Below are 144179 nucleotides of genomic sequence, written 5' to 3'. Positions count from 1 at the left end.
TGGTTTAGTTTAGTTTATTTGCATATAAAAATATACAACCGTTTTAAAAGTACAGACGAACAGTATGTAGAAAAAAAGGAAACAAAAAAAAGAAATACAATATAACAGAAAATGTACGGGAGGAACCAAAAAAAAAACCCCATAAGGGCTTGTCCAGTGGTTCCTCCTATAGTGAAACAAACAATATTTACAGAAATGTGTAAAACATAGGACAACTAAGGACAATAAGCTAAATTACTAGAAAACAAAAACAGGAATCTAATGAGGGTTTGCAGAGAAGAACTGGAAATGAATAGTTAAGCTTTGCTAAATTGGGCTAGTAAAAATGTTGTGATTTGTTTTTTGAAATTATTTGTACTTGAGCATTCTCTAATAGGTAAGGTGTTCCAATAAAGAGGAACCTCTGAATCTAATTGAAAATTGGGAAAAAGTAGTCCTGAAAAGGGTGGGATGGAGATTGTTTGCAGATGAATTTGGGAATTGAATTGAAATAAAGAATGAAAACAGGTTGAAAGTAGTTTGTGAATGGATTGATTTAATCTGAAAATGAACAATTGTCTTAAAGAAAGTGTAATTTTGGTTATCAAGTAGCTTTAAGCCTATTTTTTTATTTAGTTACTGGTACTTAGTGCTAGAGTAACACATTTGCTGGACCACACATATATTTCAGGCTCATACCTCGGAAAAGGATAAAACGGAAAAATCTGTAATTAAAGAGAAATTTAAAGTCATAACAAGGATGAAAATCTTGCTTGTCATTGAGATTACAGACCTTTCACAAAAAGAAAAAAAGAAAAAGAGACCTTATAATCGCATAGGAAGTGAATCATCCACTCTGATGATTGCATTATAGGAAGTGATGATAAAAATGAAAAGCAGCTTCATCAAGTTGAGGCCTGGAAAAAAGAAGGAAACAAATGTTGTTTTTACTCCATGTTTTCTTTCTCTACAAAGTAACAGAAGACTTTTATCAGAGTAATCAGACGTTATTGATGTCAAATCATTAGAAACGTTGGCAGGAAATTGATTAAGAGACGATCATATTATTCCTGTTTACAACTATTTTTTAAAGAATAAAAAAGCAAAAAGATTTTAAGGAAAGAAAAAGTAACCTTTAAATATTCCCACCTCAAAATCTAAAAAAAACACCCCCCAAGCCCCCCCAAAAGTAATTTAATTCCTTTGTTGAAAAAAATTGCAAACATTTTAATAATGCACCAAATCTCATTTATGTTCCAGAAATCAAATAATGAGTTTAAACTCTAAAATGTATTTGCAACAGAGTTACATAAGTTAACTCTTTATAGGCATTAAAAGGAGCAGATGAAGTATGAACCATGCAGTTGTGTGTGTTTGTTTACCACACAAGCAGAGAGAGAGAAGGAGAGAGAGAGGGAGAGAGAGATGGCACATTAGGCCTGAGGGTACATCATTATTAGAAAGCCTGGCTTCCACTCCCTCTCTTTCTATCTCCATCTCCACCTCTCCATCTACCAGACCCGCTTCATCCAATCACAGGCGGTGGTCGAGGGCCAGGATGGAGCCGGCCACCTTGCGGAGGCTCCCATAAAGTGCAGCTCTGTTCCCGCTCGCTAATTACGCCATGATACAATGCAATATTCCTCTGCAAATATTCCCACATAAATTCATTTCCCGAGCCATAAAAAAAAAAAAATGCAGTGGGTAAAATCATTTACATCCCCGTCGTGTCCCAGTACGATCCAGCGTGATGTCGGGTTTTACATCGCCGCCAAACGTGCCAAGTTCCCCCCGGTTGAACGGCAACCTGGTAGGCATTAACTCAACATAATGTCTCACAAATTAAAGTATTGCTGGGGCTACCACCACAGCGTCAGATAAATGTGCTCTATTAGGAGGCCTCAAGCTGTGCGCAAAACAATTGAGCGCTTGTTTGTGTTTTCACATGGCACCCGTGCACATGCGGGGTGATGGATGAGACCCCTCCATCTCACGTTGCTGTTAGTTGATTGCTCTTGGTGTTTTCCGACTTCTCCACTGATAGGAGCGTTGGCCAGTCCTCGCACGTGCACCTTATATTTTCTTTATTGAAGCTGTAGGAAGGTTGAGAAGGCGAGGCGGCGAAGAGGGGGCTGATGGGAGATTGAGCCCGGGCCAATAAGGGCAGATGTAATTGTAGAGCCATCAAGGTGTTTACTGCTGTTATGTTCACACCGTTAGAACTTCAGTTTCTAATTACAGCTTGCATAACGTTTTATTTTTATTCTGCTTTCTTTCTGGTGAGTTCACATTTATTTTTGGATGCGAACTGATTCTGTTTACCATGCATCAGCTGACTGGGTCGTCAAAAAGGTCAATGCTAAAGGTTCTATCGGACACTCGATTCAAGATAAAAAGTCTCTTTATTGTCATTGTAACAAGTGCAACGAAAGGTAAGGTGCAGGCCTTCAGTACAACAAAAAACAGAGTGCAGTATTAACAATAAATATATAAAACAATATAAAAACTATAATATAAAAACAATATACACTTACAGAATGTTTGAGGCATTTATGGCTCTGACAGCGGTTGGGAAAAAAATGTTTTTCAGTCTGTTTGTCCTGGATTTGATGGCCCTGTACCGTCTTCCTGACGGCAGTGGCTCGGCCTAACTAAAACGTGTCGCGTACATACGTGGTGTCAAGTGGCAGAAATAATAAATTCACAAAGTTCCATTCAAGTCATCTTTCAGACTTTTTTTGGCCATGGATTTACTTTGTTCAGCTTTGTGCCTTCGTTAGTAGTTCCCCATTTATAGGCCTTTGTATGCCACATGTCCCAACTATATATAGGTATAGGTAGTTTCCAGGAATTTGAAAAACTGCTGAGTGGTGTATGGGGGTGAGGAGTGGGGGGTGTTGATGTCTCCTTTGAGCACATGTCGTCTTTCATCGTCACCAGCGCCTCCAAACAGCAAACAGAAGCCAAACAAATATATCAGCCCGTTCAGTGTCGATATCTTCATTCTGGCTTGTGTTTCTTCATGTCTTCTTCTTGGTAGACACCACATGTGCATGGTATGGAGGTATGGAGTCGTAGTTTTGCCAAGGCAGTGGATCCTACCAGGTCCAGGTCAGACATGCTGCTGTTCCAGGAACCCGAGACCCAGGCTGCATCCGAAATCCCATCCTTCCACCCTAATGAGTATGCAAAAACAGTATGTGAGATTTTTTAGTGCGTCCGAAACATTAGTACGTACTCAATAGTATGCGCTATCCATACTCATTCCGGAGAAATGCATTAGTGTGGATTGATGGACACTAGCTAAGCAGAAACTTCCCACAATGCAATGCAGCAGTGTTTGGTTGCTAAGAATCAGAATCAGAATCAGAATCAGAAAAGGGTTTATTGCCAAGTTTGTTAACACACACAAGGAATTTGTTGTGGTGATTGGTGCAATACAATAAAAATAAAATAAAAAATATAAAAACAAACAAATATATAAGAGATAAAATAAGAGATAGAATAAAATGTATAAACAGAAATGTACAATATGAGGTTTTAAAGTGCTGGATATGAGTCTTTACAAAAAGTGACGAAGGATGACTTAGGACAGATAAAATAAAATGTATAAACAGAAATGTACAATATGGGGTTTTTAAAGTGCCGGATATGAGTCTGTACAAAAGTTACGGGATCGGAATATTACGTTAATGTAACGTAGAGTGGGATGGGTGGGCAGTCTGTGGTATAAGTGATACGTATATGTCATAAGTATAATATTAAAGGAGCTTGGGGCAGGATTGAGGCAGGATTTATGAAAAAAATTCGTATACGTTTTAAGTTTTCTTGTAATAATGTCAGATGAAGCGTTCCAAACCTCTCCGTTCTCCCGTGCCGGCTTCGCTGTTGGCTGCAGTACCCCCGATGGCCGTCGTGGCGAAGGGTGGCGCTAATGAGTCTCATTTCTTAAAAGGAGCCTCATGCTCCTTTAAGTATAATAATATTATTATATAATATTAATATTATAATATTGGTATATAATAATATTATATAATGTCATCTTGTTTCGGCCAGGATAAACGCTGCTGTGACACGTCACTTCCTCCCAACGGCAGGAAGTGACGTGTGCGCTCTTAATAGTACGTCCGAATTAATGCATACTACTGATATTTACTCAAAAGTGTGCAGAACTTAAGTATACTTTTTAGTATATATTGTTTAGTATGGCATTTCGGCCATAAATAGGAAATACTCACTTGTTTGTCAAATGCAAACAGTATTTTCTTTAAACTGTTTATTTCAAGCATTTAAACTTTACATTAGAAAGAAGATCCTTGACCTGTGACCATTTACATAAAAGCCCATCTTTCATTTTTCTGAGTAAAGCAGATAGATTTGTTTTAACTCCTGGAATCAGACTTCTGTTTTAAATGTTTGCATTGACCCTGTACACCACGCGACCTAGTTATACTTATTTATATGCCACTAAACTGCATTCAAATCTGTTTATAGAAGCGTGTTATGTTACCATGCCAACAAGGTCAACATGTCATTGCTTTGGGGGTCTGATGTTCAATTTTTATTGTGAACTCAGGTTTTGTTGATTACTTTTGTAAAGGTTATCTTCTGTAGTTTGTCAGTTTACTTTGTTTCCTGTTTTATTTATTTATTGAGTTTGTTGAATGACCCGTTTTGTCATTCATGTCCCAATATTTTGCTTTTTCTTTGGTCCCTTTCAGTTTTATTCTTTTCCTGCCTCGTACTGAATTGCATGTTGTGGTTTGCTGTTTTAGTCTGTTATAGGTTGCTTTGTAGGACGTATGTTTCGTTTTTTAATAAACAAATTTACTTTCGTTTATCATTTGTCTGCCTGTTACACTACATAGATTCTGTGTATTTTAAAAATGATCTTTAATGACAATCTGTGTTTAAAATTGTAGTTTTGACAATAAAAGTATCATTTTAACAGAAACCATCATTTTTGTGTCACATGTTATATGTTTATATTCCCACATTTTTCCATTTCTGTAAATGAGTTGGTTGAAATAATGTGTCTATTTTTACATAAAATAATTTACATGAGTGTTGTCTATCTGTAATATCACATTGTTTATTCCATAATCAAATAATGTGTAATGTTAAGGATCGCCAGCAGAGTATATCATATGGAAATAAATGAATATGAAGAAACCAAAGATTTGTTGTGTTGTGTTTGAATTCTCAGTCATGATGGAGCAGCCACTGGGTCTAACGTCTAATACCGCTCAGGGTTGCACAGTGTCTGTAAAATACCTCTGGCTTTAATAAACTCCCATTTAAATTCACTTAATGCATTTTGTTCTCTACTCATTATCAGATGCAATAAGGTGTGATATAATTATATAAATATAAAGTAAATGATCATTTCTCCTGACCAGTGTGCTGCTGGTCCTTATTTAAAACATATCATAACGTTGCGATCTGGTCTCAGGAAATAAAATAAAAAAATCACTTGCTAAATGTTTTATTTGTTTGCACTTCTGGAAGCAAAACTTGGTGACTGTCTGGAAAAAGAATGACAACATTGACGCTTTCAATGTGTTATTTTCATGAAAAGCTGCTCCATAATCCAATGCTGTATCAGCATGTGTGTTTAACTGGCATTAAAACAGCTATCTGAGTGTACGAAGTCACCTTACACTCCTTAAACTCTGTTGTTAGCACCTGCAGTTTAACCTGCATCAATCTCAGTAGCTATATCTTCATAAAATGTCACATCAAGAGATGTTTTGGAGCCTTTAAGTTAGAGAGCAGAAAAATGGACGGGTAGATTGCATTATTTATTCAGCAGGATTAGAGCTGGCTATGACGGTCTGGTAAACCACACTGCCTGTCAGTGCTAAAGTCAGATTTTATAGCAGTTTTTTTCATTTGTAGCTTCTGAGCTCTTGGGCAATTTAATTTTAGCCTAATGATTCCATGCATGTTATTTCTGCTTACATCTCAGTCTCTTTGTTTAATTGCAATATCATGTGACAAATTTTAATAGCTCTTAGACGCTATTGTGATTCTATTGTATGTCTCTTCAATATGTGTAATTTAAGGGAGCCCTTAAAATGTCTATATATATTAATATTGATAATTCAAGCACTGGCCAGTATAAGAGCTGGATTAGATGGTCAAGGTAACATTATGCCAGCTCGCTTTAAATGACAAGAGTCAGTTTTATACCCAGATGAATTAATGTCAAGTAGGTTGTACTGGACCAGGGTTAGTGACATCATAATGTATATAATGTACTTCACAGAGGTGTCAAGTAACAAAGTACAAATACTTCATTACCTTACTTAAGTAGAAATTTTGGTTATCTATACTTTACTGGAGTAATTATTTTTCAGACGACTTTTTACTTTTACTCCTTACATTTTCATGCAATTATCTGTACTTTTTACTCCTTACATTTTAAAAACAGCCTCGTTACTCTATTTCATTTCGGCCTTTAAAAAAAAACTATCCAGTTAAATTGCTCCATCCGGATAGAGTGAATTTGGTTGTGGTTGTTTCAGATGTTCTTGTCCAGTTTTGTTCTTACATCCGTTCCCTCAGATTCCTGCAACTAAACTTGGATGTACATTCCAATAAAGGTTAGGATAAATGATAACATGCCTCTGAAGTTTGACTTTTTGCACCATTACAATACTTATAGGCAACTAGTCATCATATCTCCTGCTCTCTGAAACACATGTTAATGCTCAATAGTACACATATATGGTTCTTTAATATATTTACATTATACTAAGATGCATTCATTTCCAATGGCTTTTGTCCTTAATGGCTTTTTCCCCCTTACATTACATTTACTTTTATACTTTAAGTAGTTTTGAAACCAGTACTTTTATACTTTTACTTGAGTAAAAAACTTGAGTTGATACTTCAACTTCTGCAGGAGTATTTTTAAACTCTAGTATCTATACTTCTACCTGAGTAATGGACGTGAATACTTTTGACACCTCTGGTACTTCAAGTGCATAAGAATGCTCCTGTTTGGGTACCCAGACAGTCCTTGTTTGGCCCAAACTTGGCCCACAGCTGCATTTTTCTTCAGCCCACATTTGACGCTGACTGATGGTTGCCTTCACTCACAGTAACTCACATTTCCACCAGACACGGCCCAGTTCCTGGTGTTCTTTTGGGCCCAGTCTGGCTTTCACAAGACTTTGCCATATCCCATGTCACAAACAGCTTATGAATATGTTCCACATCTGGGTCGTTCAACACATGATGCCTAAACCCAAGTTTGGACCCCGCTCATGAACTTTGGGACACATCTGGCCCACATAGCCCTTATCAGTGCCATAACTGAACCAGAAGTGCCAGAAGTCGCCGAGATTGGGACAAAATGTGTCTGCTGTCTAGGTAGCATTGTGTTAAACTGCAGCTAAATTAGCCACATGCTAACAGACTGTGCAGACACATAGACATATATACATAGACGCCCCATCGAGCGCTGAACCGTACGTCAACGACGCCGCCATATTGGATGTGGCAAGACTGCGCTGTAAACTAATACAAGTAAATGGACTTATTTTCATAAAGGAGTAATTCATGTTATATCAGCTATAGAGAACAAGGTAATGCCGAAAGACAATATATAACCCCCACTCACAAAAATAAGAAAAATAGAGAAACATATTTTCTCATCCACAAAACATATTTTACATAAACATATTTAAAAATGTTCAAGTAACAAAATAACATATTTGAACCATTTTTCTGATTTTTTCAGTTATTTTATTGTCTGAAAAATGGTTCAAATGTTATTTTATTGTCTGAAAAATGGTTCAAATATGTTATTTTGTTATTTGAAAAATGTAAAATTTGTTTTGTTGATGAGAAAATATGTTTCTTTATTTTTCTTATTTTTGTGAGGAGGGATATATATTGTTTTTCGGCACTACCTTGTTCTCTATAGCTGATATAACATGAATTACTCCTATGTGGGATCAATAAAGTTCTTATTTTTGCCATCTGAGAAAATTAAATATATTATATTTGGTGCCTAACTGTTTCCCAAGTATATTAGTGCGTGTGTGAATGAATAAATGAGACGTAAAACGTACATTTCTTTGTAGAAAGGCGCTTTATGAAAATAAGTGCATTTACTACGTATCGCAACAGCGGGCAAAACCACTCGATGCGGCGTCTACGTTAATATGTCTATGTGCAGACAGACCACGGTGTCTCACATACCTTGGAGCCTGGCCAGAGAATATTGATAACTCTTAAAGGGGACCTATTATGAAAAACAGGTTTTCTCTGTCTTTAACATATATAAAGTGGTCTCCCCTCAGCCTGCCAACTCAGAGAAGGAGGAAAGCAACCAAATTCTGCAGTGTCTGTACAGCCGCCCGGATGAGCCGTCCAGTGTGATGTGGATCTACGAGCCAATAAGATTCTGCTCCCTTTCGTTATGTAACCAAAATGCAATTTGCATCGGTTGGCCTCCAATGCGTGAAACCACGCCCACAACTAACTCCTCCGGCCGGAGCTTCCGCCATTTTTTCTTGGCGGGGTATCGCGTCATTCAGGCAGCCAATCAGCACAGAGCCTCATTATCATAGCCCCGCACACTCAGAATCCCACATAGATAATGAGGTTAGAGAATGGGAAGATAAAGACATGGCTCAGAGGCTGAATTTCTAATTTATTTAGCAAAAACAATCAAAAGCTTGTTTTTAAGACATTCAAGGCCTGTTTAAAATAGGTGTTAGATGCCATAATAGGTCCCCTTTAAAGCCAAACGTCTTAAATCCTTCCCAAAATCACATTGGCCTGAGAAAAGGAGAAATTAGCATCTAAAGTGAATCAAAGTTGACATAAGGGCTAATTAAATGATATATCATGAAATCTGCAATTACATCAGTCAGTATGTACAAGAATAAAATGTAAATGCAAAGAGATTCAAGATCAGTACTGAAAAATCACCTTCTATGAGCATTCTTTATCATTACATATGTCAGGAATCTACTTCTGACTTAGTACAAGTTGGGTGTTTGAGAGAATATAGCTCCAATAATGTGGAGTCCTTGGAGAGAAATGGTAAATGTCCAACATTGCCAAAATTGCCAATTATCCATCTATCTCTCCCAAAATTGAAGAGAAATCAATTAGATCTCCAGCAAAAGTATATTTTATTCATTTTACGCCCTTTAAAGGCACATTTATTGTACGTACTTCCACTTAGAAAGAAAAACAGAGTTTTTATGATGCACACTCTTGTCACCCTGAAATTATAAAAACACCATTAAATTTTAAAATGTCATAATATGGAAGAATATTATGGAAAGGAGCAACACCGACCAAGAAAAGGGAGGTGCAGTTTTTCATGCGGTGGACGGCGAGTCTCCTTCTGTAAACTGGATGTTTTATCTTCGGAAAGCGAGCAGGCACGAGGAGGCCTGGCTGCTGCAGCAGCCAAGGAAGCTAATTATATTTTCCATCTTGACAAGAATGGACGATACCTTCCTATGTTATTAATCATAATGAGGGGAATATAATAAGCTACCATACATCATGCCGTTGACAGTCATAGTTTGCCATTTGCAAGCCCAAGCATTCTTTTTCTTTTAATGGCTGTAAACTGAATTAATGTACGCTGAGTTCGATGCCCACAATCAATTGAGGATGAGATTTAAGACCTTTTAGCTTCACCCTCTAACATTTTGGAGAGATATCAAGAATCATACTTCCTAGGAAATCATTATACTTGTTTACATGCATTATGCAGACATCAGTGTCTCTGATGCAGCATGTTCCTGTACTAATATTTCACACTAGTTGAATGCATGACACACACAGCCTTTTGATCCAAGCAAATAATGATCAATATATGAAAACATTAAGCATATATTTATTGAAAAAGAAAGAAAAAAACCCCACTATGTGTCTCTTCCAAATATCTTTGTATCCTTTCATACCTGGACATATAGCCACTAAAGCATCTTTGAGTTTTTAAAGATAATCAGTTAAAATTATAAAGGGAGTTTGCAGGGAATACCCAGAGAGACGAATAATTACCTGACTACAGCTCCTCGGGAGCATTTGTGGCCTCTTTTAGCTCGTGTTTGTGTTTTACAGCATATTTACTGTGTGGATCAGTCTCAAGGCTCGTATCAAGCTTGTTTAAAGCAGCAGATGTAGCTTCCCACCCATCACCCGGGCAAAAACAAGATAAACTCTAGGCTTCGTCTGTGTGAATACATTAAATAGGAGTTTGTTTTTTTTCTTTTGACAGTTGGGACATTTTCCAGTCGCAAATATTCTGCACTTTAGGACGTTTCCTCTTCTTCCTCCAAACAGCTTTTTATTTCTATGGATGCAGTTCCATTAGTGCGTGGACCTGGATCAATAAAAAAGTACCATCAATTCGTTGATGCCTCCATTCTACTGGTAAAGTTGGCTCAGACTTCAGATCTTATACAGTCAAGCTAAGATTTTTGTGTCAACCTGACATCGGGTCTGCACTTTTAAATGACTGATGCACTTTGAGTGAGCCAGTCTGAAAACCAGTTAAACACAATCTTAGTCTTATCACCGGATGTCCTTCCAATCTGCAGGTGAAAGAGTCACATGACGCATGGTTGTTGCATTCAACGTAAAAAAAAAAACAACCAACGCTCAAACAAATCTAATATCTATACATCAGTATTTTATGACAAAGAAATACATTTGATCAAACAAAAGAAACAACAATTAAGCACAAGATAATTCCTGAAAATAAGTAAATTGAATAAACTGAATTATTCCTTTCAGAAATCTGCTTTATCTAGTCCAATGTACTAGTTATATGTGTACAGTATATTGAATCTTGTGAGGGAGAGACGCAGTTTAGTCTTTTAAGGTTCAGACTCGTTGTATATTTGACTTTAGGAGTAAACATCTGCTATGTGTGTATGTTGGGCTATGTCTTGGTGCATTTATTTTTTCATTTATTGTTGTGTCTCTTTTGTCATTTCTGCTTCTTTATCATTAGAGATAAATGCAAACGCACACCTGTAAAATAAATAAATATAAACTTTCTTTATTAAAGTTGTTAGTTAAAGGGGACCTATTATGAAAAACAGGTTTTTTCTTGCTTTAACATATATAAAGTGGTCTCCCCTCAGCCTGCCAACTCAGAGAAGGAGGAAAGCAACCAAATTCTGCCGTGTCTGTACAGCCGTCCGGATGAGCCGTCCAGTGTGATGTTGATCTACGAGCCAATAAGATTCTGCGCATTTTCGTTACGTAACAAAATGCAAACCACGCTCACAACTATAAAACCGTGTAACTGCATGAGAGCGTCCGGCTATCGTAGCACTGCGTGACATCGGACGCTCTCTGTCCATCTCCCTCCAGCAGCTGCCACTTTATTGAGGTTTTTGTAGTGAAATGAGGAGGAATCATAGAGAAAACTTCTCATTTCAACTAACTGGATCAGCCGTTCCTCATCAGTGACCGTTTCCTACAGCGCTTTCAACCGTCTTTCAACGCGAGCGACAGGAAGAAAATAGAAGCAGGGCGTCCGACAAATGTTCAGCTCAAAACGGTGCGCTGCGCAGCGCTGCTGCCAGTTAGGACAGTCCAATAGAAAATAAAGCAAATGGATGGATGGAATTGATTTTGTCGCTGACGCTCGCTCGCATTGCATGCAGTTATGACCAGCCCCCCAATCTCCCACTCAGAAGGCACGCCGATGTCCGTGCATTCCACAGATGTATTATATTAATATATATTATGTAATTATATTATATTAATACATTAATAATATATGTAATACTATACATGTAATAATATACATTAATTAATATATTATATTAATACATATTATATTAATATTTGCGTCATTGCCCCGGGGCATGATGGGAGGCCCCAGAGCATGATGGGAGGTGACTCAACTGCGCATGCTCTATGGGCCGCACAACGCGGAATTAAACCCGGAAGTCAGAATTTTTTTCTGCGTATGCGCTGAGTGAGCAAATTGCATTGAAATGAATGGGCGGCCATTTTCGATGTCCCGTCCAGTTAATATTATAGACCCATGGTTAGGACACGGTGTAACTCTGCCGGCCGGAGCTTCCGCCATTTTTTCGTAGCGGTGTATCGCGTCATTCAGGCAGCCAATCAGCACAGTGCCTCATTATCATAGCCCCGCCCACTCAGAATCCTGCATAGATAATGAGGTTAGAGAATGGTAAGATAAAGACATGGATCAGAGGCTGAATTTCTAATTTATTTAGCAAAAACAATCAAAAGCTTGTTTTTAAGACATCCAAGGCCTGTTTAAAATAGGGATTAGATGCCATAATAGGTCCCCTTTAACTTTTCAGCTTAATCAATTTCCCTTCAGCGATAAATAAAGTATTTTTGAATTGAATTAAACCAAGATGTTGTCATTACTGCAGCTTCCTTTTCCCTGCTCTTCCCAGATTCGCCTCTCCATGCTGCTCCTCACACTTTTCCAGTGATCCACGTCTCCTCAAACCTGATCTTCCTTTCCGAATCAGAATTTAAGCCCCTGTTTCAGATTATTTTTGGTCTAATATCACTTGGATTTTGCTCATGCTCCTCACTCTGGTCTGTCATCTGAGGACTCTTGACTTTATTGCTGCCTTATACCGTTTTTGTTAATGGTTTATTGCTTTACTGTGTTTGTTTGTTTGCCATAAAGGACAAAGTAGCTTTTTTAATTTCATGATTTATCTTGATGCATTTAAGTGAGTGTGTTTTCTCTGAGCTCACCAAAACAAATGCCAGTTGTTCATGTCAACATTAAAGTACTGAATTGTGATACATACATGTACAGAAGCCTCTTTGTTTTGTTAAGGAGTTGAGTTACATTTTTGTTAAGAAAAAGCAAATAATGCCAGAAAAAGCATGTAGTCATAGCTGCATATTGAGAAGAATCAATCATTCTGTGATTATTTCCTTTACTTACTCAATATGTCACCACTTAGTATGGATCCATCTGTACATTCCTTCATCCATCAATAATACCGTTACATCTCGAACAAAAACATTCAATCATGCAAGCTCACGAGCTAAACAAGGACCAGTGTCCAGTTTTAAATGTTAAAGTTATTGTGGAATCTTCACTGACTATCATCTTGAAATGTTCATAGACAAACCGTATTTTTTACACTATAAGGCGCAGTTAAAATCCTTATATTTTCTCAGAAATCGGCAGTGTGCCCTGCAATCCGGGGCACCTTATAGGCCTATGTGAATTTTGTTTTACTTACTGACCTCAAACCAGTTTTATGTGGTACACTGCGCTCAAAAATCTGTCAAAATGTTTTAGTGTGACTTTGGTAGCGATGAAGCCGCTCCGCTTGATTGATTGATTGTCAAACTGTTCAGCTGACACAATAAAGTCAGTTCTTGCTCGGATACGGGTTGCACCGTCGACAACGTTAGATAACTAATTATGTAGCGCTGGCAGGCAGCCATCATCCAACATCTAGTCCATGTTACCTTACTGTAATTAGACGTCAAGCCAACATTATGGTTTTAGCTTAAACCCAATTTTCAAATCTATATCATAATCCAGTTATAATTAAAGCAGCACAATGTAACTTTTCCACCTTAATATCATATTTCCAGAGTCATTGTGATGGAACATCAACTTCCAACAGGTTTAATGAACCTCTGTCATGGTCTGAGCGGTCTGTATCGCCTTCACTGGCACTATGTAACTTTGAGGAGCATGGTAGGAACCCTTCCACACTACTGGTAAAGCACTACCGCTTTTGTCCAAAGGAGCCGCCAAACTCAACAAAAGCTGAAAGTTACATTGTGCTGCTTTAAATGTTGGAATACAACGTTGTTCCAACCTCATTCTAACTTCAGGTGTCCACTGTCGCTGGCAACGATGAACCAATCAGAGAACAGAATGTAGTACGACGCTCACCTCCCCCACTTTTTATTGGTGGATTCATAGAAGATTAACTATTTGAAATGTGAGTTTATTTTTCTGTATTTGATACAACTGCACGATATTCTGAGTTATTGTGAATGAGTTGAAGGAAGTTTGACTTACCAGACGGTTTTGTTTCGCTTTATATGTTTTATCATGCGCCTTATAACCCGGTAAAGCTTATGTATGAAAATATACCCGATCATTGAAATTGGGGCATATGGTCCACAAAATACGGTAGTTACAGCTCTGTACAGAAATCAGTTTTTGTTTAATTAGCTAGATTCAGAATCAGAAACCTTTATGGATCCTGTGGGAAGTAGCTGATGTTACGACTGCGCTTAACACGAGAGAAGAGCAATAAAAAATTAAATAAATCCAAAAAAGGTTTTTCGTTTCCATGCTAACCTTGGGCTGGTTGCAGTGATTTGTGTATGGGTATGGCTGATCTTAGCCAGAGCATCTGGGTTACAGTTACCAGTCTGACTACTGCTGCTGCTGCTGCTCCGGCCTAAACACCTAGCCAGACCGGGGCAAGCACATGGCTGTGGTAGCTCCAGCAGTTCACATTTCCTTTTGGTCGTGAGATCCGAAACAAGGATGGATGAATAGATTTGATTGTGACCAATGTTACAGAATGAACGTAAGGTAACGTTGGTTAGCATCATAGGTTAGCATGAGCTAATCTAAGCGACAATAGATAGCAGACTGAAGTCTGGATTATGGCTTATGCAACAAATCGACGTCGAGCCTACGCCTCAGGTTGCGCCGCGTCGCGCACGCCACGCCTTGCCTGATGCGCACCTCCCACAAATTGTAACTAGCCTACGCGTCAAGAGGTCGCAGACCAACGCAGACGGAGAGGGCTGTGATTGGTTCGCTTGGTAGCAACGCATTTCCGGTTTCTGGTTCGTGGAGCAGTCGTGAACTTTCAGCGCTCTTTTCTTCGCGTGTGTGTGATTTATTTTGTTTTGTTTTTTTGCACAATAATTGTCCTTATCTCTTTGATTCACTGTGACCGGAAAAGTCGGATAAACCATTCAGGATAAGATCGCACCCCCCTAGGGCTCAGGGGGGGTACTGCACCGCAGCGAAATGGAGTGACGGAGAAGTCCGAAAGATTCACAACGGCGTCACGGTGACGGCGTGTGCTCTGCGTTGGTGTACGCAGAACCATAATCCAGCCTTAAGGTCTAGTAGGTGTGCTCCAGCTAACGGCCAAGCTACTTCGTTTTGCCCATTTGTGCTGGTGATCCTTGTCCTTTCTTTCTTTCTTTCTTTCTTTCTTTCTTTCTTTCTTTCTTTCTTTCTTTCTTTCTTTCTTTCTTTCTTTCTTTCTTTCTTTCTTTCTTTTCTTTCTTTCTTTCTTTCTTTCTTTCTTTCTTTCTTTCTTTCTTTCTTTCTTTCTTTCTTCACTATGTTCAATAACAGCACAGAAAATGAAAAGCTTCTGAAGGTAGCGACACCTGCTGAATGTCTGTCTGAACTGAGAAACAGCAATGCGATTGTAATTTATCTGGACCACGCTCGCAGCCCTCCGGCTTTTTCTTCAACAGCAAAAAAATATATATCTCAAAAACTAACAAATAGGAAATAAAGGCATTTCTGCTCTTAATCCTCCTCACTTGAAAGATGAAAGACTGTTTGTTTGTTCTTTTCTGAAGGGCTTCTTTGCCCCGTGCCAGTGAGATAAGGTCTGAGTCTGGTCAGTATTTCAATAACGTCATCAATTCTGAAAATGCAATCAGATGCCGTCCGACTCAAAGCCGCGCTGCCCCTTTGGGAGACTCACAAAGACATTCATTTCAGTGAGGCGGGCACACACAATCTCCCTTTTTTAATTAAGAGTACCCAAATAAACTGTGTTACCCCTGAAGTGGAACAGTAAGAAACAAATAAAAGGCTAATGAAAAAATGATTGCTCTCTTACAGGAGAAGGACTCTAACAGCAGTGAGTTGAGTCTGCGGCACTCCGGCAAGGTTTTCCCAATGGCTGATATCAGTTAGAAACCAATTAAGACAGGTGACCATGCGTGGTTAAGACTTAAGATTTACAATTTGATATCCAACTTGACGACCACCAGTGGTCCGAGATGAGGATCTTTCTAAATATTTGGTATTTACTTCTGGAGTTTTGTCGAGCCTGAAAAATAATGAGCCTTCCTTCTTTTCATTCTTTCTTCCTTCCTTATTTCATCCCTTTCCTTCCTTCCTTCCTTCCTTCCTTCCTTCCTTCCTTCCTTCCTTCCTTCCTTCCTTCCTTCCTTCCTTCCTTCCTTCTTTCCTTCTTTCCTTCCTTCCTTCCTTCCTTCCTTCCTTCCTTCCTTCCTTCCTTCCTTCCTTCCTTCCTTTCATTCTTCCTTCCTTCCTTCTTTCATCCCTTCCTTCCTTATTTCCTTCCTTCCTTCCTTCCTTCCTTCCTTCCTTCCTTCCTTCCTTCCTTCCTTCCTTCCTTCCTTCCTTCCTTCCTTCCTTCCTTCCTTCCTTCCTTCCTTCCTTCCTTCCTTCCTTCCTTCCTTCCTTCCTTCCTTCCTTCCTTCTTTCATTCCTTCCTTCCTTCCTTCCTTCCTTCCTTCCTTCCTTCCTTCCTTCCTTCCTTCCTTATTTTCATTCTTCCTTCCTTCCTTCTTTCATCCCTTCGTTCCTTCATCCCTTCCTTCCTTCTTTCCTCCCTTCTTCTCTTCCTCCTTCCTTGACCCAAAGACAGCACAAGGGTTAAAGGTTTCATCTTCCAGTGTATGAAAGTGTTAATCTTGTTACATCCAGTCTCCATATTTGGTCTGATATCCGTTAATAGCTAAATTGCCCTTCGTTGAGTGTTTATCTTTATGGCGCTGCGATGGACTGGCAACCCGTCCAGAATGTAGCCCTGCCCTTCGTCTGTAATGGCCTGGGATGGACCCTTGTGACCCTGTACAGGGATATTCAACTGGCGGCCCGCCGGAGGGCGGCGTCACTTCCGCTCGGCGGCCAGAAGTGACGAAGTAAGCGAAACTAATATGGTTTACATATCGCATTTTGTTAATTAATAAAAGTTTAAGATGCTTGGTAGCCTTTTCAGTTGGTTAATGATTCATTGGTGATTGTTTGTACATGTTAATCTCTGTTGGAGATGTTTTTTACTATCAGATGTTTTGCCAGTTTTGCACAGTGATAATGTTTGTCACATTATTTGTTATTAACTTTTGTTATTTACTTTTTTACATCATTAGGCTTCTAGGATTGGCCTGAAATGTTTTTCATTTGAATCTCTAAATGAGGACTTTGCATTTCAGATGGAACTTCTAATCCTCCTATAATTTCATGCGATTGTTTTGTTTTACTGATATAATGCACAGATGTGTCATAAATAAAGGAGCTTATGGTTAATATTTTGGTTGCTTATTTATAACATCAAACTGGCTACTATGGACTGAGATGCTTGTGCTCAATGCTTAATATAATATTCAAATAAGGAAGTCTTGGTGGAAAGTGGTGCTTTGTCATTATGGCATGTTTTTATTAAAAGTAGCTCAATATCAACTTCATTAAGTTTGCACAATGCATGGTTTCAAAATGAACTTGCATTTAAAATAATATTTCTTTATCTGAATATTATATTTAACATTCACAATGACTAAATCTGGAGACAATTAATATATAATCTATATGTAAACTAGACAGATATATTCTCCTGCTCATTCCTGAGCACAAATGTATTATATATACATAAATCTTTGTCTTTGAGTGCAAAATACATTTTGAAAACCCCCAAATTTTTCGCCTGCGCACTTTGTGCGCGCACGCAGTGCGGCCCTCTCCATGCAGTCTTTTTGCAGATGTGGCCCCCGGCCTAATCTAGTTGAATACCCCTGCTGTACAGGATTAAGTGGATAAATGAAGGTGAAACGTCATTGTTCAAATAAAAGCCCAGTTTATTCCCCTGTTGAATTATTTCCACGATAACCTTTTGTAAAGCAATAATCTTGGATATGAATCTGCATTTTTTGAATGGCACCTGAGGTCTTAGATATGACTCATCATCATCCATCCATAGACTCTTGGTAGGATTTAAGTCAGCTAGATTTGTTTTGCTTTAGTTTTTTTGTCAATTTTGCCTGGTGTAATGCTTGGTAGTTTGCAGTTTAACAAACAAATTACACACATTTCAACCACTTTATTATTTTTTTCAGTATTTGAAATATTTTTTATTTAATACAGTGTATATATATATATATATTTATTCAGTACTCATATATATATATATATATATATATATATATATATATATATATATATATATATATATATATATATATATATATATGCAGTGATTTTATATATATATATATATATATATATATATATGCAGTGATTTTATATATATATATATATATATATATATATATATATATATATATATATATATATATATATATTCAGTACTTCTCTTTAAAGTTTTACCAGACATTAACGCTGGTTATTTCTTGCAGTCTCACCAGCTGTGAATCACTTGAACAGGTTAAGCATCCATAAGCCTCCCATAATTAAAATGCTTTTCAGTGTCTGTGTTACTCTAGATGTCTTGAAGTGCGGGCCTTTTGTTTCGTGTTGACTTTTCCTGGCAGATAACTGACGGCCGATCAAGACGCTGAGCCATTTGGGATGAAAGGTTTTGACTGCACAGATGAAAGTTTGTGAATTCCAAGGTACAACTATGTCTCTGGTTACAAAGCAAGGTCAATCCACTTGCACTGACTAGATTTTAGTGTTTGGGGGTGCCGTAGGTGGAGAAAAACGCACAGCGCCAGCACACACCGCCAGTTATTTCAATATTTCAGCTGTCCGTCCTTCTCATGTAAACTTGCTTGCATTTGGAAAAGGCCTGAAAAGAATTGATGAAATTCTGCCCGTGTGTCATCAAAAACTCAACCACCCGTTGAAAGTGCGCTACATACCTCTGCGCAGAGCTGTTGCAGAGGCTTGTTGGAGTTATTGGAGTATCAGCGTTCATCTGAAACGCGATCTTCCACATCTGTGTCGCTCCACCGTGGCCAGATTCCCGGCTACTGTAACTAAGGGTATTTTTGTGTTCCTCGGCAGTGCAACTTCTCCTCTCCTTTGACTGTCCGCCCATAAAAGTGTCACGGCTGAAGTGTCTGGATTAAGAACGAGCGAAGCGGCTGCCATTTTCAGAGGCTTGTGTGAAACGTCTCCATCGTCAACGGCACGACTTTCCAGCAGGAGGAAAATGCATTAGTCCCAACGGAGCTGGTGCCCAGGAAACCAGATATGGAGCTTTTATTAAGAAGGACACAAGTTAATTTATGTTAGAGCTTAAATTGAGCATGTCCCTGCTTTTTATGTTAATGATGAAGCAGGTGTGTGGGGCTTAACCTCCAAACAACTGGCCCCTTCTCAAGGTTGCGTCCGGTTGGAAATGTTTTCATTCCCAACACATTGCCCGCGTTAGTAGATATCAGTCAAAGTAGTGATGTTTTATTGGAACAAACCCTGAGGATCTTTAAGAAAGCAAACACAGGAATGCGCCGCCACAAGTGCTGCTCCTTACAAGTTACTTGAGCGACTCAGTGAAGCAACACAAAATGATACACGGCAGCGGAGCCAGAGACGATCGGTGACATCGTTGAACTCTGAGTGTGCGAGTCCAAGCACGCAGAAAAAAAGCCTGCACTGGTGTTGAAGCATTCCCCGACTGCCCTTGTCTTCAAAAAGCAGAAGCCAGAGCAACAGATCTGGAAAAGAAAAACACTCCCTCCCCACTGAGTGATCAACACGCTGACTCATGGAAGGAGCACTTGAGCTAAGTCAGAAAACAGACATCTGGACAGCATCTTTTACCTGGATCCTCTGAAGCGCCCGAGCCTCTTGAAACGTTTAGTTTCCATTGCATTTTCATTCCAGTGCAGACGCTCTGCTCTTTCACCTGTCATCTCCTGTCTGCGCTCCCTGCAGCCATCCTGCCGACAGCTCCTGGACATGAGGAAATCACAACACCGTGGGCCCGTCGCCAAGATTTCATCATGCAAAACCACAGATGAATGAGAAGTGACGTTCTGCAAGATTTGACAAGTTTGCAAAGCCTGCGCGTTAATTGGCAAAAACAATCTCTTTTTCCTCACGCTGCTGGCTTTGCCTTTGGTTGGGTTTCACTTTCCTCCTGCTCTCTGCTCTCTGTTTTCTTTTCATTGTTTGATTTCACTGTGTATGTGGGGAAAAGTGCCTTTAATTAAATCTGACTCCATTGCAGCTTATGTTCATATGTATAAAGAAAAACAAACTGAGGGTGTTTGTTACGGCATCAAAAAAAGGCATTAACATCCATCTCAGTAGTACGGAAGAGTATTAGGGCCATGCAGGAGAAAACATATTTGAGAGGGGAAGATTTTTTTTTATTGTGCACTTCGAGAAAAAAGTCGAAATGTCGAGATTAATGTTGAAATACAATTTTGAGAAAAAAGTTGAAATGTTGAGAAAAAAGTCAAAATGTCGAGATTAATGTTGAAGCACAAATTCGAGAAAAAAGTTGAAATGTTGAGAAAAAATAAAAAAAATTGTGAATAAAGTTGAAATGTTGAGAAAAAAGGCAAAATTTTGAGTTTATTCTTGAAATTGTATTTCAACATTATTCTCGACATTTCAACTATTTTTCTCGACATTTAGACTTTTTTCTCGAAGTGCACAATAAAAGAAAATCTTCTCCTCTCAATATTTTTTCTCCTGCCAGGCCCTAAAGGCTGAATTATGGTTCTGCGTCAAAACGACGCCGTGCCTACGGCGTGTGGTTTTTGTACACGCAGAGGACACGCCGTCACATGCGCCGTCACTGACGTGCACCTCCTGAAAATTGTAACTACGCGTCGAGGAGACGCCGACCACACGCAGACCGAGAGGGCTGTGATTGGTTCGTTTGAAAGCGAAGCATTTCCGGTTTGAAGCAGTAGTGAACTTCCAGGGCTTTTTTCTTTGTTTATGTGTGATTTTTTTTGTTTTTGTTTTTTGCACAATAGTTGTCCTTATTTCTTTGATTTACTGTGACCGGGAAAAAGTCGGATAAACCATTCAGAAAAAGATCGCTAACTAGTGGCCGCGGGGGGTACTGCACCGCGACCAAATGGAGAGACGGAGAACTCTGAACGATTCGTGACGGCGTCACGGGTGCGCCGTGTGCTCTGCGTGTGTGTGACGCAGAACCATACCCGCACCTTTATGCTCTTCCGTACAGTAGCCATGGTAACAAAAGGACAACTCTAAGTTTGTCCTAAACTAATTGTCCCAAGAAGGGAGAAATAAAGTCAAGTTTTTGTTTGGTTTTCTTAACTTTTCTTAATTTGGTAAAGACAATTACAATGTTGGTTTGATGAAGTCATGATAACGCTCCTACTAAGACAATACAGACCACTTAGGCCGTCAGGTCACCCACCTTTTCGTTTCATCTCGCTCCCACGTCTGGGGTCAACATTCTTTTCACTTTAAAAAAAATAACTATTTATGTTAAGCATAGGATAAAAAGTTGAACTCAGATTTTGGGGAAGTATTTTCACAATCGTTATTTTAATAGCGGGACTCTTTCCAGCGGCGCCTGTGTACAGGAGCGCTGCGGCTGCGTCACGTGGACCAATAACAGCGGCCGCTGTTGTTTAAAAAACCTGACGTAATCCAATATGGATGCCACCTTCTCCTCCCAAATATGTAGAAAAATACAATATAATCAGCCGAAAAGTGCACAAAAATGACTAAAAAAAGTGTTATATGATGCCACAATGAAGATGAATTATAAACTAAAGTGAAATGATAAAAAGTGCCCATAATGTGATTTCGTTTTTATCATTGTGTATCTATCTTTCTCCATAGACATCTCTATGCAACACTATCCCATTAACTGGGGGCTCCGATCAGTGAAATGACCTCTACAAACATCCAAACTCCCCTTTAAAGGCTGTTTTACTTTGCTGTGCAACCGCATGAGATACTGGGAACAGCTACTACCCAGGGATAGAATAATGTGTAACAGCCTTTCCCAACCATAATCATATAATTTGTCACATCAAATCAATCAATCAACCAGTCACTCAAAACTTTATCTATAATGCACTCTAACATGCCATAATGCAGCCAAAGCGCTGCACAGATGAATAATAAAAAAAAACAACAACCTCAAAATCAAACCGTAGAATAAAAACTAAAAGCAGCCAGCCATATTTAGAACTGGATCTGGAACCAAAGTGTGGACGCTTTGGGAAAATCTGCTAAAAAGTCCAGACTTGGACATCATCATGAGTTAGTTTAGTTTAGTTTAGTTTAGTTTAGTTTCACTTCTGTTGATTCCTACTGTTCTCCACCAATTCACATATCAGGATTAAGTCAAGTCCACTTCACCCAAGAGTGAGGAAATGTATGTTCCAGTTAAATCTTCATAATCCTATTAACTATAAATGTATGTAAAAGCTGGTTCTTAACCCCGTAGTGCCATGTGTGTCATAAAACATGAATTTCTGAGGCTATTTCTGTAATAAAATTTAAAAAAACTAGATTAATAAAAATATAGATACAAAACATATATAGATTAAATATGCCTTAAAAAAGTATTATTTTGAAACTGTTAAAGGTGTTTTTAATGTTGATATATGATAAACATTTTGAGTTAAAAACAAATCGTTTTTTCTGTGTATTATTTCATGAGGCATTCCAGGCGTTATGGGGTTAAAAAGCAGCCTACCTTTTTGAACGGTTTTAATTTGGAGTTTTCTTTAAAGGTATAGTCCGTGATGTTGGAGAGCTAGCAAGATTTGAAAGTGGCACCTCCTCTAAGCCCCGCCCCCTCCTCCCCCTCCCGTCAGCGCTCCGTCCAAAGCCACGCCCCCACAAACTTTGGGGAACGCCGCATTTGCAGGAGTTGAGTTTTCCAGGACATTTTAGACAGCACATTTTCAACAAAACTACCCCATGTCTCATTCACCTGTAAAACCACTTAAAATGAAGGCATCTGATTGGTTCTTTCCCCCCTGCCAATCCTCTGGTCCTCTGACCAATCCGTGCCATTCGGTGCGCAAAAAACAGATTGGTTAAGAGTTTTTACAGGATTAAAGCTGTCACAGAGGTCAGATTTTTTTCTTTTTCTTTCCTTTTTCTGAACACATTATTCACTGGCTACTCTCAGGATGGAAGGACCATTTCACCCAGTATAACAATAAATGTTTTTGAATATGATTACAGACTATACTTTTAAGTCTCGTTTACTCTTGTGCTTCAGCTCTCAGGTTTTGTTTTGCTTTACTTCCTGTTTGATTTTGAAAGTGTTCTCCTCTGTCTGTATTGTCTCCTCAGCTGTTTTTCTTCTCCTTTTGCCGGTTTGTTTGTCCGTCCCGCTTCAGTCGTACTCTCTCAGTGCTGCTGCTCATGTCGTTCTCTCACTACCTGCCTGCTCTCATCATGTTCTGCTTTCTGGACATTTCATTCCCAGACGGACCACTTTGTGCAAAGTTTTCTATTAAAATAAAGGACATGGATTAACAATTCAACACCTCATCCAGGGCATACTGTGCACACAGCAGGTTATTGCCATGAATGGGTTATTTTGGTGATAAATAGTTCATTTAAAAGTAATTAAACTATGTATAAGGGAACCCTGGAGCCACCCCACTGTGACCCCAAACAGGAGGACTGGGTGGACGGTCACAAAACCCACATCAGCACGTTTTTATTTTTATTTTTGTTGATGGTTACTCGCTGTTCCGGGTCTTTGGGGTATTGTGAGCACTTATTCACAGTTGGAGACAGTTTGCATGGCACTCTTACGTATATTTCAGTTGGTTTCTTGCAGTTTTCTCATGTGCACGTCTTTGATGCAATAATTACATTTGGGCAATAGGGTCTGTATTATTTCAATTAAAGGAGAATTGCCTTGACATGAATGGAGGATGGTCCACCAATCAAGAAAGACACCCAGCTGGGTGTAATTTCATCGGAAAAATATTGTACTGCAGCAGCGGAATTTAGTTTGGTGCAAAACTTTAGTAATGAAGAAACTGCATTACATAAATGTTCCATTTAGGAATAATTAGAAATAGAATAACCACATATTTAATGTCTATCTCTCTGCGGGTGACAGTAAATTGTCTTTGCCATGGTTCCTCGGTGAAAATACAACACATAAAGAACAATTAGACACAAAGCAACAGCATGAAACGTAATTGTTTAAACTAGAAAGACCATCAAACAGCGTGTAAACCTAAAGGGGTCAAACATAAATAATCTAATAAGATTTTATTTGGCACTTCAGGATGTGCCAAAGGTTTGAAATCATGAAAACTGTCTTCAATCAACGGGGGAATCGGTTTGGCTCGTTGCTGCTTGGTTACTTTTGGAAAGCTTTGATGCAGATCTCAGTTTTTAACAGGATGTCTCTGTTACAGTGAGAGAGAGAACCCTCAGCCACCATCCCTGCACAGGTGATATATGAAGCTCAGCCAATTGATCTTGGCCCATAGTAACACGGGAGGAGCTGAGTGTTTGGAGGAACACAAACGCTACCCTCATGGTTTTATTTTCAGTAAGGCCAGCACAGATTCATTCATTCATCAGCGCTATCTCTGATCTCCTGCTTGAGCTGAAGTACCCTCAGCTCAAGGATGCAGAAGAATGATCAGGTTAATGGCCATTAACAGTGAAGATGGTTGCGCTGATCTTTGATCCGTTTTGTCGGGGTATAAGACTGTGTGTCGCTGCAGGTTCCTTTTCACTGACAGAGTAACAGCTGCAAGATGCATGAAAGAAAAAACTGCATTTTTCAGGGAACAACTTTAAGTCTGGATCAGTCACTTCATTGTTGTAAATGATGTCTATCATGTGTCATCCAACCACATTTAAATTGTTTAATCACAACATCAGATAACCACTTAAGTTACCTCTTCTTATTTTGCAAGCTGGATAAATAATGTTTTTGAAAAAGAGGCTCAAGACCTTCCTTTTGAGGGGGAAACTCATGTTTGAGACGACGACAGCAAGAACAAATATTAAAAAGAGATGGACATCAATTAAGGCTAGAGAAATATGGAATAGTTGTAATAACAACCTAAAAATGTGTAGTTCTATCTTCAAGTTTAAGGAAATGTTTAAAGAAAATACTGTAAATGAATATAAAACACTATAATTATAAAGTATATTATCTGAAACATTCTAGAATGTGAAACGTCAATTTTATATTTTGTCTTACTAATTTTTGTCTTCTTTATGTATTGTTTGTTTCCACGGAGTAAATTTAATGTCTCATATTTAAGCTGATCATAAGAAAAAAGGGTAGGCACTATAAGCTATGGCTTCTGCTTACACCTTTTCGGCAAAATCATTTTTTTTTTTTTTTACCTTTTCATCTTGTTCTGCAAAAAAGTGTGTACAAGCCGAAATAAAGATTCATAACTAACTAACTAAAACTAAACTAACTAACTTTTTAGTTTAGCTTATAGCTGAATTTTATAATTTGAATTTAATTAGTATGATTTAGTTTATTGTTATCTAGTTATTCCTTATTATTTATTTTTCAATTATTATTATTATGTACTTTTTATGTACTTTTTCTTTTATATTAACCTTTTGTGTAATGTGTGGGTATTAATGTGAGGATGTGTGTGTGAAAATGACCAGATATGTGTTTTGAACCATGAGTGTGTGAGTTTTTATTTGTTAAATTTTGTTTTTATTATGTAAAGCACTTTGTGTCACTATTGTAGGAAAAGTGCTACATAAATAAAGTTTGATTTGATTTGATATCACCCAAATGTTTATGAGGCTTCATGCTTTAGCTGCTGTTGAGAGAAACTGGTAAATTAGCACCACAACCTGACCTTGAAGTTTGAATTTATTAGCTTGAAAATGATTTCAGGACCCCCACCCCCCTATTGTCCATCTATGTCACATCTGTGTTATATGTCTTTTCATTTAGATGTAAGCAGCAGTGTGTGTGATTTGTGCTTGGAGTGTTTTTGAGGAAACAAACAAAATCTTGGTTGGGGCCCCCAAAATCCTGACAAGTTATTATTCAGCTACAAATGTTCAAAGCAGCTGGATAACAGCATGCTGTAGCTCTGTCATTACTCTGTCAGAGTCCATAGCCTTGAAGCTCACACAAACTCACACCAAACTCAAATTATATCACAAAATTCTTACATTTCCTTCAGCTGTTTGTCCAAGGAGAGTTGGTTCTGATCCTTTTTTTTTGAAGATCTGTCCTAACGTCATATCTCGATGTGTCAAAAGTTGTTAAAGCCATTCTGCACATAGAAATGCTGAAATAGCATGATGAGACACTTCCTGATTCATAAAACCCCATACGGGGCAAATGTTATGAATCGCTACCTATAAACATTTCAAAAACATTTGTTTTAGCAATGGCGGACTTGATCTATTAACTATTGAATAACAAATAAATAGATGAAGTTCCAAATGTTTCACTTCGAAAAAAATAATAAAAAGAAACACCGACACTAAGTTAGGTCTCCTAGTGAGGATATAAAACAGTACTGATTGAACAATTATAAGTGATTTTTTTGATAATTTGCTGTAAAATAAGAAATAAAGAAAGTCCACTTCAGTTTAGTAAATACAACACGACTGGAGTTGAAGTTAGGCGGACATTAATGTGGCGAGCCTGGAAAATGCTGATGGTCACTTGAATGAATGAATGAATGAATGAATGAATGAATGAATGAATGAATGAATGAATGAAAAGCTTTATTGTCGCTGGGCCAGCGTCCAAGCACAGTGAAATTACTGCCAGTACAACCCATCAAGACAACAGAAAAATAAAGACAAAACAGATAACAACATATGACATGGGTCAACTGGTGTAATCAGTTGAGAAACGGTGACACTGGGATGGGGGAGGGAAAAAAATGTATCTTCACACTGTGTATAAATACACAGTGTGAAAGTGCAAAAAAACACCTCAGCACAGAAAGCAACATACTCATAACAAATTTAACATCATCATAACGAAGACTTGCACATGTGTGGGGGTCGTTCACTTCAGAAAAGACTTTGTATGTAGACGTGCAAGAATAAAATGAGGCATATGTTAAACAAACTTCTTTATAACAGCTCAAACATAGTTTGTGAGTTGGAGCCCATCTGTACAACGGAGTATTAGGGCCAAACTAAGACAAAAAAAATTGGAAATTACGAGAATAAAGTCGTAAAATTACGAGAATAAAGTCATAGCCTAATGTTGCGAGAATAAAGTCGTAATACTATGAGAATAAAGTCGTAATATTACGACTGAGACAAATATTTGCATGGAGGTTTACTAGAAACATTTGACCTGTAAACGAATTGTTACTTTACGTTAGTTTAGCTTAGTTAGTTTAGTCTACTGTGATTACTCCACACCGTCCCCTCACGGTCCTTGTTTATAGTAAAGGTGGCCTAATCTGGAGAATCTAGATGAGGGAGAAAGCAATACTGAGGAAGGAAGGACCCTTATGTGCCGATCAAGCCAAACAGCCTGCATGTATTCAACCACTGCAGATCTAAAAGCTGAGAGGAGATGAGGGCCCGAGGAAGGTGTGTTGAGTCGTACATTCGACTCATGACTTGTGATCACACAACCTAATGCATGAACAGCGATGGTTAATGGGGTGTGGATGCAAGCTTCTCACTAAGTGCCATCATTCATACTTTTCAAGCCTCAGTGGTTTTGCTTCAACTGTCAGAAATGAAATGCATAATTGAAAAATATTCCACAGTCTGGGGTAACATGAGGAAGGGCAGTGATCCACACAGTCCTTGAAGTATCTCCAGTCCCATTTGAGGAAACTACTGTACACAGTACTGGAGTTGAGAGGGGATGAGGGGGGACGGCATCCCCCCCTGAAATACTGTAAATACGGTCAAAATCCCCTGTAAAACTGCCATCCCCCCTTTCCATCCCTTATGTCATTTCATCAATGAATGTGGTTTTACTGTTATTTCAACATTTTGAGTCATCACCAGAAAAATAACACCAGAAAAATAACTTATTTGACAATTTTCACCGGTTTCAAGTCAAGTTTCACTTGAAATAAGTACGAAATTTGCCAGTGGGATTTATCTTCTTATTACAAGCAAAAAAATATTGTTCCACTGGCAGATTTTTCTACTTATTTCAAGTGAAAATCTACTTGAAACAGGTGAAAATTGTTGTTTTTTTCCAGTGATGAGTCTTTTTTAAGTGTAATAAGATTTTTTTTTACTAAAATGAGAAATGATGAAAACTAGAAATAAGACAAATATTCTTGTTAAGATTGTGAGTTTTTGCAGTGATCCATTTTACTTATCCTGTGAAAGACAGGGTCATATTGATAAGTTTTTTATTGTTGTGTTTTGATGTATTTGATGTAAGCCCAGTGGATATTTAAAGCTTACAGAAGGCTGCATTTAACTGCTGCTATGTCATTCCTGCAGTATTTCTGCAGGTGTTTTGGTCAGTGCTATTATTTGTAATATATTATATTATTTGTAATCAGCACAAATTATCTGTCCCCATATGATAAAATCCACCATCCCCCCTGATTTTCTTTTTACAACTCGAGTACTGATTGTAACTCTTTATACGTTGGGTTGGATCACTCTTCACTGCAACGCCTTTTTCTGTCAAGATGTTGTCTTATAGGGAGGATTAATGAGTAATTCTGCTACTAATATCAGATGCATAAGAAGACGCTGTAGTATCCCTGATTTGTAGCACACACGAACCAGGAATTTCTCAACTGTTCGATAATCTTTAAAACATAAACACATGATCAGTCTTGGGGGGGCAAGTTTACTCAAAGCAGTGTGATGCACAGTTTTGTTCAATACTCTGATAAGATTAGTGAAAGCAGCCCATCTCCTCTCTCAGCAGGAACAACAGCACTAACTTTCTGACGATGTCAGCAACATCAGCAACAAACCACCCCATCAGTTTAATTTGCAGCGGGCTCAGATGGCGAACTCCAGCTGAGAGCGGCCTCCTAAATGAACTCAACTTTGCATGCTTCTACTGAAAGGGCTCTACTGCAAAAAATGCGTGTTAAATGCCAATTTGTTTTCCTCCTTACAAGCTTGTTAATGTTTCAACAATGACTTATAATTGTTTTTACTGGCAATCAAATGTTTAAGATTAGATTTCCAATTTTTGACTGTATCTTTTATATAGCTCGTGGAAGCACAGGCTGCAGAAGTGTAACATCCTCCTCATCACCGCAGCATATTTGGTGTCGTGCAGTTGCTGCCTAAGCAAGTGGGTCCACTAATGAACCAGCAGGTATCAGCAGATGTGGGTCTGTAACTTAATTTCCCCCCTCAGCTATAGAGCACATCCTATGGCATGTTAGCAGTCTTGATGGATGAGCACTACAGCACATCATACCCCCACCAGCACCAGCACCACCTCCCTGGATCCAGCACTCCTCAGCTGTGTCTCTACCAGCCCAGGAAACCCTTGGAACATCAACCCTGAAGGGTTGATGTTCATCACCCTTCTTTTGAAACAGACAGTTTCTTTTCTTCATGAATAAATTCCCTCTTTCTTGCAGGAACGTAGTGCATCATTCACTGACAATTCTTTTGGGATGAGTTCACAAAAGAGGACTAATTATTTGCCTCTTAAGACCCAGTGCATTTTTCTTTCTCGTTACTTTGGGCTCCTGATAAGACATTAAAAATCTTGTGATTTATGGCAGTTTTTCGGTATTAAAGGTGTTTCCATTACAATATTTAGGTTTTTCACAAATGTAATGGTATTGGAAACACGACTACAGTTAAACGGACTCAATCTGCTAAACACCAGAGTAGTTGGCATTCAGGTGGATCCTTTTCCTCATATTTAATACTATAGCTTTAAAGTAAAACACTTTTCAATTTGGCCAGAAGCCCAGAACTACATTGGGTGGGGGATGTAGAGATTTGTGGGTCCTGCTCTTCCCAATTCCTAACATATACACTTTTTGAACAAATACAAAGTCCAAATTGAAACTGCAAGCTGCGATGAATGGGCCCTCGCACCCTTGTGTACGTTCAGGTGTGTTGCAGTGGAAGCTTGTATGACTTTCATGTAGATTCTTCAGGCCTGGACATTTAGCGGATGAAACCACCCACGACTCTCTATATCAAACCATTCAAAAGTTATGGCAGAAAGTAGGAACTATCAAATATGGACCAATCAGATGAAGGGGCGGGGCTAATTTGCACCAATTATGTTTAAGGTGTCACGGCTCAGACAGGACAGAGAACCCAAATGCACAACACCAGGCAGATCAGAGTCAAAGAGGCTTTAATCAGGTCAAAAGGCAGGCAGGGGTCAAAACCGGGCAGACAGGCAGATCAGGCAAACAAGTCCAAAAGGGGCAGGCAAAAATCCAAAACCGGGAGTCATGCAGGGTCACAGGCAGGCAGGCAGAAACAGAAATCAGGAAGGCTGGAAAGCGAGGCATAAACACTCGACAATCTGGCAACAGAAAGGTGGAAATGGGCCGGTATATGAGGGGTACTGCTGATGAGGGAAACCAGGTGTGGAGCTGGGTGGGGAAGCACAGGTGAAGGGAATGAGTGGATTTCTGGCTGATTAGGGTGGCAGGATCTGGAAAAACAGGGGAGTGAGTTAAAGTAAAAAACCTATCTACACTGGGAAACCATGACATAAGGACTCAAATCCATGTCCGATGACACCACCACGAGTATTTATGTCAAACCATTCAAACGTTATTGCAGAAAAGAGGAACTATCACATATCGACCAATCAGAAGAAGGGGCGGGGCTAATTCAGGCCAATGAAAGTCAAGTACTCAATACCGAGTCCGATGACACCACTCACATGTCTTTATCACAACCCGTTCAAAAGTTATAGCAGAGAATAGGGACTATCAAATATGGACCAATCAGATGAAGGGGCGGGGCTAATTTGCACCAATTATGTTCAAGGACTCAAAACCGAGTCCGATGACACCACCATGACTCTTTATATCAAACCATACAAAGGTTATGGCAGAAAATAGGAAATATAAAATATGGACCAATCAGATGAAGGCGGGGCGTGCCTTTTGGCGTCTATCGTTGCCACGGTAACGCTTTTGAAAGAGAAAAGTAATGCGCATCATTGCAGGATCGAGACGCATATTTTGATGTATAACACACCTGGGTGCACCTCGCGGTTCGGGCCGCATTAACGGCCGAAGAAATGGCATAAATTGCGCTAAAAATTACATGATTAATTCAAAATGGCCGACTTCCTGTTCGGTTTCGGCCATGGCGCCAAGAGACTTTTCTTTAAGTTGCGACATGATACAGGTGTTAACCGATTTTGGTGCATGTACGTCAAACCGTATTGTGGGGCTTGAGGCACAAAGTTTTCTAGGGGGCGCTGTTGAGCCATTAGGCCACGCCCATTAATGCAAACCATTAAATATAAAATTTATCACCAGGCCTGGCTTGCGTGCAAAATTTGGTGACTTTTGGGGCACGTTTAGGGGGGCAAAAAGGCCCTCCTTTCGTCAGAAGAAAAACGAGAAAAACAACAAGAACGAGAACAATTCCTACAGATACAATAGGGCCTACAGTCAGTGCTCGGGCCCTAATTACCTCGGTTTGTCTGCAGGGATCCAATCCACATCATCACATAAGTGTAGTGACATTTAGAGTCTTGCCAGAGTTTTAAAATAGCTCTTTATTTTGATGGATGCCAATAGCCTCCAGTGCTAACACTTATTGCCATTTCCTGGAAAACAATGTTTCATTCTTACCTAAAACTGCTTTGATTCATTTAGGTCATTTAAACATTTTCACGTGATAATCCCTGGTTTGAATTCAACCTGAGAGGTTATAAAGATATAAACTAAACACAGAACAACATACATGCATATCAGAGGTGGGTAGTAACGAGTTACATTTACTCCGTTACATTTACTTGAGTAAGTTTTGGGAAATGTTGTACTTTTAGGAGTAGTTTTGAATCACTATACTTTTTACTTTTACTTGAGTAGATTTGTGAAGAAGAAACTGTTCCTCTTACTCCGCTACATTAGGCTACGTTGAGCTGTTACTTTCTTGTATCCCTTTTATCCGCGTACGCGTCAATATCATGACATCACTGGGTGATTCTTTGGGAAAAATGTTTGTTTTTGCATATTTTGTCACATTTACACAGACTCAAACACAAACATAGAGTTTCTATGAGTTGGCTTGTTCTAGTTCTGCCTGGTTAAAAAAGAAAAGTACAAAGGCTTGAAATTTTGTGCTACTTGTGCTTAATTTATTTTTTTATTCCGTTATTTTATTTATTTTAATATTTATTAAAGTACTTGAATTTACTTTAAGATTATTTTAATTTAAGCTATTTTTTATTTTTTATTAATTTTAATTTATTTTATTATTTTATTGATTTAATTTGCCTGAAGATGATTATTTTGTACTTTTGTATGTTTGAATGGTTGTGTTAAAAAAATAAAGCAGACGTTACTCAACAGTTACTCAGTACTTGAGAAGTTTTTTCACCAATTACTTTTTTACTTTTACTCAAGTAATTATTTGGATGACTACTTTTTACTTCTACTTGAGTCATATTATTCTGAAGTAACAGTACTTTTACTTGAGTACAATTTTTGGCTACCCTACCCACCTCTGATGCATATACACACACAAGCCAGGACACACACGGCATCTTCTCTCCGTATCCTCTGTCCCTCTCAAGGGCAGGGAGCTGTGGTCGCCCAAGGGCCGAGGGGACCATGTGGCCAGGCGTCCATATGGGGTAACCCGAGTAAAGCCGGGGAAGGCCACCGTGCGTCGATGCACTCTGTTGACTGTTTCGACAGACATGTTTTCCCAAAGCAAGGAAAAAAGTACACTAAGAGGGGTGCCTTAAGTCACGGCTCAGTTCACAGAGACGTCTCGCTGCAGGAATATGATCCCGTTCACTTAAAGACGGCCGCTTGCTGCTCTGTTCGGACCTGCTCTCCTGCCATAGGATTCACCTTTTATGTCACGTGTAGGGTTGCCACCCGTCCCGTAAAATACGGAATTGTCCTTTATTTGAGAAAAAATGTTGCGTCCCGTATTGAACTAATACGGGACACGATTTGTACCGTATTTTCATTAACTTTTACACCATATTCTAGTTGAATTATTGAAATAAATTAACTTTTACACCATATTCTAGTTGAATTATTGAAATAAATTAACTTTTACACCATATTCTAGTTGAATTATTGAAATAAATTAACTTTTACACCATATTCTAGTTGAATTATTGAAATAAGTTAACTTTTACACCATATTCTAGTTGAATTATTGAAATAAATTAACTTTTACACCATATTCTAGTTGAATTATTGAAATAAGTTAACTTTTACACCATATTCTAGTTGAATTATTGAAATAAATTAACTTTTACACCATATTCTAGTTGAATTATTGAAATAAATTAACTTTTACACCATATTCTAGTTGAATTATTGAAATAAGTTAACTTTTACAACATATTCTAGTTGAATTATTGAAATAAATTAACTTTTACACCATATTCTAGTTGAATTATTGAAATAAATTAACCTTTACACCATATTCTAGTTGAATTATTGAAATAAGTTAACTTTTACAACATATTCTAGTTGAATTATTGAAATAAATTAACTTTTACACCATATTCTAGTTGAATTATTGAAATAAATTAACTTTTACACCATATTCTAGTTTAATTATTGAAATAAATTAACTTTTACACCATATTCTAGTTGAATTATTGAAATAAATTAACTTTTACACCATATTTTACACCTGTAGGCTATATTACATCTTGGCTGATGTGGACATACAGAGCATAGGAGGATATTTCAGTTACTAGTATGGTTGTGTGTCTGTACAGTCATGCAAGTTCAATGCTATTAAAGCACTTTAAACTTTAAATCAAAGCATTTTGTTTTTTCATATAAAATAAACACATTTTTATGTAGTTTAGAAGTTTTGGGGCTTTTTTTTTGGCTCCTGCGCTGCTGAAATCGGGGCGTCCCTTATTTCTATTTCTGAAAGGTGGCAACCCTAGTCACGTGGCAAATTAAAATTAAATAGTTTTTAAGTTGGAATTAGGTTTACTAATTCGCACTTTTGTTTTTCTCATTATAAAACCTTTCTCCGGCAGCTACAAGCCTCACTTAACATCTCTAAATGGAGGTTGGCTGTGCCTGTTCTTTTATTTCTCCCTTCCTTCAATCCACCTGCGGATGCAGTCGCAATCAAAATTGCTAATTACCCAAGTGGCTTAATCAAGATTACAATAATTACACCATTAGAATACAAGCACGCTGTGATGAGTGTGGGACGGTAAACCCATGTAAAACATGTACCGCTTATCTGATTAACATTGGGATGCAAAGATGGCTCCCCGACCAACAAAACAGGTGATTGATTGAACCAGAAAATAATAAATAAACAAGAAAAAGCCATAAGAAGAGCAAAGCAGAGGCAAGGTTCATTTAGCGCGTATCAAGCGCAGATGTAATATATTCGCTCCCTACCTGGTGTTTCTCTTTTCTCAGCCCCTCAAGTCTGATTTCAGCTCCCAAATTTACTTTTATTTTCCACCTTGATGAGCTGAAGACATCACTATGTGAGCTCAGAATGTTGTGACATTTATTCTAATACAGGACTGTCTGAGAAAATTAGAATATTGTGATAAAGTCCTTTATTTTCTGTAATGCAGAAATGTCATACATTCTGGATTCATTACAAATCAACTGAAATATTGCAAGCCTTTTATTATTTTAATATTGCTGATCATGGCTTACAGCTTAAGAAAACTCAAATATCCTATCTCAAAAAATTAGAATATTCTGGGAATCTTAATCTTAAACTGTAAGCCATAATCAGCAATATTAAAATAATAAAAGGCTTGCAATATTTCAGTTGATTTGATTTGTAATGAATCCAGAATGTATGACATTTTAGTTTTTTTAATTTCATTACAGAAAATAAAGAACTTTATCACAATATTCTAATTTTCAGAGACAGTCCTGTATATAATTCACAGTAACCTGACTTTAACCCAGATTAGATCACAATATATTAATGTTCATTGCTGGACAACCTCCAGTTCTCCTTTTTTGCGCAGAAGTATTGAGTTCTTCAAATTCCCAACTGGGCCAACAAGTGAATTGGTAAATGGTCCCTAATTGAGACTGGTTTGGGTTTGGTCTTAGTTTAGTTTTTTAAACTTCACTTTTTGACAAGGCTATCATTTTATTTCTACCACAACAACTTGTTTCGGGATAAAGGATCAATGTTTTATGAAACGACTGCACATAACTCACAAAGCGTAAAAATAAACACTAATTTATTTTGGCTCTGAAACGCTGATACTGATTCCACCAATTTTAAGAGAAATAAAGTGTCAGCGTTTTACAGTAGCAATGATCTTTCATCATGGTTTTGCAATCATCAGTCATTATTCATGAGAGAAAGTTGCCATTTATTATGTCAAGGATGATGTCCCAGTGAAGCCACATGCTCCCAGCCAAACATAGAGATAATCGTTTCCCAAAAGTAACTACCAGTCTGCCAAATCTGGACTTGAATACTTCGTTCCTTCTCAGCATGTTTGACTCAACATACCTCAGAAAACAGGAGGATGCAGTTTTTGGTCATGGCAGTAAACCCAATGTTGTCACAGAGGAACTTTAGAAAAAAGATTGCTCTTTTATTCCACCACAAATGAATGACCTGAAAAAAGAAGAATTACAGTCTTGCATGAAACTACATTTCACAACAATGCAATGATAGGTATCTGATTTAGTGCCACATATGGAAGTAGTTGTGGTCCCATTACCACTAGATTTGCACAACATCTAAATATCAAAAAGAAAAGAAAAGGGAAATGCCTATAATAAAAAAAACCTAAAATATTGCAAAAATATTGCTTTTTTATCTGCACTTTCACAAGGTGGTTTGTGGGATCGGTTCTGGGTCTGTTTTGCTTGTGGTGTGAACTTGTGCCTCTTTTACATTATACAGTTTTGGACGCATGGACTCAACTCGCCTCAACTCGCTTCGGTGTCAGTCGTTTTTCGTTACAGTTCAGTACCGCTTCAATGTGGGTGGGGCCTTCATGGCAAGGCGGCCAGAAACACGTTACCCTATCGAGCCTCCTCTGGATGCGACCGTCGGCCACGCGGTTACGAAACGTGTGGACCTCTTTGTTGCACCATGGAGTAGGTTTACCATTTTTTGCTGTCCCGAAATTTAGTCAATATTATCAATATCGCTGTCACTGTTATCGGGTTTTAAATGTGTTGGGTGTGAACGAGTTGCGAGACGTTGTTCTCTAGCCAGTCAGTCAGCTTGCAGTCTGGTGGCGTTGCATTTCCAGCCCGACTCAGCTCAGTTGGAACCCCAGCCAAGTAGGTGCGACAAGAGGAGGTACTAACGAGCATAATCACCTAGTGGAAATCCCTTAAAACAGAGTAGAGCCTAGCCGAGTAGGTACTAGTGGAAAAGTCCCATTAGTCTTAGTGAGAGATGGTTATGGACTAAAGCCTGAAATTGAAAGATATCGCTCCAGTCACTAACCCAGGCGAGGGTTTGTGCTCGTGCACATGAAGTGGGGGAGGGAGCAGGGGTGGATTGACGCCATAATGGTGTGTTTTGTCTGGAGCACTGCAGATAAAGGGAAAGGAAGGCGTTTTGTTGATGTTTTGTTTCAAACATCAACAGGCATGGCTTCATCCATATACTACGGTGGCCAAGACCCACCATTGCTGAAAATAAAAGTAACGCTGCAAACAGAAACAAACGCCGCTGCAAATAAAATAAACGCTTAGCAAATAAAATAAATGCTGCAAACAAAAAGAAACGCTGCTGCAAATAAAAGAAACGCTGCAAATATAAGGAAACCCCACTGCAAATAAAATAAAAAAACGACGCAAATAAAAAAGCCACAACGGAAGTGAATTACCGGGGACTATTTTTGCCTAACACATTAAAAATTACACGTAGCGACGTTGAACACTAACCTTTTCACTTATTTTCTCGTTCGTTGTTCTTCTTATTCCTTGCTCTTCTTATTTCTTCCTTTTCACTTACGTCCTCTTCGTCTTCTTCTTCTCCTCTCACGTAAAAAACACCGGTGCATCAACAAAAATAGTCCCCGGTAATTCACTTCCGTTGTGGCTTTTTTATTTGCGTCGTTTTTTTTTTATTTGCAGCGGCATTTGTTTTTATTCGTAGCGTTTATTTTATTTGCAAAGCGTTTATTTTATTTACAGCAGCGTTTCTTTTTACTTGCAGCGTTTCTTTTATTTTCAGCAATGGCGAGTCTCGGCCACCGTAATATACCCGTTACCCCACCTTCAATATTTGCCTCAGAATCCAAAAATAAAAGTAGAAATAGACATTTTTAACCCATATATGACCAAGGCATTACAATGGAGGTCTAAGACACGTAGGATTGGTCAGATGACAATTCCATCACTCCTCCCTTGGAGTTATGTGTCACTCGTCTGTCCCCGCCTGCCTTCAGATAGTCCCACAACCCTTTCACTGCAGTAAAAATAAATGAACGGACTCGTAAATGGCCCTTCTATGTTAAGAATTCACGGGAGCATCGTGTTTACAAGAGTTCAAAACCTTCTGATTCCACAAATGTGTGGAAATAAACACGGTCTTAGTTTAAACCTCCACAGAAGCTGAGCAGCCTCCTCTTCAGCTGTTTGCGATGTAAGCTGGAAAAAAATGATTTCCAGTTGACTGAGGCGATTGCCGAGCCACTCAGACCATCATCAATATTTAAATGAGTGGTGTAAATGTTGCATTTAAAGACTGTTTTGCTGACATTTTGACCTTAAGTGTCTCATTGTGGAGATGAGGAGGAGGAGGGCATTTTGAGGGGAAACTGGGTCAATACTGAAAGACACATGAGTCAATTAGTGCTGTAAAGTGTCTTTTCTCCATTTTCTGTATTCTTCCTGAGTGACAGGCTGAAGTCTCAACGCCATCTGTTAAAAAAAGAGTCAGTCTAAACTTGACCCCCAGCGCCCTCAGGGGTTGGCTGACCTCTGCTGCCAAGATCCAAGCTCGATGGACAACCCAGAAAAACAGAGGCCCGTGCGTGAATCGACTTGACTTGACTCGATGTTTCAGCAATTTATCACATCTCAGTCTGGAGAACCACAACCTGCATTTAGGAGCGACGAAACAAAAGCACAGCAGGGTGAAGGGTAAGACATTAACAGCCCATAAATCTACGAGGGAGAGCCACAAGTGCTCTGTCTTTGCTGCTATTTAAAATGATGGACACGAGGGCGAGACAGCACGTTCCCCAGAACACATTCCACACCGGCGTCTGAGGAAGGTGCACTTTCACTGACTCGCACAGGACGTCGTTGATTACGCGGGATCTGTTTTCCATCTTTTCTCACAGTTTGAGCCTGCATCTGCAACTCCCTTGAGGCCTCAGGCCCGCTTTTAATTATACAAGGAAATGTTTTATTTTTCTTTATTTCAAGGAGGAAGAATAATTCATTTCATCTTCAGTGCCGTTTTGAACCAGAGCCATTTTTTTTTTTTATATCTACGTCTATTTGCATTTTTTCCTGAAGGCTTGGTTCCTGCTTTTATCACTTCTGCTGATAAAAAAAATTAAAGTTACCATGCATTGAGTTTTCTTTTAAATGGTTCGTGAATATATACTGAGATATTTCTCATTTGTCAAAGAAGAAGGGGGAACAGTTCTTTTCTTCAGTGAAGTTTCGGCACATTTTTGTATTAGGTAATAGGAACCATCAGGATCAGGATGGTGGAATAAAGACAACATCTCTGGCTGTGCTTCTGTATCAGTGGATCATTCATTAAGGTGACTGGACATAGATGTATGGAGCTAGAACAGTCTCATAATTCGCAAATGCACACACCGTTTCACAAATGCACAGGACAAGTTTCACAAATGCACAGAACAATTCACACGTGCGTAGGACAAGATATACAAATGTATTTTTGATGCAAACACAAATATAACCTGATTTGCAAACATTTTTGCTGTGCTGCATTTGCGTTTGACTTTTGAGACTCCCCTGACGTGACTCGATCCACAAATACGTTTTTTTTAACACAGAAGGATCTTCAACCAATCCGATGTCTTCCTTTGCCTTCCAGTGATCTCCTCTCCATCCCGTGTTGCTGTCTTGGTTGCAGATCCTTCTGTGTTAAAAAAAAACATATTTGTGGATCGAGTCACGTCAGGGGAGTCTCAAAAGTCACACGCAAATCCAGCGTAGCTCACAGACAAAAAACATTTGTAAATCAGGTTATATTTGTGTGTGCATCAAAAATACATTTGTATATCTTGTCCTACGCACGTGTGAATTGTTCTGTGCATTTGTGAAACTTGTCCTGTGCATTTGCGAATCAGTGTGGGCATTTGTGAATTTGTGTGTGCATTTGTGAATTTTGTCCTGTGCATTTGTGAAACGGTGTGTGCATTTGCAAATCGGTGTGTGCATTTGTGAATTTTGTAATGTGCATTTGTGAAACGGTGTGTGCATTTGCAAATCGGTGTGTGCATTTGTGAATTTTGTCATGTGCATTTGTGAAACTGTGTGTGCATTTGCAAATTATGAGACTTTTCTAGCTCCATATAGATGCCCTTTGTCACCATCCCTGTATCCATAAACATGATTAGTTAGTTTATACAGCTATAGTGCCTTTTTGAAAAAAAGTTTCACTTCCATTCATCATTGCACATTTACAGAACAATTTCTCAGTTTTGCATCAAAAACCCTGTTCTGAAGTGGAATAAATAACTTTCATCTTATGGATGAACCATCTGTCTGCTTTCTGCTGCTTATTCAGGACCGGTCATGCAGGCAACAGTCAGAGCAGAGATCTTCAGACCTTCTTCTCTCCAGCTACCTCCTCCCGCTTTCATGAGTGAGACAGTGAGACAGTGACTACGTTTACATGCAGTCAAAATTTGGGTTATTGCTAATATTCCGCTTACTGAAACATTCGGAATATTCCGTTTACATGGTAATTAATTATTCGGGATATCTGGATCAAACCAGCGACGCGTGGAGAACATCATGACGCAATATCCCGTCATTTCCGCTTCTTCTTCCTGTATCCAAATTCAAAACAAATGCTGCTTGACGCAACTTTTTGTAAATCTGGCTATCCCGGTACTTTCTACCGTCTACAAATGCCAAAATGTTCATATCCTTCATTACATTTATAAAATGATTAGTCTCCTCCTCACTCCAAAAGTGTGGCGTGGTCTTGCGTTTCGCCGTGTTTATAAGAACGTCCTGGACTCAAAAGACCAGGATTCCTTGTGAACAGAGCATGCGCAGAAAACAAATTCATGTTCCGTTTGATGGGGATATTCCGTTTGGCGTTTACATGACTCTATATTCGGGTTTTAAAAGGAGTAACCCAGGGGTCATATTCAGGTTTTTAAAAACCTGAATATGAGCAAATTCGGGTTATTCAAAGGGGTTATTGGTGTTTACATGGCCGTGCAAATTCGGGTTATTGCTGATTTTCCAGTTTTAAAAGGGTTATTGACTGCATTAAAACGCAGTCAGTAAGACATTCCCTAAACCTACCAAGAGATATAATCGCTCCAGCATGTCTTGGGTGTATCCTGAGGCCTCCCTTCCGATGGACGTGTCTGAAACACCTCCCCAGGAAGGCATCTGGGAGACTTCCTGATCATCCAAACCACCTCAGCTGGACCTTTTCAATGACTACGCTGCTCCTGGATGACTCAGCTGCTCACCCTGATTGATTTATTTCACCATGGCATTATTACAACAACCGATGCTGATGGCATATCATATCCATCCATTGATCCATTACTTATACCACCTGAATTCATATTCAGGGTCATGGTGATTTGCTGGAACCTGTCCCAGGTCTATACAGGTAAAAGACAATAGTACTAGTTAAAACCATGGTTAGAGTGTGGCAGGAGGTGAATAAATATATGGGGGCGCCTTTGCACCTTTCGGGTTTCAGCCCAATCTGGGGCAATAACCAATTTGCACCGGGTAGGAATGATGGGGGCTTTAAATCTTGGTTTAACAAGGGGGTGAGATGCTTAGGAGATTTATTTGATTGTGTCAGTGGAAATATGCTCTCGTTTGAAGAGCTGGTTAATAAGTATGATATCCCTCGCACTCATTTTTTCAAATTTCTGCAATTGAGGAACTTTATTAGGGTTAATCGGGATCGGTCTGAGCTGGCCCCTCCTCTGTCCACATTAGAGAAGGCCCTGGTCAAGAACCCATCTGGTAAGGGGCTTATTTCTTTTTTTTTACGATTTAATAATGTCCTTTTCACCAGAGTCTTCTGAATATAAAATGAATGCCTGGAAACTAGACTTGGGAGATGACCTGACAGAGGAACTTTGGACTAAAGCGTGCTTGAAAGCCCAGTCACAAACTGGGAATACCCGTTTCAAATTACTCCAGTATAACTGGCTTATGAGAACATATATTACTCCAGAAAAAATTAATAAGTTTAACGGAGCTATACCTGATTTGTGCTATAGATGTTCTATAGAGAAGGGCACTTTGTTCCACTGTCTCTGGTCATGCCCCAGATTAATGGAATTTTGGAGGGAGGTGGGACAGGAAATTCAGAAAATACTGAATATCTCCATCGTACCAGAACCCAAACTGTTCCTGCTGGGACTCTATCCAGATGGTCACGCGTACAGGCGAAGTAAGCGGAGGTTTATTGACATTAGTTTACTACTAGCCAAGAGGGTTATTGCTATGTCTAGGAAGAGTCCACACAAACCAAGCATCAAGAAGTGGTTCCAGGAGATGTCACTGTGCTTACCGGTAGAAAGGATAACATATATCATCAAGGACAAACAGGAAATCTTCGAGGAAGTCTGGGGTTGTTTTGTTGACTATATGAAAAATGAGAACCTAGATCATCTAATGGAAGAGCCTGGAGGAGAGTAGTGCCTTTGTCTGTGTTTTGTTGGTGTTTTTATTTTTTATTTTTTTCCTTATCTTAATGTCACTGGTCTCATGTAGCGTTGCTTTTCTGTTTGTTGTGTTATGTTTGAAAAAGAAAAACAATAAAAGATATTGTTTAAAAAAAAAAAAAGACAATAGTACAACAAGGACAGACCGCCCATCCATGGAGTAGATAAGCCTCACATGGCATGTGATAATTTTCTTCTATTTTTCTGTGGTTGACGAAATGGGAGAATGGTTAAAACAATGAATTTAAATATCCCCTGTCTCCACCTCCTCCATTAAAAATGATATTTTGTGGCTGGACGACGCTCTGGTTAAGGTCTGGTTAGGTTAATGCATCACTTATGATTGGTTAGAAGTAGGAAACGCTTGTGGTTTTGCTAAAAATAATAATTTCACATCACTTACACCACTCCGTCGCCATGGCGACAGCAAACAACATGGTTAAATACTCAAATGTACGTTAAATACTAGAAAACACGGTTAAATACTCGCCGTCAAAATACTGTTAAAAATCATCAAAACACCATTAAACACTGTTAAAACAGCATTAAAAACGTGCTTTTACAAACTGACAGTAACAAACAGTAACTTGCGCGTCAAAAACTCATAATTTAGCCACTATAATAAAGAATAATATATGCATAATAATAATGTAATAATCCGTGTATATATCACAACAACGGATCCCATTGACTTCGCATACGTACAATATCCGTGGTGTTCACACAGAATTTCCGTGTTGGTGCCACAGTAAATAGTGGTGAGAGTTCGTGGGCATTTCACAGATTTTTGTGAGATCAGGTTGAAAAGAATATATAAAATGCACAATTAAAGCCTTTTTGATAAGTTTCAGGTTAAAATGTTCCATGGGGTAAACAGAAGACGAGTCACGGTTATTATATTTGTTCATAATAACTCCTTTAAAATGTATTCACACTATGCAACATTGCATTATTTGCTAAATCAGTGTATAGTCTTCCTGGTGCTGGGGCAGATTGAGTTGGAGTTAGAGAGGGAGCTCAGCTCTTTGGGGTGGGTATCTATCTGGGTGAAACTCTGGGGCGTGCATAACTCACTGCTGGACAATAGATAACATGCTGCAGCTATTGATCTCTGCTGGTATTTTAAGTTTTCGGGGTGAGGACGCTCTATCAGGTTTCCGGGCACAACTGCTCAGTCAAATGACCAGCCGCCTGGTATTACCCCCCCTTCATTTTTCAAAGATGTCAAAGGGAAATCCATGTCTTCATCTGCCTGCAATCATTAAATGTTCTTGTCTTAAATCCAGAGGTGTCAAGTCACAAAGTACAAATACTTTGTTACCTTACTTAAGTAGAAATTTTGGTTATCTATACTTCACTTGAGTAATTATTTTTCAGACGACTTTTTACTTTTACTCCTTACATTTTCACGCAATTATCTGTACTTTTTACTCCTTACATTTTAAAAACAGCCTCGTTACTCTATTTCATTTCGGCCTTTAAACAAAAACTATCCAGTTAAATTGCTCCATCCGGATAGAGTGAATTTGGTTGTGGTTGTTTCAGATGTTCTTGTCCAGTTTTGTTCTTACATCCGTTCCCTCAGATTCCTGCAACTAAACTTGGATGTACATTCCAATAAAGGTTAGGATAAATGATAACATGCCTCTGAAGTTTGACTTTTTGCACCATTACAATACTTATAGGCAACTAGTCATCATATCTCCTGCTCTCTGAAACACATGTTAATGCTCAATAGTACACATAGATGCTTCTTTAATATATTTGCATTATACTAAGATACATTCATTTTCAATGGCTTTTGTCCTTAATGGCTTTTTTCCCCCTTACATTACTTTTACTTTTATACTTTAAGTAGTTTTGAAACCAGTACTTTTATACTTTTACTTGAGTAAAAAACTTGAGTTGATACTTCAACTTCTACAGGAGTATTTTTAAACTCTAGTATCTATACTTCTACCTGAGTAATGAATGTGAATACTTTTGACACCTCTGCTTAAATCCCACAATCAAAAATCTAATGATAAATGTTGTATGCATATCTAAACCTGTGCTCTACGTCCTCAAAAGACAATCTCGTTAGAAAATTCTGAGGTTAATTATTTTAAAATAATCCTAACAAAGGGAACTACTTAAATTGAGTTAATTTCATTGAAAAGTTTGTAGTGTGTCGTTCCCAAACATGAAAATTCAGTTATATCCAAGACAATGGGAGAAATGTAAGCACTGGCCAATTTGAACCGATCTTCTCCACCACCATTATCACAGTAAGAGCCAGACACTCTTGCAGTGGGGCTGATTACAGATACTGCAATGATATACAAGAAATTGCTCATTTGGCAAATGCCTAGTCTGATACCTAAATCCTCATATTCATCGATGCGTTCCAAGGGATTTGTTTTGCTAATTTATAGAGACAAAAGAAGACAAAAACAGAGGTGCACATTGTGGAACACATAATCATTGACACAACCATTCAATGGTACAGTTGAGCCTCGCATTCAACATTGATAGAAACATCCCTCAAAACAAAAACCCACGACTCACAAGGGAAATAAGCAAGTGCAAGCCTAATGATGGAAACAACTTAATGTGGTAGCAACATTGCAGAAACTCCTCCCCAACAGTGCGGTTCGCCATTGGGTGCGTGCATAATGTCCATTTATAATAGGCATGCTAATTTACCGTGCTCAGGAACAGCACCGTGTGGCCATAATGATCGCTGAGCAGCAGATATTGGCCCATATTACAATCAAGATCTTTTCCAGTCACAAAGAAGTCAAAGACTTTAAGTCTAACTACAAATGCATGGAGTGCTGCTGGGTGTGAGAAAAAAAAGTGTATACTTCAGGTGCTCTTCGGCATGGGGATAAAAAAGATTGAAAAACAATTTAGAAAAACCGAGGCACTCAAGAAGATAGAAAAATATAAAAAGCCTTTATTAAAGGAGCTTGAGGCCGGATTGTGGCAAGATTTATGAAAAAAATCCGTATACATTTTAAGTTTTCTAGTAATAATGTCAGATGAAGCGTTCCAAACCCAAAAGAATGAGCCCTCTAGTGTATCTCTCCTTTGCCTTGAACAGGCTGTGTGCTGCAAAATGTGCTGCAATTCGGTCCCGAATTTCCCGCGCTGGGCTGCGGATGTGACGTCACATGACGCTGCATGTGCGTTCTCCCCGTTCTCCCGTGCCGGCTTCACTGTTGGCTGCAGTACCCCCGACGGCCGTCGTGGTGAAGGGTGGCGCTAGAGAGTCTCATTTCTTAAAAGGAGCCTCAAGCTCCTTTAAATCATGGCTTTGTAAAAGTAAAAAAATGCCAACATGTTTTGGCCATGTAGGCCTTCTTCAAGGCAGATAACAAAGACAAAAACGCCTACATGGCCGAAACATGTTGGCATTTTTAGAAAGCCATGATTTTAATAAAGGCTTTTTATATTTTTCTATCTTCTTGAGTGCCTCGGTTTTTCTAATTTGAAGTCAAAGACTTATTTGAAGCTGAAGCTCCTCATTCAAAAAGTCAACTTCTCTTGCCGTCATGGTTTAGGCTGATGCAAAGTATGTGGATGGGTAATTTTTGAGAAAATTCTTAAAGATATTTGTTGCAGTAGGAAAGGCATGAATACAATTGAGTGCATTCATTATTATGTACTGTATATTTTCTTTTTACTGTCTCTTTATTTCTCGTCAGACATTAATCCAAAAAAAGCTGAACACTCCTCTGTCGTCTGTATCCATCATCATTGAGTCTGAGACAAATCATTGTCAATTAAGCCTCCTGAGAGAATAATTATAAGCAAACGGTGACTCTTCCAGAAAGAACACAACGCTAAGGTGCAGTAATTGATCATGTGACCCTTTCCCAGACTCCAGCGTTGCATGACAGAGGTGGTGTGTCTCCAAAAGTTTTTCCCAGGGGTAACATCTTCCCTACCTCATGCCACTGCCCTTCTTTGTAACGTTATATCCACATCAAGAAGCTGGCCCCATTGATTTAGCACTTAGCTTCATAGTCCCATATGAACAGTTATCATTTTTGGCTGGGGGCCAAAGTCCAGGCGTTAAAGTTACCGATCAATGAGCAGAACTTTGGAAATGGAGGCAAAAGAGTTCAGGATGAAGTGTAGATTACAGGAAATATGGGACTGCAGGAAGATGAAACATGCAGAAGGAGACATATGGATGCTAAAATTCGTAATATGTGATATAATTTTAGTATTTTGGAACGTTTTTGAGTAACAGGGATTTATCCCTTGTGATATAAACGCTGCTGCTTCAAGGAAATATTATCCAAAGATGGAGTGAGAGATCCTATTTTACCAGAAGAAGCTGGTAACCACTGATAAAATAAGATCATTGTTGTCAGAGGTCAGATTTATGAACCACTGATTTAAGTTACGTAAAAAAATAAACATTTATGGTCAGTTTCTAGTTTATTCTTTAAGCTCTTAAATTATTGTGGACTAATAAAAAACAATTTCCTGCTACAAAACATGAGGGCAAATGGAAATTACATTTGTTTCACGAATCCGTTCACCAGGCTGATCAATGGCTCTCATTAGGCAGTTTGCTGCGTTCAATTAGTTGCCTAACACTTTTCCATTATGGGGACTCAATGGTTGGTGCATTTTCACTACCAGGAATGCCCCCCCAACAAGAACTCTGAAACATAAGCAGTATTGCACGGTCCATCAGGAAATGATGTTCTGCAGTCTCAACTTCCCCTTTAAGTTCAAGTCGTCTCTTATCATACGACACCAACATTTTAAAGTGCATGGAAACACACCAACCAACTCTTACATGTTGGTCTCCTTGTTAGGGCCCGAGCACTGACAGTGCGAAGGCCCTATTGTATCTGTAGGAATTTTTATTTTTCTCGTTTTTATTTTAATTTTTCCGACGAAATGAGGGCCTTTTTACCCCCCTAAACGTGCCCCAAAAGTCACCAAATTTGGCACGCAAGCCAGGCCTGGCAAAAAAATTGATATTTAATGGTTTGCCATTGGTATGGGCGTGGCCTAATGGCTCAACAGCGCCCCCTAGAAAACTTTGTGCCTCAAGCCCCACAATACGGTTTGATGTACATGCACGAAAATCGGTACACACCTGTATCATGTCGCAACTTAAAGAAAAGTCTCTTGGCGCCATGGCCGAAACCGAACAGGAAGTCAGCCATTTTGAATTAATCGTGTAATTTTGGTGCAATTTATGCCATTTCTTCGGCCGTTTCTTCGCCCGAACCGTAACGTGCACCCAGGGGCCTCGCGCTATGGGCCTTTTTTTCTTTTTCAATTTTTTTTTTTTTTTTTTTCCCTTATAAATATCAACAGTCACGTTCCATTACAGACCTAAATGTGTACTAGTCTGTGCATATCAATAAATATATGTGCAATGATGCGCGTGTCTGTTGTTCAATACAACTGCTTCAGACCAAGCGCAGACACAAGCTGCTCTGATCCAGACGGTGGAGTTGGAACAAACTGTCACACAATGTCGAGAGAACGAGACAGATTCAGGAAATTTCCATCAGGGGATGAAAAAAGAAAAAACTAAAGAAAATGGAAGAGTTTAATGCCTCTCTGAAAGCCTTGTTTGATAAATTTGTTACTAAAATCACCGATCCGACCGGGTCTCAAGCAGCCGTGGGGCCCCGCGTCGAGGCAAGCCCAGATGATGATGAGGCAGGGGAAGGTATGCAGTATTTTGCTAATTTGAGAGTTAAAATTGTGCATATAGACACCCGATCCGACCCAAAAAACGCCAAAAATGTTTGAGTCTTTGAACATAATTGGTGCAAATTAGCCCCGCCCCTTTTTCTGACTTCGATATTTGATAGTCCCAATTTCTGCCATATTTTTTTGAATGGTTTGACATAAAGAGTCATGGGTGGTGTCATCGGACTTAGTTTTGAGTCCTTGACCTTTATTGGTGAAAATAGCATGCGCGAGGGCCCGCTCATCGCTGCTTGTTTTTGCTTGTGTTCGAAATAAAGATATCAATCAATCAATCAAGTACCATCCTCCTAGGCTGTACCACAGAACACCCTAATCAAATAACTTACCCACTGTAACTTTGACTTTGACCTTAGGAACATGTCCCGGTATCTAGGGACTGTCAAAGCATCCTCTTCCTGCTCCCGTTCATTTCCTCTGCAGAAGCCAGGGAGCAAAGAGTCAACCAAAGTTTTCCAGCCAAATATGGTCCCTGGTCAGGAGCCCCAGTAGTGCTTTATCAAAGCCTCCAGACCTTTCAGGTGCTGAGTTTCTGCAACAAGTCATGGAATCCTACATAGATGATAGATCCTACATAGAAGATAGGATAGAGAAAAATGATCCCCTGGAGTCTAGATGTTGGTGGAGGAAGAGTGAGGAGATAGATGAGATTCCCTGGAGAGCTTCTTTTTCCTCTTCAATACGAAAGAGTTAGTCCGGTTCCTCTAGATCAGGGGTCAGCAACCCAAAATGTTGAAAGAGCCATATTGGACCAAAAACACAAAAAACAAATATGTCTGGAGCCGCAAAAAATGAAAAGTCTTGTCTAAGCTTTAGAATGAAGACAACACATGCTGCATGTTTCTATATTAGTTAGAACTGGGGGAAGATTTTTTTTTCATTTTGCACTTCGAGAAAAAAGTCGAAATGTTGAGAAAAAAGTCGAAATTCTGAGAAAAAAGTCAAAATTCTGATAAAAAAGTCAAAATCTCGAGATTAATGTTGAAGTACAATCTTGAGAAAAAAGTTGAAATGTTGAGAAAAAAGTTGAAATGTTGAGAAAAATGTCAAAATTTCGAGAAAAATGTCAAAATTTCGAGAAAAAAGTCGAAATGTCGAGATTAAAAAAGGAAAAAAAGAAAAAAAAGAAGGAAAAAAAGGAAGAAAAAAAAGAAAAAGAAGAAAAAAGAGAGAAAAAAGAAAAATTTTATAAAAGGAAAAAAAAAGAAGAAAAAATAAAAAAAAGGGAAAAAAAAGGTCAAACTTTTTTGAAAAAGCTCCAGGGAGCCACTAGGGCGGCGCTAAAGAGCCGCATGGGGCTCTAGAGCCGCGGGTTGCCGACCCCTGGACTAGATTCAACTTTGACTTCCAGCTGGGAATTACACCAACGGATGCAGAAGACACCTGGACATCATGGGATAAGCATCCAACCAAACATGTCAACAAAGCATTTGAGAAAGGCAAAGTGGCAACCAGCTTAGTATCAACAACAACAAAGATAAGCAGTAAGAAGTGAATGAATGTTGATGGTGTTCTTAAGAAACTAAGACTTCATACACTTGTATGAATGAAGCGTCATCTCTGTTGCAACTGTCATTTCATGAGAGACTTTCCCTGAAGTGAATAGATACGACTGGAGACATAATGTCCTCCTGAGAACCAATGTTGTCTTCTCTAGGAGCCTTATGAATACACAATAAGAACTTTTTTATCTATTCATTTATTTTCAAAGTGCTATGGGGTGATTGGCCTCGGACCAGAAGAGATGGGGAGCAGAAATTCAGATCAGTCACATTAAACTTTCCCTAAAGTTAATGTTAAATTTGGAATTTCTTGATGTGAAAAACATAGCAGGACACTAAGAAATGGCACTTAATTCAAATAATAATAATTAAAACAAAAAAGATTCAGGCAGTAAACGACTTTCTGACAATGAGAGAACCTTATCACAAGAGTTTTGGTTGCACCTCTAATTTCTGGACAGTCTGCTTAAGCACTCTCTTGGGATCGTGAGCAGCATGATGGGGCAGATGGGAAGTTTTGCTTGGAGATCAACTGCATGAGACTTGAGATCTGACCCCATTCGCAGGGGCCACAATTTGTCTACATGTTTTCGTGTCTGAGTTACGGAGGCAGTCCATGTGAGTTCTGAGATTTCACTGAGCAGAGACGAGGTGGAGTGGAGAACGGCTTCAGAAGGTATTCATTACAACCTGCAACAAGAACTTGTCCTGGTGAGTAATGAATTGGCTGGAGCTGGTTCACTGGCTGCTTAAATGGCAAATATTTGGTGAAACTTCACGGTTCAGTCCAGAATTTAGATTAAATGTTTTGTATTTGATTATAAAAATAAAATTGAGTCCAAAATCTGGTTTTATGGTACTTCTTATCACTTGTCATTTCAAGTGAATTGTACGGTGGCCGAGACCCGCCATTGCTGAAAATAAAAGAAATGCTGCAAATAAAAACAAACGCTGCTGCAAATAATAGAAACGCTTTGCAAATAAAATAAACGCTGAAAATAAAAACAAATGCCGCTGCAAATAAAAGAAATGCTGCAAATATAAAGAAACGCAGCTGCAAATAAAAAAATAACGACGCAAATAAAAAAGCCACAAGGAAAGTGAATTACCGGGGACTATTTTTGCCGATGCACCGGTGTTTTTTACGTGAGAGGAGAAGAAGAAGACGAAGTGAAAAGAAAGAAATAAGAAGAGCGAGGAATAACAAGAACAACGAACGTGAAAATAAGTGAAAAGGTTAGTGTTCAACATCGCTACGTGTAATTTTTAATGTGTTACATAAAAACACAACATAAAAACACCGGTGCATCGGCAAAAATAGTCCCCGGTAATTCACTTCCGTTGTGGCTTTTTTATTTGCGTTGTTTTTTTACTTTATGTGCAGCAGCGTTTATTTTAATTGCAGCAGGGTTTCTTTATATTTTCAGAGTGTCTTTTATTTGCAGCGGCGTTTCTTTTTGTTTGCAGCGTTTATTTTTTTTGCTAAGCGTTTATTTTATTTGCAGCAGCGTTTGTTTCTGTTTGCAGTGTTCTGTGCCACCGTAGGGGAATTGTGGTTGTTGGCATACAAAATGGTTAGGCTAAATTTAAAGTGTGCAGGGTTTCTTTCTTTAAGACTATACTGCATGAAATGACACAAAAACATAAAATGGCATCGAGACCTCCATGGCAGCATTATTATTTGGGGTGTTACCGAGAGATTTTTAAGACATTTTAGCTCAAAATAAAAAAACTCAGTTTCTGCAAGCAGAAGATGGACAGAGAGAAGGGGAGGAGCATTCTCTTTTCAGTTGTTTAATTTTGGTGTGTGAGGTGTGTGTGGGGTGTGTTTGGGATGCATGTAGGCCTGTGAGTATATTTAAGTGTCTGTGTCAATGCAGGGGGGAGGGGCAGTTTGGATTCATATCAGTTACTAAAAATGACGTACACATGATAGTCATACAAGTATCTCTAACTGCTCGTACATATTTAAAGGGGACCTATTATGAAAAACAGGTTTTTTCTTGCTTTAACATATATAAAGTGGTCTCCCCTCAGCCTGACAACTCAGAGAAGGAGGAAAGCAACCAAATTCTGCAGTGTCTGTACAGCCGCCCGGATGAGCCGTCCAGTGTGATGTGGATCTACGAGCCGTTCAGATTCTGCTCCCGTCGTTACGTAACCAAGATGCAATTTGCATCGGTTGGCCTCCGATGCGTAAAACCACACCCACAACTAACTCTGGCCGGAACAACAACTAACTCCGCCGGCCGGAGCTTCCACTATTTTTTCGTAGCGGTGTATCGCGTCATTCAGGCAGCCAATCAGCATAGAGCCCTATTATCATAGCCCCGCCCACTCAGAATCCTGCATAGATAATGAGGTTAGAGAATGGGAAGATAAAAACATGGCTCAGAGGCTGAATTTCTAATTTATTTAGCAAAAACAATCAAAAGCTTGTTTTTAAGACATTCAAGGCCTGTTTTAAAATAGGTATTAGATGCCATAATAGGTCCCCTTTAAGTATACCAATATAAAGTCGTATACATGCAGTCAACTAATACAAAGTTGAATGATAAAATTCCTGCAAAAATATGGATTAGATTGAAATGCTGAGGTGGGACTTTAGAATAGATTCTATAAAAAAACCCGGAAGAGGAAAATAAATCCCCAGATCCTCAATGATATGAAGCAAAATTGTAAAAACGGGTGGGCCAAAACCTCTCCCCAATGAATGATACTGTATAAGAGGCTGAGAGAAGCAGAACATGATTACTTCAAGCAATCACTGCTAAATGTGGAACTACAACCTGCATAATCGCGGATGTTCTTCATTTTAACTCACGGCTCCTGTCTATTTAAAGTTTATTGTTGTTTATCTGAGGTTGTTGTGTTTCCCTGATTTTAATATCTACTAGAGCCGGATATTCATTTCTCATTATATCATTATGAGCCCTACAATTGATAGCCAGTCTACTTCTCCTTCCACGTGGCCATGTTTTCACTGTATTAATGCTTACAGCGTCTTAAATACGTCTCTTTTTTCTCTCTTTCTCTCTCTCTCTCCCGTTACAGCTTGAATAAATATCCCTTGTTATTGTCTATAAAAATAAACCCATTTCTCAACCTAATATTTGTTCCCCAGCGGAGCTCATCCCGGTTAATCAAACAATATTAGCCTTTATTGGAGATATCGTTTGCTGCTCAAAGATCATTAACAGACGAGCGGTTTTGGAGTCGAGTAATTTAGCATCCTCTTCCCACGTTGTCTAAATCTGGGACGGGTAAAATGATGTTATCATTGCCTCATTAATTCGTCAAATAATTGCTCATTTATTTGGATGACGAGAGATATAACTCAGCTCAATGCCTCAATAGTCTACCTGTGAATTACGCAAATAACACTTTTAGAAACAAAATACTCTACAAGCTTTTAATTAGTTTTGTTGTTTTTTTTCCTTTTTTAAGTGCGGAGCATTATTTAAAGTTTCATTGTAATTTCTGAGGGGACACACAAATCTATCCATACAAAAACTACAGATTAATGGTGCAAATGGTCTAGTAAGTTGTTTCTCTGCGAATCCGAATGTAAATCTACTGAAGATGAATGTTTACATCGTCATCAAACTAAGAGTCTTACATTTGCAAAAGGATTGGACTAATTTAAAGAATTTATTGGCCTAATTTAATACATTTCCCTTCTGGGATAGATAAAGTATTTTTGAATTGAAGTGAATTCATTTTACTTTGTTGGACTGCAATCTGACGTTTGCATTGTTACTGAATATAGGGTTGGAGAGTTAAAAATTACAAATCTGGAAGACCAAAATGTGCCTGACAAAAATATTTCAACAAAAGCTACATAACACTGCTGTTTTTGTTGTTGTTTTTCACAGCAATGTTGGCTCGTTCAGAGCCAGAAGCTTAATTCTTCGTATGAAAGGCGCTATAGAAATAAAGTTTATATTAATTCAAGGAAGAAGAGGCTGAGTAAGTCAAACCTGCTTGAAATCATTTATTTTCTCAAAAATAACTGAGGTAAAGGGATGCATCATCTTTTACTCCACATTCAAAGGAATCAGACTGTGTTTTCGATTTTTGATTCAGTAAAAAAAAAAAAACAGAAAATCGGACAGAAAACAGAAAACAAGTAGACTTTTGCTTCTGCAGACAGGTATTTTGGTTGTCTCTACCCGAGTAAAATGCTTTACCTGTGTCTGCTTTCAGAGGTGGGTTTTCCAAACTGCACCTTTTACATCTTTCCATAGATATGCTTAGAATTAAAATCAGAGCACATCTTTTGTTTTCTTTTTGTCTCTTTTTCTTAGAACAGTCCCAATTTTTTTTTCTCACGATATCATATTGTATCATTTCTTATCTTGTATTTTTTTTTTTTTAACCATTCTTGGTGCTCTTATTTGTGTGTTTTGGGCCAGTTGGAGGAATCGTGACCTGCGACTGAGCCTGAGCTTTCTGACAATGGACGGCATGTTTTGCTCCAGGATGTCTCGATCGCCTTGAGACCTCATTGTGTCGTGAACAGATTCAACTCCCCTGCGTGAAGAGCAGCAAAGCAGCCTTAAAACATAACCAAGCTTCCCCTGGTATCAGTGGCCATGCTGTCCTGCGTCTGTGAACATTAAGCTGCTGGGACTTGATAAAAGGCTCCAGATTTGTTCATCAGTCCATAAACTTTGTTGAGTTTTTTTTTCATTTCATTGTGAAGCCTTTCTGAATCTTCTGCCACTGAGCTCATTGTTGTGCAGAAGGTGACGACTGAAGTGGTCAGACAGATGTGCTGTTACCCTGGAATTCAAACTGAGTGACTACGTTTACATGCAGTCAAAATTTGGGTTATTGCTAATATTCCGGTTACTGAGACATTCGGAATATTCTGTTTACATGGTAATTAATCATTTGGGATATCTGGATCAAACCAGCGACGCGCGCAGAACATCATGACACAATTACCGTCATTTCCGCTTCTTCTTCCTGTATCCAAATTCAAAACAAATGCTGCTTCGGGCAACTTTTCGCTCACCTTCTTTTAAATCTCGCTATCCCGGTACTTTCTACCGTCTACAAATGCCAAAATGTTCATATCCTTCATTACATTTATAATATGATTAGTCTCCTCCTCACTCCAAAAGTGTGGCGTGGTCTTGCGTTTCTTTTTTTTTATTTTTTTATTTTATTTAACCTTTATTTCACCAGGAAACAAAACTCATTGAGATTAAAAATCTCTTTTACAAGAAGGTCCTGGCCAAGACAGGCAGCAACACAGTAACATGATTCCGACATATGACACGACACATAACAAAACAAAACACTGTTGACATTACTCATAGCATTTGCAGGCAGAATTGGACATCTCAAGATCTGTCAGGAGCGATTTAGGAGCGAGTTTCTTCGTGTTTATACGAACTTCCTGGACTCAAAAGACCAAGATTCCTTGCGAAAAGAGCATGCGCAGAAAACAAATTCATGTTCCGTTTGATGGGGATATTCCGTTTGGCGTTTATATGACCGAATATTCGGGTTTTAAAAGGAGTAACCCAGGGGTCATATTCAGGTTTTTAAAAACCTGAATATGAGCAAATTCGGGTTATTCAAAGGGGTTATTGGTGTTTACATGACCGTGCAAATCCAGGTTATTGCTAATATTTGGGTTTTAAAAGGGTTATTGATGCATGTAAACGCAGTCAATGTCTTAGACATTTGCATTGATATTTTTGTTGACCATCTGCACTCTCCTTCTGATTAACCTTTGTTTGATGTTCCTCTTGCAGTCACATCCTGGGAAATTGGCTTCTGTCCTGTGAACCCTTTAACATCTTAACAATATTTGCATCTGTGTTCACAGGAGCATGAATCTGCTTGAAGATGGTCTCATATTCTTCACCGTTAACAATTTTCCTTCTGACCTCTCCCCTTGACTTTCTCTCGTCCATGTTCATAGTGGTGCAACCACACGGCTACCAGACCACACACAGTCCCTTTAAATGAACAGAATGGTTGATTCAAAATAATGAAAGCATGTAAGATGAGAACAATTATAAAATGAGTTTGATGCATCACAGGTAAACACTGATTCGTGGTTATTTTAGGCATGAAAACGAACCAAAAATATATTTTTCTTATTTGTTGGTTTGATCATTCAGATATTGAAGAGATGAAGGTAGACATGAGGCAGTTACTTTTATATTTAACCCGTTTTAACTCAGTTGTTGTTGTATTGACAGTGTTAATCTTTAATTACATGCAATGAGTCTGATTCAATACTTTATAACTGTTTAATCCAGAATCTGTTGGGACATTTGACAGGGACCTTGTGTCAGGTTCTTGTAGAGATTTTAAAATGTTACTGTTGAACAAAAGTAAAACGTGTGAGGGCTGTGATGGTTATGGAGCAACACAAGGATAGCTGAAACTTAGATCCACTGATTATTGTACCTATTTATAGCATGTTTAAAGTACCTAAAACCATCTATATATCCATTTATGGTCGGTTTACCATCAATAGGCTGACTCGCATTAGGCTACAGCAGCAGGAAACGGCAAAGTAAGAATATATTGCTCATAAAACAAATATTATAAACAAAACAATGATTTTTACAAGATCCCAAGCTTAAAAAGGTAATGTTCAAAACAAATTTGCTATCAGCAAGTAATTGCATTTGCTTTTTAAAGCCCGAATTATACTGTCTGTCTCCCTGCAAAAAGCACCAGCACATGTGTGTATTCAATGTCTTTCTTGTCTGAATAGTATGTTTTAAATCACTGAAACAAATGAAAGGGGCAACACATGGGGATGCAAAGGGCCCGTAACTCACTCCACAATTGTTCTTTTTTACTTTGGTGTAAGTTTTCCTCAGTGACACATGAAGATAAATTGCGCGGAAGCATCTTCACTGCAATGCAGTTTCATACAAGCTCATACGGACAACATGCAGGAACACAGTGAGCAACTGGACCTTTCTCAGTACAGAGTTCATCAGTTTTTGGTGTGCTATACTTGGCAAGTCGGCCGAGGACTCCAGACCCCTGAGGGGAAGATGAATATTTATAATTGGAGGAGCAGCTTTCTTGCTGACACCAGCAACTAAGCTGGACTCGGCCAGAGTAGCTGCTCTGGGACAATGATCTTAAATTAAAGGCCTGCAAGAGTGCATTTAAAATAAAGAAAAACAAGAAAAATACAAGCTAATACAAATTAAACCATCCACTCAAATGACATTGCTGACATCCAATCAGTAAAGTACAATATTGTGACAAATAATATGACAGCTACTGTATGTTGGTAGATTTAAAACAAAACTAAGGAGAGTGTTGGAGAGTGAGAGGGAAATCTTGATAATACCGTAAGTTATATTTGCTCAGCAGTAGGAATCCTAAAGTGATGTTACAGCCGCAGGCAGAGGACGTACATCTCATCGTAACTCCTGCATCACTGGTGACTCTCTGCATCCCTACCTGCGTTTCTATTAATGGTGGTCCGAAGTAAAACTCAGGAAGCTGAAACTGTCACAGCGCCAACCTTGTTCATGGTCATCATGTCGCCATTTAAAGCAGCACAATGTAACTTTCAGCTTTTGTTGAGTTTGGCGGCTCCTTTGGACAAAAGCGGTAGTGCTTTACCAGAAAGAACACTACATTTCCCATGAGCACCAGCGCGAACTGCCGGAAAGATCCTGTCCTCGTCGCGTGCATTTGTTTTGATGAGAGAAGACAGGACGGACTTTCAAAACTACTTTTCTGTTTTCAGCGGTCGTTTGCAGGATGGATAGTGAAGAGGTAATGTATCTATTTTTGGCTAAACAATATAATATGACGATGTTGAAAATCACTAAGTTCAACTTGGTTTTATTAAGTTGTTTCAGTGAGATAATGCGCCCTACAAACTCATACGCTCTGCACCTTTTTCCTGTCACATTTTTTAGAGGGACTTCGTCAGAAATTAGTAGTCCAACATACTTACTGACAAAATAAAAAAATACTTTATAACCTGTGAATAACTGAATGCCCATTCCTTATATTTTGCAGATCAGCCCTGCACAATTTTACAGTTCTCAGGAAAAATACTAGAACCCAAGACGAATGTGAAAACATTTAAATTTTGATTCTTATTGAACATAGAACTCTACATTTACATTAGTATCATAACAATTCTGTCTCTTGTTTTATCCCCAGAAATCCCCATCGATCGGACATCCCTCCTTGTCTTTCATCTCACGCCAGCGAGTGAACGCCGGGCCAATGTTTTTTCTTGTCCGGGCATTTATTTATTTATTTTTTGGTCCGGGCATTTAGCTTGTTACTCTCCCACTTTCTTTTTTTCGCCTTCTCTGTTAAAACTTTTATTTTCTTCTGATCTTCCGCTGCTTCGGCCATGACACCAGCTTCTCCTGAGCTCTGCGCTCCACGCCCCGCCCAGCTTTCGTCTCGACTACGAATCGGGAAGGAGGGGGAAGTGACGTATGCCGTAAAGCAGTCAAAGCCGTAAAAATGTGTAGTTTTTTAGTGTGGAAGGGTTCCTACCATGCTCCTCAAAGTTACATAGTGCCAGTGAAGGCGATACAGACCCCTCAGACCATGACAGAGGTTCATTAAACCTGTTGGAAGTTGATGTACCATCACAATGACTCTGGAAATATGATATTAAGGTGGAAAAGTTACATAGTGCTGCTTTAAGGTAAAGCTGCTAAGATGGACAAACTACCACTCCCTGCCACCTGGTGGGAGTATTGGTACACTTCCACTGTTTGTCAACCTGCAATAAATAAAAGAAGAAACTAGCAAAGAACATGCTGCAAAAAGGATAAAAACTAAAATAAAATAATGAGCCTTACAGTGAAGGAGCTGAGGTGGCTGCTCTCTTTGCTCTTTGCATTCATTGCAGTGGAAGCCAAGAACCGTACCAATAACTGCACACTTCATGTCACGCCCGATCGTCCCGCGGTACCAAGATCACCGGTTGTGACTACACTACAACTCCCAGCATTCCTCAGTTCTCCACATCATGCACTGCACCTGTCACGTGTTCTCCTGCCTACTTTAATGGGCCCTGCACAATCTCAGCTCCTCTAGTAGTATTGTTTGGTCCACATTTCTTATGATGGTCAGCCTATGCCTATTTACCTGGGTCTCTGTGTGCGTCTTTACAGACTGCGTTTTCTGTGGTTAAATCCTAATTTAGTCTCTCTGCTCTTTTAATAACTTAACACTTAAGTTGTTTTATGCTGCCAGAAGTGAAACGAGGTCTATCAGAGGTCCGCTGTGAACTATAAGCACTTGCCCTGCTACTAGTGGGGATTCGACCCATCGTAGTTGGCCGAGGAGCTGTGGAGCTGCTGCCAAACATTTGCAACAGGACCTCTTGTTTTTAATGCCATTTCTTAAGCAATGTCAAATATGACCACTGCATGTAGCTGCCACTAAGTTGATATAAGCTCTAAGCTAAGGGAACTTTCTCCAGCTGTTTATAAGAAGTATAAAAATGTCCTTAAAGTCCGAAAGCACCTTTTATAAGTAGTAGTTAGTTCCGTGACTGACATGTTTTCCAAAGACCTTTTACTTTCATACTTCCCCTATTATTCACAAATCCTCCTAGAGTGCTTTGCTATACTATAGCCAATGAATGTTCAGGAAATAAAAAGTAGACAGTTAGGATCTGAACTGAGGAACATGGTTAGGTTAAGATTTAAAAAAAAAAACAAAAAAAAACAGTATTTCATACTCTCTCTCTGGTGCTTAAAATCAGATTAGAACCAAACCCACTGACTGCCCTGTTTGGGGTCATGGAGGGAGGAAGGAAGTTAACCACTGCACAGGGGCACACTTTGTCTTTTGCCTCCCTTTTGGCTCGTCGGGCAATTCTGTTCAGGTGGAAGGATCCCTTCCCTCCTACTCGTGCGCAATGGCTGGAAGACATCATGTCCTGCTTAAAACTGGAGAAAATTAGATACTCGCTTCAGCAATCAAATAAGTTCCAGAAAGTGTGGGGACCTTTTCTAGAAGCATTCCAGACCCTGTGAACTATACTTCATATTTCTTCTGTATTCCTAGTGCAGGCTTTTGATGTTAGAATGACCTCATATTGTGATTAGTAATCTGGCAGTGACAGGGGAGGGATTAGTTTGGTCTGTAGTTTGTTTTTGTTACTATTTTATATTTTTTCATACTGTTTAATTGTTTTTTATATTTTGTACACTGGTGTATGCTATGATTAACATGCCCATGCCTACTCAAAATATTTGTAATTGACATGCAGCATTTCACCTTTTTTACTTTGTGAAAATTTCAATAAAAAGATCTTGAATTAAAAAAAAAAAAAAAAAAAATGATTATGGTTGGAAAAATACCCAAGACTCATGGCCTAAGTGACTTTGAAGCTGCGCAGTTACAGTTCTCCTCCTTTTGTCACGAGCTATGTCACTAAAGTGCTTTGAACATGTAGGAAAATTTACCCTGATAAGGCTGCATGAAATGTGATTATTATTATTTCAGCTTTTTTTAACTTATATACATATTTTATGCGAATAAAGATCTGGTATATCTGGTAGTTTTCACTAACTACAAAGTTGCAGAATGCAGAAACCTTCATCTACGCTTGTGACATATCACTGTAAAAATGCTGCTTAAACTGAAAAGGGCAGAAGAACCATGAAATGCCTGGCCAATGTTTGAGCAGTCTGTTCCCGGTTCCTACAGAAACAGCATTAGCTTCAGGTTATATTTTATTTCTGCTGATGGATCCCACTAATTGTAACACGCTGGAACTTTAAACGTGACGATATAAGGAAAGCAAGGCCCGCAGAGGTAATGAGTGCTAACATGGATCTAGTTGGCTGATAAGACCTTCCTCCTCAGAATGATGACAGACATTAACCGGACTGTCATCTTGGCAGCCGGCCTGTTAGCTGCTAAAATTACTGGCTGGTTCCAGCCGGCACACAATAACATCATTGCAGGGCTTCTGAAAAGGTGCTCTATCTTGATAACCCGGCCACACTTTGAAAAAGTAAATGGGTATGTGCTCAAATTTGAAAACTGGGCATGGGACTGTATCGAGTTGTGTTATTTTGGTTTCTACTAAAGCGTCTGTAGTACAAATGACTGTGTCATGATTTTGATGACAAGTAAATGATGATCCATTCATTTGAATCAGGTGTGTTGAAGCAGGGAAACATCTAAACCAGGGGTCGGCAACCCAAAATATTGAAAGAGCCATATTGGACCAAAAACACAAAAAACAAATATGGCTGGAGCCGCAAAAAATGAAAAGTCTCATATAATGAAGGCAACACATGCTGCATGTATCTATATTAGTTATAACTGGGGGAAGATTTTTTTTTTTCATTATGCACTTCGAGAAAAAAAGTCGAAATGTTGAGAAAAAAGTCGAAATGTCGAGGAAAACGTCAAAATTTCGAGAAAAAAATCGAAATGTTGAGATTAAAAAAAGAAAACGAAAAAGGAAGACAAAAAAAGAAAAAAGGGAAAAAAGAAAAAAAGGGAAAAAAAGAAGAAAAAAAAGAGAAAAAGGAAAAAAAGAAGAAAAAAAAAAGAGCCGCGGGTTGCCGACCCCTGATCTAAACCACGTAGGACAGCGGCCCTCGAGAACCAGAATTGTTCTGCCCCGTGCTGAAATGTATCACAAAGTCTGATAACACCATTTCTTTCCCATCAGAAGATGGACTTAATTTTAAAGAGCCTGCAGTCAAACAAATGACTGATGGCTGTTCAAGACCAATATACATCAGATGTCAATGAGAAGTAATCAAGCTATGAATTGCTCTTTCGAAGCTTTGCGGAGATAGCTAAACCTTCACCTTAATTAATAAACAGCTTTACTTGACAACTAAGTGATAATTAAATGATGTCATAACCATGTAAAAAGTTGGGTTGGCCCAATAAAATTATCTAAATTAATTCTTTATTCAAATTCACATGGATCTGTAAACTACATCCACAGAAGTTAAAGGAGATGTTGTTATTTTTACCATTAAATCGCAAGGCAAGTATGTGGAATGAGGATTGGTTCCCAAGAAGGAATCCTGAGGTGCCCCAACATGTAATGGGGCGACAGCTGAGAAGTATTGACCTGAAAAGACAAAAAAACTAATTTCAAAAAGATGAGACGGTGATCAACACACGACACAAAACCAAAAACTCTATAAAAAGAATTGGACAAAGCCAATGTGATAGCACCTGTACCTTCTTGAAGAGAGAATATGAAGTCCATTTTCAGAGCTCTAATCAATGCCATGCTAGAAGCAGAAGTGGGTAGAGTAGCCAAAAATTGTACTCAAGTAAAAGTACTGTTACTTCAGAATAATATGACTCAAGTAGAAGTAAAAAGTAGTCATCCAAATAATTACTTGAGTAAAAGTAAAAAACTACTCAAGTATTGAGTAACTGTCTGATTTATTTTTTTAACACAACCATTCAAACAGACAAAAGTACAAAATAATCTTTAGGCAAATTGAATCAATAAAATAATAAAATTAATTAAAATTAATAAAAAATAGCTTAAATTAAAATAATCTTAAAGTAAATTCAAGTACTTTAATAAATAATAAAATAAATAAAATAATAACAGAATAAAAAATGAATTAAAATTTCAAGCCTTTGTACTTTTCTTTTTTAACCAGGCAGAACTAGAACAAGCCCATGAATGCAAAAACAAAAATTTTTCCCAAAGAGATTGACGCGTACGCGGAGGGGATAAAAGAAAAGTAACAAGCTTAATGTAGCCTAATGTAGCGGAGTAAGTAATGTAACTCGTTACTACCCACCTCTGGCTAGAAGTGACTGCTAAATTCTGGTTAATTCAAAGATGGGCAAGTCTACTGAACAAAGAACCCCAGCTGGTTGGAACACAACCACCTTACAATAGTTGGCAAAAGACATATTTGTTTTAGCTTTGCTTTGCTATGATGTAGCATTTCTTTACATCCATTCTGATTTGAATCTGTTCATTCATCCTCTTTTCTGATATCACTATTGAACTGTTGGAGCTCTGCTGGCACCGACGGGTTGCCAGTGAGAGCCAGCTCCACCCATGATAAGAACGGCCCAGGATGGATCCTTCCACTTTGGCTAGGACAGGGGTCGTCAACCCGCGGCTTTAGAGCCGCATTCGGCTCTTTAGCGCTGCCCTGGTGGCTCCTGGAGCTTTTTCAAAAATGTTTGATCTTTTTTTTCCTTTTTTTCTTCTTTTTTTCTCTTTTTTTCTCTTTTTTTCTTCTTTTTTTCTTTTTTTCTTCTTTTTTTCTGTTTTCTTTTTTTTCTTCTTTTTTTTCTTTTTTTCTTCCTTTTTCCTTTTCTTTTTAATCTCGACATTTCGACTTTTTTCTCGACATTTCGACTTTTTTCTCTAAATTGTACTTCAACATTAATCTCAACATTTCAACTTTTTTCTCGCCATTTCGACTTTTTTTCAACATTTCGACTTTTTTCTCGAAATTTTGACTATTTCCTCGACATTTCGACTTTTTTCTCAACATTTTGACTTTTTTCTCGAAATTTTGACTTTTTTCTCAACATTTCAACTTTTTTCTCGAAATTTTGACTTTTTTCTCGACATTTCGACTTTTTTCTTGAAATTGTACTTCAACATTAATCTCGACATTTCGTCTTTTTTCTTGACATTTCGAATTTTTTCTCGAAATTTTGACTATTTCCTAGACATTTCGACTTTTTTCCCAACATTTTGTCTTTTTTCTCAACATTTTGACTTTTTTCTCGAAATTTTGACTTTTTTCTCAACATTTTGACTTTTCTCGTCACTTGCCTTCATTCTAAGGCAAGACTTTTCTTTTTTTTCTTCTTTTTTTCCCTTTTTTTCTCTTTTTTTATTTTTTTCTTCCTTTTTCCTTTTCTTTTTAATCTCGACATTTCGACTTTTTTCTCTAAATTGTACTTCAACATTAATCTCGACATTTCGACTTTTTTCTCGACATTTTGACTTTTTTCTCAACATTTTGACTATTTCCTCAACATTTCGACTTTTTTCTCGACATTTCGACTTTTGCCTCGACATTTCGACTTTTTTCTCAACATTTTGACTTTTTTCTCAACATTTTGACTTTTCTCGACATTTTGCCATTTGCCTTCATTCTAAGGCTTATACAAGACTTTTCATTTTTTGCGGCTCCAGACATATTTGTTTTTCGTGTTTTTGGTCCAATATGGCTCTTTCAACATTTTGGGTTGCCGACCCCTGGGCTAGGAAGAGTCCAGAGATCACTCAGGCAAAGCCACCCGGTGGTCATTCAAACAACTGCAAGTGTTGGCATCGGCATCAGCATCAGTTTAGTAATCCAGATGTGGCCCCTTGATGAAGATGCAACAGAAGATTTGTGATGAATCGCGTCCAAGACAGCAGCCAGGTCAAAGAAGACCATGACAGTAGAATATCAAAATAAATGTTTAAGGCGGGTCAGATAATACGGGGTTATTAAATGCCAACAAGAACAATTTCAAACGGTAAACACTGACTCATATCATTTCATAAGAAATCACATTCCCTGTAGCAGCTTTCTTCAAAGGGAAATACATGTTTTCCTTTGAAGACATTTACAAACCATTAAACTTGTAATACTGAACTATCATATTTTCTAGCTGCTCAAAAAAAAAAGAGAAAATAAATTGGTTTTCATTGTATTTGGGGACTACACTCTTTAATCTACCAGTCTGAAATTGAAGCCTTAAAGCCTTAAATTTACACATATCCTCCCGTAGCCTCCAGTTACTAAATAAAACATAAGCCATTTAATATGAAACTGTTAATATCAACAGTAACAGGCAACCAGGGTGAGAGCAGCATTTCTGAACTGTGGCTGTACGTCTCGGTTTAAGGGGTCTTGTAAAGATTCACAGTGCTTTGTGCTCCGAGCCAGGAGAAAATTGGGTGCCACTGCAACAAATGAATACCACCGTGTCTTGGAGGCAAATGAAAACGCCTCTCTGTGAGCGGATCCGAGCAGCCAGGAGTCATCGGCGGCTCTCCCTGGTGTCACCTCAAGCCTATTAGTCTCTATAAAGGATGATGAATTAGAGACGGAGGGGGAGGAAAGCCTCAATACCGATGCTGAAGTCATAAGAATGATAAAGTGAACAGCATGAGCACTTTAATGGGCAATGCATGCTGAGAGGGCGGAGGGACGGTGAAATCTTAAAAAGGGGCTTTCCATGTTGATCTTTCTGGTCCTGGAAGCCAACGCAAACATGGAAAGAAAAACTCCAAGTTAAAGTAACTTGAAATGCTGTTTTGTTTTTTTTTTGCTCTGTCTCTCTCCCTCTCTCTCTCTATCTATATCTATCTATCTTTCTCTCATTTCTAGTGGAAAAAACAGTTTAAAGAGAAAAAATCTATCTTAAAATCAAGAACATTTGTGCAGTAATCATATGGGACTCGTTAATTTGAACATGGATGTCACAATAAGTCTTTCTATCCAATATAAAATACTCTGAGGTCCCAGTTTATTTAGCTGATGCTCTATCTTAGGATCTTTTTATTTTATTTATTGTTATACTTGTACACAATCCATTATATTTACTTGCCTAACACTTTATTATGCCTTAGATTTGAACTACTGTACGTCATATTTATCCACAAGTCAAGTATTCCAGATGATTGCTGCTATTTTTCAAAGTGGTAAAACCTCGTGCTGGTTCTTCATCTGAAGCATTTGTCCTTGTTTCATTAGAGGTTAAATGATGGTCGAACTGGCAGGAATTCTGCCTTAGGAGGTCATTTCTGCAGACGGCATACAAAAACTTTCACTTGTGCACCAGAAAACCAGTGATTTTGCATGTGTGTGAGCTTTTATCAGGTGTAGAAACAGGGTGGCATCCGAGAAGAGAAGAGAAGAGAAAAGAAAAGAAAGGCGTAACGGAGCACACAATCATCCAAGACTTGGTTTTAGAGATTACAATTATGCACATTGATGAAAGTGTGGAAAAAAAACAATATTTCAGTTGTTATGCAGCTATGTTTGCAAATAAAGGTGATGGACCAACCGTGGATTATTGCAGAGTTTACGACTCACACAATGTTTTCCCTCAATCAAGTAGTTTAAACACATAAACCAGGAGTGAACGTAGATTTTATTTCTTGCTGGAACTACTACGTCTGTTTAATTTATTATATCTTCACACATCGAAAACAAAAAACATCCTTATTATTGTAGCGTTTCCCAACATGCTCCAGAGACTATAACGGCTGCAGACCTGGAGCTTATGCTGCTCGTCTGTTAACATGAGTTTAGGATGATTAATGATTATTATCACCAATCTGATCTGTTCCTCTTACTGTTGCTGTACTCACACAAGTTGGACAGTTTTTTTTTGCCAAGAGTTTTGGTGTAGGTGGTGATTGTGTTGCTCCATGAGTGCAAATAGATCTGCAGTTTGTAGAATCCTATAGATGGGAGTAAAAGTACAAACAAAGTTGTATTCGGTCAAACTATAAATTCTCACAAGACTGTGTCAGCTTCTCTTTAATGTTGATGCCCAACAAACTGGGCCGGAGAGTATTGAAGAGTAAGGCCCAGTCCCAATCCCCCCCTAGTCCTACTTTTCAGCCCTAACACTAAATTTTGCGAGTTCCCGTGAGGGTAGTGGTGTCCCAATTCCTCTTTGCATGTAGGGCTAGTGGACATAACGAGGGCTAGTGTGTATGAATCTACTGTAGCCCTTTAGAGCGAGGGATTTCAGATGCTGACTCGCTGAGCATCTGAAATTTCCCAGAATGCTTTACGTCATCATTTGCAGACTGAATCAAACAAAAAAACATGGCGGACATTTGTCATTTTTAGAGAATAAAATCAATATTTTGAGTTAGTTTCTGCATAAAAATGCGTTTTGATTACATTTCTAGCGAAAAATATATATTTTACTTTCATAATATTCACTTAGTGAATGTACATAATCACTCGCTTGCCCGTTGTTGCAAAGTCTTTTCAGATCTCGCCAGAATAAAGGCTGATTTATGGTTCCGCGTTACACCAACGCAGAGCTACGGCGTAGGTTACGCGTCGATTTAACGTGGAACCATAAATCACCGGCGGCTCTTCTCATCCCCAAAAACATCGGAGCCAATTTCTTAACAGGCGTTATTTGGATAAACTGAGCCCAGGTTGGGGATCTTAACGGTTACTTTTATGCCTGAAAAAATATTAAAACTTAATAAAGTGGCATATTAACAGCGCTACAGCGGAAATTAAAACAGCTTTTAGCTCTGGGCTTCCTGATATGGTGTGACGTATGTGCAAACGTAACTACGCAGTCGCTTATGTACCCGAAAGTAAACCACGCAGTGACGTAGCAAGTGGTGTCCCAATCCCTAGGGAACATTACAAGGACCCTACGGCTGTGGCTTCATTTTTAGGGCTAGTGGTAGAAAGTAGGGTGAACATTGGGATTGGCCCTAATAATACTCTGCTCACATGTTGTCTTCCTCAAAAATGGTGTCTTCTCATATCAAATATACTGCTGGATAAACGCTGAGAAAAGCAGAGGATGTCTGATGCAGTTTCAATCCAGCGATGTCCAATAATGAGTTCAGTGTTGCAGTGTAAGTGTAGATGAATAGAGGACGTACAGAAGGATTAAAGTAAACACTGTGACAGTGCAGGCTCGGCTTCACAAGTCAGCTAAGCTGCAAAGGCGCCACTTGTTCATGCACAGGTAAAATCAACCTGAATTTGACGATAGGTCCGTTGTTGCTTGGATCCCAACAATAAAAGTGTGTGTTTGCAGATGCGGACTTGCTGCACATGCAAGTCTTCCTCAAGCTGACAGGAGAGCAGAGGTGGGTAGTAACGAGTTACATTTACTCCGTTACATTTACTTGAGTAGGTTTTGGGAAATTTTGCACTTTTAGGAGTAGTTTTGAATCACTATACTTTTTACTTTTACTTGAGTAGATTTGTGAAGAAGAAACTGTTCCTCTTACTCCGCTACATTAGGCTACGTTGAGCTGGTACTTTTCTTTTATCCCTTTTATCCGCGTACGCGTCAATCTCATGACATCACTGAGTGATGTTTGTTTTTTCATGTTTTGTCACATTTACACAGACTCAAACACACTCAGAGTTTCTATGAGTTCATGGGCTTGTTCTAGTTCTGCCTGGTTAAAAAAGAAAAGTACAAAGGCTTGAAATTTTGTGCTACTTGTGCTTAATTTATTTTTTTTATTCTGTTATTATTTTAAGTACTTGAATTTACTTTAAGATTATTTTAAATTAAGCTATTTTTTATTAATTTTAATTTATCTTATTATTTTATTGATTTAATTTGCCTGAAGATGATTATTTTGTACTTTTGTCTGTTTGAATGGTTGTGTTAAAAAAATAAATCAGACGTTACTCAACAGTTACTCAGTATTTGAGTAGTTTTTCCACCAAGTACTTTTTTACTTTTACTAAAGTAATTATTTGGATGATTACTTTTGTACTTGAGTCATATTATTCTGAAGTAACAGTACTTTTACTTGAGTACAATTTTTGGCTCCTCTACCCACTTCTGCAGGTGAGTGGCACAAGGAGAAGGAGTACGTGTCTGCATCCGTCCTCGATCGTCCGCTGGGAAGTACGATTCAGGGCTGCACGTGCTCATCATTTAATGCTGACGAGGATTTTTCCCCAACATGACTGCGAAACAGTTTTATTATCATCGCCATAAATCATTTTATGCGAAAAAGTCCACTTATTCAACTGAATTTTGCTCTCGTCCAGATCCTGAAAAAAAGCCCAAGGCTCTTTAGATGAGAATAAATCATTTCTTTACAGTGTAATAACAACTGAGCATCATACAATATTCTAAAAGGGGAGAAGGAAAAAAAAAAGAAACACTTAGTCTGAGCACCTAATGGATGTTTGTCTTGCAAAACCTTTCATCTGACACTGACAAATGAGGCATCCTCCTACCTGGAGTAACAGCCCATGCATTACTTCAGTGTTAATGGCACGACTGAATGAGGTCAGAGTTTTGCTTTTTTTTTTCCACATAGAAGCACTGTTGTTTTTCCCCCCTCTTATTTCCCCTTAAATGACAATTATTATCAATAATGCAAAATAGCTAAAGAGCAAATCAAGCATTTATTTTCTCAATTTTTAGTCTGTGTAAAGCAAATATCTGCACGGTTCTCATAAATTTAGAGTATTTGTTGGTATACGTAACTGTAAGTCGGTGCATTTGTAGATTCAACACCTGAAAAAAGGCTGTCAGTCGCTTTGATGAATGCTTAAGGAGGGTTTTTCCATTTATTATTCGACAGCTGACATTTGTGTTGTTCTCAGCAGAACATCAATCAATAACAATAATATTTTTACGCTCGTGTCATTTATCATCATCGGTAATCAATCTATATTTCCATTTGTTAGTCATTTTAATATTTGAGGCTGATATTTGCTTTTTGATGACGAGCCGGGCGGTGTAGAGGGGAGTGACTCAAGCAGGAACTGAGAGAAATGGATGATCTGATGGTGACACTTCTCCTCTGTGAGGATATTAACCTCTTCTGCCACGTGAACCTGCCGTATCCTCTCCCCGCTGAGCGCTGACAGCTCACAAGCTAAGTATTGTGTAATTGCAGACAGTGCTTCAGCATGTCCTTGCAGTAATATGCCAAGTGACTATTAATCACTCGTGTTGACAAATAACAAGATAAAGGTGAGGCGTGGTAAGAGAGAGAGAGAGAGAGAGAGAGAGGGAGAGAGAGAGAGGCATGCAACTGGCTGCTGTTCAGCAGGAAGAGCCTGCAGCCTAATATCTGATATGATCAGGGTTGTTTTAGGCTTTGCAAATTCATCAACTTCTGTTATTAAAAATAGAGACCGTCATGGGAAAGCATCTTGCCTATTATGAACAGATTTATTTATGAGACGGGCTGCAGCTCAGGTGACTGGCAGTCCGGGTCCAGGGATTGGCCGGGCTCGGCCAGGACCCTCGTCAAAGACTTTAGGAAAGTCAGGTGAGTCTGTGGCTGCATGAAAAATACGGCAGGTAACTGCAAGGGTTAGGGTTAGTTTACATTCTGGAGAAACTAAACTGTTAAAGGAAAGAGGAGATGGGTGGGTAGGGAGAGTGAAACTGCACAGGTAGAGCCATTCACCATGATAAAAACAACCTTTTTGGCAATTAATTTAATTAAATTTTCCTTGTTTGTCTGAAAAATATAGCCAAAAATAAAATAAAATGTACTAAATGGTGAGAAACTAAATAAGTTGCATCAATGTGCTGCTAATTATCAGTCGCTGATGAATTGATCACCATCAGGTGTGCAGACCGCTATAAAAGCAAATCTTGAGTACTTTGCTGGTGTGAAGGATTCAAGTGTGCGTTAACATTATGCCAACAGGGAAAGATATGAGCAACAGCCTGAGGCCCTGTTTACACGGAACAAAAACGGTGGTGTTTTCATGCGTTTTGGCCGTTCGTTTACACGAAAACGAAGCTCAAAGTCACCAAAAACGATAATTTCTGAAAACTCCGGCCAAAGTAGAGATTTTCAAAAACTCTTTTCACGTTTGCTTGTAAACGGAGGGAAACAGAGATTTAGGCTTCAGAACGTCAAATTATGCAACAGAAACGTCACCAGCGTCATGTGTGCGAGATGTACTAAATGGTGAGAAACTAAATAAGTTGCATCAATGTGCTGATAATTATCAGTCCCTGATTAGTTGATCATCATCAGGTGTGCAGACCGCTATAAAAGCAAATCTTAAATACTTTGCTGGTGTGAAGCATTCAAGTGTGCGTTAACATTATGCCAACAGGGAAAGATATGAGCAACAGCCTTAAGCTTGAGTTATGGTTCTGCGTCAAAACGACGCCGTGCCTACGGTGTGTGCTACGCGTCGACGCAGACCACACGCCGTCACTGACGTGCACCTCCCGAAAATTGTAACTACGCGTCGAGGCGACGCAGACCACACGCAGACGGAGAGGTCTGTGATTGGTTCGCTTGGAAGCAATGCATTTCCGGTTTCCGTTTTGAAGCAGTCGTGAACTTTCAGCGCTCTTTTCTTCGTGTATGTGTGATTTTTTTTGTTTTCTTTTTTTGCACAATAGTTGTCCTTATCTCTTTGATTCACTGTGACCGGAAAAAGTCGGATAAACCATTCAGGAAAAGATCGCTTACTAGCGCTCGCGGGGGGTACTGCACCGCGGCGAAATGAGTGACGGAGAAGTCCGAAGGGTTCACGACGGCGTCACGGCGACGGCGTCACGGCGACGGCGTCACGGCGACGGCGTCACGGCGACGGCGTCACGGCGACGGCGTGTGTTCTGCGTTGGTTTGACGCAGAACCATAATTCAGGCTTTAGTCATTGCTCACATGTAAGAACTGGAAGCATCCTCGGAGTCCTTGTCCATTGACTTTGAATAGAGTGACATTCGAAATGAAGTGAACTGAATTGTGCGTTCTGTGCATTGCGACGGCACTAAATTCAGGCATCAGCCAATGAAATTGTAGTTATGCGACTGTTGCTGGCTAATTAAATCATATATGGTGACAGGGCTGTTTCAAAGGATGCGGCTTACTCGTGTTGCGAGCAGGATGAACTTTAATCAGTTGTTTATTATATGACGAAGGCATGTGAGCTGTCGTCACAGTGAATGACAAAAGCTGACCGAGTAAGAAGAAAAATACGAGTAAAGCTACAACCACCGGAAACAAGAAAACTGGAAGGTGGTCCAACAGCATTGTGTTTTATTTAGTTTCCCAAAGATATCACATGACAGCAATACATTCAGGTTTGCACATGCAGTGATGAGCCAAGCACCAGCTGCACTGTAATAAAAGGTGCACAGATTTCAGTTCTTGAATAATGTTGCTTTATTAAGACAAGCCCCAACAAGCTTTAGGGGAAAAAACTGTCTGTATGTTCATTTATTATTATTTTATAATATTGTCAAAAGGTTTATTGTAAAGGCCTCTGTTTAGAGAAGAAGACTGAACACATCAGTGACTGCGTTTCCATGCATCAATAACCCTTTTAAAACCCGAATATTGGCAATAACCCGAATTTGCACGGCCATGTAAACACCAATAACCCCTTTGAATAACCCGAATTTGCTCATATTTGGGTTTTTAAAACCCGAATATGACCCCTGGGTTACTCCTTTCAAAACCCGAATATTCGTTCATGTAAACACCAAACGGAATATCCCCATCAACCGGAACATGAATTTGTTTTCTGCTCATGCTCTGTTCACAAGGAATCCTGGTCTTTTGAGTCCAGGAAATTCTTATAAACACGGAGAAACACAAGACCAGGAGAAGACTAATCACTTCATAAATGTAATGAAAGATATGAACATTTTGGCATTTGTAGACGGTAGAAAGTACCGGGATAGCGAGATTTAAAAGAAGGAAAGAAAGAAAAGTTGCGTGAAGCAGCATTTGTTTTGAATTGGGATACAGGAAGAAGAAGCGGAAAAGACGGGAATTGCGTCATGATGTTCTCCGTGCGTCGCTGGTTTGATCCAGATTAATTACCATGTAAACGGAATATTCTGAATGTTTCAGTAACCGGAATATTAGCAATAACCCGAATTTTGACTGCATGTAAACGTAGTCACTGTACCATGTTTGTAAATTGGAGCCATTTCCGAGCCCTGTCAAGATTTTTTCCTCTACCAAATACTAAATGGACCTCATCCTCTTTTTAAAGTTTGTCGTTGCATCAGGCAAATCTAATCAATCTGAGAGTTATTCTCCTTTATTTAGTAAGAGCCTAACTTTATAATCAGTGATTGTGGGGGGAAAACAAGCTCTGCTTGTAAGACTGAAAACTGGCGCGACAGGCAAACTGCTGTTGTTGTTCAGCGCCCATGCAGGCCCGTCATCCAGAGAGCTCTCTTCCTCCATCCTGTCCATACTCCATCACTGAGTGATTAAGGCTTTGAGATGATGGATGGGAGCAGGAATATGTGCTTCTTCTCAGGGCTGGCATGTCATGAAAACACACTCCCTGGTGGCCGTCAATCCGGTACCACGACCACTCCAAAACCCGAGCACAATAACGTGACAGCATTTCACACTAAAGAAGTAAAAGCCAGCACGAGAGGAAGCAGCGAGCAAAAGGAGAGGGGAATCTGAAGAGAGAGAAGGAAAACAAGCTGTTCAGGCTTGACATCAAATGTACCTCAGAGGGTCGTCAAGAGGAAGCGGTGAGCGCGCTCAGTCCCGGTAGGAGCGCCTACAGACGGGAAGAGAGCGCCAGGCGGGGAGAATGTCTGCAAGAGGAGGATGAGCTAATGCACGGGGGAGGAAGGGAGAATCACCTCTTCCCTCCTCTTGATTTGACTTGATTTATGTGACAACTTTAAAAACAACATTAGGCACAAATAAAATCACAACGGATAATTTTGGTTGTAAATCAAAGACTTATTACAGTGATCCACATCATGTCAAGAAGGCAAAGAACCCTTTTACGGAGCACATTTACGAGTAATGATGTAAGGCTTTATGGAGATGGAGATCGAGTAAATTAATTCTCTTGAACATGGAGCCGCATCGCTCCTCGTCTCTCCATACCGGTTAAAATGTTGAGCGAGGACGTTCGTGTTATCCAAAAGCTTCCCGAAGCCAATCTGTCCTAATGTCTCCTTCAGGTTATTCATTATGTATGTTTATGTGTTCCGAAGGCCAATTTCCCTCAATGAAATATGTCGACGTAGTGGTTTTGTCATACCTATGATCCACTCAGAGCTCCAGCATCACCGTGTGAGGGTCTACGCCGGCGTCTGTCACCGCTCTGTCTACGCTCAAAACTCATCTAAAAGCTCGTATTTTCCATCGGCCTCAATTTGCTACGTTTGCTTCAACTTCCTTGTATTACTGTTGTATGTTTAATACACATGGATATATGTTTTATTTATTATTCATTTTATCTGTCATGCTGCTGCTTTTCCCATTTGTAAAATGATTCTGCATGGTCTTTTTATCTATACTTGTGAATTGTGTCTTTTATTGTGAAATGCATTGAGTTTATACGCATGCAAATAAAACTGCTGTTGCCACGTTGAAGCACCAATTATTAGTCTGCAGCCAATGTTTTGCCTCAGTCCTGTCAGTCACTGGGTGTCACCTGTTACAACAGAAAGCCAAAAGCCCCAATATTTAGTTTTTAGTAAAAAAAAAAGATTAGTGACACCCTACTTTAATCTTTTATGTCAAGTTTATGTTATGTTAAGCATTATAACTGATACTCAACTGACAAAGAAGTCAGTAGATGTGTCTTAGGCCCTGTCCCTACCCCTACTTTTCAGTCCTACCCCTAAATTTTGCACTTTCCCGTGAGGGTAGTGGTGTCACAATTCCTCTTTTCACCTAGGGGTAGTGGAGAAAACTAGTGCAGTGGCTATGAATCTGTCCCTACGGAGCGAGTGTTTTCGGATGCACCCTAGCTGAACTAGGGCCAGAAAAATTTCCCAGAATGCTTTTCGTCGTCATTTGCGGACTGAATCCAAAAAAAAACATGGCGGACATTTCTTATTTTTTAGTGAATAAAATCAATATTTTTTGTTAGTTTCTGCATAAAAATGCGTTTTGATTACATTTCTAGTGAGAAATATATATTTTACTTTCATAATATTCACTCAGTGAATGTACAAAATCACTCGCTTGCCCGTTGTTGCGAAGATCCCGCCAGAATAAAGGCTGATTTATGGTTCCATGTTACACCAAAAGCAGAGCCTACGGCGTAGGTTACGTAACCTACGCCGTAGGCTCTGCGTCGATGTTACGCGGCGACACGCGCCGTACGCCGTACCCTACGCCTTACCCTACGCCGTAGGCTCTGCGTCGATTTAACGCAGACCTATAAATCAGCTCCGGAGCTTTGAGTGCTCAGCATGCCAGGTTTAGACCTATGCGTGCGTATTATCTTTGTTGTCGTGGTAGCAGAAACCTGAGCTTGCTGATTGGACCCCAGGTTATGAAGGACTTGTGGGCTCTCAGCTTTAGTCGGTTTGATGTTGTGCAATTTCTCTTACCTGCGTTTTTTCCCTCACTGCAAAAACACCTCAGTTAATATTTATTTGTTGCATGTGCTGCTCATAGTTGTGGAGATGTGTTGTTAAGACATAAAGTTTCGTCCCCTTCAGTTCGTGTTGCCTCAGTGCGTTTCTTTTTACCCCCCACATGACCGAACAGTCTTCTCCCTGTGTTAAAATGAGGAATATTGAGCATCTTGTGAAGTTATATTTTGGTATCGGTTTCACAAATAAGGAAATACTTAATCTTTTGACACATCAGCATCGAATTATTATAGGTATAAGGACTTTAAAACGATTGTGCAAACGACTGCGTCTATTTCGAAGAACGAACCACACAGACTTGGAAGAAATTGCGTCTTTTGTAGAGGAGGAAAATCTTTATGATCATCCTCATTGTTTCCTGAGAAACAACAAAACCTCTTTGAATGGCAGCAGATGGAACTATACTATACTATACTATACCAGACACTACTCTTCCACAAAAGACGTATGTGCTCTTCCTGTTAGAGTTCTCATAAATTACGACTTTATTCTCATAAATTACGACTTTATTCTCGTAATTTTACGACTTTATTCTCATATTATTATGACTTTATTCTCATAATATTACGACTTTATTCTCGTAATATTACGACTTTATTCTCGTAATTTTACGACTTTATTCTCATATTATTATGACTTTATTCTCATAATATTACGACTTTATTCTCATAAATTACGACTTTATTCTCATAATATTACGAGTTTATTCTCATAATATTACAACTTTATTCTTGCAACATTATGACTTTATTCTCGTAATTTTACGACGTAATTCTCATATTATTATGACTTTATTCTCGTAATTACCAATTTTTTTTGTCTTAATCCATCGTACTGCACCAATATGATAGTTTGCAAATTTTGATCTTCTTACCTAAAACCTTTACCGTCTTTTCAACAGTGAAGCAGGGATGTTGAGCTTTACAAGTTAGCAGCTTCAGGTTTCTCCAGGTCCTCGACGGGACCTTCAGTTCACTGATTAAAACAGATGTGTCTCTGACTCGCTTCTCTTGGTGGATGGATGGAGGTTTCTCATCCATCAGCCAGCTCAGGTCAGGCATCAAACACACTGCTGATGGAACATTTAGCATTCACATCAGTATTTGTCATGACTGTATTGCTAAGTCAGCAAAAGTGCCTCGTGGGTCAATAGTGATGATAGTGTAAATGCTAACTCTGCAAACCAACCATGAGCAGGATTAGTAAGTAGTTTGTCCGTAAACTCTTCACTTATTATTCATAACCATCTTGCATCAGTCGCCATTGTGCAGGCTGACCACGAAGGCCATGAGGTCCAAAATGTGCAGCTTTACAAAAAACCTTCAAAGCAATACACTAAGGCCCAGTCCCAATCCCCCCTAGTCCTACTTTTCATCCCTAACCCTAAATTGTGCGCGTTCCCGTGAGGGTAGTGGTGTCCCAATTCCTCTTTGCATGTAGGGCTAGTGGACATAACGAGGGCTAGTGTGTATCAATCTAACCCTTCAGAGAGAGGGATTACAGATGCTGACTCGCGACCGAGGGCCTGAGAAGATTTCCCAGAATGCTTTACGTCATCATTTGCAGACTGAATCAAAAAAAAAAACATGGCGGACATTTCTTATTTTTTAATGAATAAAATCAATATTTTGAGTTAGTTTCTGCATAAAAATGCATTTTTGATTACATTTCTAGCGAGAAATATATATTTTACTTTCATAATATTCACTCAGTGAATGTACATAATCACTCGCTTGGTCTTTGTTGCGTTGTATCTTCAGATGTCGGCAGAATAAAGGCTGTTATAACAGGCGTTATTTGGATAAACTGAGCCCAGGTTGGGGATCCTAACCGTTACTTTTGCGCCTAAAAAAATATTAAAACTTAATAAAGTGGCATATTAACAGCGCTACAGCAGAAATTAAAACAGCTTTTATCTCTGGGCTTCCTGATATGGTGTGACGTATGTGCAAACGTAACTACGCAGTCGCTTACGTACCCGAACGTAAACCACGCAGTGACGTAGCAAGTGGTGTCCTAAGGGAACATTACAAGGGCCCTACCCATTTTTAGGGTAGAAAAGTGGTAGAAAGTAGGGGGTGAATTGGGGTTGGCCCTAAATCCACAAATTATTCTTTTTTTAGGCTGATTTCGGCTCATGGGGGAAACATGCTGAACAGCTCTGCATGGTCTCTGATTGGTTCAGAAAAGAGCAGGGATGTCGAGGGTGACGCTGGAAAGAAAAGATGCTCCACCATCTTGAAAACCATGGGTTTTTTTCAAATCCAGCTCTATGAAAAAACCAGTATTTAAAAGTATTTGAACAGGATAAATAGATTACAAAATAATATGGGACCTTTATGAATATCATTATTCATTATGAATATTATTCTGTGTTTAGTGCTTTTGTCTTGTTTGTTTTTGGCCTGTTAGTGTGTCACTGTGTCTTGTGTTATTAATGTTGATGTTACTGTTGCTGCTTCATGTTGTGTCTGTTTTCGTTTGTAGCAATTGTCTGTTGTTGAGCTTATGTTAACCTGTGTGTGTATGTATTTTAGCTTAGTCTCTTACCTTTTTCAATCTTTATTCTTATGTAGCCTTCTTATTCGGAAATGTTTTATTGATTATATCTTAATAATTTTTGTTTTAGGTTGACTATTTTACACCAGTCCAGGGACAGCAGATGCGAAATAGCCTTTTTGGCTAATTCTGGCATATTTTACATGTGTTTAAATGTACTATTAATGTGCATTGTCCCTGATAACTAAACCTTTAAATAAATAAATAAATCAGATAAGTTACCAAAGATGATGTGACAGTTGAAATCCACTATGCAATGCTCCTTCTACCGCAATAAATAAAACAATTAAATTAAAATTGAAAATTCATAAGAAATGAAAGATGAGATGTATTTATTGACACAGAGCAAGAACACGAGTTGCAGTCACACACGTTTACACCAGCATTTTAGTCCTTTAATCTTTGCTGTTTTGTCTCTTTTTTAAGTGTTGTAACTACAAATATTATGGACTCAAGTAATTTTCAACCATTTCAAACCAGCCATTTTATTTTTTTATACATTTTTATCACAAATCTTTCACCAGAGCGTAACTCTTTCCTGCGTTACATAATCGGTCCCCTTCAACATCAGGTTTGCTGTCATTTTGTCGATGTTGCATCACATTAATGCAGTTTAAGAGTCGATGGATTTGATTTGAAGCGTCTGCGCTGCATTACCTCATACAGATAATGGAAAAAAAACTAAATAAGAGCAGACTTAATGTTAACCGTGATAAATTGAAGACTTCAAATAGGCTATTAGTATCAGAAAAGATTTTTAAAAATAATGGATGACATGGGATCAGATTTCGAAAACACCGTTATGTCAGAATTATGTCTTATGTCTGTCAATTTTCATGAATTGCTACAAATTGGCTCCAAAAAGGAAACATACTTTCCCTTTATATTTGACAGTCAGCTCAAGGGAATTTTTAAGCCACATTTCAATGTTTTAGTCAACAATTTTTGACCCAAACATTACACAGAGAAAAGAAGAACAGTTTATTGAGTCGAAGTGAGAAAAATGGTCCATACAGAGCAGAGATCAAAACTTGACATCATAATATTGCATCAAAAAAAGCAAGAAGTCATTTTCAAATAAATTCTTAGAGAAGAGGAAACAGCAAACAACATCAGTGGCTTTGTCGAAGAAGAAGTGAAATATTGAAATCTCTTTAGTTTCACCTGCACATCTGCCTTTTACGTCAACATCATTATTCTCTGGACAAGGAAGCATCTGTTGTTTGAGTTAAATTAGATTTAAGCGTAATCAGAAAAGCATCACTGGGAAAGACCACTAAAACAAACCTATTTGTGCTGATCTCTTTTGTCATTATCACTAAAATCTGCTTAAATGTAAGTCTAAAGTGGACATGGCATAACCAAACTTTAGGCTCTGACTCTAAGGGAGTGTCGAGAGCTGCTATTCAAAACAATCAAGACGGCTGCAGAATTGCAAATAACACCCTGGGTCGACCGACAACAGCCATCCAGGGGTTCCTGCTCTCTTCTACTCTCCTCCATGACTGCGTTTACATGCATCAATAACCCTTTTAAAACCAGAATATTAGCAATAACCCGGTTTTGCACGGCCATGTAAACACCAATAACCCCTTTAAATAACCCGAATTTGGTCATATATGACCGCTGGGTTACTCCTTTTAAAACCCAAATATTCGGTCATGTAAACGCCAAACGGAATATCCCCATCAAACGGAACATGAATTTGTTTTCTGCACATGCTCATTTCGCAAGGAATCTTGGTCTTTTGAGTCCAGGAAGTTCTTATAAACACGGAGAAACACAAGACCAGGAGGAGACTAATCACTTCATAAATGTAATGAAGGATATGAACATTTCTGCATTTGTAGACGGTAGAAAGTACCGGGATAGCGAGATTTACAAGAAGGTGAGTGAAAAGTTGCGCGAAGCAGCATTTGTTTTGAATTTGGATACAGGAAGAAGAAGCGGAAATGATGGTTATTTCGTCATGACGTTCTCCGCACGTCGTTGGTTTTATGGAGATATCCCAAATGATTAATTACCATGTATACAGAGATAACCCTGTTTGCTCATGCATGTAAACGTAATATTCCGAATGTTTCAGTAACCGGAATATTAGCAATAACCCAAATTTTGACTGCATGTACTGTAAACGTAGTCCATGTTTCCGGTGTATTCCATGTTTTCTTCTCCCTTGAATGGCTTTCTTTTTGACACCAGTCTGCTTCAGTTTCATGGGTGGTTGTATGTCTGTTCAGTCGGATCAAGAGTTAGTTCCTTCTTTATCCAAAGTCATACTGCTTCCTCTAAAGCAAAGTCCAGTCCAGAGGAACCAGACTAATTCTTTTCATCCAAGATTTTTGAACTCATTTAAACTGTTGTAACAATAATGTCTTATCTTAAATAGAAATAGAAATAGAAATAGAATACTTTATTGTCAATGTACCTGGGTACAGTGAGATTGAAAGCAGCATCACCTCTCCAGTGCAAGACAAATAAGAAACAATACTGCAAACAATAAGAAATATAAGAATATAGGAAATATAAATAATATAAAAAATATAAAAAAAGGTTAAGGTGCATTTGAATAGTGAAGACCTGAGATCCTATTTACAGATAATAGCATATAGTTACACATGTAGTGGAATATTGCACAGATAGTCCGGGAAAAAGTATTGCAAGGTAAAAACAGTAATTGCACATGAAGGCATTCACATTTTATTCAGGGCGGTTATGGTTAAATATCGTCATATGATCAATAAAAACAGATGTATGCTGTATAATTGTATTTTTTGAAAAATAAAAGTCTACACTGCAAGACTATTTAAGGACTTCAACTTCAACTATGTTCAATGAGGCACCGCTCACGAAAAACTTTAAGAAATTCGACAGAAAACGTTTAAGTCGACAAGATCTTATTTCTGAGAAGTTGTGTTATCGTTGTAGTTTCTTTACTGTTTTAGAATAATTGAAAAGTGTTTGGGGGTGTGACATGTGCAAAACTAATGCAGAAGATAAAATAAAGAATAAAATAGAGACGAAAATCGCTGGAAGTGGTCACCTGACGTCCGCTTCAACTGTCTACCTAACAGTTCTTATGTAATTAGAAAACTGATTCCTTATAAAAAAAGGGACACTATTTTGTTTGATTTCTTGCTTTTACTTAAAGATATTCTCATTTAAGGTGTTTAAAACGCACATGAGAAACACGAGACAGACACGGTTGTTCACCATCTAAATTCTGAACTAAGCCACAATGTCTCTTATTTCCTAGATTTATCATTCTGGCGGTGGGCGTATTGATTTATTGACCCACTTTCAAGTATTTTTCAAGTGAATTTCATTGCAACAACACACAACAAAGGCGAGGCTTGTGACGGTTTGACTGACAACGAGCCGTCGTGGCGTCGTTCATGGCCCGGCCTGTCAGACTCTCTCACGCTGAAGACACTGTATTTAATTTAATTGTCATCTTTAGGTTGAAGTAGTTCCATTCAGAATGGCAGCACGTTGACAAGGATCACCTCTGACAGCAATAACAAACAAATCTAAGTTACATTACCAACGCCTCCCGTATCAAATTGGATGTCTTCACTCAAACTGTCATTGGTAAAAAAGAAAACAAAAGGACATTAACATGATGAATGGTCAGTAAGTGAACTAATAACTCACACCTTTACAAATTGTTTAGTAATTAAAACTAAAAAAAGAGCTTTTCTTTGAGGAAACAGGTCAGGATTAACGCGGCTGATAGATTTAACACCTCTGCAGAGATGGCAGATCATTGAGTTTGATGGCGGCGACTACAGCCGGTATCGGAGTGTTAGTGGAGTCGGAGGGGCTTCAGTAATTGATGGTCGGATGTGTTTTCCCAGCGATAATGTGTCTTTGCTGTCATGGGGTTGCTGCTTTCCTTCCTTTCGCTCCGTCAGAGTCCGTTCTGTCAAAACAGCGCATGTGTCTCCCCAATAAAGATGGATGACTCTGGATACTTAAGGATTCAGAGGAGGAGTGGGAGACGGAGGGAGGGGAAAGGGGGAAGGATGGAGAAACAATGCATTTAAAAAAAAAAAAGTGTGATAGTTAGAGAGAGGCTGGAGTGCGAACAAGAAAGGTTAAGACTGAAGGGAAGCGGGAAATGAAAGACAGATGAAGGAGTGGAAGATGGAGCAGAAATGTAGATCAGGGAGAGAGACAGCTAATAAAATGGTTGGGGGAGGTTGAGACAGATATTACATATTTCTCCTGTGATTAAAAACTTATATATGATGTTTCCTGTGTGGCTCAATGGACTTGAACCAAAAAACAAAACAAAACCCAAACTGGTGACTTTTATTATAATAGTTTGCTTATATGCAAGGAGCCAAAAAGGTTTAAATTGATGTACAATCTCATTTTTTATCCATTTAGAAGGTTAAAAATCAAGATTTCAATCCTGGCATATATGGATATATGTTAGTAGACGTATAATGAGGCAAAAAAGCGTCAGTTGAGGATTTTTCTGCGTTTGCCCCGGTAAGCAGCATCTAGCTCAGGGGTCGTCTAGAGCCTCTTTAGCGCCGCCCTAGTGGCTCCCTGGAGCTTTTTCAAAAATGTTTGACTTTATTTTTTCCTTTTTTTCTTCTTTTTTTCGTTTTTTTCTCTTTTTTTCGTTTTTTTCTCTTTTTTTCTTCTGTTTTTCCTTTTTTCTTCTTTTTTTCCTTTTTTCCTTTTTTTTTCTCTTTTTTTCTTCCTTTTTCCTTTCCTTTTTAATCTTGACATTTAGACTTTTTTCTCAAAATTTTGACTTTTTTCTCGACTTTTTTCTCGACATTTCGACTTTTTTACTCAACATTTCGACTTTTTTCTCAAGATTGAACTTCAACATTAATCTTGACATTTCAACTTTTTTCTCGAAATTTCAACTTTTTTCTCGACATTTCGACTTTTTTCTCAAAGTGCATAATGAAAAAAAGAATCTTCCCCAGTTATAATTAAAATAGATACATGCAGCATGTGTTGTCTTCATTCTAAGGCTTATACAAGACTTTTCATTTTTTGCGACTCCAGACATATTTGTTTGTTGTGTTTTTGGTCCAATATGGCTCTTTCAACATTTTGGGTTGCCGACCCCTGATCTAGCTGCAGACGGGTGAGGTCAGAGTCCTGATGCTCCAAGGAAAATATCAACATGACCAATCCCGACAGCTGGCTGGGGGGGGGGTTACAGTGACATTGCCTGCACTGTGAGAAGCCGATGAAACAAAAAGTCTGTGCAAACAACAAGTAGAAGTTAGCAAAAGCTAGCTGGGGAAAATAGCCAGAAGAAGCTGCTGTTCATCAGCCAGCCGAGCTTCCTCCTCCTCGTCTTGATAATCGTTCACTGCTGCAGAAATGAACAGCGACAGCACCACAATATAATTAGATGCTACTGCTGCGGGTAGCAAAGAGTGGAAAAGCTGCAGGTGATCACAGGTCAGTCTGGTCAGTTCGACATTGGTAGAATCAGACTGGGATATTAATCTCCATTAAAATGTCAATCAATTAAATGCTTTAATCACGATTAATTAACCCTTGTACTGTCTTTGGGTCAAAATGACCTAATTCTCCTATCCTTCTTTCCTCCTGCTCTCTCCTTCCTTCCTTCCTTCCTTCCTTCCTTCCTTCCTTCCTTCCTTCCTTCCTTCCTTCCTTCCTTCCTTCCTTCCTTCCTTCCTTCCTTCCTTCCTTCCTTCCTTCCTTCCTTCCTTCCTTCCTTCCTTTTTCCCTTCCTTCCTTCTTTCCTCCTGCTCTCTACTTCCTTCTTCCCTTCCTCTTTTCTCCCTTCCTTCCTTCTTTCCTTGTTTTCTTCCTTCCTTCCTTCCTTCCTTCCTTCCTTCCTTCCTTCCTTCCTTCCTTCCTTCCTTCCTTCCTTCCTTCCTTCCTTCCTTCCTTCCTTCCTTCCTTCCTTCCTTCCTTCCTTCCTCCCTTCCTTCTTTTCTCTCTTTATTTTCTCCCATCTTCCTTCCTTATTTCCTTCCTTCCTTCCATCCTTCTTTTCTCCCTTCCGTCCTTCTTTCTTTCCTTCTTTCCTCCCTTCTTCTCTTCCTCCTTCCTTGACCCAAAGACAGCACAAGGGTTAAAAGATTTTCGTAGTTAATTCGTGATTAATTGCCATTAATCAGACCAATTACATTTTTTTGTTCTGTTGACCTTAACTTTTTCAAATTGCAAACATACAGGAGCTGACAATTATCCTTGTTTTAAACAAATGGTTATTGTTGTCTCTTATATGTCAAAAACATGTTCAGAAAGTACGTATAGAGAGCAAAATCTGGTCCAACAAGCAGGAACTGATGTTGATCTGAGTAATTCAGACACAGAATAAAGTCCAATTAAACACCAAAACTTTGTTGGATAAAAATATTTACAGCCTGGTTCAGAAAAACCTCTTTGGGTTGTTTTGTTTGATTTCACATCTGTGACAACTCTGAGGGGCGTTTATATTAAAACAAATGTTGGTTTCCTTCATTTCCAGAGCAATATGGCAAAAATGATATATTCCCTAATACAGCTGTCATATTTCCTGAAACGTGCGTGCATTGTTCTCGCATTAAAAAGAATGGTGGCATTAAACAGAATTTCTTTTTTTTTTTTAAAGCCCGAATGTATTTACTTACTTATTTACAGATTGATATCATCTTATTATGTCAAGTAGGCATGGAAAAATCCTGCTTTGCCATAATTTCTCATGTGAATAATATCACAGTGCATTGACGGGCAGAGGTGTCAAGTATTCACATTCATTACTCAGGTAGAAGTATAGATACTAGAGTTTAAAAATACTCCTGTAGAAGTTGAAGTATCAACTCAAGTTTTTTACTCAAGTAAAAGTATAAAAGTACTGGTTTCAAAACTACTTAAAGTATAAAAGTAAAAGTAATGTAAGGGGGAAAAAAGCCATTAAGGACAAAAGCCATTGAAATGAATGCATCTTAGTATAATGCAAATATATTAAAGAACCATATATGTGTACTATTGAGCATTAACATGTGTTTCAGAGAGCAGGAGATATGATGACTAGTTGCCTATAAGTATTGTAATGGTGCAAAAAGTCAAACTTCAGAGGCATGTTATCATTTATCCTAACCTTTATTGGAATGTACATCCAAGTTTAGTTGCAGGAATCTGAGGGAACGGATGTAAGAACAAAACTGGACAAGAACATCTGAAACAACCACAACCAAATTCACTCTATCCGGATGGAGCAATTTAACTGGATAGTTTTTTTTTAAAGGCCGAAATGAAATAGAGTAACGAGGCTGTTTTTAAAATGTAAGGAGTAAAAAGTACAGATAATTGCGTGAAAATGTAAGGAGTAAAAGTAAAAAGTCGTCTGAAAAATAATTACTCCAGTGAAGTATAGATCACCAAAATTTCTAATTAAGTAAGGTAACGAAGTATTTGTACTTCGTTACTTGACACCTCTGTTGACGTGCTGATTCGACACAAACATGAGTTTAAAAAGTCCAGTGCAAAGAATCCGACATTGAAGCAGTGAAGGTTGCAATCAAGTGCACCGCATCACTTTGGTTTCTCCATTCTGGGTTACAAAACACAATAGAGCAGTGAAGCCGGCTTCATGCTGGAGAAATCATGTCCAAATGACGCCACACTAATGGGAGCTAAGTTGTTTTTCCAGCATTACAAAATCCCCAAGTAACAAAGCGTGTCTGAAAATGTTATTTTAGCTCAAAACAAGCTGTTATAAATCATTGGTGGTCATTTTCAAGGTCTTTAATCTCATTTATCAAACCAACACCCGCATAACAATGAATTCTCAGTTTTTATGAGATCAAGGCCTTACAGATGCAGCACAAACACACTCACGTATGGACGCTCGCACCCTAACAAAAAGCTGCTCCCCCTTGCTACACCGTCCATTAGCGTTGACCTTTGACTTGAGCAGTTGTGATCATACGGTTGTGAAACACAGAGGTCACGCTGGCTTGTCAAAACACCGATGCTGATGTGTGACAATTTGGTCATTACATGACTCACTGACTCCTTCAGTCCTTTCTTGTGTTCTTGACAGAAAAAAATCAATTGTTTTTAAGTTAAATGTCTAATTGTTGCAGGAGAGATCGTGCTGTTTCTGAAGCCACGATTTCAGAATCAAGAAGTGCTGAAAGAGCGTACTGACAGAGATATGACTAGTCTGCAAAGATGCTGTCCAATTCACGTAATTCATGTTCAAGTGTAGTGACTAGCAGAGTAAATACTCTGTATCAGTAGGGGGAGTAGGTAGCGCTCTAAAGACCTTGTTATTGTAAGACAATAGTGATGTATACAAGAGATGGTGATGACAAAATGTGCATTTCTGGGTGGTGGTGTGCTGTGTGATTTTTCTTTTTTCTTTAATTCTAAAAAATGTGTCATGCCCCTAAACATTTGTATACGTTTTAAGTTTTCTAGTAATAATGTCAGATGAAGCGTTCCAAACCAAAAAGAATGATTCCTCTAGTGTATCTCTCCTTTGGCTTGAACAGGCTGTGTGCTGCAAAATGTGCTGCAATTGTGCCCGGAATTTCCCGCGCTGTCCTGCGGATGTGACGTCACATGACGCTGCATGCACGTTCTCCCCGTTCTCCCGTGCCGGCTTCACTGTTGGCTGCAGTACCCCCGACGGCCGTCGTGGTGAAGGGTGGCGCTAGAGAGTCTCATTTCTTAAAAGGAGCCTCAAGCTCCTTTAAACGCCCATCCCAAATAAAGGCCGGGTCAAACATTGTTTTTCTGGTGGCCAAATAAATATTGTAGCCTACCGAATGCAAATATATCCGACCTAAACAAAAACAAATAACTTTAAATGAATTGAAAAGTGTGTGACTATTTATATAATTTTAGAGTGACCTCACTCATGACGTACTATGAAGTTGAGCGGCTTGTGTATCTAAGAAAGAGGCCAAAAAAAGGAGGGGAGCTCATAGCCGCTCACCTGTCAAGCATGAGTTGCGGAAGAAAATACGAGTGATGGAAAAAGAGTTGTATCAGACCATAGCTGACAAGGAGTAGCCGTCTAGATCGAATCGAATGGAGACACAATTAACACAGGTCCCAAATAAACGCTTGTTGATTTGAGCGATTTAAGCAAATAAATGCTCGGACTTTATTTGGTGATTTACAGTAAATGCATGCATGCATACCTGCTCCTTCCTATTTAGGTTTATAACCATCTGCTGGGGCCTTTCCCTGCTGCCTCCAGGCAAAAGCACACCCAGGACAAATCACCAGTTCATTGCAGATCAATTTATGGATTGGTTATGTCCAAAAACCAATAATCCATATGGTTATTATTGTAAGCAAAAACACATTTTCTCTTGCTTTAACATGTATAAAGTGGTCTCCCCTCAGCCTGCCAACTCAGAGAAGGAGGAAAGCAACCAAATTCTGCAGTGTCTGTACAGCCGCCCGGATGAGCCGTCCAGTGTGATGTGGATCTAAGAGCCAATAAGATTCTGCTCCCGTCGTTACGTAACGACGGGAGCGATTTACATCGGTTGGCATCCGATGCGTGAAACCACGCCCACCAACTAACTCCGCCGGCCGGAGCTTCCGCCATTTTTTCGTAGCGGTGTATCGCGTCATTCAGGCAGCCAATCAGCACAGTGCCTCATTATCATAGCCCCGCCCACTCAGAATCCCACATAGATAATGAGGTTAGAGAATGGGATGATAAAGACATGGCTCAGAGGCTGAATTTCTCATTTATTTAGCAAAAACAATCAAAACACTGTTTTTAAGACATTCAAGGCCTGTTCAAAATAGGTATTAGATGCCATAATAGGTCCCCTTTAAATTGGCAGATGATTCTCCCTGTCAATGTACACAGATCTTCTTGGGTTTTTGGTTTCATCCCTTGCATGTTACGTATGTGTTTCAAAATCCAAGATGGCTGCTAGATGCTTCAAAATAAAAGCCAGCAATCTGCGAGTGACATCACCATGGTTACATCTGTGTGTGACATTTACAGTAAAGCTCTGCCAAAGACTCTTCTCTGCTACCTGGTTGGTTTCATTTATCATCTCATATTGATCATATTTTTAGCGGAGCTGGGTCATAAACAAGTCACAATCTCAAGTAGCACCAATGTTGTTGGAAAAGCTGCTACAATAGCGCCTTTTAATTCAGTTCAGACAACTAAACACTGCCTAGAAAAACAACAAAACAATATATACCCACAGTTGCTTAATGGTGACCAAAAGTGCACCTAATTGATAATGGATCATGAAACAACAGCTCAACATCTCCATTCAGGCTTTTCAGATCTAATTTAGCCGCGTTTGAAACGAAGCAGTTGAAATGCATCACCCTCATGTTATTTGACATCCCACGAACACAAAGTCCATCCCTCCATCAAAGAGCGTAACTGATCTGTGTGCTGTTTACCTTGTCAGCTGTGAGGAATAACAGCATTTGTTTGTGTACCAGCTGCCGTGATTCAGGTAACGTATTAGCTCAATAAGACTGGAAAGGAGGGAATTTTCCATGACACTAATGAATATCAGTTTTATTAGGATATAATTGCGGCCATCAAAAAGGTTATTGCTTTCATAACAATGTATATTAAAAACAATTTAATCCCCTCCTTGTAAACAGTAATTCAATCTTTTTCAAGCTGTATCTCTTGTGATTGATGGCGGAGGGAGAAGGACTGTTTGTCATCCAAAGACTGTCACTGAGGTATCTCAAGACACAAGACAATGTCTCTTGCACCTTTGAAACATAGGATATTTTAATTCATAAGAGAACCAAAGGGTCAAAGCAACTAAAGGCTACAAATACACAGAGCTGGGTAGAGTAGCAAAAAATTTTACTCAAGTAAAAGTACTGTTACTTCAGAATAATATGACTCAAGTAGAAGTAAAAAGTATTCATCCAAATAATTACTTAAAAAGTAAAAGTAAAGTAAAAGTAAAAAAGTACTCAAGTACTGAGTAACTGTTGAGTACCGGGGCAGGGCTACATACGTTTTTTAACTTCTCCCTGCTCCATTTCGAGCATGCACAAAAAAGGAAAAAAAAAAAAAAAAAAAAAAAAAGCCAGTGAGGCATGTTTTTGATTATGATTGTTATGATTTGTATTATACTGTATTTATTATGATTATTATTTAACTATTGTTCTTTGGTGTAAATAGCATGTTCGAAATAAAGTTTTTCATTCATTCATTCACTCATTCATTTATTCATTCATTCATTCATTCATTCATTCATTCAACGTCTGATTTATTTTTTTAACACAACCATTCAAACAGACAAAAGTACAAAATAATCATCTTCAGGCAAATTAAATCAATAAAATAATAAAATACATTTAAATTAATAAACAATAGCTTAAATTAAAATAATCTTAAAGTAAATTCAAGTACTTTAATAAATAATAAAATAAATAAAATAATAACAAAATAAAAAAATAAATTAAGCACAAGTAGCACAAAATTTCAAGCCTTTGTACTTTTCTTTTTAACCAGGCAGAACTAGAACAAACATGAACTCATAGAAACTCTGTGTGTGTGTTTGAGTCTGTGTAAATGTGACAAAACATGCAAAAACAAACATTTTTCCCAACAAATCACTCAGTGATGTCATGAGATTGACGCGTACGTGGATAAAAGGGATAAAAGAAAAGTAACAGCTCAACGTAGCCTAATGTAGCGGAGTAAGAGTAACAGTTTCTTCTTCACAAATCTACTCAAGTAAAATAAAAAGTACAGTGATTCAAAACTACTCCTAAAAGTACAACATTTCCCAAAACGTACTCAAGTAAATGTAACGGAGTAAATGTAACTCATTACTACCCACCTCTGCAAATACATGTCAGAAGAGGTTGCACACTATCAACATGAGCGCTGACAGAGATGAATAATCCCTTACATGATTTAAAAAATGTATTTTGACCCCGAGAGGCCTTGCGTCGTGGCTTCCTCCTGCCTCTGCTGACAACAAAACACTCTCATAACGAGAGTTGTGCCGTCGCATCTGTGTCTCAATTTGAGCAGAACTAAGAGGGAAGAAAGAGACTGCGAAGTAGAGAAAAGAGGGAGAGTCTGAGAGGAGAAAGAGTGAAGAGAGAGAAGCTTTTAAAAGGATTTTGTCGTTATTGACTGGTTGCACTCTTCAGCTAATAGCCATTTAAAGATTATGGGCCTGCTGGTGGAAATCAAGGCCTCCATTGTTTGCCTTATTGCATTCTGGCAGATGGGGGCTGACACAACAACACGCAGCATCCCTCCGGGCACGCTCGCCGAGCACCGACCCTCCATCAGCAGATCTCCTATTGAACTGGCCCTAATAACTGGCCATGAATTATTAATCCACCAACCATATTGAAGACAGAGAGGGAAGGGGAAAAAAAAAAAAAACCAGGGGAAGATTGCAGGCCGGTTTGCAGAGAGTGTGATTGGCGTACAGGTGCCAGTCGAAGAAAAAAGGTCCGTTGAAAAGAGTCCCAGGACGACCATTTCTCGGAACGGGGAGGACATTCCGATAACTGGCATGGGAAGATAAAATATATATTCATTAAATGTCAGATTACTGATGAAATGGGTCCGATCCATTAGTGGGTAGCGGAGCGGCCAGTTAATGTTTCCCGGTTGCTCTTGGGTTGGGTGGCTTTTAGTGTTGCTCTGGGTAACTGCTGGAAACTGGATCACTTGATCTGGACGAAGAAAAAAAAAGGAAAAAAAGTTTTGTAAGAGCAGGTGTTGTTCAAAATAAAAAAGGAAATACTTTGGAAATCTCAGTCAAATGCACCTGCTGGTGAAACGCAATACGTTTGTTGTGTTTCAAGTTAAGTGAACCCGATCTCTGATTTTGGTGTCTTTCTGTCTCCTGGTCAGGTGATTTATTTGCAAGGATCGATTACAAACTTGAGATAGAAAAAGCATTTGTTTTCTTAAACTGCTGCGTTAAAACCGTAGGCTAACTGTGTCAAAGGTCATTCACAAAATGATTGAATGTTGTTCTGATTCTCATCGCCGTTCACTCGATGCAAAAACGCTTTCAATCCGACAAAATCTTCCTGATTTACAGCTTCTCCAGGAAGATGTTTTAAATGTAGTTTTATCGAGCTCCCTCACTTATGATTAACGGCAAAACATCTACACAGGAGATATTTAAAGCGATCGAGAGTTGAATGACTGACTTCTTTCCCTCCTTGTACTTTTGCACTTTCATGACAAGGGAAAGTAATAGAAAATTGTTGTAGAGTGATAGTGTCTTATATATTTAAGAGTTTAATGACCTCAGTCGTCCTCTGGTCCGACATTTGGACGTGCCACTAGGTTTTCTTGCAGCTACAGAAAACTGCCACAAGTAAACACATGTTGGTACTATTCCATTAAAGAAAGGAAAACCCACAAGAGAGTAAAACAATATAAAACTGACAAAAGTCAAGATGAATAATTAGTTAGGGAACAATGACCAATAAAGGCAGATACTGCTTTTGATTTGTGCCTCATAATAAATCTGAGTAAAAGTAAATAATAATAATAATAATAATAATAATAATAATAATAATAATATATATATATATATATATATATATATATATATATATATATATATATATATATATATATATATATATATATATATTTTATTTATTTTTTTTTATTTTTTGCGGCTCCAGACATATTTGTTTTTTGTGTTTTTGGTCCAATATGGCTCTCTCAACATTTTGGGTTGCCGACCCCTGGCCAAGGAGAACTGGTCAGATTGGGATTTGCCACAAAGGCTTCTGGGAGAACATCCTTTGGACAGAATGAGACATGACTGAAACTTGATGGCAAGTCACATGTTCACAGATGCAAAAATGAAACATTCAAAGAAAAGCACGACTGCAGCCACCGTGAAACACGGAAGAGGATCGATTATGTTCTGGATCTGCTTCGCTGCGGCTGGTTCAGTGTATCTTCAATCTGTGCAGCTACGTCGAAATAAATGAAATCTCCAAGGCTGTCAAGACATACTGGAGAGACTGGAGTGTCAGAAAGCTTGGCCTCAGTCGTAGAGCTTTGGTCCTTCAACAGGACAACGACTGTTACATTTACTTGAGTAAGTTCTGGGAAATGTTGTACTTTTAGGAGTAGTTTTGAATCACTATACTTTTTACTTTTACTTGAGTAGATTTGTGAAGAAGAAACTGTTACTCTTACTCCGCTACATTAGGCTACGTTGAGCTGTTACTTTTCTTTTATCCCTTTTTTCCGCATACGCGTCAATCTCATGACATCACTGGGTGATTCTTTGGGAAAAATGTTTGTTTTTGCATGTTTTGTCACATTTACACAGACTCAAACACACACAGAGTTTCTATGAGTTCATGTTTGTTCTAGTTCTGCCTGGTTAAAAAAGAAAAGTACAAAGGCTTGACATTTTGTGCTACTTGTGCTTAATTTATTTTTTTATTCTGTTATTTTATTTATTTTATTATTTTTAAAGTACTTGAATTTACTTTAAGATTATTTTAATTTAAGCTATTTTTTTTATTTTTTATTAATTTTCATTTCTTTTATTATTTTATCGATTTAATTTGCCTGAAGATTATTTTGTACTTTTATCTGTTTGAATGGTTGTGTTAAAAAAAAAAACGTTACTCAACAGTTACTCAGTACTTGAGTAGTTTTTAAGTACTTTTTTACTTTTACTCAAGTAATTATTTGGATGACTACTTTTTACTTCTACTTGAGTCATATTATTCTGAAGTAACAGTACTTTTACTTGAGTACAATTTTTGGCTACTCTACCCACCTCTGATAACGACCCAAAACACACAACTAAAAACAGCCAAAAATGACTAAGAACAAAACACTGGACCATTCTGAAATGTTGTCGATGAGCCCTCATCTAAATCATCTGTGGACATATCTGAAATACACCTGTCTACAGGTGCAGAAGTCTGATTGGGAGTTAAAGAAATCATCTCAGAAAGTTGTGCATCAAAACTGAAGCTCCCATAATTGTTGTCCAGGCCACTGTCATATTAATATTGTCAAAATCCCTGCAGATTTCTTTAATAAACCCTTGTTTTTCATTTTGGCGTGGTTTTACATTGAAATTCAGCTACTGAACCAGTAAAATACCCCACTCACTTGCCAAAAGTGCAAGAAACTAAATGCTGAAAGATTAACATCAAGGCCTCTTTATTAGTTTAACACGTTTCATTATTAGATACGTGCCTTCTGTGGAGTTTTGTGGTTTGCTTTCAGTGAAATATGAAAAATGATTAGCAGGAATCCCATAACCGTCCCTGCCTTTCGCTGTCAGAGCAGAAAGTCTTAAGTCTAGCCCGCTGGTTGGCTTTTTGGAGTTTTTCCTTCTGTGCGTTTTCTTCCAACTGTGTCAGCCGCGAGCTCTTACTGAATTAAAAAGCCTTTGGCAGGGCTGTTCTCACTTCCCGTTGATTCAAAATGAAGTCTACCCAGTGCCTGATGAATTGAATTTCCTGTGTCAAAAGCCTGCAATTTCTTAGAAAATAATGAGCAAACGCCTGAAGAATCCCCTTTCAAATTTCATTATGAGGGAGAGGTTCTAATTGCGAGGAAATTAAATTTCCATTGCTTTCTCTCTCTATGAGTTACTCGCCCGCTGCTTGCTGATGTGGTGAGGTTTATTTCAGCGGCGATGCTTTGCATCCTTTTAAGAGCCAATCATCTCGTGTTAACAGAAAAAACCACAACAGGAATAACACAATCAGCCTGTATCAAGTGGAGGATTAATGTGTCATTCTTCAGCTCGTGAGCGGCCCGTTTGTGGACAGTGACAGCTGCTGCAGGTTCACCGACATCAAAGACGGTGAATTGCGTCTTCCCTCATCTATCTGCTTGAAAGCTGCTCTTTGGATGAGTGCCCCCTTTTCATCAGTTGCACACACATCAAGAGCATGAGGGAAAACTGCAATACGGACATGAAAGAGAGCCAAAAAGAGTGAAAATAAATAGACCTGGACCTTTTCCAGTGCAAATGCTGCATTGCTTGCAGTCACACTTGCTCACGTTCACTTCAGTAAGTTGATGTAACTTTAAACTATTATAGACTCAGGCTTTTTTTTTAATATATTGTAAATGTACATCTATTAAAACTGCATGTTTGAGACAGATGTTATAATTAGATCAGAGCTGAGAAAGCGAGAAGCCACAGCATTAAAAAAAAACAGTCAAAGTGTCATTTCCTGTGCAGGTTTTCCGGCAAGACCCACCTTAGAAAAACAAATGTGAAACTGTGACTCATATCAGTAGAATATCAAATGCAGGAACACTTTGTTTAGTTATCTTTAGTTGTTTTTTGATATATCTTTTCATTTATTCATTATATTCAAAAGGTAGATAGATGCTCCTAACCCAACTTGCTCTTGTTTCTTTATCTTTTTAAAACAGATTTTCAGTCATCATTTCTATTCCTACATGGTCATTTATCTTTTTTTTAAGGTATTTTTATTCTGATTTTTTATTCTGAAGTGTACTTTTTTCTCACATTTATTTATTTACATACAAAATATTTTATTTCTTTTGAGAGGGCTTTTTTTCAAGGGTGTTCTTTTATAATTGTGCATGTTATTTTATTATATATTTACAGTTTTCAACAGTTTATTTGAGCAGATTGAAGGTGGTGTGGAGCTTTAATCTCAACCAGTTAGTACTTAATTACATAAACACAAAAACGAACTTTGACAGTCTTTTTTTTTTTTTTTAATAATAATAAAAAATAAATAAATAAAAAAAACAAAAAACTTTGACAGTCTTTTTTTTTCTTTTTTTTTTAATAACGAATAAATAAATAAATAAAAAAAACTTTGACAGTCTTAGAGAATAGAAACAAAGAGAAAATCAGACAGCCAAGCCCTGAGCATCAAAATATTCCTGATTTAAAAAAAAGAAAAGAAGAAAACTTCAAACTTTAATTTGTCCAGAAATGACAATGGGCCTCCCTCTTCAAACATAGCTTTATTTGAGTTAAATATTTGTTTTTAAGTCTGCTGGAGGCCTGAGCAACTGTTGAGTATCTCACGATGAGGATTACGCGAGGTGTACTTTTGATATTTGGAAACGGTCTTAATTGCTGTGCAAATAAATCATCTGCACACAAAAGTGAAAGACCTGAAACGATGTGCCGTGACACAATTATAAGGGTGAATGCTGAGTGCGTGTGTGTGTGTGTGTGAGGGAAGAGAAAGAGAGTGGGAAAACGCCTGCAGGCTTGGGATGAATGGGACGTGGAAGTGGGAAGGGGGGCATACGCCGAGCAGGTCAAAATGAACACCATCTGGGTACATGAAAGGGAGGCGGGTGAAGGAGCTGGTGGGGTGAAACACAACAAAAGCACCAGCGCTGCCAGCATGTAACCAACAACATCATCACCCTGCGCAGCTATAACCCCTCCCCGCTCCCCGTCAGGTGGAAGTTGAGAAGCAAGGAGCCGCTATCACTCATGCAGACCCTCCCCCTCCTTCTCTTATCCCCATGTGTGTTCAGATCATTGCCAAAGGAGCCACAGGCCACTTGCAGGCTGACAGTCAGCTCCTCTAATGGGCCTGGCTGTTTATTTTGTACCGCTTGGAAGTGGATTAGCTGGAGGTAATTATGGTTAATGATCTGCCCGCCTCACCCCGCTGATCCGTAGTCACCCGTTTGCTTGGCTAGTAGCAGCATATAGCTGCCGGCACCATTAATATGGGATAATGTTACCTATTAGAGCACACAAAAGGGAAAGGGGAGATGGAGACTTGTCAAAATGGATCACGTGGCGAAGGGGTTTCAGAGTAAAATGAGGCGGATCCATTTTGGAGCAAAAATGATGTTCACAAAAGGTTCAAGTGAGCTTTTAAAATCACAATTTGATTACGTCTTCTGACACATCGTCGTTTGGTTAGAAAAAGGGCCTCAGAGCTAAACGCCATTAACGTGGCGATAAACGTTGTTAGGATATTCCACAGTGGGATTTCATTTGGAGAAGCTGTAATTGCCCGTGCTTCAGGAAGTGGACGCTTCAGACTCATCATTGGAAAGCAAAAAACGTTTGATGAGATAATCCAGTTTTGATGTTTTGGTGGCATTTACTTGAAATCAATTATGGGACTCAGAGATTAAACAAGAATGAGCTCACTTTATTTTAATGTCAGTGGAAACTAGGGATGGGCGGTATAGACTAAAAGATTTATCACGATCATTTCTGGCATTTATCCCGATAACGATAAGAATGACGATAAAAAAATACCAATTCAACTCCACCTTTTTAACTATAAACCTATCTCACTCTCAAATCTGCCATGTTTGTTACACAAAAACGTCATCAATGGGAATTTATCCTTTTCTTTCTTTCTTTCTTTCTTTCTTTCTTTCTTTCTTTCTTTCTTTCTTTCTTTCTTTCTTTCTTTCTTTCTTTCTTTCTTTCTTTCTTTCTTTCTTTCTTTCTTTCTTTCTTTCTTTATTTCTTTCTTTATTTCCTTCCTTCCTTCCAAAAATCAGCTTTACACAAAAACGTCATCAACGGGAATTTATCGTTTTTTCCGCGAGATGACAAATTGTTACCGTGGGGAATTTTTTTGACGGTTTATCGTGAACGGTAAAATATCACCCATTCCTAGTGGAAACACTCTGACACGTTGGTATTTGGTGAGTTTGGAACCAAGCTTATAGGGAGGGGTTCATGGGCCTCTATTTAAAACAACCAAGCATGACATAATTCATAAGAGAATCTTAAATCTACAGGTTTTCCTGGTGCTCATCTGGTCTGGTTTGCATATTTAGCAGCGTACCGAGCTTCTTCTCTGTCCGTTGGTGATGCTCCTGGTGGTGTTAAGATGGCTGGCCAGACTAAACTACGTCCAAAACTCTCAAAATATGCCTATTTCCAGCCTCAAAACAACTCATATGTAAGACTTGAATTGTGTGACACTTAAATTAATGTTTTCAGTTTAAATATTCTTATAATTTCCCTCCAAAGGGAACATTAAACCCTTACATCCAAGTGAAAAGTAAAATGAAAAGTCACCAAATACTAAAATAATTATTTTTGACATATGGCCGTAAAGGTTTTTGTGTATTTTCAGACTTTATCTGCAAATTGTAAATTGACCCATGCAAACAATTTTAAAGGATCAAACTAAATCAAAATGCTACAAAAAACAGAGCATTTAACATGTATTATGATTTTATTCAAAAAATATTACTATAACTTATAAGAATATTATTTCAGATGAATCATGCAACTTTTTCCCTCTTTTATTTTGATTGAAAATGCATAAAAATCATTGCAAAATAGCCTTTTTGGCTAATTCCGGCACATTTTACATTGGTTTAAATGTGTTATTAATGTGCACTGTCCCTGTAATTTAAACCTTTAAATAAATAAATAAATAAATAGATAGATAAATACATGTTACGAGTTAAAGCTGACATAGTTCTGACATGCGGTGAGAAGCCAATTGGAAGTGTTTTTGAACATAATGAAATCAGGAAATGCTCCTCAGTTATGTTCAGTCATCGCAAACAATTTTATCTCATATTGCCGCAATCTGAGACTTTCTCATTTTAAAAGAGATGCTCTCTCTCTCTCTCTCTCACACACACACACACACACACACACACACACACACACACACACACATTCATACATGCATAGACCGTCAGTCAAGTAAACCATCTGAGCGACATCAAAAAAACGTGGTCTTCTGCAGACCTTCTTTTTGCATTCATCCATCTTGAAAATGCACCAGTAATAGCAACAAAGTGGTTTTTCCCCCCAAAATGAAGTTTTACTTAATCAAATCAGGGGTCAGAGAAACATATCTCCGCGTGAAAAGGACAGGACACACCAGGGTTAAACCGATTACGTCCTGTTAAACAGGCCTTTCAGAGTCTCCATCTCAGACACATTTTCCTGCCTTTTCCAGTAATTTTTGAAAGCCTTCAAGCTGTAATAAAATATCACTTTTTGTGCATTTGTGCATTAAACACTCTTGGTCTTATAGCATTTTTCTGATGATAATCGCATTTTCCCCGAACCCTCCCCCTGGTCTATTCCCATCTCCCCTTTTAAAGCACTTTGCTCTCGTCTCAGTGAAGATGACACTAACTCGGGGTGAGGACGGGGCGGGGGGGGATCGGGCTCCTGGTTCCAAATGGAGCGCTTTAGCAGGGTCCTCATTGTGCAGGTTACGTGGCGTCACGTCTTGTTTTGACTGAGCCAAAGAACAGCCCCCACCGCCGCCCTCTCAGGGACTCTCGTAAAGTGCTCTCATGCTTCATAATGTAGATCATTACCCAGAATGCTCTGGAATACCCCAAGTCCCCACTTAGATCCAGAGCCTTCCCCGAGCCCCCGCCGTGTTATGTCTCCCTGCAGATCTCCTGCAGACAACACTGATTGTCCATTCCTACCTCCCGTCGCCTCGCCAGCAGCAGGGTTTATTGACACCGAGTGGCCCCCACAAGGCGGTGTTAATACGCACAACGAACAGGTTTCTTTTCCTCTGCGTCAACATGAAGGCGCTTTCAGAACAGAGGTTATTGAAACGCGGAGCCATAAAGCAAATGGATACAACTTAAGATGTGATTGCACCAGGTGACCGATGCACAAATGCAATGGAGTCGTACGTGATGATTTCCAAACAGGGACGTGCAGGGTCTTATGGAGAGCACTGTAAACTGAGGGGATTAGGGTGTCGGCCTTTACAGCGGCGGAGATTCAACCCTCGTCTCCTGGACACGTTTTTTCTTTTCAGTTTGACTTTTTTCAGTAAAGAAGAAAAATCCAAGGCACTCTTCTGCAAATATAAAAAGCCTTTATTTATTTAAATTGGCTATTTCATGTAGAAAAGATTAAAAAAGTGGCTTACAGCTAGGAATGGGCGATATTTTACCGTTCACGATATACCGTCAAAAAAATTCCTCACGATAAGAATTTGTATCTCACGGTAAAAACGATAAATTCCCGTTGATGACGTTTTTGTGTAAAGTTGATTTATAGTTCTGCTTTAAATCCATGCACAACGTACAGGAAGGAAGGAAGGAAGGAAGGAAGGAAGGAAGGAAGGAAGGAAGGAAGGAAGGAAGGAAGGAAGGAAGGAAGGAAAGAAGGAAGGAAGGAAGGAAGGAAGGAAGGAAGGAAGGAAGGGAGGGAGGGAGGGAGGGAGGAAGGAAGGAAGGAAGGAAGGAAGGAAGGAAGGAAGGAAGGAAGGAAGGAAGGAAGGAAGGAAGGAAGGAAGGAAGGAAGGAAGGAAGGAGAGAGCAGGAGGAAAGAAGGAAGGAAGGGAAAAAAGAAGGAAGGAAGGAAGGAAGGAAGGAAGGAAGGAAGGAAGGAAGGAAGGAAGGAAGGAAGGAAGGAAGGAAGGAAGGAAGGAAGGAAGGAAGGAAGGAAGGAAGGAAGGAAGGAAGGAAGGAAGGAAGGGAGGGAGGGAGGGAGGAAGGCAGAAAAGAGGAAGGGAAGAAGGAAGGAGAGAGCAGGAGGAAAGAAGGAAGGAAAGGAAAAAAGAAGGAAGGAAGGAAATGAGCCTGAAAGAAAGAAAGAAAGAAAGAAAGAAAGAAAGAAAGAAAGAAAGAAAGAAAGAAAGAAAGAAAGAAAGAAAGAAAGAAAGAAAGAAAGAAAGAAAGAAAGAAGAATTCCCGTTGATGACGTTTAGTAGTATTTAGTATCTTTTAGAGCAGTGATTTGGCTCCAAAGACTGAATGTGGTGATAGATTTATAGTTAAAAAGGTGGAGTTGAATTGGTATTTTTTTAATCGTCATTTTTATTGTTATCGGGATAAATGCCAGAAATTATCGTGATACATTTTTTAGTCCATACCGCCCATCCCTAGTTACAGCCCACGCGTTTCGATCACAGCCTTCCTCAGGGTGTAACACTCAATGCATTGATTCTCCTTAAACAGGATGATTGAAAACACCTGAGCAGGTGGGAGGACAAATACAAAACAAGAGAAACAACAGATAATGTCCAATAGATGGCTCCGCCAATTGTCAAACAACCAAACACTGGAGATTAGGAGAAGAAAAGTTACAAAAAAGGACTGAAATCAATGTCTTCATTTAAACCTGCATATTGGCTTTCATTTGATAAATATAAAAGGTCTCTCTCTGCAGAAGTAATTTGAGTCTGTCACCACCTTTAATGTTTTTTTGAATACTTTCTAGGCCTTCAACCATAAGTGAACCTGGGCTGCTTTCATGTGCTTCAAAAACGTGCTTAGCCATTGGGTAATCAAAATGTGCTTTTCTATTAGCATACTTATGCTCAGAAACTCTGTCTTTCAAACGACGCTTAGTGCGGCCGATATAAAAACCACAGGTACAAGACAATCGCTAGACAACAAACATGGTATTACAATTAATGAATGACTTGATGTCATAATAAACCTTGTTAGTCTTAAAGTCACTGAATTGTTTACATTCTTTGATATTGGCACAATGTTTGCAGAAGCCACATTTAAAAGTACCCTTAACTGGTCGATAAAGCCAAGTTTTATCTGACTTTTTTCAGTCTTGAGTTATTGCAATCCTAAATTACAGCACTAAATTTGCTTTTCTGTTTCACATTTTTATGACAGTAATGCTGATCATGCGTACAAAGAGAGTCAGTGGTGTGGCATAACTTTGCAAGTTTCAAGTGGTTAATGGATCAAGCAAAGTGGCATACAATCTCTGCATCAGAATAAACACCTGTCACATGCTACCAGACTGTTTCCCATTTGTGAGGGATGTGTTGCTTTTCAACATTACTGCATCAATCCCACTGACACCCGTGTCCATTGTGTTGCTACCTTATATTTGTTAACGGGGAAAACTGATGGAAGAACTCTCTTAACCTGAGTTTAAGAGCACAACATTTGGTTGCCTAAAGTGACTACCACCTCAACAACTCTGTAAATCACAATTCTGTCACTTTATTCTGGTGTGTCTAAGTCTGAAAATGTCTTTCAGCAAGTTTTTTAGATGTGCAGGGTACAGTTACCGCACCTTGGAAGTGGAAAGTCAAAAATTGCTTGCTTTAAAGTTTTATGTAAGGTTTTATTTCTCTTACCTTAACTAGGAAATCTGACCTCTTGCTGGCTCGCATTGGTATCAACATTCTTGTTAGTATTTTTCCTATTTTTTCCCATCAGGATTGGTAGAACAAGCTAGCCAAACAAGGCATGATGGACGGATGGACGGACGGATGCATTGATGGATGGACGTACGGACGGACGGTGGATGGATGGATGGATGGATGGATGGACAGACTATTAGTCTCAGTTTCTTCTGAAAAAATAATTGATCACTTTTAGGTAGCCTTGTCTAGTGATCCCATACCGTTTATTGAAAAAATCCTCAGTAACTTTGGACTCCAGGTAATTTCTTGCAACGACGTGTGTATCGTTTGTATCGGCTCTGTGTCAAACCTCAAAACTTGAACTGTTTCATAAAAGCGGCTTAACCTCCATGTCGTAAGGCGGACCTGTTGAACTACAAACACCAAGGGCCAAATCCACAAAGAATAGATTGCGCCAGCAAATAGCGCTGTGAATTGCGCCGCATTTGCGCCCGCAATTTGCGCCTGCAATTTTCTCTGCTTTAAGGTCCTATTCACAAGATTTTGCTCTAATGATATGCCGGCGCAAACACGCCCATAAAGTTTTGCAGCTGAGTGCAATTTTCCCTTGTCTGAGTAAGTGAGCGGTGCTGTTTCCAGTGTTCTCCATATTTCAGCACACAGATTGGTCCATAATGAAAACTGCAGAGAGCACAACAGCCTCAACTTTCACGTATTTGTACTTCTCTAGTATTTCGCATATATGACATAAGCTAATGAAATGTCAAATGTTAAGAGGCTGTGCGCATTTACGCACAAGGCACAGCACCGGTCACTTCATTAACAGATCAGGATCTGACGGTAATTCATGTTCTGTGTTTTGCTACACACACCTACAGGTCAGCTGTTAAACACACACATTCTAGATTTATATGTTTATATGGTGGAATTGTTTGTAATAAAGCAGCCCCTTACTGTATGGATGAATCCTGAGCTCTGTCCTGTTATTTTTATTTTTAAATCTGAGATAAGTCCACAACCCCACTTGATCTGACTGTCTACAGTCATGTCTGACTGTAGATTTCACCCTTAATATCATTGAGTATCACACAGGCTTGAATGATATTGAAGAGAGAGAGAAACAGAGACAGAGGGGAGTGAGGAGTGAGTTTGCGCGCAGTTTAATACACGCTTCTGAAACACGGTATTTTCTCCACTATTTTTGCGTGTGGCAAATAGCGCTGGCCTTTGTGAATTAGACGGTTTTTGCAATGAGGCTTATTTGCATAAAAAGGGGGCAATTTTGCGCCGAATGTATGAATATTACCTAATTTACATGCATGCAAATGGCACAGGCACACCATGACACTATTTGCTTGGCAGCGCAGTTTGTGGTGCAATTCGCCCTTTGCGGGTGCTTTGTAAATTAGACGCTCTCTTTTTGTCTCATTTGCACCGGTTTAGTGGCCGCAAAAGCCGCGCAATCCTTTTGTGGATTTGGCCCCAAAAGTCCACTCTATATGACATAGGAATTGTGACATCATGTTAACTTCTCTATTAACCGCAGGCCAGCTGTTACATTGCTCCAGCATTCATATCTGTGATCAAATATTGTAACTACCTGGGCTATGCAAAGGCTGTCATTGCAAGTTAAAGACTGGTTTAACTACGACCAAACCTCAGAATACGTTTTTTAACAATAAAATATGCATTTTTGTGTGGCGTTTGATCGTGTGAGCTCAGCTTCCTGTGTGTGATGGTGGTAGCTCTCAAGCTTTGCACCGTAGGCTCTCTTCCACGGTAATTATGTGAAATCAATAAGCTTTAAAGCAAATTGTGTCCAAATGTATAGTTGCACATTATGTCAAAACTGTGCATCTATGTCAGGGGTCGGCAACCCAAAATGTTAAAAGAGCCATATTGGACCAAAAACACAAAAAACAAATATGTCTGGAGCCGCAAAAAATGAAAGGTCTTGTATCAGCCTTAGAATAAAGGCAAATGGTGAAAGGAGAAATGTGGAGAAAAAAGTCAAGATTTCGAGAAAAAAGTCAAAATGTCGAGATTAATGTTGAAGTACAATCTCGAGAGAAAAGTGTAAATGTTGAGAAAAAAGTCGAAATGTCGAGAAAAAAGAGTAAATGTTGAGAAAAAAGACAAAATTTCGAGAAAAAAGTTGAAATGTCGATATTAGGAAAGGAAAAAGGAAGAAAAAAAAGAGAAAAAAGGGAAAAAAACAAGAAAGAAGCTAAAAAGAAAAAAAAAAAAAAAGGGAAAAAAAGAGAAAAAAGGATGAAAAAAGAAGAAAAAAGGGAAAAAGAAGAAGAAAAAAAAGGAAAAAAAGGTCAAACATTTTCGAAAAAGCTCCAGGAGCCACTAGGGCGGCGCTAAAGTGCTGCATGCAGCTCTAGAGCCGCGGGTTGCCGACCCCTGATCTATGTCAATCGCACCTCGCAGACGAGAGCGGTGCAGTAGTTCGTTGCGACAGACATGGTTGGAAGAAGGAGCTCTGTTGCGCCTCTGCAGGTTCATATCACAGACTTTTCATTAAACCTCAGAAAATGGTCTCAATATTTGAAAAAAAAAAAAAAAAAAGGATGTAATATGTGTCTTTTGATATGACCAGGTAGTTTCCAGATGTTTTATAACGTCTGATTGGTTTGTTGTTCCTGTTACCCGGGCAACGTTCTCCCTCTGGAATGTCAGCATAATTTCAGACTAGTTTGTTTGGCTCACTGTGAGTTTAGCATCAAACAGCACTTTAATGTACAATTTCACCCCAATCTGCTGGATTATCTTTTTCTTCTGTGTGTCTTTCAGTGAAGCCTTTGCCGTGGGGCCTCGTGCCAACAGCTGTGTGCCAAACATCCAAAACCAGCTATGTGTTGGAGCTTGATGGTCATGAGTTTTGCTTGAACAGGGACAAAAAAGCACCTAATAAAGCTCACATTGAGGAAATTGTAGATTAAAGTAGTTATAACATCTGATATTGAACCGTAGAAATGCCTGACTGAACTGATGTGCTCTGAAGTTAATGCTTCGTGTGTCTGGGAGGTGTCAGATATTTGTGGATTACAATTATCTGGGCCTCCGTCACGAGCAGTCGTGCTGTCCTCGAGCAATCATTTATTCATCCGCACAATTAGAAACAACAGCCGCTTCTTTATTAACTCTTTCTCCTACCTGGCTACTGTCTAACGAGCACAAAGAGGGCTTCAGGTGTTGAAAGAGAGAGAGAGAGAGGAGGAGTGGATCTAATGAAAGCTCTGGCATCTGCATCCAATTCATCTTGTCAATGCTGCAGCGACATTCTCTGCCCTAGAACCAAACCCCCAGCATGCCTCGCCTGCCGCTTTAATTACTTTTCCTTTTTGCATAGAAAGGCAAATGGCCGAATTGACAGACAGGTGCAGCGATTCTGATTAATTAAAATAATAAAGGCCCGGGGAGGACGGGGAGGGGGAGGGGAGGAGGGGTTGTCGGTGTGCGGACAAGCTCTCCTGATGGCTGAGCTAGTGAGGAAACGTCAGACTGCAGGGCAGGAACATTGATTTACTCTGGGACAACAGGGTGGCTTTCAGGCTGGACAGATGCATGGAGGAAATGCTGAGAGCTGTGTGTGTGTGTGTGTGTGTGTGTGTGTGTGTGTGTGTGTGTGTGTGTGTGTGCATGTGTGTGTGCGTCGCCTCTGCAGCTGCAACGTCCTGCCCCGAAGACTCTGGGACCATCACACCTATCAAAATGAGACGGAGTTAATAAAAGCCACCTCTTGGGATTCATCAGCTCTAACTGCCATATATTATTTCAACAGACAAAGGAAACATCTTTTTGAATGATAAGCCCTAAGAGAGTGTGTATTCATTGTCCTATCACTTTCTCATTACGTGCTGAAATGACATCACGTTTGTAGAAGCGTCGGTGGACTCAGTATGAGGTTAAAATACTATAACTACTAAATATACGCCACTTCATTTGCTTGTGTCACCTGTCGACTTGTATATGAAGTCTTAAGAATATAAAGTAAAAACCCACCATTTCCTCATAAATAGTGCTTTTTTTTCTTTTTTTGGGGGAAAAAAAGTAGTATATTATGAAGTGTATCTTAGCATTTCTTCCAGATCTGGCAACGGGACTCTTTGGAGCAACATCCACCCATATTGTGGGCTGAAACGTGAGAAGCGTAAGTTTGTGTGCGTGAAAGCTGAACTGCGGTGCCCACATCCTCAAGCTGACACTTTAGAGCTGCTCTGTCTCAGCTGAGCGTGTCAGAACAACAGAGATGTGGAAAAGACCGGCATGTTTACCACCTCTCTGTGAAATCAAATACAAGCTGCGCTGGCAGCGCCCGGCTGTGTGAACGCAGCCGACTGACTCACTCCCGGCTTCAAAGTGGCCCTGATGTGCTGCGGAACCGCGCCTGTGAAAACCTCCTGCATACCTCCACGGGCTTTTCTCAAGGGGTTTACACTCCTGATGTATGGAGAAGAGAAAACAAAACAACATTTGTAAGACTTGCTTTGCTTATGTGTTTATAATTCACTACAACAGCCTGCCTATAAATAAAGAAGGAGGAAATAAACTATAGTATTAACCCTGGCACGGCATTAAAAATGTGTGAAATTCAAATGTCTGTCTTTGCAATGTTTGAAATGTACCCTTACTTATGTTTTACATGTACTCACATGTACTTTATTTCACATTTGTACTTCTGGCACACAGTTTGTACCAAAATAATAATTAATGGGGTAGTTTTACATCTTTTAAGGCTGTTCCAATGTGCTGGTACTGACAATGACTGATATTTACATATAAAAACATTGATTATTAACACATAAATCTTTTTCAATTTAACTGAAATTAACATTATATTGATTTCCTGTTTATAAATCCATCTGGTTTCTGTTTTAATGTCCATTTAATGTGAATGCTCTTTGTGTAAACGTCTGTCAACCTCCCAACACTTGTATTTTAAGGGTAAATCAGACACAAAAAAGAGCTGAATTTGACTGATAGACCTCTTAGAATTGTTATTATTATTTCATATTTTCAATCAACACCCTTTCAGACATTAAAATCTGACAGTGTGAAGTCCTAGTATGTAACTATCCTTTTAAATTGACTTTTTGAATTCGCTAATAAGAAATCTGGCCCTTTTTATTATTTATTTTATCATTACTATATTATGATTTAAAGGCTTCTTGCTTTTATTTATAAAGAAAGAGCCTTGAATAAACTTCAGATGGGATCCCTGTGGATAGTAAACTTTCAAATTTCTTATTTGAAATGACACTTTTCAGCTGATAATATTGTTGAATGAAAATGTGGAATAAAAATGTTTACCCCTGCAGCCATGTAGTCTATTAGACTTGGGTCTTAAACATGATAAAGATCAAATTCTAGGATAGTCTATGACGGAACAAAAACTGCCCAGGAAAGCCCTTTATCTTCAGAGCTTGAGCAGATTTTTGCGGATGACAACGCAACACGGCCAGCCGGAGCTTCACATGGACAAGAACACATTTCAGGGTTATGGCTGTTATTTTCTTTGAGCACCAGCAACCGGCATTCGTTGTGACACCCATTCATGCTGAGTGTTCTCCTCAGCGTCTCTTTGCAGAGTAAGAGCGTCAGTAAGAGCTTTGGCAACTGAGAGCGTTACACGCCACCTCATGGACGAAAGATGCTGAGCAGGTTCAGCGATGCCAGTCACTCCTGCTCACGGAAATAGTGATCACTTCAGAAGAGGCATTTTTCTGCCTTACTTCTCTCCTTTAATCCTTTTATTTCTTTTTATTTATGTATTTATCAGTCATGGGCAGAGGTGTCAAAAGTATTCACATTCATTACTCAGGTAGAAGTATAGATACTAGAGTTTAAAAATACTCCTGTAGAAGTTGAAGTATCAACTCAAGTTTTTTACTCAAGTAAAAGTATAAAAGTACTGGCTTCAAAACTACTTAAAGTATAAAAGTAAAAGTAATGTAAGGGGGAAAAGCCATTAAGGACAAAAGCCATTGAAAATGAATGTATCTTAGTATAATGCAAATATATTAAAGAACCATATATGTGTACTATTGAGCATTAACATGTGTTTCAGAGAGCAGGAGATATGATGACTAGTTGCCTATAAGTATTGTAATGGTGCAAAAAGTCAAACTTCAGAGGCATGTTATCATTTATCCTAACCTTTATTGGAATGTACATCCAAGTTTAGTTGCAGGAATCTGAGGGAACGGATGTAAGAACAAAACTGGACAAGAACATCCTTCATTGTGCCACAACCACAACCAAATTCACAATTTAACTGGATAGTTTTTTTTAAAGGCCGAAATGAAATAGAGTAACGAGGCTGTTTTTAAAATGTAAGGGGTAAAAAGTACAGATAATTGCGTGAAAATGTAAGGAGTAAAAGTAAAAAGTCGTCTGAAAAATAATTACTCCAGTGAAGTATAGATAACCAAAATTTCTACTTAAGTAAGGTAACAAAGTATTTGTACTTTGTTACTTGACACCTCTGGTAAAGATATGACATGACAGAAAATCCCCTTCTACCTTGCACAGACAAAATGAAACACAAGACCGTGAGGAACCTCAAAAATTAGGCTCTAACCATTCGGTGATGTCTTTTTCATTCCTTAACAAAGGCTTAGTAAACTACTATAAGAGAAGGAATTGATTTTCAGTGTGCTTATAAATGCACAAAGTGAAAACCTCTCAGAGAAGCTGGCTATTTGATATATTCATAATCAACTGCACTGATGTACTGCCTAACAGTCTTAAACTGCTATAGATCTGGCAGGAAATGAAACAAATTCGATTGGCTTTCTGCTTCGCCTCTGAAGATTGGCTGCTTTGTTTCCTTTTGATTGGTCAATTAAAAGTGCGCCTCCACTTTCGAAGACTGGACCCATTACTGAAAGTAATTTCGAGAGCCAAGCTGTTTGCCCTGCACTCTCCTCTACGAGGAATTCCCTCTTCACTTTTCCGCAAGTCAGGCTGAGGGGAGAGAGAGAGTTGGTAATATTAGCTCCCGTTTTATTGAGAGATCCATTAATTTCAGCCTCCTGTTGCTGACCCTTTGACCCCCGCTGACCCCTGGACATCATATTACCAGCCAACCCCAAACTGGAGCTGAAACCAGCAGGCCAGGAAGAGATTCATCCCCTCAAATAGAAATAGCAGCTTTTCAGCTCGTGGATGTGTCCAGTACTGGAGTTGAGGGGGGATGAGGGGGGATGGCATCCCCCCTGAAATAAAAACGGTCCAAATCATCCCCCCCTGTAAAACTGCTATCCGCCCTTTCCATCCCTTATGTCTTTTCATCAATGAATGTGGTTTTACTGCTATTTCAACATTTAGAGTCATCACCAGAAAAATAACACCAGAAAAATAACTTATTTGACCATTTTCAAGTACAAGTAGTTTCAAGTGCATTTTCACTTGAAATAAGTAGAAAAATCTGCCAATGGGCTTGTAATTCTCATTACAAGCAAAAAAATCTTGTTCCACTGATTTTTCTACTTATTTCAAGTGAAAATCTGCTTGAAACAGTTGAAAATTGTTGTTTTTTCCAGTGATGAGTCTTGTTTTAAGTGTAATAAGAGTTTTTTACTAAAACGAGACATTTTAACTAGAAATAGGACAAATATTCTTGTTAAGATTTTGAGTTTTTGCAGTGATCCATTTTACTTATCCTGTGAAGGACAGAGTCATATTGATAAGTTCAGAAAACTGTTTTTTATTGTTGTGTTTTGATGTATTTGATGTAAGCCCAGTGGATATTTAAAGCTTACAGAAGGCTGCATTTAACTGCTGCTATGTCATTCCTGCAGTATTTCTGCAGGTGTTTTGGTCAGTGCTATTATTTGTAATATATTATATTATTTGTAATCAACACAAATTATCTGTCCCCATAAGATAAAATCCACCATCCCCCCTGATTTTGTTTTACAACTCGAGTACTGGATGTGTCCCTTTTGAAATTGTCTAGCTTCTCATAGTAGCACCTCAGTAACTCGATATTTTATTTAAGATATTTCACCAACCATGAAGCATCTTATTAATTCACACAGACGTATTGTTTTCTTGTTTCTGTCATTCTAATAAAATGCACCATTTGCACGCACGCTAACATCTAAAATGTGTTTGCATGTGTTTAAATTGACATACAGAAGACGGCTGCCAAGTCAAAGATGACAAATATTTTTTTTTTCCAGAGTGGCCTGAGAGCAAAAAGACATCGATGCAGCGTTCAGGAATATGCATTAGTAAAAACATCGAGCCGGGGAGGCGGGCTCGCGTCCAGTAATATACTACCATTAAGTATCCTACTTATCTAATGGTACCGTTGAGTGTGTCAGGTCTTTACCGGGAGTGAAGAATCTCCCTGAAATCATCGTGACACGGCTGCAAGTACCGTGTGCAAATGACACTAACAATTTGTGTTGACAGTCCAAAACTTATAGAGGGAGCACTTCACTTTTTCCAGTTCCTTCACAAGCTTATGATCGCTGAATACGTTCATTGCAGCTTCATAATGGGTCATTTAGGAAGTATCGCTCTTGCTGTACTTTACAGGATCTTTTATCAGCCGCCCATCCTCCCCCGTACACGCACGCACACAACACACAAGACCTGTGTAACTTTATATATACGGTTTTGTCTGATGGCAACATAAAATGCACTCTACCTGTTTTTCGACAGCCCCGGCCCGGGCCCGGGACGGGCGTTGAAAGCAAATACCTGATTGTATTAGTGTCTCTCCTTTAAGCTGTTGTCACCTAGCTGACCGATTATGGGCAATTACCTGCTCTGTCGGAATCCTAGCCGAATAGATTGAATTCAGATTGATTTTTGCCCAGGAAAGAGGAGGGAATTTAAAGCCTTTTTTAATTGGGTATTTGGTGTGTGCTGATCTGAACACCGTGGCTTTCCCGAGGGATCCTTTATGGGCCAATAATGGCATTGGAGAGGAGGGGAGGGGGTATTGCAGTCTCGTCTGCCGACTCCCTCCCAAGGCCATAACCCTGCATTTGCTCTGAGTGCTTTTCTATTATGCATTGATAGTTGAGCATCAATCAATAAGAGGGGAAACAGAAAACCCAGCAAAACCAACTTCTTAAGTGTAAAATGCCTCTTAATACCCGGGGCCTTTCAAACAACTTAACCTGGACGCTTTTTACCCTCGCCCTTCCTCCCTCAGCTCTTTGAGGGACACTTACCGGCGCCTGGCGACACAATGTTTTATTTAGGAGGGCTGGAAATGTGCAGCCCTCAGGTGAAAATGTACCACAAAGCTCTGGTTATACACCGGTAATACATCACTGGGCGAACGCAGGCCCAGATTCCGACTTAAAGAAGCAAATGCAAGATCATATTTGCACATGCGGTCATTCGAGTTCATATAACCTTCTGACAAAAAGATTTCTAAATGAAGAAAAGTAAGTTATGGCTTTCAGCCGATTGGGTTTTCGTGATGTCGGAGCGAGTGATAACCATCCTCAAAAGGTTGATAAGGTCAGAAGAGACCCAGTTTAATGCAATAAGAAAGTAGCATTTCATGAAATCAAATCCTGGGCATGGTTTAAAGATGATATGAAAAAGATGGCCTCTTCACATGAGCTTTGCAGTTTGCTTGAGATTCCGGGAATCAAGGGGAGGAAAAACGAAGCCGACGCAGAGATAAGGGGAGCAGTGCGGATCAGAACCCCTCGTGGAGGAGATAAGAGGGAGACAGTCACAGCAATGGCCGGCCACACAATACACAATCCCACCTTGAGCCGTCTAAATCTCCCATCGGCACCGGTCCCCACTGGCCCTCCTGTCATCACTAATGCGCCTTTTCCTAGAAGACAAAGCCCCAGATGCAGTAAGGTTATCTGGGACTTTACGGGAATTCCCGGACTTGGCAAGTTCACCTTTCCTTGAGTCCAGATGACAGGGGGAGATATAGTCGGAGGGATCGATTGTTTGGGTCCACGGCTTGTTTTTTCATTCAGATTTTCAATCGTCGTGAGCTAATGTACGTCCTTTCTACCTGTCTGCATCCAAGAGGCGAATTTTGAAGACTAATCATTTGCTTTTTCTTAAGATTATTAACAAAAACAAGCTCTGATTCAATGCTGTTATGAGAGACGTGATTCCACAGTAGCCAGTGACTACGTTTACATGCAGTCAAAATTCGGGTTATTGCTAATATTCCGGTTACTGAAACATTCAGAATATTCCGTTTACATGGTAATTAATCCTTCGGGATATCTGGTTCAAACCAGCGACGCACGGAGAACGTCATGACGCAATTACCATCATTTCCGCTTCTTCTTCCTGTATCCAAATTCAAAACAAATGCTGCTTCGCGCAACTTTTCGCTTTTACCTTCTTTTAAATCTCGCTATCCCCGTACTTTCTACCGTCTACAAATGCCAAAATGTTCATATGAATGAATGATTCAGTCATGACAACACAAAACAACACCAAAAAAATCATTGTGCACAGCATAAACATTTCATACAAAACCAAAAATGTGTTGAACAATGACTGAAAAGGCATAGGCTGAAGCAAAATGCTTATAAAAGCCTATCCTATAGTACCAACTTTCTTTTTTTGGCTACCGACCTCCAGAAATCCAAAAAGAGAATAGAAAAGCAAAGAAACAATACAAAAGCAAAGAAACATTAACAGATAGTCAATTGCACTTATAAGCTTCAAAAATAGCTTTACAAACCATTTTCTTAAAAGAAAAAGAGAATGACATGTTTTTAAATTTATGTTGGCATCATTCCAGAATTTAACTCCAATAATCGAGACACATCTCCTTTTCATACCTTTTTTAGCTTTTTGTACAGTGAAATTGCAGACACCTCTAAGATTATAGGGAGTTTCCTATCCTTCCATATCATCACATATCATCATATCATCCATATCCTTCATTACATTTATAAAGTGATTAGTCTCCTCCTGGTCTTGCGTTTCTCCGTGTTTATAAGAACTTCCTGGACTCAAAAGACCAGGATTCCTTGCAAACAGAGCATGCGCAGAAAACAAATTCATGTTCCGTTTGATGGGGATATTCCGTTTGGCGTTTACATGACCCAATATTCAGGTTTTAAAAGGAGTAACCCAGGGGTCATATTCGGGTTTTTAAAAACCCGAATATGAGCAAATTCGGGCTATTCAAAGGGGTTATTGTTGTTTACATGGCCGTGCAAATTTGGGTTATTGCCAATATTCGGGTTTTAAAAGGGTTATTGAGTGCATGTAAACGCATCACTATTTCAACACTTCTTCTGCTTCGACATCACCACTATAACACTTCTGCATGAATGATTAATAATCTAAATAACAGTCGTACTCTCATGGCCTGATTACTGCAGCATTAGAGCTATTACGAATATGCCCACAGCCACGTCTAAAGACCAAAATGTCCAACGTGGGCAGGAGATTTGTTGGGGGGTGGAAGGGGCACATGCAATGAGAGGACGCCCTCAAACTACTTCGGTTACACAAACTTTGTTTTCGGCCTCAGTGCATCCGAGCCCTCTCCCTCCGTCTGCCATCTGCTGCTGAAGAATCTGTTTCACTCGATGAGCCAAGCCCAGCCTTTATTGGTCCTAATGGCACTATCAGCTGAGCCGCCAAACCCAATTACCTTTTAAAAAGGGAGGCCACCCCAGCTAATCATGGCTGCCTAACCTGATTTGCCTGTGATGAAGAGACGGGATAAAGAGCAGTTAATGGAGGGAGAATGATCTCACAAATACAAAAAACTCAATTCATTTCTCCGGGAGAGCAATCTGTCCGATTCAGCGGTAATGGAGTGGAGATTCATTAGTCCTCAGGCCTTAGTAGTAGCACCGTCCTCTTATCAACTAAATGACAAAAGAACATTCAGTGTACTCCACTTATAGACTTGGTGTTGTTGGGAACTCACTTTAAAAAGGTGCCACACTGGTAACTGAGGCTGGATATCACGGCTGGCATTGAAAATTGGAAAGAAGAGCTGGCTCCAACCCTTAATGCCTTGATGGTAAAAGACCTGAAGCCATTGTGATGAATGTCATACGAAAATGTGATCATGCCATCTTTTTCCTGTCAGATACTGTAACTGCACTTGTAACCTGCAATTCAGGAAATATATTCACATACTTACAGCTATTGCTCTCACTTGTTAGAATGCTGCATGTGGTTTGAAACGCCCGTATTTAAATCGACTGCATTTGCAGTAACATTCCTAGTTAAATTACTTTATTTTTTTTTTTTATTTAACCTTTATTTAACCAGGAATAATCCCATTGAGATTAAAATCTCTTTTGCAAGGGGGTCCTGGCTAAGAAGGCAGCACAATAGGTCCACATCAGTTACACATTGAACAACATCAACAAAACGGGCATAAAAAACAGCTAAAACAGTTTGGCAATCACATCACTACAGTATAATCACTCAATGTTCGACAAAAGAACATGTGCATTCAGTAGTCAGATAGACCTTGATCCTAGCTTTAAAATTTACCAAACTTGGGAGATGATCCAATTTAAGATGACTGTAATTTTTACCAGGACGAGGATGCAAATGCTTTGAAGGCACTTTCCCCAAAAACAGTCCGCGTACGAGGAATAGTGTACATTATCAATGTATCGTGCCTGAGACTACAGCTTTTGGTGTTGACTTTAGGAACCAAGAGAGAACACAAATAAGGGGGCAAGTCACACAAGATGGCTTTATAAAGAAAACAATACCAGTGTTCCCATCTACGATTGTACAAAGAAGACCAGCCAACACTCTCATAAAGACTACAGTCTTGAGTACGAAAACCTAAATCTGTTACAAATCTCAGGCCCCGTTTACACGGAGCAAAAACGGAGGCGTTTTCATGCGTTTTGGCCATTCGTTTACACGAAAACGCAGCTCAAAGCCCCCAAAAACGATCATTTCTGAAAACTCCGGCCAAAGTGGAGATTTTCATAAACTCCGTTTTCACGTTTGCGTCTAAACAGAGGAAAACGGAGGAAAACGGAGGAAAACAGAGGAAAACGGAGATTCAAGCTTCAGAATGTCACATTATGCAACAGAAACTCACCAGCGTCATGTGTGCGACCTGTGTTTACAATTAGTTTGGCCACCGTCAATATTTTCTTGTATTTTACCTGTTTTATATTCTATATAAAAGACTCTCGTTCCGTCTTGGAAGTAAAGCCTGAATTATGGTCCCGCGTTATCGCCGTACGGTGTGCGTCGCAGCGTGCCCTACGGCGTAGGCTCTGCGTTGGTGTAACGCGGAACCATAAATCAGCCTTAACTGGAAGTTACACGTGTCATTTGTTGATGTTTTTTCCAGGATTCTGATTGGCTGGCATGACGTTAACAGCGTTTTCATGCGGGTCCGTGTAAACAAGGATATTTTTGAAAACATAGAGGGGAAAATATCCGTTTTTGTAAATACCCGGCTACTGTACGTGTAAACGTGGCCTTAATGCTGCATGATATGGTAACAGCAAGCGTTGCATACGCAGATCCCATGTTTTACCTGCAGGTATCTGCACTCCACACCGAAGTCAGATTTCTACTGAAACAGCTTGTTTTCACTCACATTCATGTTTTCTCTGAACCTCCTAGCCTCTCATTGGTCTCATCGTTCACTACCGGGGGCCTATAATGGAGCTGCATTTCACCCAGGACGTCCAGCCTCCGCTCTGCTCTCCAGCTGACTCCAGTGTCATTCACATGCATGTTCTCCTGATGATGTAAGCGACACACATGAATGACCAATTCATGCCAAGAATGTTACGCAGGGGATGAATCCCTGAGAGCATGTGGGGCTCAGGACAGAGATGACCTGGGTGCCCCCCCCTCCCTGTTACACACACACACAACACACACACAACACTGCAGCTTCAGCTCGGCCTGGCCCAGATATGATCCAGAGGACGTCGGCTGGATGGGGCGTAGGGCCACAGCCAGGGTTTGCAGACGGACATTAGGCCAAAGCCAGAGTTAAAATCCTATTAGTTTGAGTCGGGAATCGGATTATCGTCGTCGAGAATCACTCGTCTGGCAACTAGGGTCTAATTTACGCCAATCAACGGCAATTATTGAGGGGAAGGGAGCCCCTATTAGAGAGCCTCATCCACTTAGTCTAATGAATGGGGAAGATTCAATCTTGGCGGTGGAGACGCATTGGTGAGCAGCAGCTGAATGCGACTGCACCAGCAGGCAAAAGAAGAGCGGCTGTTATTTATCAATGGTGGGGTGCTGTCAGAGCAAACGTGCGTTAGCCATGGGGCACTGGGCTCTGGTTTCTGATGGTCTGAGGGCACTGTGTTCATGGAAACGGTCAGAACAGCCCTCTCACCCATTATGTGAATTGCACATGTAGAGATTGCGCTCTCACCGTTTGTGCTTGATGGGTTTAATCCCAGGAATACTGGGTATTATATTTCTCATCGTTAATCATGAACTTGGAAACCTGTCACGCTCATCAAAACCAATCTGTTTCCGAGGCCACACTCATCAATATGGATGAAGACAAATACTGGAAAGAACAGTTAATGCACAAAATTAAGAAGCATTTTTTTTTCTATATGTTATGATTTATGACTTATAGGGAGTTTGCATGTTCTCCCCGTGCTTGCGTGGGTTTCCTCCGGGTACTCCGGCTTCCTCCCACAGTCCAAAAACATGCATGCTAGGTTAATTGATGAATCTAAATTGCCCGTAGGTGTGAATGTGAGTGTGTCTAGTTGTCTGTTTATATGTGCGATGGACTGGCGACCTGTCCAGGGTGTAACCCCTGAAAATAGCTGGGATAGTCTCCAGCAGACCCCCGTGACCCTGCAAAGGATAAAGCGGGTATAGATAATGGATGGATGGATGGATGGATGATTTATGACCATGAATGTGTGATACTGTGGTGAGGGAAACCGAATGCACAGGATCCAGAGGCAGGAGTTACTGGAAAGACCGACAATGCTGCTACAAGCAGGAATTCCCAAAAACTAAAAAGATTGAAATGACAACGGATTAAAGAAACTTAAAGAAGAGGGGTAACAGACAAACTGGGAATCAAAACTCGGGTCTCGAGCAGGGAAGAAGCAAAAAGACAAGACAATACTGGGACACAGGTGCAACTGGCCAAGGAAGTCAAATACCACCAAACCAAGCATGAACAGACTTTCAAAATAAAAAAGGAAGTAAGTCAAACAAGACCAAAACAAAAGGACCGAGGAAAACCGCAAGAAAAGACCTAACAGAAACCGTATCGTAACAGAAAGATCTGCATGGAGTTAAAAAATACATTGCTATCTTTTGTTATCCCCATGGAGGCAATTTGTTTTACTGGCAGTCTTTCTCTTACTTCTTGCTTTTATTTCATTCATTTAATTAATCTTTTTGAGGGTAGGCAAATAATAAGCTTTGCTTCAGCCTACCCCTTTTTCGGTCTAGATGTTATTTTTTTATTTGTATATTGGTTTTGTGTATCGTTTTATTTGAACAGTGTATTCGTTTTCTTCTTGTCATTTTTATTCTTTTTTTTTCGTTTTTTTTTTGTGTCATGACCGAAAATAAACTAAAACTAAACTAAACTAGAATCAACCTTTCAAAAACTTGATTTTACTGCTGAATGTTTCCGTCTATGCAACCAGCTGCACATATTTTATACGCCATAAGTGGGGAGGTTTACTTAAACTTCTAAAAGGTGCAGTGAGCCGTAACTTCTTAAGCAACTATTTTTAAACTCAGTCACCCAAACCTTTTGTGATTTGACCTCTTTCTTTCATGCTTCACCATGAGCAGAACATTTTCATGTTAATTTCCACTCTTACACTGCCCTCTACTGGATTTTTACCTGGGCAACAAACACAAACACCCCTGAATCTTTTTTTAGGATCCCAGCTCACAGAGTAAAAGCTGAAACACCTACTTTAATGTTAGTCAAATGTAAAGCAGTATTTGAGTCGACTTTGAAACTCCAAATGTGTCAAAAATCCTCATCAACAGCTGAATTTGGCTCAGTGGGTTATAACCGTGGGAGGAAGGATGGAAAAAAGAGAAAAACAATGATTCATCTCACATGTGCAAGTGTTTGTCTCGAATCTTCAAATTACACCGTATTGCATGTGCCATACCCTCATGCATACTTTATTTTGATGCCTCAAAATCTTCTTCTATTTTTTCATACATCTTTTTCAGAAATAAAAATGTTTGATTAAGAAAGAAAAAGATATTTCTGTCTGAGTTCAATTGTGGTGTCCTAGAAATCTCACTCAGTGGGGAAATTCCCCTGTCTTTAATGGCTTTCTTTAGGCGGTTAGCCTTTCCAAGCCAGAGACAGTCGTGCACCGAGTTATTAATAACACCAAATATGTCCCGTGTCGAGGGTTTCATTTCCGATTAGAGCTGTTGTAATTTTTCAAAACTGCTTCTCCCTCACAATTTCACCTTCATTATCTCCATGTTTATCTATTTTCTGTGCTGCGGCAGCCGGCAATAATTGCTGCATCTATTTCCTCGCCCTTTTAATGATTTTTTTTTCTTAATGAAAATAGAAACTTTGCACTTTTTAAAGAAGCATTTCCTAAAAAAAAAAGAACGAATAAAGAAAAACATGAAGCCTCTGCTCCTCCAGCTCCACTCTTGGGTAGCTTTATTGTGGTAAAGAACACACACTGAGCAGAGTGACTCAACTTTTTCCTTTGTCTTTGCTGCTTATGGGAACAGGGGGGGAACAAAAACAAAAATGTGAACTCATTTCAGACTGCACCTTTCCCTTTTCAAGTGTGACTGATCAAATCAGCGAACTCAGACATTGCTCCTCATGTCTGCGTGGGTGTCAAACCATATTCTTTCCTGTGGTGACCTTCACTGGCTGTGGGCCGATTGTTCCGTCATTACTTTTACATTCTCATAATCGCTGATCATTTTCTGATCGTCCCCACCTTATGGCTCAAGGAGGGGGTGGGTTAGTATTATCACACGTACTAACCACAGGTAAGCGCCTCCTCGCGCATGCAGCATCCGCCATAAAGCTACTGAACACTTAATGCACCACAAGCTTCCGCCCAACGAGCGTTTTGTTCATCTTCAGACTCGTTTTTTGCAAAGTCCTTGAGATGACAATTAGGGCTGGGGATCGATTCAAATGTCAAGAATCGATTCGATTCTTAAGATTCAGAATCGATTATCAAGATTTGATTCGATCCGATTCGATTCCGATATTGATTTGGGTTAGTGTTATTAAAACTGTTTTTTGAGCTGTTGCATGAATTATATGACTGTAGTTATGCAAAATATTACTACTAGTATTATATTGAGATTAAACAGCAAGTATTGGCAGCTAATGATGCTGTAAGGACCAATCAGCTCCCAGAATGCTGATATAACTGCTTTCAGAAACATCATGTGGGTCAGAATTACCAAACAGATCCAGGGAGGAAACAGAGACGGATGAAATCGGTTTTATTTTTTCCCACATTCCGTTTTTATTTGTTCCATTTTCTGTCTATTTTGGTTTTTAATTTTTGAGCATTTGGTTTTTAGCATTTTTTGCAAATGTAACCCCAAGATAAAGTAATGAAATATAGACAATTTATGCAATTATAACCTAACACTTTAATGTTTTCATACCTTTAAACATATTTAAAGGCAAAAACATGGCAGCAGTTATTCTCGTGTCCAACAAAACATTCCTTTTTTGGGGATAAACAAAAAAATAACCAAAAGTTGTAATGTAATGATGAAAAAGAAAAACATAAATAAATAAAAGGAAAAAAAAATCGATCTTTAGACATATGAATCGATTTTTAGGAATTCATATGAGAATCGATTTAGAATTGGGAAATCGATTTTTTCAACACAGGCCTGATGACAATAGCAGAGTGGAGTTGCTCCTGAAGCTCTCTCCAGCACATCCCAAAGACCAGGACCTAGGTAGCTCCTCCTCCGACCCTGATGTGCCCATCGCTCTGGTCCAGGGTGCATGTGTACTCATCAGAAGACATGACCTTTCTTTATTGCTCCTAGCTCAGTCTTATTGCTTACAGGCAATGAGAAGCCTTATTTTTCCACTTAGCCTCACTAATAAGTGGTTTTCTTCTTTCTGAATTAATTTTACATTAAGCATATTCTGAAGCAGAGAATTAGTGAACATAAAAGTTCCATCAGACGTGCTGATCTTAACTATCCAGTTGCCGGCCATTTTAATGCTTTTCCCATCTCTTCCCTCCTTTTCCAGGGAATTGAGTATGTACAGTTGCCAAGAGTAGGTGACATTGACAGAATATTATGTCGAAGGGAGCTCTTTTGGATGCACACATTGGACTCTTTTTACCCTAAGGACCTAAATGTTGAGTTTGACATGAGTGTTTTGTTATAACATGGATTTTTGTAGATCTGTCGAGGACCTATTATGGTAGGGCTAAGGGCACTGCATTTTATGACGATTTGACTGATGTTTATGCAGTGTCTTCACCCTTTATTGAGTGGCATGTATATATATAGTGGCGTGTATGTGTATTTGTGTATATATATATATTTTTTTCTTTCTCTATGGTTTAGTCTTTTTCTCTTTTGTCTAGTTGTTGTTGTCAGCATATGGTTCTTGTGCAATGTTTCTTTTACTTGTACTCTATTGCTTTCAGAGGTGTCAAGTAACAAAGTACAAATACTTTGTTACCTTACTTAAGTAGAAATTTTGGTTATCTATACTTCACTGGAGTAATTATTTTTCAGACGACTTTTTACTTTTACTCCTTACATTTTCACGCAATTATCTGTACTTTTTACTCCTTACATTTTAAAAACAGACTCGTTACTCTATTTCATTTCGGCCTTTAAAAAAAAATATCCAGTTAAATTGCTCCATCCGGATAGAGTGAATTTGGTTGTGGTTGTTTCAGATGTTCTTGTCCAGTTTTGTTCTTACATCCGTTCCCTCAGATTCCTGCAACTAAACTTGGATGTACATTCCAATAAAGGTTAGGATAAATGATAACATGCCTCTGAAGTTTGACTTTTTGCACCATTACAATACTTATAGGCAACTAATCATCATATCTGCTGCTCTCTGAAACACATGTTAATGCTCAATAGTACACATATATGGTTCTTTAATATATTTGCATTATACTAAGATGCATTCATTTTCAATGGCTTTTGGCCTTAATGGCTTTTTTCTCCCTTACATTACTTTTACTTTTATACTTTAAGTAGTTTTGAAACCAGTACTTTTATACTTTTACTTGAGTAAAAAACTTGAGTTGATACTTCAACTTCTACAGGAGTATTTTTAAACTCTAGTATCTATACTAATGTGAATACCTTTGACACCTCTGATTGCTTTGTAGAACTACATTTCCTGTTTCTGAACTACATTTCCCATCTTGGTGGGAGTGGTGCAGCAGGTGCTGCTGATTGCCTTGATGAACCACAGAAGATTGTTCACTGAACTCATGTGATGACTATTACCCTGATGAAGGTCTTCTGACCGAAAGCTTGGTTTATTAAAGATACTTGCATTGATCCAAGTGTGCAGATCCTCTTTTTTACATTAAGCATATTGAAATGCCATCACTTTCAATATTAAACCCTCCTGCAAGTTCTGCTGTTAATTTTCTTTGTATGTAGGTTTTTAACTTTCTACTAACTCAAGACTTTCTTTTAATCCACATTTCTTCTGTGAAGATGATGGTTCTCCACTATCACTTACAGTATAATAAAGTATTAGATAGTTCTTAACACAATTTTAGCAGTTTCAATTATCTCCTTAGTTGTTTTGTTTGCTTTACGCAGACAAATAATCAGACCCAGTGAAATGTCTTCCCTGTGGCTGCATCTTTCAGTGTAACTGTTTAAGGAATTAGAAGCTGCTCCCATCATCGGATAGGGTTAAATACAGTATGTCTGCTGTAACATTTTATTTTAATTGTGTCGATAATTTTGGGTAATAACTCCTTTTTACAAAGGCAGTGTTGATTTGCTCATTTAGACCATCTTGGAGAGATAATTCAGAGGCACTAAAGTGGCAGATTTGTCATCTCAGAATACACCCACACTAAAGTTAGCAAAACTACAGGTCAGATGTGTGTTTTTTTTCATATTTAAGCCATAGATTTTATGTGAGAATATTCCTACTTTAATAATTGAGTTTGGTATTTTCCAAGGCCAGCCAAGTTGTTGTTTTTGTTGTCTTTGTAGTTAATAAGATAACAAGGTATGTGGAGGTTTAGTGACCACGATCATCGGCCGCTGCAGGAACCGAGGTAGAGGCCTTATTCTGTCTACTGTCAGCGGCGTACGGTGCACAGAAATACATTCAAAATTAATAAATAAATAAAAGGAAATGTGCATGGGGGCAGCACAGTAAAATGCTTCATAGTAAGAGGGTTCCTGGTTTGACTCCCGCCAGCAGTCTGCTTGCATGGAGTTTAAATGTTCTCCCTGTTCTTGCATCAGATTACTCCTGGATGGATGGAAGGATGGAGGGATGGAGGGATGGATGGATGGATGGATGGATGGAGGGAGGGATGGATGGATGGAACGGACGGACGGCTGGATAGAGGGATGGATGGATGGATGGATGGACAGAGGGAGGGATGGATGGAAGGATGGACAGAGGGAGGGATGGATGGAAGGATGGACAGAGGGAGGGATGGATGGAAGGAAATGTGCATGAGCACCATTTTTAATCATGGAGAATTGCAAATTGTTTGCAGTTTTGTGGTTTTGATTCAACAAATTATTTTTCTTGTTTGATAAACGAACGAGACTCCAGCATGCTAACTAGTTACGCGGCCCGTGCGGCTGTAACCCACTTTCTAAAATCTTCTATATGAAATAGCCATTTCAAATAAAGGCTTTTTATATTTGAAGAAGAGTGCCTTGGATTTTTCTTCTTTTTTGACATTCTTTTTCCCACCAAAGAGCACCTTCGTCACATGATTTCGATGAACCTTCTGAGCACTCTGGACTTTCTTTTTTGTTTAGTACAAAGGAAATTTCATAATTGTATCTCGGTGTGGTGTCCCAGATTTACTCTGGCCGGGGCTGTTGCCTTTGGCATGATGTCCAGTGTAACTCTGAGTGAGTTTCATGGTTGTTGATGTGTCGCAGCAGACCTACATGCACGCACTCACTGCACAGTGGCCCTTCCACCAGGTGAGCTGCATTGGGACAATCAGCTGACTCTGAAGCAACAGCTGATCAATCACTGGGCTGGTGGACAGCAAGCAGAGCAGAAGGCAACTAAAGCCCCTGAAACACGGTGAGGAAAACAGGAATTCGGACCTAAAGGGCTACCGGGGAGATCACTCACATAAAATACTTACCTTTTTTGTCGCAATGCATTTAAGTAACTTAGCTGTGGCTTTTGTTTGAAGGTGTTTCATTTGTGACAACTGGTCAAATAATAAGAACTGAATGAATTCTGAAGTCTGGTCCTGGTCCTTCAAGTGTGGACACCTCACAGCAACTACAACACTTGACAATGTGTGACATAATGCCATAAAGTTTCATAAGATTTGAACGGGGTGGTAGTACAAAGTTGTTTTTGGAGGATTAAAAAGACATCAGTGCAAGGTGGAAAAAGTGGGAAACAAGAAAGTAGACATTTCTGTACAACTGTATCAACGTACAAGACTCTTGAGACCACGTTTATGTAGGAGGGCACTGCCCTGATGTGCCAAATGTCGTCAACAAAAGGCATGACGTATAAAAGGTGCCAGAGGTTAGAAAGGAAGCCCCCTGACATCACACCTCTTCACCACCAACACTGTGGGAAATGAAACAAACACATGAAATGAGACCTAACTGTGGTCAAAGCGTTGATCTATTAATGGGTCAGGAATTGATGTTTTTGTAGGAGTGGGCATATGGGGATTGCCAGACGTTAAAACATTCTTTATGATTTGTCTGTCAGCACTGGTTATGAATCAATAAACTAACATGAAGTTACAAATACATTTCTTTTTTTAGTGTGCTTATAAGTGGTATGTTAATTTACCCCCACCTAGCTGTATTTAGTATTGAAATACTGTGCTAATAAGGCTGGAAGGATACCTAGGCACATTTTAATATACACTATACCTTCAGACACAAAAAAACAAACAAACTAGTCTTTGAAATATGATGTCCACATTTTTTTTACAGTGATATTCGCAATTCATCAAAAAAAATGTTTCAATCAAAGAAAAAAAGTGTTTGAATGCACAAAAAAAAATATTTAAGACTCAAAAAAATGCATTTGAACACTGTTTTTCTTGGATTGGAAATGTTTTCTTTGATAGAAGTGAAGTTTTTTAGTTTGAAGCAACCTTTTTGATTGAAGTAGTGTTTTTTGTGTTTGGGCCATATTATGGATAGGACATTTGTGTCTTTATCATTTAATCAAAAAAGAAGTTGCTTCAAAAAGAAAAAAATATTTTAAATAAAAGAAAATCACTTCAATAAAAAAAACTTTTTCAATCAAAGAAAAAAAGTGTTTGAATGCAAAAAAATATTTTAGACCCAAAAAATTGCATTTGAACACTTTTTTTTTGGACTTAAAATATTTTTTTTTATTGACGCAATCTTTTTTTTGATTAAATAATTAAGACACAAATCTACCTCCATATGTTACTATAGAAAAACAATACAAAACAAAACAGATGCGGTTTATTTAAAAGGGTCGCGCATCGCATTTTACAAACAATCCTCGGTTACTCAACCGCTACAACAGCAGCAGCAGAAATCACACGGTGAGTGCTCACTTTCACGCTTTTAGTTCACATTTACACAAAATACACTCGAGTTTTGTGCTAAATCTTAAAGTGGCATAACGAGCAACTGTTTTGGAGGGGAAAAAAGCATAAACTTCTCGACAGAAGAATTAAAACATGTAATATTTGTCGAAATGGACGCAATTACTTACCCCTCGTTAAGGCTGATTTATGGTTCCGCGTTAAACCGACGCAATGCAAATTATAGTGGGGCGAAATAAAACTAAGATAATTTAGAAAGTTTGGGGATTTATCTATCAAATCTGACGGCGCTGAATTTTCTTTGGTACCACATCAGGATAATTTATATAAATAGATATACATATCTAATATGATTGACAGCAGGGTCAGCCAATGGTTGCCGTTGTCGTTCCGATTTCTGCTGTTTTGCCAAAAAATGCTCCCTAATGGTTTTCTACCTTTTGTAGAGCTACAATTTTTACTGTGTTTTACTCCCTAAACCACGTCCTTTCCCCCCCAATTGGTCCTTGTCACTTGCCAGGCCGTTATTGTAAATAAGAACGTGTTATTAATGACCTGCCTGGTTAAATAAAGGCGAATGACTGGTGTTCTGCCAATTTCTGCTACCTGCCGAGAAATGCTACTTTGTGGTTCTGCGCATGCGCACAGTCGATTTTCAAAGTTTGATTGTCATGCTAAATTAATAATATGGGAGGTTGAGAATAGAGGTTGAGTATTTGATCCTTCAAAATAAACTACCCATGACATGAATCGCATTACACTTTGATAACATTATACCAGGGGTCACCAATCCTGGTCCACGAGGGCCGGAGTCCCTGCAGGTTTTAGATGTTTCCCTGCTTCATTGCACCATGACACAAGTGACTGTGTCATTAACAGAATTGTGCAGCCCTGGATGACAAGCTGAATACGATGATTAATTAGAATCAGGTGTGTTAAAGCAGGGAAACATCTAAAACATGCAGGACACCGGCCCTCGAGGACCAGGGTTGAAGACCCCTGCATTATACGATAAATAGAAAAAAAAACCCAATTATATAGCTTCATTTGATATTCATTCAGTCATTGTAGGGCTGGGCGATTTTGGACAACAATAAAATCCAGATTTTTTTCTCTGAATTGTTTAAAATATTTTATCGTTATTTTTAAAGAAAAATAGCAAACAAATTTCCCTATTGGGAATGAAGTGCAATTGAAAGATACTGTAAATCCTCCTTGACTTTAGTAAAGTGACAACATTTACAATTTTCTTGACCAAACAAAGATGACTAGACGAGCTCTGTCTGTAATGCAGCCAGCTGCAAAAAAGGAAAATCGATTTTCTGATTTTCCTTTTTTTTAACATCGTCTTGATTAATAAATCGGATTTAGATTTAAAATCGATTAATCGCACAGCCTTAAGTCATTGGCCTTTATTTAACCAGGCAGGTCATTAAGAAAACATTCTTATTTACAATGACGGCCTGGCAAGAGACAAGGACCACTTGGGGGGGAAAAGTAAGTGAGCTAGGGAGTAAAACACAGTAAAATTGTAGCTTTACAAAGGTAGGGGCAGTTGTAACGAGAGACTGAAATAAACAACTCAAGTTCTCGTTACAACTGCCCGTAACCAACGGTAACAGAACACTAACTGAAAACTCATCGTCATCAGTAATAACGGCTCGATTCTTGTGAATTCTAACCTACTGAAACTAAACGGTGTCCTGCTAGTGAATGGCCACTACAAGGTAGCATTGTTTGGCAAAGCAGCAGAAATTGGCAGAACACCGCATTCCTGATATGGCTACGTGCCACAAAAAACAATAATTTGGTTCAGAACAGCTTCTCAGACACCAACGTTACTTAAAGCTTCGTCCATTTTCTTTTACACTCTATGGTTTTTGTTCTCTTCTTCCCAGAAATCATACAAGCTTTCAAGATGTTTCCAGCTGGTGGGTCAGGCCGAGGTTCTAGAGGAGCCTGTTATTCAGAAATACTGAAGAAGAATAACACAACAACCTCAAGAGTGAACCAACCAGTGAACCAACCACCGGTGAATTTGATTGTTCAGCGCGGCAAAGATAAGAAAAGAGAATTCAAACCTGGTTAGTTTGAGTATGTGACTCACTTGGACTTGGAGCACGAATTACTTCATCAGTCGTGCCCCCCATAATTGTTTTGTGTTTTATCATCAATCCAGATTATCTTAAAATGGTTCCATTATCTCTTAGTTACTGTTTAAATGCAGAGCAGAATTTTGCGATTGCATGTTTGTGATTTGCATTTTTCTATCCTTTTCTGTGTTTCTGTAAAAATTGAGGTCCTTGGAACAAAGCGAAATTCTCACCCAAAGAGATGATCGAAAGATACAAGAATGGAGATGCACCTGCCATTACTTTGCTTCACCAGCTCGCCCAGATGTTGCAGTATAATCTAGAAATTAAGGAAACAATAGCCACAGGTAAAGCACCTGTATCATTTTTCTGTTAAAATGTTCCATGTTTTCCATGCATTTAACCAAATTTGGTGAAATCCTGTTTTCTATAGCCTATCTGAATAGTCATTTTTTAAGAAATATCTGTGTTTTTTAAATCATTTTGACTGTTTTTAATATGCAAAATAGCTGAAAGAATACGGAACATCAGCCAGAGCAGAGGACATGTCTCCTATCTTGTTCTTTTTGTCCTCAGGAGGTGTACGGGGACTTCATTTTGCTTTTTGTGTGGTGATTGATGGGGTCGAGTATAAGACTGGCTTGGGAATAACGAAGAAGGAGGCCCGTAAGAAGGCGGCACAGCTTGCAGTGGAGGAGTTCCTTCCCACGTTGGACAGTTCTACGTCGGTCCTTCCTGAAGTGGCAGGTCAGATACAGTTGCACCACACGTTCCTCTGTTAATGCTGCTGCAATTTTGATTAAACTAATTTATCTGAGGCAAAGCTACCTTTTTTTTTAAAGCTTTATTCATACCAGATACATAGGTTAAATCTATGAAAGGAGCACTCCTGGAGATGGACGTGTTATAATACACATACAAAATGGAATTGATCGGTTGAAAGAAACTACTGATCAGTCAGGAATGTGTGGTTAATATTCCTACTTATTTCTCCACGCCTACTGTTTCTCTTTAGATCCCCCATCTCCCCTTCCAGATGCAAGGGACTCCTTCGTCTCCAACGTCCAGCCTTGGAGAGCCAGTTTAGGTAAATCTGAATTCTGAGTCACCAGTGGCCTCGCGTACGAAGAATTGCGTAGCTTTCACACTAAAAGATGTATGTCTAAATGCGGCAAAGTACGTCTGCACAGAAATTTTCAGATGCATAAATCCATGCATACCCTTGTTCCTGCGGACATTTCCTCCCTGCAGCGCGCCTGCTGGAGGATTCAGCGTACCCTTCTTTCCTTCCATTGATAACTATGCAAATAAGTATACATTTGTGACGTACAAATAACGATAGAAAACACAAGAGAAACATAGTAAAAAAAGAGTACTTGTGTGAGAGGTGGGTCTATTTAGTGGTATTTCCTCTATAGATTATATGGTTGCAGCCACACGAGCGGCCGTTGCCATCTGAGGAATAACACTTCCCGGCATCCTGCGAGCACATGCGGACGACTTGATATTATCCCAAAGTACATCCAAAAAGTGACTGGCCTTCACGCTTTACGAAAAGACTGTTGCTATACAGGGTTCAAACGTTTTGAAAAAAAACTGGAAAAGTCATGGAATTCGGAAATGTCATTTTCAAGGCCTGGAAAAGTTTTGGAAACATAAGTTCACCCTCAATAAAAAAAACCTCAAAGTGGCAGCTGGCTGGAGGGAGATGGACAGGGAGCTGGAAGTTTCTAATAAGATAATATATAATAATTATAATAATAATAATAATAATAAGATATTTCTTTCTGCCACTTTATTGAGGTTTTTGTAGTGAAATGAGGAGGAATCATAGAGATAACTTCTCATTTCAACTAACTGGATCCGGCGTTCCTCATCCATGACCGTTTCCTCCAGCGCTTTCAACACGAGCAACAGGAAGATAATAGAAGAACATTTAAATATCACAATATCAAGCTTGTTTTCTGTTTAGAAAGTACAAACGTAGGACGATAACAAGTACTCACCCATCTTTTACTTGTCTCTTTACTCTTTTAGGAGTTCTTTTAAGAGTTTCTTTCAGGAGCGCACGGGCGGGTAGTGCGGCGAGAATAGGCTGATTTAGGGTTCCGCGTAAAATCGACAGCATAGCCTACGCGCACCATACGGTGCGCGTAGCCACGTACCCTACGGCATAGGCTCTGCGTTGGTGTAACGCGGACCCATAAATGAGCCTTAAAAAGCGAGTTTCAGCTGTCAATCAAAATAACGTGGGGGGCCCATAACGCTTTCAGTGTGGACAGAGAGCGTCCGATGTCACGCAGTGCGACGCGATAGTTGGACGCTCGCATGCAGTTAGGACAGGCTGTAACGTCACATCGGGCCTCAAGACAAATATTCACACAGGTGATGTATGTAATGAGATCATTTGGAGCTGAAGTAAAGTATTTATGGTTTTGTTTAACATTTTTAGAAAGAAAGCGTCACGTAAACCTCCAGCTCCTTCATGCGGTCAAGGATCGGCTCACTCAGCTGCTGAGCAAAAACCCTGAGTTCTCCGACTGTGCCGGCACCACGGCCGCGTTCATCGTCCAGACTTGTAAGTGAACTCTCCCCACTACAAAAACAAGTGCATGTAAATAACTACTTGTAAAACCAGCTATCGTACAAAATTAATTATGTTCACATTGTACATTGGTAGAAAAAACAAAACAGTAAAATAAGCTGAGAACATGGTCATTTAGTTTTGGGATGAAAAACAATGTTCTACTTATAAAGTATAATTTTTCTCAGAGGTGCTGAAAAATGTGATTATGGTTGTGTCTTGTGTATCATTTATGAAGTATACCCTGCTTAAAAACAGCAAGCTTAAAGTATAATAGGAACAAATGAATGCATAAGGACAAACTGAAGTAAGACGGTCCATGCAAAGAAAAATAAAGCATAACTACAATGATTAAGTTGTTGGCATCTAACTTTTGAACAGTCGTTTTGTTATCAATTACTGGAAGCTAGAGTAAGTTGATACTTGTACTTTTGAGTCACCATCCATTTATCTATTTGTGTATTTGTTTATTTAGAAAGATGGATAAATATCCTGGTAACCATCCTCAGGAAAGGATGTAATCTCACCTTATTTTATTTCTGTGTTTTTTGGAGCGTCAGTTTTTTTGTTTTTCACATCTAATTTTTTACAAAATGATCCCAACAATATTATTTGTGGCTGTTGTCGTGTGGTGTGAACAGTTTTTAAACTGCTCTTCACGGTTATTGTAGTTCTCTTGAGGTGGACGGTGTTTGTCTTGTCCTGATAAATAAAGACCGATACATTTGATAAATACAGTACTTAACGTTTGTATTTCCGACCAGCTCTTCCTCAAGCCACTGGATGTGAGGTGGTTGCTCTCGGCACGGGAAACTTCAATGCAAAAGAATGCGTTGAATCCAATGGGCGGATTGTGCACGATTCCCATGCAGTTGTTGCTGCCAGGAGGTCTCTGATGAGGTTGGTAACCTGCTCCTACTTTTAAACAGTTTTTCATACAAATAATACGCTACAACATGCTTTATTTATCTTTTTATTTATGATGGTGAATTCCCCAAAACACAACTTGAAGAAGACTAATAGTTTCATTCTTTGCTTTACTAATTACCGTATTTTCTGGACTATAAGCCGCATCCGCTCTATTTTAAAAAAAAAAAAAAAAAAAAAAAAAAAAAGACATGCAAGCCACGGATATTTATGTTGTTAGATTAGATATTTACTACATGTACAGAAGGATTTTGAACTGTAAATGATGTACATGTACAGGACTGTCTCAGAAAATTTGAATATTGTGATAAAGTTCTTTTATTTTCTGTAATGCAATTTAAAAAAAAAAAAAAAAAAAAAAAAGTCATACATTCTGGATTCATTACAAATCAACTGAAATATTGCAAGCCTTTTATTATTTTAATATTGCTGATAATGGCTTACAGTTTAAGATTAAGATTCCCAGAATATTGTAATTTTTTGAGATAGGATATTTGAGTTTTCTTAAGCTGTAAGCCATGATCAGCATTATAGAATAAATAAAAGGCTTGCAATATATTAGTTGATTTGTAATGAATCCAGAAAGTATGACATTTTAGTTTTTGTAATTGCATTACAGAAAATCACAATATTCACATTTTCTGAGACAGTCCTGTTTGTACCTAAATAGATCCTTTCCAAACAGGGTCTTTTAAAACGGCAGCAACTTTGCTGATTAAAACGGGACAGAACCAATAGAAAATAACCAGTATTTATTTATCTGTTTCGAAATCTGCTTTTACCTACTTCTATCTGCTAAAGAAGAAGTGGCGTATTCTTCTTTGCATTTATTTTGTCTTAGTGTTGATTAGTGTTGTCCCGATCGATCGGGTGGCCGATCGATCGGGCCCGGTCACGTCATTTTCAAAAGATCGGGATCGGCCAAAAAAGTATCGGGACATACTGTTATGGCTCGGCCGGCTGGTTTCCGACTCCGCGACCCGGTAGCGCTGGGAGCGCGGAGTCGGCGCAGCGGCCAGAAGAGCCGGGCGGCTCTGCTCTGAGCCCCAGCTGCAGCTCAGAGCGGCTCCAGCAGCTCCAGGCCAGTTCGTCTTATTTGTTTGCTTTGCTCTGTGCCTATGTTTTAACATATATTAATTATTTAATCGTTTTATAATTGCATTTAACAATACAGACAGTTGATGTGTGTTTATTGTAAGATTTTGGGCAGCGCCGGCGGCTGAAGAATCGTTTGTGCTGGTGGGGAAAGAAGCGTGGCTAACAGAGAGCTAACAGCAGCTAGGCTACGCTCAGATAAACGGTCTGAAAGTTTTAAAAACAAAGAAAAGCTGTCGGAGAAAAGTGACTGTAGTGTTATGTAAATGATTATCCGTCACTCGTAAATCATCTTTTGGTCCACTTTATTGACTCGGTAACAACACAGGGATGACGGACTGCTATTTTGCAGGCTGGTGTTACGGTCTAAAGGGTCCGTGTCTGAACAACCACAATTGGTTCCTACGCTCTGCGTGACATCAGCACAACACAGTGACAGAAAACTATAACAGCCACAATTAATATCTGCTGCTATTCATTTCATGCTGTTGAGAATTCTGCACTACGGTTAAGCCAAAATGTATTTTCATTTTCTTATTGATTGTGAGTTTGACTGGATGTCATTCAACTTTTAAACCTCGTAAGTAAACTACCTCCTTTTGAAGTGAAATTGATTTATTTTTGTTATTTTACTATTCTGAACTTTTTGTTTTAGTTTACAATTTCATGTTTCTACATTTTGTGGCACCAGAGCTGATAAGCTTTGTTTTGATCCAATGATGCAGTCAGTGAAAAAACAAAAATATGTCCATGTTGGAGAGAATTGACAATACAGTTTTTTACTTAATTTACTTTACTTTTTTTTACTTTACTTTTTTACTTAATTCTTTGCCAAAATGTATCTGATTGGGAAAAAGTATCGGAAATGTATCGGGAGCCAAAAAAAGTGATCGGATCGGGAAAAATCGGGATCGGCAGATACTCAAACTCAAGTGATCGGGATCGGATCGGGAGCTAAAAAATCCTGATCGGGACAACCCTAGTGTTGATTCTAATTCCAGTTAGAGCGCCCCGAGCGGTGGAAGAAAAATCGACAGAATAGCCGCACCTTTGTATAAGCCGCATGGTTGAAAACCTATGGAAAAAGTAGCGGCTTATAGTCCAGAAAATACAGTATTAATTTTAGAGATTTAAAACATAAAAAACAAACACACAAAATGAACAAGAAGGTATAACATTTCTTCAACTGCAACAAACTAAAAGAAGTGAAATGTTGTTTGAGGAGTAAACACAAAGGGGAAATGCCAGGCTATTAGGCATGCATGAACTATAAATGAACCAGATGCTCTTATGACAGTCCTTAAGATTTCAAACACGTTTTCTTTGCAGTTCTGTTTAAAACTGAAGACGGTCATCTAGCTGAGTTTACCAGTTATGAAGAGAACCTGCCTCAAGTCATTTATTTCAGTTGCAGTGCAATTTTAAAGTTGTATTTCCTCCCTGCCTTTCTGCCCACTCAGCGTCTAACGCGTGTACGACTGAATGTCAAGTAACAGAAAGTGCATTATTTCCGCTCAGTAACGATACTGACTGGGAGAAAGCACCGTGTAGATGTTATGTGGTCTAAAGTGTGACCTTTGGGATAAATTAAGATATTAAAAGTGCCAACAGTCCTGGAAACATGCCATCTGAACTGGTAGTTTCCTTGGAGGGGGTCAAGCCTGAGTGTTGCATTTGCAGGCGTATGGAAAGTTTTTGTTTTACATACCAGTAAGACGGAAAAGTACAACGATAGGTGATTGAAGGGTGCCACTTTATCCAAAAATCTGAAAGTTAACTGGATTTATTTTATGTTATTTTTAGGTATGTTAAATGTGTTTGAGGGCATTGGTCTTTTTGTGACTTTGCAAGGTACCGAAGTGTAATTTACAAATTAACCTGTGGATGTCAGTGATTTAAAGTGTAGGAGCGAGAAACAGCAGTAGGAACACTTTAGTTTTAAATTAATGTGCACATTTAGATCTGACTCAGCATATTTTTGTACCTAAAAGGAATATTCTGAAGGGGGAAAAAAACCCTGTCCTTATTACCATACCGACCTGAATATAAGATAAATCCATTTATATTTTTAGAGCCTGTTCAGACTGCAGGAAAAAGTGTCCCAAATCAGATTCTTGGGGGGTCAAGGGACCAGGTCAGAATTCGTCACTCAAATCTGTGCCCGGATCAGATTTTTGTGAATTGGATTTAGATCACTTCCATATGTGGTCCTGAATCAGACCCAGGTCAATGTGGCCGCAGTGTGAACAACCAAGAAGGATTGGATGTGACTTTTACGTCAATCTACATCCACATTTGTCACAATTATGTGCCGGCGAGTAGGAACGGACCGTACAATTTATAAAAAAAAAAAAAAAAAAAAAAAAAAAAAAAAAAAAAAAAAAAAAAAAAAAAAACCTTCACTAGGCCTACAGTACGAAGGGGAGAACAGTGATGGAGCAAGTCAGTAAAGGGAGAGTGAGGTGTTAGATCTCATTAGTAAATGGGGAGAGACTTCAATTCAGGCAAAACTAGAAGGATCGTACCGTAACCGCTACGAAATGGAAGGAGGAGGACACGGGAGAATGTGGCCAAAGGAAGGCGAAGAGCCTTAAAACTAAATTTTAAGAAGGGATTTAATGTTATGGTCGCCTTGACACAAACATTTTGAAATAAAAGCAAAAATTCTTACTTCCCTCCATAACCTCCCCAGCTTTAGTGCAACGGTGTTGCGTTGCTGCGTCTGACGTCTTTTATTGTTCCCTTTACGCATGCGGGTCAGTTCGAAACCGCAACGGTTCACACTGGAATCTGATGTAGGCCACATTTTAAAAGGTAACGTGAACAGCCAAACTCTTTTGATTAGTCTTGATTAATTTTGTTGCTCTGACCACTACTTTAATTTAATTCTGAAGAATTTGGTGTCTTATTATATATACGGTATACTTATTTCAACAGCAAACTACGGTGGCCGAGACCCGCCATTGCTGAAAATAAATAACACTGCAAACAGAAACAAACACTTAGCAAATAAAAGAAACCCTGAAAATATAAAAAAACGACGCAAATAAAAAAGCCACAACGGAAGTGAATTACTGGGGACTATTTTTGCCGATGCACCTGTGTTTTTATGGCCTAACACATTAAAAATTACACGTAGTGACGTTGACCACTAACCTTTTCACTTATTTTCTCGTCCGTTGTTCTTCTTATTCCTCGCTCTTCTTATTTCTTCCTTTTCACTTACGTCCTCGTCGTCTTCTTCTTCTCCTCTCACGTAAAAAAACACCGGTGCATCAGCAAAAATAGTCCTGGGTAATTCACTTCCGTTGTGGCTTTTTTATTTGCGTTGTTTTTTTTAATTTGCAACGTTTCTTTTATTTGCAGCGGCGTTTGTTTTTATTTGCAGCTTTTCTTTTATTCGCAAAGTGTTTATTTTATTTGCAGATGCGTTTCTGTTTATTTGCAGCGTTTCTTTAATTTGCAGCGGCATTTGTTTCTGTTTGCAGCGTTACTTTTATTTTCAGCAATGACGGGTCTCGGCCACCGTAGCAAACACAATGATTATTGCAGCAATGTGTTTAAAGAATTGAATTCCCTTAAGGGATTAAAAAATCGTGTATTAATTTTAACGTTTCTAGAAGTCTTCTGGATTATCGATGTTTTTCGGTGTGCAGAGGAGATGAAGGACTTTGATTCAAACAGTGCAGGTCTTCATATACGCAACTGCACGTTGTGTCTGGTTCTTGTGTTCTGTTTCCAGGTATCTGTATCGGCACCTGCTGATGTTTTACAGCAAAAACACCAGTCTGGCTGAAAAGTCCATCTTCCAGTACAACAGCGATAGAAGTCTCCTCACGCTGAAGAGCGGCTTCAGCCTTCACCTCTACATGAACCTCCTGCCAAAGGGGGCCAATCAAGTCCCCTCCAAACTGTACGTTTGTTTCCTCGCCTCTTAACTTATGCTCACAGCTGTTGCTCTCATGAGTACTGGATCAGTTATGTCTGTATTTTTTAGGCCTGAAGTAAGTGAAAACTCCTGACACATGGGCTAATTTTAATGGTTCTGCTGAATGAAGCTCACATTTTCAACTGATGATGGTGGTCGCATAAATCTCATATTGTTACATTAAAGATATTAAAGCATGCTTTGCACTTGTAGCTTTGATTCGGCTGAAGAACAGAACTTCTAATCATTTTCATGTTGAATAAAAGCCACACTCTTCTCACTTCCTGTACTCTGCACCAAATGTAAGACACTTTTCTTTGATGAAGGGGAAAAAGATAACAGGAACCAGCAGATTGTCATGAACAGGCTTTGCCATTGTCTCATCTTTTCGTGCTGTTCCTCGTGTGTGCACAGCATGCTTAGTCCTACAAAATGCTCAGTTTAGGTAAAAAGCAGTGGCGAGCATGTACTGCAGCTCACTTTGTCCTATTCGTAAAAGCTGCTCCAAGTTTACGGTCAAGATTTAAGTCTTGAGTCAATGGGATTAGTAATATCTGTAGGTTGTAAGATTTCCCTGACCTTTCTTCTACAGTGGTATCATACAGGCAGTACTGGAGTTGAGGGGGGATGAGGGGGGATGGCATCCCCCCCTGAAATAAAAACGGTCAAAATCATCCCCCCTGTAAAACTGCCATCCCTCCTTTCCATCCCTTATGTCATTTCATCAATGAATGTGGTTTTACTGCTATTTCAACATTTAGAGTCATCACCAGAAAAATAACACCAGAAAAATAACTTATTTGACAATTTTCACCTGTTTCAAGTAAATTTTCACTTGAAATAAGTAGAAAAATCTTCCAGTGGGCCAATATTTATCTTATTACAAGCAAAAAAATCTTGTTCCACTGGCAGATTTTTCTACTTATTTCAAGTGAAAATCTACTTGAAACAGGTGAGAAATTGTTGTTTTTTCCAGTGATGAGTCTTGTTGTAAGTGTAATGAGATTCTTTTACTAAAATGAGACATTTTAACTAAGAAATAAGATAAATATTCTTGTTAAGATTGTGAGTTTTTGCAGTGATCCATTTTACTTATCCTGTGAAGGACAGAGTCATATTGATAAGTTCAGAAAACTGTTTTTTATTGTTGTTTTGATGTATTTGATGTAAGCCCAGTGGATATTTAAAGCTTACAGAAGGCTGCATTTAACTGCTGCTATGTCATTCCTGCAGTATTTCTGCAGGTGTTTTGGTCACTGCTATTATTTGTAATATATTATATTATTTGTAATCAGCACAAATGATCTGTCCCCATATGATAAAATCCACCATCCCCCCTGATTTTTATTTTTTTTTTACAACTCAAGTACTGCATACAGGTAAATGTAATTGAGCTCTTTGCTGTGTTTAGGCATCTGAACCCTCAGTCGGTGTCGGCATGGCAACACAACAAAGACATCAGCCTGCACCTGTTGGTGGCGGGCAAGGTAAGGTGCCGCAACGCTCACTTCTGGGAATGCAGATGTCGGATGTAGTATCGTTGTTTAACCACACACTGTTTCTTTCTCCTCCTATGTCAAAGGTGTTCCCATGTTTGTCATCGTCCGTTGATCATTTTGCTTTCAAGATGGCCAGTATGTCGACCACAGACAAGCTCACTCAGTGGCAGGTGCTGGGATACCAGGGAGCCTTGCTCAGCCACTTCATTGAGCCCGTTTATGTCCAGAGCATCCTCATAGGCAAGTTATGACCTTTTTATTTTCCCCTCGTCCGTCATCTACAAATGCAGGAAAAAACAAACAAAAAAAAGTATTTTGATCAATGCTGTGAACAAACTAGCCAACGCTTGCAGTTACACTGTTCAGTACATTTGTTGTGGTTTTCTTCCACTTTACTTTGTTATCCTTTTTAAAATTAAGCAATGCAGCAATGATGACATTTCTCTAGTCAAGAAACTCAGCAGGAAATTTAAAATCCCATATTCTTGATCCTAAAGTCTGGATACTGGGAGATATCAGTTTGTTAAACATGACTTATCATAAAAAGTACTTAATTCTGCTTGCAGACGCCGCGGCAAAAACTTTTATTCTAAAAAACTGGAAATCAGAAAAAACCCCAGCACCCAAACAGTGGATCAATGAACTTGAATCATATAGTAAAAAATACTGTATTCCGTTAGAAAAAAACCTAGACTTTGACCTTATTTGGGGACCCTTTTTGGATTTTTTGCCTTTATTGGACTAATGATCTGAATCATCTACTATATTAATGAATGTGCTTATGCAGGACTTGATTATTTACTTTATTATTTATTTTTTCCAGTATTGATAGGCATATTTGAAAAGAAGTTAAATGATTTTGAATGATGTAATTTATTGACCATATGAGAGAGGGAAGGGGAGAGGGGTGTGTTGTTGTATTTAGGGAGAAGGATGCAAAATAAACTGGCTACAATAATTATGCGAGTTCATCCAGATGTGTTGTTACAGGCGACTCCTGCTGCAGTGAAATCCGTGGCGTGGAGTTCTCGGTGAGCGAGCGAGTGGAGGGAATCACGCCTCAGCTCCCCATGTTCTACTGCATGATGAGGCCTCACATCGGCCTGGTGCCCTCGGTGGCCACGTACGGCTCCGGTAGTCCCCAGCACACCAGGGGGCTCAACTGGAGCGACGGAGACGGCTCCGTGGAAGTCGTGGACGGCCTTGAGGGCAAGACCGTAGAAGAGTAAGGATGTTTGCACAGAAAGACGAGAGAAGGTTGTGGTTATGTGTTGTCGCGTTAGCACAAAGTTCACAAAATGAAAAAAGAAATAACACTGAAGTCACATTTTATGGTGTGGAACATGCTATTACATGGGTGTAAAATAATTATATTTCCTAGATTTTAATGCACATTTTATTTTTTATTCATATTTTGATCATCTCTTAATGATTTTAATATACAGGGGAAGTGTGTGTACACAAAGTTGGAGTTATAGTCTTCTATTCAGAAGTTAATATTAAAGGGACAAGGGATCCAGTTTCATAAATGAGCTGTTGTGAAAAATGAATTTTTATTTATGTATTTATTTATTGGGGGGTGGGGACTTTAAATTATGCCATTGATAATTATTACCAGCAGTCTCAGACTGTTGGTATTCTTTCATCTTGCTGAGGGCTATAAGTGTAAGGAGGTACTGTAACTACAACAGGAGTGACACTTTTGCTCAGTTTTCATCGGGTTGCAACATCCCCACAATGTTATTTATTGGGACTAGTCTGGGTATCATAGCATTTTATTGATACAAGCATTAATACAAGTATTGCTTTTCATTACCAGTATATTATTTTTAGCAATATTACTCAACAAAAGGCGAAGCAGACAGATAAAAACTTGTGAAATGTTATCAGAGTTGGAATTTCAAACAGTGATTTAAAAGATTTTTTTCCCCATCATTGGTTCCATGATTACATTTGGACAGAAACACAGTAAGCAGAAGGACTTAATTAATTTTCGGTGCTCATTGCACAGTAAATTGAACCATATGAATTGGTACCACAATTTTGAACTGAAAGAAAACCTCAATATTTTCGGCTGACCATCTTCACTATGACTTCAGCCAGTATTTAAAATCTAAAGTATTTCCGGCAAACAGACTTGTTTTATATGTAAAGTGTAAAAGTTTATAAGCGTATCATCCCTACAGTCCAAAGTTTTAACCACAAGCAGTTCCAATGATCAGCTACATGTGGTTGTGTAGTCAAGTCAAGTCTAATTGACATGAGTTTTCTCATATTTAATGCATTTATGTTAAATGAACACTGATTAGGAGATATTTGTCACATAGCTTAAAGGTATTTTGGTGCCAACCAGTTTGGGAGCAGTAAAAGTTTCTCCTGCTCTCATTGCTTGCCAGTAGTTGAACAGATTAGTAGACTGTTGCAGATTTCAGTGATTATCAATCTAGAATATGCAAATTTGCTCCCCCCAAAAAAAAAAGAAATGCACACAAAAACAGTCTTCATGGTGCCACTTTGTGTGTACAGAGTAGGTTAATGTGGCCTCTGAACTGAGCTACTAGTAAATGTAATTGGCAGATTATCACGTAAAACCTTTGGAAGATTTAATAACATTTCTTCACTAGCTCTCTAGGGATGTCCCTCGTCTTCTGTCTTTGTCTTTGCTCGTATCTGACCTAAAGAGAAACCCTATTTCCTTGTTGTAGATCTCCATTTAAGAGCGGGTCTGCTCTGGCGAGCCGTCTGTGCAAAGCAGCAATGGTGCACCGCTTCAAGTTGGTGGCCAAAGAAGCCAAGAGGCCGGACCTGCTGGCCACAAGCTCCTACAGAGAAGCAAAGGTATGAAAATCAGTGTCTCCACTAGAACCGCCCTGTTGCTCGTGATGAACCACAAAGTTATTCTTTTAAACACCGAAGAGAAGTCGGTCGTGATCAGTTTTGTCTGAGTCATTGTGGTTCATTCAAAGTTGTTCAAAATCCCCACAGCGGACAGGAAACTGGTACTAAAACTGAAAACTTTTACCTGAAGTGTAATATATGGTGGCCGAGACCCGCCATTGCTGAAAATAAAAGTAACGCTGCAAACGGAAACAAATGCCGCTGCAAAAAAAATAAACGCTTAGAAAATAAAATAAACGCTGCAAACAAAAAGAAACGCCGCTGCAAATAAAATAAACGCTTAGCAAATAAAATAAACGCTGCAAACAAAATGAAACGCTGCTGCAAATAAAAGAAACGCTGCAAATATAAAGAAACCCCGCTGCAAATAAAATAAAAATTACGACGCAAATAAAAAAGCCACAACGGAAGTGAATTACCAGGGACTATTTTTGCTGATGCACCGATGTTGCACATTAAAAATTACACGTAGCGACGTTGAACACTAACCTTTTCATTTATTTTCTCATTCGACGTTGTTCTTATTCCTCGCTCTTCTTATTTCTTCCTTTTCACTTACGTCCTCTTCGTCTTCTTCTTCTCCTCTCACATAAAAAACACCGGTGCATCAGCAAAAATAGTCCCCGGTAATTAACTTCCGTTGTGGCTTTTTTTATTTGCATGTTTTTTTTTTATTTGCAGCGTTTATTTTATTTGCAGCTGCGTTTCTTTTTATTTGCAGCGTTTCTTTAATTTGCAGCTGCTTTTCTTTTTATTTGCAGCGTTTCTTTAATTTTCAGCAATGGCTGGTCTCGGCCACCGTAGTATTAGACTATTTGCCCTGTGATGGCTAGTTGTCAGTCCCAAGAGTCTGAGGGACAGCAGGCATAGCAGAACTGATATTCATATTTGCAAATTTAATTTGATTAATATTTTGTCAATATGTCTGAATGTCTTCTAACATGTGTGTTGTTGTGTGTCTGTGAAGAGGATGGCGAAGCCGTACCAGGAGGCCAAGAGCATGCTCCGCGCGTACTTGTCTCAGCAAGGCTTCGGCTCCTGGCTGGAGAAAGTTTCCGTCAGTGACAATTTCAGCATGTGAATAAAAGCACGTTACCAGGAAAAGCTAAGGTCAAATGATCTCCATTAAGATTTACTTCAGAGTTGTGGGACGAGGCTATCCCGGTGGAAGTTTCTGTTGTGGTTTCTGAAAAGAAAAACCAATATCAGTCTCTTTTTTTTTTTAAGGAGGAAGTTCAAATGTAACTTTTGCATTTCAAATGTTACTTCCTTCAATTCCTATACTAATATTTATGTATGTTTACATAATTTGTTGCATTTCCAGTGTTGGTAGTTTGGCCAGTTACCTTTGTTATTAATGCTGAAAAGTATTTGAAGTTGTAATTGTCACAAAATAGTTTTGTTCTAGTTTGTATTTACACGGCGCTGGAACAAAGCGGATCAAACCAATCACAAAATGTTATTTAATAAAGAGATTTTCAAGCTTTAAAGGAAATTAAGAAATTATTTAAAAAATGTTAAAAATTAAACGTAGCAGGGCGCTGCGAGAGTCTTATTATCAGGAGAGGAAAAGTGAACGGAGCAAAGTAGTTTCAGGTGAGCTGATCTACTCCAGCCATAGCAACTGTTGTCTGGTACCAGAAGTGAGAGGACTGTTATGACTCAACCGTCTTGAGTCACAGCGTAAAATGGAGACTGAGTTAAAGTTAAACCCAAATAAATTTGTTATAGAAAGTTGGAAAATGCTGGTAAAGTACTGCAAAACGCTGCAGCGTGGGTTGACTCAACATGATGGAACATGGTTTAACCAGCAATGCATGCTGGTTAGAACTCTTGTTTAACTCTCACTGGTTGTGAGTTTAATGGGGGGGGGGTCAGGTATTTCTGTCACGTACCTTCAGGGCCACAAACACATCAGTGTCCCGTTGGCAAACCTGCATCCTGGAATTCGTAAATGTTTTTTTTTTTTGGTGCTTGAACCAACCCTGAACATTTTTGCAGATTTACTTTGTCACACTCTCCAGCAACATGGCAACATAATTCCTCAGGAACCATCACCTCCCAATCGGGCAGTTCGTGAGCTCCAGTTGGGCAAACCAGAACTTTTCATCTACAGCTTCACAGGTGCAGCCAATGAACCCAGTTAGAGAAATAAAACCATTGAGTTTGATTCAGATATGGAGGCAGCAGTAACAATAATGTCCATTTCCTGTGAAGAAGAACCAAAAATAGATGCAGATGTGCATCTATTTCCTTAAAGTGTGATAGAGTAGTTAGCTATTGTAAGCTTGAAGAGACGGTAAAAAGGGTTGTGAGTTAGTTAATTTCATCGCGGGCTCTAAAAGCTGTATGGTGCCATCTAAGACCTGACCACCCCCACCCTCCCAAAATAAATGTTTCTTTACTGTCTCCTGTACACATACAGGAAATGTTTTGGTTTCCTGTGTATGCAATGCAGCGCATTTACACTTAGTGTTACGCTCCAGCCTTGAGAATGGAGTGGCGTCCACGCGTATCGGTTTGGCAAGCAGATGGAGTTACCACGGAAACCAGGGAATTTGTGCTTGGGGATGAAGCGTTTAATTTGTATGTATCGCACTGGGTTTCACACTTACCTGTTGCTTCATATGCCATTGCTTTGTCATAATAATTGTGCAGTGTTTGCAAGAGTTGGTGCAGCATTCCAGGGAGCGTTTGATGTTTTTTCCACTTTAGGGAAATGGTTGACAGTTAAATGCATTTTTCTTTTTTTTTTTTTTCTAATTTGTGAGAATCACAGAGAGTCTGTTTGCAGTTCTGTTGTGCAGTCATGCATGTCTTGTGAACTATTTTAGTCCAAATAGATGGGAAAAGGAAATAAAACATTAAGTGGTACAACACAAGAGGCTCAGTGTGTCATGAACAAAAAGAAAATGCTTTTCTTCCAACTGTAACCACTGCATTTCTACTATTTTTGGTTCTGGATTGTGATTAAGGGTCATGGGGGCTAACGATGTATGTAAGGGAAGCGATATTTTTACCAAAATGACAGAACCTCCCCTCCTGTTAAACATATCACGACATTAATAAACAGTTTGTAAATCAGAGTTTGAAAGGCTGGTTTTGTTTCGATACCATTTTGTTTTTAAACTCAAAATTGTGTTCATGGTGTCAGAAATATGATGCTCAAGGGGTTTTCTTTTTGGTCCCATCTTTAATATCTTTACTTTTCTCCTTTTTTTTTAAACGGCGTACTTTTTTTTAAATGCAACAATTAAATTTTTCTGAGATTCCATTTTTCAAAACAGATTATTTAAAACGATAAAAAAATTGCACTCCAGCTTACTTTTTTTTCTCCCCTCTGGTATCATTCAGTCATTGAGGTGATGATAGTAGGTTTAGAGATAAACAGGATGTGTAACTCGTCTGATGTGGTTAAACGGTGAAAAGGCTTCAAAGCTGTAGCTCTCACTACTGTGCTGTTCAGAATATGGTGTGTGTTCTAGTAAACGGGAGCCCGGATCAGAACTACACCAGCTTTTTACACCAGCCATTTCTCTCCCTGGACAAGAAGGGACAAAAAAAGCTTTTCTTTTTCATGAACTGGTCCTCTTGGATCTCCTTATATGAGGTGTAAAAATACCTTTTTATGACAAATCTCAGGTTGGTCTGAAGCTCTACCACCCACCAACGTATCTACTCATCTCATCAAGTCCATTTGGAAAGTTTATTTAAGGTTACTGTTTATGTGTCAATGTTGGGAAATAACAGCATCAAGTCTCAGGATTTGTGCCTCTAATGCAGGTAATAATGGTACTTTTTAGTTTTTAGTAATTTATTTAATTCAAGTTCATAATTCTGCTGTCAAATGGTTCAAATAGTAGAGATAGCTGGAAGTTTATAAACAAAGATGAAAGGACAGCTCGTGCATGGGTCTGATGATGCCGTAGTGTTTGCTCTCAGACGACAAGCAATTTCTTTTTTTTCTTTTTTTTTTAAATTGTTATATTTGGTAATACTGGGGAAAATAATATTCTTCAGTCTTTCACATTCTCTGAGAGATGTGGTGCAATATCATACCTGATTATAGCTAAGTGCACATTTCTTTGTGTGTGGCGCCCCCACACACACTCGGGCCTGTGCTCTTGCTGCTGACACTTTAATAGAGCTAACTACTTTTCGTTTTGTGAGAATATCCAAGGAGTGAGCAAAAAAGTGCACGAGATGGGAAAAAAAAAAAATTCTTTTCCAGGAATAAACATAAAGGGGGAGGAGTTTATTAGCCAACCAGTGGGAGAGAGCGCTATAACTGGCTCGCAAAATACGAAAAATAAAATTCAGATCGTTCAGAGAGCCAGAAACTATCGTATTTTGTCTAAAATGATCGTCCGCTACAACGCTGAATGAAAAACAAGGTTGCTGGTGGGGTTTTGGAGGTGTGTGTATGTGTGAGAGAACGTGAGGATAAAACAAATAAAACGTGACAAAACACCAAATGAGTTACGAACAAATGAATCCGCTTCCAAATCGATCGTACACAATACGTACAAATCCGATAATTATTGTAATCTGGCAACACTGTCCCTTTGAGCTTTGAAACTCCTTCCATTTTGCTCCGTCCATGTTTGCGCTCGAGTCTGTTGAGAAACGTTTTAACTTCAGAGGCAAATCTGTTTCCAAGGAAGTTTGATGACGTAGCAGAAAGGCTGCTTACACACGGGGGGGTTTACCATCTTTGACTACATTGTGACTATACTGAGTATACACTAACTGTACTAGAAACATGAAAAACGTTAACCTTCTCATTGCCATGGCCACATTTTCATACAAAAGAATCAAATTGGGTTTTAGGATGTTTATCAGATGGATGTGGATTTTCAGCAAACAACACACGCTTTCTTTTACAGTCCAGTTTCACTTCAATTAAAGTTATTCTATGCAACTTCCTAGAGCTAGCAAGATTTGAAAGTGGCGATTCCTCTAAGCCCCGCAGCCCCCGCCCCCACCCACGAGCGCTCCGTCCAAAGCCACGCCCCCACAAACACGAACGCGCATACGATTATTAAACATTTTGGACAGCACATTTACAGCAAAACTACCCCATGTCTCATTCACCTGTAAGTGAGGCCGGTTTTAGGGGGGGCAGGGGGGCGGGCTGTGCCCACCCAAACGTGCATCCTGCCCACCGGCGTCTCCATCCCGGAGAGCGCCGGTGCGGGTGGCGGAGCGCTGCAGGCTCTACGGCGTACCCTACGGCGTAGCTGTGGCAACAGAGCCAGCACGGCACCGCAGCGCTCCGCCAGCCGCGCTGCCGTGCCGTGCACCGGCGCTCTCCGCTCTACATCCCCACGGACCCCATACAGCTTCCGAGCCGGAGCTGCTGCGGCTCTTCACGGCTGCGGCGGCTCTTCGTGTCCCCGCTCGCTGCTGCTGCAGGAGCTGCTGCTAGGCAGAGAGTCCTGCAGCAGCAGCCCGGACGGCTAACGGCTCTGCTCCCCGGTCACACACAGCGGGACCGACCCGCTCTGGAAATAACTACTGGGCTCCGTGGCAGAGGGGAGGGAGGGGGGTTACAGTGGTACACTGTGAGCCCAGGAGGACCCGTGGGAAGTGGACACGGGGGGGGGGCTGGAAGCGAGTGCGCGCATGGGACAGGGCGGGGGGCGTGGTTTAAAATGAAGGCATCTGATTGGTTCTTTCCCTTCCTGGACCTGGACCAATCCGTATCATTCGGACCGAATGGGCGGGGCTTACAGGTGCCTCTTTCAAAATTCTTGCTAGCTCTTCCAGATCAGGGAGAATGCCTTTAATGGGTAAATATCAGGTAATTATTTCTGTACTTAATGAGGAAGTACCAGGTAATATTATGGAAACAACACACGCTTTCTTTTACAGTCCAGTTTCACTTTAATTACTGAGTAAAAGCCAGGTAAAAATGTCTGTACTTATTGGGTAAATACTTAGGAAATAGAATTACTGGGCAAGTAACTACAAGGTAAGTACCTGCCAATTGCCAGGTAAAACATGGTAACTATCAGGTTAATTACAAGGTCAATAGAGTCATTTACACCCTCAGGGGTAACTGCACCAATCCATTGATAATACATAAATCAATAATGAATGGATAAATACCTGGTAGTTATCCATGAAATGTATAGTAAATACAAGGTAACTACATGGTCATTGAAGTGTAATTAGCTGGTAACTACCTCAAATATAGGTTATAATTTCCTGGTAGTTTGCAGAAAAATACTTAGTAATTACCTGGTACTTCATGTAATTTCAGAGTAATTACATGGTAAATTGACTGGTAGTTACCAATATTAACCTAGTAAATACCTGTAATTTCCCTCATAGTTCCCATCTAATGTCTTTGTAATTACCTAGTAATGTTTAGTTTAAACAACCAGGTATTTACCATGTTATTACATGGTAAATACACATAATTACATGGTACAAGAAAATACGTAATAATTACCTAGTACTTACTGGGTAAATTACCCGGTAGTTACCATGTAATCACCTTGTAAATACAAGGTACTACTAGGTAATTACAGTGTTATTACCTGGTTATTACTGTACTGTAAAAGCAAGGGTTACCAGGCTTTCTTTATAAAATTATAAATAAATATATTTTAATCACACACGTAAATCCTGAAAACGATCAACCCTCCAGACGGCTGCTTTTATAGAGGTCTACTCACCGGAGTATCAGATCATCTATGGCTGATGATCTTTC

At 39.1% G+C, this 144179-nt stretch overlaps 1 protein-coding gene across 1 annotated transcript; it reads left to right on the top strand.

Moving 5' to 3' along the window:
- Positions 1 to 35915: 35915 nt before the first annotated feature.
- On the top strand, positions 35916 to 138542 carry adad1 (adenosine deaminase domain containing 1 (testis-specific)). The gene is made up of 17 exons (XM_061726491.1): positions 35916 to 36102; positions 36220 to 36291; positions 39737 to 39822; positions 113322 to 113449; positions 120730 to 120782; positions 124336 to 124521; positions 124737 to 124877; positions 125107 to 125277; positions 125546 to 125617; positions 126983 to 127108; positions 127879 to 128014; positions 132879 to 133049; positions 134476 to 134551; positions 134647 to 134803; positions 135554 to 135788; positions 137269 to 137401; positions 138429 to 138542. The coding sequence occupies exons 1-17, from the start codon at positions 35916 to 35918 to the stop codon at positions 138540 to 138542; spliced, it is 2244 nt and encodes a 747-aa protein (XP_061582475.1).
- Positions 138543 to 144179: the final 5637 nt, after the last annotated feature.

The sequence above is a fragment of the Cololabis saira genome, chromosome 7 (genome assembly GCF_033807715.1).
Source record: "Cololabis saira isolate AMF1-May2022 chromosome 7, fColSai1.1, whole genome shotgun sequence".
NCBI lineage: Eukaryota > Metazoa > Chordata > Actinopteri > Beloniformes > Belonidae > Cololabis > Cololabis saira.
The sequence above is the reverse complement of the archived record's forward strand: the minus strand, read 5'-3'. Positions and strand labels throughout refer to the sequence as shown.

What these genes read in the sequence shown, in the direction of transcription:
- adad1 (XM_061726491.1), top strand. Translation starts at nt 35,916, where the DNA reads ATGGACTCAACTCGCCTCAACTCGCTTCGGTGTCAGTCGTTTTTCGTT. An exon ending in CCGCTTTCATGAGTGAGACA is followed by an intron (nt 39,823 to 113,321) that starts GTGAGACAGTGA and finishes TGAACCTCCTAG; the next exon opens with CCTCTCATTGGTCTCATCGT. An exon ending in CGCGTTCATCGTCCAGACTT is followed by an intron (nt 127,109 to 127,878) that starts GTAAGTGAACTC and finishes ATTTCCGACCAG; the next exon opens with CTCTTCCTCAAGCCACTGGA.